The sequence below is a fragment of the Oncorhynchus mykiss genome, chromosome 4 (assembly GCF_057628025.1).
Source record: "Oncorhynchus mykiss isolate SJ-2025 chromosome 4, ASM5762802v1, whole genome shotgun sequence".
NCBI classification, from domain to species: domain Eukaryota; kingdom Metazoa; phylum Chordata; class Actinopteri; order Salmoniformes; family Salmonidae; genus Oncorhynchus; species Oncorhynchus mykiss.
Genome location: NC_143025.1, coordinates 22,337,136 through 22,461,922, shown reverse-complemented (window position 1 = coordinate 22,461,922; position 124,787 = coordinate 22,337,136). Strand labels below are relative to the sequence as shown.

The window sequence follows — 124,787 nt, the reverse complement described above, 5'->3', positions numbered from 1 at the left end:
ACCGGTATTGTCGGAGAGGAAATCTTCGAATTTATGGAATAGCAGAAAAATCTGACGAGAACATCAAAGCAAGAGTGAAGGACATTTGCAGGGCAATAGACCCGGACGAGGAGTGAAATGTTGTTGCAGGTTCTCTGGATGTAGTGCACCGCCTGTGTAGGCTGAGAGATGGGGAAAACAACCAGCCACCACGACCAGTGATCATGAGATTCATCTCCAGGACAGCGAGGGATATGTATAGGGAAAAGTGCAAAGAAAAATGACTATTTATAGAAGAACAACCTGAGGATCTGACAGCATTTGACAAAGAAGCGGTTAATGAAGTGGTCGCTGCATTCATTTAGATGCTTTCAACATACTCTAGAACCAGTAAGAACATAGATTGAATGATAGGCTTTGTGCTATTGAGTAAGAGGCCTGACCCATTTCTAAGTAAGAAGCCACGCTTTTTATATTCAGCTTCTGAATTAACTAACTCATAAATATGTTTTTAAGGCAGCTTAACGTATATACTAGTACAACATACTAGGTACAGTGCCTTGCGAAAGTATTCGGCCCCTTGAACTTTGCGACCTTTTGCCACATTTCAGGCTTCAAACATAAAGATATAAAACTGTATTTTTTTTTTTTTTGTGAAGAATCAACAACAGGTGGGACACAATCATGAAGTGGAACGACACTTATTGGATATTTCAAACTTTTTTAACAAATCAAAAACTGAAAAATAGGGCGTGCAAAATTATTCAGCCCCTTTACTTTCAGTGCAGCAAACTCTCTCCAGAAGTTCAGTGAGGATCTCTGAATGATCCAATGTTGACCTAAATGACTAATGAGGATAAATACAATCCACATGTGGGTAACTAAATAGGAAACTAGGCTGAGAAACATTTAGATGGCTGTTTAATTGTTGTTTAAAGCCTGAAATGGACACAATGCCAAGGGACCTTGTTTCTAACACACACACACACATACAGACACACATTCCTGCTCCATAGATAACAAACATAAGGGCAATAAAACTGGGGGGTCATACCCGGTCCAAAAGTTCAAACACAACAACCACAGTTCAACCAGGCCCCTAGACATCCATCAACTGGACTACTTCAAAGGATGACATAGAGATCTGAAATAACACAAAATAACACGTGACCACGGGAACAGGGGGACGGGGAGGGGGCACATATTCGGACACGCAAAGGTCAAAATGACGTAAGGTCATCAATCAATCATTTTGACGCGTGCCGTCTACTTTATTCTCTCTAGTGTTGTTTAAAGTTTGCCACAAGCCACCTGGGAGACACACCAAACATGTGGAAGAAGGTGCTCTGGTCAGATGAAACCAAAATGGAACTTTTTGGCAACAATGCAAAACGTTATGTTTGGCGTAAAAGCAACACAGCTGAACACACCATCCCCACTGTCAAACATGGTGGTGGTAGCATCATGGTTTGGGCCTGCTTTTCTTCAGCAGGGACAGGGAAGATGGTTAAAATTGATGGGAAGATGGATGGAGCCAAATACAGGACCATTCTGGAAGAAAACCTGATGGAGTCTGCAAAAGACCTGAGACTGGGACGGAGATTTGTCTTCCAACAAGACAATGATCCAAAACATAAAGCAAAATCTACAATGGAATGGTTCAAAAATAAATATATCCAGGTGTTAGAATGGCCAAGTCAAAGTCCAGACCTGAATCCAATCGAGAATCTGTGGAAAGAACTGAAAACTGCTGTTCACAAATGCTCTCCATCCAACCTCACTGAGCTCGAGCTGTTTTGCAAGGAGGAATGGGAAAAAATGTCAGTCTCTCGATGTGCAAAACTGATAGAGACATACCCCATGCGACTTACAGCTGTAATCGCAGCAAAAGGTGGCGCTACAAAGTATTAACTTAAGGGGGCTGAATAATTTTGCACGCCCAATTTTTCAGTTTTTGATTTGTTAAAAAAGTTTGAAATATCCAATAAATGTTGTTCGACTTCATGATTGTGTCCCACTTGTTGTTGATTCTTCACAAAAAAATACAGTTTTATATCTTTATGTTTGAAGCCTGAAATGTGGCAAAAGGTCGCAAAGTTCAAGGGGGCCGAATACTTTCGCAAGGCACTGTATGGAACAACAAAGATGATTTAAAAATAAGTCTCTTTTTTTTCGTAACTGGTTTGAGAATACAATTATTTTGGTTGGTCAGTTACTGAATGAGGATGGATATCTACTCTCATATAGGGAATTTCTTGATACGTTTAAAATTCCAATAACCCCGAAAGAATATGCAATTGTTTTTGATTGTTTGTGATACTACAATTCCCTCAGCAAGATTATTTTGGTCAAATATCTATGGTGATATACAATGGGGGAAAGCATGGAAAATTGAGAACAAATATTGTATCAGTAACAAGGTAAAGGAAGTTTATTTTAAAATGTTACATAGAATTTATCCTGTGAAACATGTTTTGGAAAGATTCAAGCTGAATATTAACTATAAATGTGATTTCTGTGGAATGGAGAAGGAGACCATTTTGCATTTGTTTTTTGCCTGTATTTATAGTCGAGTTTTTTGGGATTGACATACAGAATTTTGTTACAAAAAAAATAGGACAGCTTGTACTATTTAATGGTTTTGATATAATGTTTTATTTCAGGAATTCTGACTTTGATAAAGACGTAGTATATTTAATTCAACTGCTAATAATACTAGGTCAATTTCATATTCACAAATGCAAATGGTCTAATTCAAAACCTAACTTGTTTTGCTTTATAACTTAATTTAAACAGTATGGCACTACTTTAACTAAAATGAAAAACAAAAATGCCATTAAAACGTGTTATATAATTAATGAATATGATTTGTTTGTTTAGGATTCCTGGCAATGTAAATAGTTTGTATGTATGCTTGTTTGCATGTGACTATTCTTCTTTTGTTTGTTGATATTTGTTAATAAAAAATAAAAAAGTTGTGGAGTTTTATAATATTAATCAACAATACTAGCTAGCTATAGCTACCCTTAGTTGTTCAAATCATGATACATATTTTTAAAGAATGCTACAAAAAGAGTGAAGAACAGATAAGGAAAATAAAGTGGATAATGGAAGCAAAAGATATTGATGCATTGGCCGGGAATCGAACCCGGGCCTCCCGCGTGGCAGGCGAGAATTCTACCACTGAACCACCAATGCTTACTTTTTGTAGAAAAGCAAGATTTATTAACAGTATAATAATACGGTATTTGACGAATATATAGTAATGACTGTTGTAGTAAGAAAACATGTTATTCACCTCATTCTCAAACATTTTTATGAAAACATGGCAGCCAAACGCAGAAACTACAAATCCTTGCATTAACATGTTCATGTTAGCTGATACTTCATGACAAAATACACCATATTATACAGTCCTGCTAATGTGTCTGGACCTAAACTGCAGAGAAAGTACCCATGACTGACCCGAATGATTGTCCAATTAAGCAGGCTAGATGCAGTTATTTTGAAATGAATATGCATGTTTTTGAGCAGTCATTTAAATGCCTTAGGCTATTAACTGCAGTTTACAGCATAGAGTAGAGTTTTGTACTCACTTGAAAACAATATTAACATTCTTCATTACATTGTGTTGTTGTAGCCTACGTAGGATACATTTCTTGTTCATAAAAAAACTGAAACAATTGGGTAGCATTTCGAGCTGTATACCAGAGCTCTGGGAGGGAGGGCACTCAGCGCAGCCTTGGGAGCGCACAGTGTAGGTAGCTACCTATGATTTCATTATCTGATAAACTTGTTTTTATTTCGCTGTGTAAATTGACTGGATATATTCACCGCATTATTAAGCCTAACATTAAGCTTATGAATTATGGGATAATATGCATACGCTTCTAACTTAGGCTATAGGCTACTTCGAGTATGTCTGTCTTCATTGTTCTGTTGCGCAATTACGCACCTGGCCTCTCCGCTGCCATGGCTATTCCTTTTAAAGCTTGTTGGACACTTATTTCGACCTCCTCCTCGTTCTGCTCCTCCTACTACTATTAGACTATTGGAGGAGAGCTGAAGCTTGCTGAATGGAAGATAATGCTGTAGCCTAACAGGAGTGGAGTTGGAAGGAGAAGACATATTTTTTTATAGTAAGCCTATTATTTTAACACCAGCTACATCCTGAAAAAAAAGGCCAACACCAAACGAGTGGCCTGCTAATGTACCTTTCTGGACCTTCTAAATTGTGGAGAATAGACCCACACGGTTGCATAATCAGGCCTATGCAGTTATTTTGGCATGAAACAAAACAGGAAGTATGAGTGGTTATTCAAATTAGCCTACCTCACTGCAGTGTATAATAACTGTGTATTCACTTGATAACAATAATACATTCCACATTGCACTGTGTTGTAGCCCAGGTAAAATAATTGTTTTCTAAAAAGTAGGCCTACTAAATAGTGGAGCTTTGTGTGCCCAGGGATAAATCTAATAACCCTAGATTTTGAAGATCCTTGATTAGGTGACAGTACAGAATGTCAGCTTTTATTTTATAACCCAAAACACAACTAAACCAACTGCAAATGTATCCAACGACTTTGTAGAGCTTGATGTAGTCATTGTGTGCAAGGAATATGTGACTAAATACTAAACCTTTGACTACCTTGATACACTAGAAATCAATTTGTCCAAATACTTATATGACTTCTTCATGTGGGGGCGACTAGATACATAAAGTGCTTTCATTTCTAAAGGTAAAACCCTCAAATACAGAAAGTCACCGTTTACTGTCGCCCCATTTAAAACATTTGAACTCAAATCCCAAACGCTGGAGTAGAGACAAAAATGTTAGCTTCACTGTCCAAATACATATGGAGGGGAGTGTATATAAAGGCATGAGTTAAGACAACCAAAATCGTAAGGTGTTTTATGAAAAACAAATGTCTGTCTTTTGATCCAAATTGAATAGCTACAAAATGATGTTCTCATGGAGTATCATTCCTTGAGCCCACTCTTGGATGGTCTCTTAGTGTGACTTTCACACATCTCCATTCCATTTAAGAGTCATGGTATACAGATAACAATAAATCAAGAATAAGGACAAAATTAACAGCTGCATTTACTAGAATTCGCAGACAATTATCAGATTGTTAGTTATTCAAATAGAAAACAAAGAAACAGTACATTTACATTGCCTTCTCTAGCCTACAAAGCTACCTGGCCTGACATCCATATCTTCCTAGCTTCAGCACTGAATTAGACAAAAAGTACAGAATTCGACATGTACAATAGTTCCATTTTTAATAAGAACAAAGAAAGTCGGCACAAGCTAGAATAAACCCTGTCATTCTACAATTGAATTTGCCCATAAATTGCACCTCCACTACCAAGAAGAGGCTAATGATACAAGAGGAAATCACTGGTTAGACTGCCAAATGAGGCAACCCTATATCATCATCAATATCACCACATTCACTGTAATAATAGAAATGTTTTGAAATGTCTTTCCTATAACAAATGTGAGAATAATCCAAAGATTACGTCAGGCACCAGGTGGAATAACAGTTTTCATTAAATGATAGGCCCATAACATGATCAGTCAGGACACATGAAATTCAAGTATCAAAATTATTAAGAGGACACTAACTAGCTGTAGAGGAAACTACAATGACAGTAAAAATGGAGAAACAAACCAACATGACACAATCAACAATACATTAGGCCACGGGTAGGCAACCCTAGTCCTGGAGTGCCACAGGCACTTCATGTTTTTGATTTAACCGACCTGGAAGACCAGGTGTGTTGAATTTAGGCAATCGCTGAACTTAGCTCAGTTGGTCGGGTGTGGTGCCTAGTTGGAACAAAATCCTGAAGTACCTGTGGCACTCCTGGAACAGGAGGTTGCCTACCCCTGCATTGGGCAATGTTTTGCATTTAAGGCAGTGATATTTCTTCCAAAAAGTAGGAACTAGATAGCTATGCTCATTCCATGTTAAATACAAATTAAGCCCCAACGTGACCCACCGCCAATGTTTTCTTGTACAAAATAAAGTCTTCAAAGATTTGAGTGAGAATCAGAGTTCATATGGCCAGCGGTGGGTAGTGTTCTGGATGTTTTTGGTCTCCTTCACAGTGAGGGTTGTCAGGGCTTATCAGACTGGAGCATGGTGGTGTCACAGCCTATTATCTGGCACAAAACCTAAACAGTTGGCACAGATCTGGCACAGCGTTGTTTGTATGTTCTATTTGTTCGGTTAACGGTTGCCTTTCATGGCCTCCTTAGCAGCCAAGATTAGAGGTGTAAGACTAGACAGGGGTTTTGCCAGCTTCAGGAAGGGATGCTAGACAAAAAGAAGAGAAGGAGAAGAACGAGAGTAAAGGGTTAACTTTGAAGCTCATCTCTATTGTAGTACATGCAGACAGGGTAATGATGGAGGAGTATATACAGCCAAATCCAACCAGTCAAGTTGGCACAAGAGTAGAAGAGCAAATCACAAAGGAAGCCATAGATAGGATGGGTCATCACCTGCAGCAGCTCTTTGCCCCCACCTCTCTTCTCCACATCCATTTCCAGGCAGAGGTTAAGGAAGTCTCTGAATATGGGAGACAGTTTCTCTGGGTTCTGAAGTTCTGGAGTCCCATTTGTGGCAATCAGGTACAGTGCCTGGGGGAGAGGAGAGTGGGAAGAGGAGAACTGTGAGGTGCTGGAAAAGTATGTTACATCCATGTCAGTATCACTATGGAACTAGCTTTTGATGCACTGTGATATAGTAAAATAAATAAATTGAATTTTAGGAGGATGCTGCTCTTTGGTTCACTTACTCTTAGCGGGTTCTCATTGAGGTATGGAGGCTCCCCCTCAACCATCTCAATGGCCATGATGCCCAGGGACCAGATATCAACCTTAGGCCCATAGGCTTTCCGGGTCACCACCTCAGGAGCCATCCAATAAGGCGTACCCACCATGGTGCTGCGCTTGCTCTGCTCTGGAGTGATCTGGGCGCAGAAACCAAAATCGGCTGCACAGAGAGAAGGGAGGTGGAATTCAGAGAGAGATGGAGACATATGTTAGTGAGGGACTGAAGGGTAGCAGTACAAACAGTAGCACCAGCTTGTAATAGTCATTTGTTAACTATCCTTGCCAAATTGGTACTTATCTTTCATAGGATGCAGATGGCAAATTCCAGCTATAAATATGAATATAGAACAGTTTCACAATATCAAAGCGAATCCATATACCCGCAGACTTTCAATAAGGTAAATTTCCACCCCCAACTAGGGCTGTTACTTCCTCTACATAGGCCTGGGGTTGTTTAGTGGGAGAGGGAGACTCACTGAGCTTGACAGAGCCATCCATTCCCAGTAGCACGTTGTCACTCTTGATGTCACGATGGATGACCTGGTTCGCATGAAGGAACTCCAGTGCTTGTAAACACTTCAGATGGGGAAACCAATGGCAGAGAGAAAGAGAGAGAGAGCGCGCAATGGAGCGAGAGGGGATGAAGAAACAATGGTCAATATTTCCACATAAAATAAAGGCTCTAAATGTGAACACACAAGTTACCCACCCAGCCACTGTTAAAGGGTAAACAGGTCAAGGTTAATGCAGTGTGCCGTATAAGAACTTGTCACCTCTCTGCAGACAGCAGCTATCTGAGCCTCGTCCATGCAGGTCTCTGTCACCACATCAGTCAGCGAACCACCAGCCAAATACTCCATCACCACATAGAGCTCCTCTCCCACCAGGAAACTAACAAACACACACAAGACACCAAAGCCAGAGAGGTTGTTAGGGTATATTGTATTGTACAATATCGTACACCCAGTAGTGTTCCACCATCACCAGAAAGTTAGGTTTGGCACCCCCAACTTACACCAAAGTTAGTGCTGTTAAGCTTAATTATATATTTGACCATTCCATTACCTGTCTACATAGTTGACAATGTTCGGATTCTTTAACTCTTTCATCACCATAATCTCATTTATTATCAGCTCCTTCTTGGGCTGCTTCTGTAGGTTGATCTGTTTAATGGCCACCTGTGAAAAACAGCCAGAAATAAGGAAAGGTTCAAAATGATCCTCTAAAATTTGTTATCCTGCAATCTCTCAACTCCTGCCAGGCTTACAGTTTTCAAACGCTTTCCCCATTTCTGTCTCTCTGTATCTAGTCTCTGCCGCACTTTGAACATCATTCCTCAACTCTCAAGGTCTCCTACCCTTTACTATTCTCCTCAATCCACCTATCCCTGGTCAGTCAACCAATGACCCTTAATTCCCCTTTACCTCCTGTCCAGTGGCGACGTCAATGGCTGTGAACACTGTCCCTGAAGCCCTGTGTGGAGACGGTTACATATTTTTAATAACTTGGACACACACAATACACCCCAATTACCACCTTCAAATTAACTTACCCCTGTCCAATTTTTTCATATCTTGTGTACTTCTTTCTGGGATCTCCAATGCTGACAATAGTTCCTGTGGGCAAAGATAAAGTTATACAGACCAATACTAAATTTTCCTGACAAGAGAGTTATATTAATAACTACCAGTAAAATTGTCATGTTGGTAATGTAAGAAATGTAGTGTGTTTACTCAGTTTGTCCATGATCTCCTCATCTGACATCTTGCCCTTCTTCTTCTGTCTGTCTAGACCCTTGGAGGCTGCGTCTCCATCTGGACACGTGGCTGGAGCAGGGATGGGGTCAATGACGGAGCGAGTGTAAACCTGCAGCAGAAACACACACAATAAGAATGAGGGAATGAGCGATTGTGAGCAAGAGCAAAATAAAATTGAGGTGAGCTCCAGTCAAAATTACTCACACTCTTAGTGTATTCGGGACGTGGTGCCACAATGGGTGGAGGAGCTTCATCATCATCATCATCATCATCATCAATGTCCTTGATAATGATCGATGAGGGTTCCGTGCCCTTTTTGACCGGCTATTGCAGAAAAGATAAGACATTTCATATATAGCCCACACATATTTTCAGGGGTGCTATGAATGAGGTCAAGGACCAACAAATCCCAGCCCATAGTATTCAGGTAGCTAGTAAGGGAAAGCGGGATACCTAGTCAGTACAACTGAATGCCTTCAACTGAAACGTGTCTTCCACATTTACCCCAACATCTCTGAATCAGAGAGGTGCGGGGGGCTGTCTTAATCGACATCCACATCTTTCGCGCCCGGACAACAGGGGCAGAACGACAGATTTTGAAGTAATAACTAGAAAGAAGTCAGTACTTACAGAGTGGGGTCCTGCAGGGAAACCATCCTTTTCTAAAAATGAAAAGGGAGAGGGAAATAATTGCAGTCTTGAAAGAGTCCATAACAATCTTAGAAAACAGCAAAGTGTCATCCATGAGAAAGCTCACCAGAGGAGAAACTGAGGTATTTCTGGCGGCCGTTGCCTGTAGAATCATAGAATTTGAGCACGTCAAGAACAGCCTGGGGGTTCTTCTTCTGCTCTGACTTGGTGATGTTTGACGTCTGGAGGAGCCGTGCCCATTGCTCTGGCATGCCCTATCAGAGAGGAGGATACAAAGAGATGGGGTCAGGGGTCAATCAACTAACTCGGGTAGAATCAAAAACAAGCAGTACTATGGTCCTCCAGGCTGGGATTTGAGTATCCCTGGAATAAGAGTTGAAAAGTCGGATGAAAGTGACCCTACTCACAGTGAACTCCCCAGTGACAGCATCAAAGCCAACGTGGATAGTGTGTTCAAAGTCTGAAGGAGGAGAGATCTCTGGTCGTTCTTTGTCCCGGTCTTTCTTTCTACCACCTGAAAGTCAATCAAATAAACCATCATTACATTCTCTGTTAATAAATGTAATCAGATCTAACAACGGATAGACTGAAATCGGAAAGACCGAAACTCAACTGCTCCCGTCACTGGATAGTCTGACGCATACAGATGGAAACTAACATAACATGGATTGGTTCTGAACTAAGATACACTGAATGAAATGTAGCCTCTTAATGCACCTTTTAAAAAATGACTGAGGCTGTGGCTCCATAGATAACTGTCCCATCCAGCCCCCTGGATCTTTTTTCCCCCAGAGCTGTAGATCCGAATCACATTCTGCACATGCATTTCTCTACTTTCACATTTCTCACTGTCAATTGTGAGTAATACTTTTTCAAGTTCTAGCGGTAAAACGCCCATGCAGCATACCAACCATTTGATCTCAACCAGGTTCATAGAGATATGCATTTAGGTTAGATCTTCTTGAGCTATACAGTGTTGTTTTGAATTATGTACAGAGAGCAAATTTTAGAGCAGATTATGTTAACTGGAGCATAGCTCGTGTTTAGTTCCAATCAAAGCACTTATTTTGTCTAGTGGCGCGGGCATGACAGAAAAATGCGACCATTCGCACAATCATCCTAAAATCTTATAAGAAATTAGGTGTTTTTTTGTATTCCAATAACGTTATACCAGGGATCAGCAACTTTGAAGGGAGTGGGGGCCACAAAATACTGTAATCCTGCAATTTTACACATTTTACCATAGGGTGGAGTGATATTTTCACAGTTTTGAATATGATATCTGAGTGAGACTGACTAATAAAAATCAATGGGGCCCCCCAGCTGGTAACTCAACCATGACAACAAGCTAAGATAGTTTAACTTAGAAAACTAACTGCCAGCTAACACATTTTAGTAGACATGGGCTAATTGACTGACATAAGAGTAAAACTGCTGATGCACAAACAAATTTCAAAATTGCACCTTGTGTATTCTACTATTCTAACTATTCTGACCCCGACTGAGGGAATTGATCTAAGTGACTTCAAAACCCGCAGGCCGCCAGTTCCCCATCCCTGCGTAATACTATTCTATTCGGTACTGTTATGTAGAATGATATCATTACCGTGTGATCTTGCAGACATTTATTCAGCTTTGATCAAACATGAGCAGAATCTAATATGCGCAGAAGCTTCGGGACCTTTGGCTGTCTGTAAGATGGTCCAGAAAATTTGGATCCACACCCATTCCGTCAGGTTCCCAACCAGGGACACTAGGACCCCAGGGGGTACTGGGCCTATCCACCAGGGGTACTTGAGAAGACTCATGAGACGATAGGCCTACTGGTATAATGCACGAGGGGGTACTTCAGGGGTACTCTGGGCAGAATAAAATTCAGTTGGTGGTATAGTAACTGAAAAAGGTTGGGAACCACTGCTTTAGATCCCCTGCCAGTGCACCACCTCTATGGACTCGCGTCTCACCTTTCTCTGCTCCTGAGAAAATTGAGATGATCTTGTTGCGGGGTTTCCTTTCTTCCGGAACCGAGGGCAGGGGCTTGGAGCTGTGATTGGCTGAGAGCGGGTCCTTGCTGGAGCCTGTGCTGAAGATGGTGCTGCTCATCCTGACTGGGGGGGCTGGGGGCTTGTCCTCGGGATCCCCGTTATCACACATGGCCGCAGGGAGCGGGAAGGACAGAAAGAGGGTAACAAAGAGACAGACAGGAGCAAAGAAAGTGCTAATGTGCACAATAGACAGAGGTGGGTCAGAGAAATCAGGAATGGGAATCAGAATAGAAGGAGAGCATGGGGTGATATCTGCAAGATAAACAGAGACATGATCAGTTTAACCACAAAAATGACAGGTGAACAAGAGCACATGCACATTGCATAACATATTAGGTGGTATTTGCTTTAGAAGAGGCAGTCCAGTTTTATGGTTTTAAACCTATTCATGTTTATCTTGAGGTGAAACTGACTTTACACCGCAGAGGAGCACCTTTATCTAGACAGGAAGATTGCTCTGTCAGAACTCATTTTCTCTCTGGCATGTTTTCAGCATTCCCCTATGACTATGCAGAGATATAAACTTAGAGCAGATTTCCTATCATAGCACACATTGTCATTCCCCCTCGAAACATACGCACACAGTGCCAGTCAAGTTTGGACGCACCTACTCATTCAAGGGTTTTCCTTTGTTTTACTATTTTCTACATTGTAGAATAATAGTGAAGACATCAACATTATGAACACATATGGAATCATGTAGTAACCCAACAAGAGTTAAACAAATCAAAATATATTTTATATGAGATTCTTTAAAGTAGCCACCCTTTGCCTTGACAGATTTGCACACTCTTGGCATTCTCTCAATCAGATTCATGAGGTAGTCACCTGGAATGCATTTCAATTAACAGGTGTGCCTTGTTAAAAGTTAATTTGTCAAATTTCTTTCCTTAATGCATTTGAGCCAATCAGTTGTATTGTGACAAGGTACACAGAAGATATACAGAAGATAGCCCCATTTGGTAAAAGACCAAGTCCATATTATGGCAAGAACAGCTCAAATAAGCAAAGAGAAACAACAGTCCATTACAGGTCAGTCAATACAGAAAGTGCAGTTGCAGTTGTTCAAGTGCAGTTGCAAAAACCATCAAGCGCTATGATGAAACTGTCTCTCATGAGGACCGCCACAGGAAAGGAAGACCCAGAGTTACCTACGCTGCAGAGGATATGTTCATTAGTTACTTGCACCTTAGATTGCAGCCCAAATAAATGCTTCACAAAGTTCAAGTAACAGACAACTTAACTGTTCAGAGGAGACTGCATAAATCAGGCCTTCATGGTCAAATTGCTGCAAAGAAAGCACCACTAAAGGACACCAATAAGAAGAGACTTGCTTAGGCCAAGAAACATGAACAATGGACAATAGACCGGTGGAAATCTGTCCTTTGGTCTGATGAGCCCAAATGTGAGATTTTTGTTTCCAACAGCCGTGTCTTTGTGAGACCCAGAGTAGGTGAACGGATGATCTCTGCATGTGTGGTTCCCACTGTGAAGCTTGGAGGAGGTGTTATTATGGTGTGGGGGTGCTTTGCTGGTGACAGTGATTTATTTAGAATTCAAGGCACACTTAACGAGCATGGCTACCACAGCATTCTGCAGCAATACACCATCCAATCTGGTTTGTGCTTAGTGGGACTATCATTTGTTTTTCAACAGGACAATGATCCAAAACACACCTCTAGGCTGTGCAAGGTCTATTTGACCAAGAAGGAGAGTGATGGACTGCTGCATCAGATGACCTAGCCTCCACAATCACCAGAACTCAGCCAAATTGAAATGGTTTGAGATGAGTTGGACTGCAGAGTGAAAGAAAAGCAGCCAACAAGTGCTCAGCATGTGGGAACTCCTTCAAGAATGTTGGAAAATAATTCCAGGTGAAGCTGGTTGAGAGAATGCCAAGAGTGTGCAAAACTGTCATCAAGGCAAAGGGTGGCTATTTGAAGAATCTCTATTTGTTCAACACTTTTTTGGTTACTCACATTAAGCATCTCCAATCCAAAATTAAATCTAGAATCGACTTCCTCATGAAGCTGGTTGAGAAAATGCCAAGTGTGTGCAAAGCTGTCATCAAGGCAAAGGGTGGCTACGTTGAAGAAATACATTTTAATTTGTTTCACACTTTTTTGGTTACTACATGAATCCATGTGTTATTTCATAGTATTAATGTCTTCACTATTATTCTACAATGTAGAAAAAAGTAAAACAAATTAAGAAAAACCCTTGAATGAGTAGGTGTGTGCAAACATTTGACCGGTACTGTAATTCTGGGAAGAACAACACTGGATGGGTGTGTTGCAGAGGCAATAGGAAGGGACTGGGCAAGAAAATAGGTAGGTCTAGAATTGATTATATGCCCCTCAACAGTAATTACTGTCATTTTTCAGAAAGGTGCTGGATACAGAGCTAAGAAAGGCAGTAGAAGTGCAGACGATGGTGGGTTTTTAGAGGGTTAATCATTTCTGTAGTAGAGATCAACAACAGGGAGGGTTGGGTGGAGAAGCAGCATCACAAAAAGCAGCCACATTACTAGCATGTAACGGTCTCCCTTTCATTATATCCTTTGTCATCTCCATCTATGATGTAAAAGAAGTGACCAGGTGAAAGCCAATTCATTACAAAAGGATGTTCACTATATTGCTCACATGTATCCATCTTCTCAGACCAGCACAGATGAAAGAGAGGACATGAAGAGCGGAATCCATGTCAGACTATCGAGAAACACAATAAATCGACTGGGTATGATCATGACCATCATCATAATCACCTTTCAGATCATTAACTTCAGCTAGTCAGGAAGGAGAGAAGAAGGTAGAGGAATACATACAAATTCTCTCACTCGGCCATCATCGTAAATAAGAATTTGTTCTTAACTGACTTGCCTAGTTAAATAAAGGATAACATTTTTATTTTATTTACCATTGACCTAATGTTAGGTCAAGGTTTCTGAAATGTGCAACACAGTAGGGAACTAGATCATCCCCTATGACTTCCAAACGTGCATTTCCAAGATGGAAAATGCATTCTAGAGTCACTGTGAAAGATCAAACGTAATACTTGCAGGTGAACCTAGCTAAATAGTTAGGCCTGATTTCACGAAGATATTAAGTCTAGGCTAGTTAGCTAACAATGTTACCTTTTCAACTAAGCTACCTAAAGCAAGTTAGGCTAACAGTTGTCTGGAGTTCAGTTAGCCAGCTAGCTACCTAAAGTTCGCTAGGCTAACAGTTGTCCGGAGTTCAGTCAGCCAGCTAGCTAACGTTAATTGCATATTGTTAGCTAGCTAACAACATTAGAAGTGTGAATTAGCTAGCTTGCGCTGTTATTGCTAGCGCTAGATTAACAAACTAGTTTATCTCCAAGGACGAACGCCAGACAATAACGAACCCTGCTTGACAATACAGATGTACATTTGGTAAGCAACATAACGACATTAGCTAGATAAGATAGCGCGTTTTCTCGGTGCCGGTAATAATTTACGGGTATTTTATTTGCTAGCCAATGATGTCGACTCGCAACTCACCAGACAGACTCCATACACAACAGAAAACTTGGGTCCAAATCCTCGACGCTGTGAAAGCTTTAATTTGTACATACGTTAAATTTAAAAAATATATATAAAGATTTGATGTAGAGTTTACAGAATATACAGAGTAAACCAATGTATGATTTCAACAGTTCCTATATAACTTTTTCGTCATTCTTTGTCGACCGGGTGGATTCTTCTTCTTTGGTATCATGGCATTTTGTTTGTGCATGCTGCCACCTACTGTGCGGTAGCTATTCAACCAGCTTCACCTGGAATTCTTTTCCAACAGTCTTGAAGGAATTCCCACATATGCTGAGCACTTGTTGGCTGCTTTTCCTCCACTCTGCGGTCCTACTCATCACACACCATCTCAATTTGGTTGAGGTCGAGGATTGTGGAGGCCAGGTCATCTAATGCAGGACTCCATCACTCTCCTTCTTGGTGAAATAGCCCTTACACAGCCTGGAGGTGTGTTGGGTCATTGTCCTGTTGAAAAACAAATGATAGTCCCACTAAGCCAAAACCAGATAGGATGGCGTATCGCTGCAGAATGCTGTGGTAGCCATGCTGGTTAAGTGTGCATTGAATTCTAAATAAATCACAGACAGTTTCACCAGCAAAGCAAGCCCACACCATAACACCCCTTACTCCATGCTTTACGGTGGGAAATACACATGCAGAGATCATCCGTTCATCCACACCGCGTTTCACAAAGACACAGCTTTTGGAACCAAAAATCTCAAATTTGGACTCCAGACCCAAGGACAAATTTCCACCGGTCTAATGTCCATTGCTCGTGTTTCTTGGTCCAAGCAAGTCTCTTTTTATTATTGGTGTCCTTTAGTAGTGGTTTCTTTGCAGGAATTTGACCATGAAGGCCTGATCCACGCAGTCTCTTCTGAACAGTTGATGTTGTGTCTGTTACTTGATCTCTTTGAAGCATTTATTTGGGCTGCAATTTCTGAAGCTGGTAACTCTAATAAACTTGTTCTCTGCAGCAGAGCTGTTCATGCCAGAATATGGACTTGGAATTTTACCAAGTAGGGCTGTATTCTATATACCACCCAACCATGTCACAACACAACCAATTGGCTCAAATGCATTAAGAAGGAAAGCAATTCCACAAACTAACTTTTAACAAGGCACACCTGTTAATTGAAATGCATTCCAGTTGACTACCTCATGAAGCTGGTTGAGAGAATGCCAAGAGTGTGCCTAGCTGTCATGAGTAGGTGTTCTAAAACTTTTGACCGGTAGTGTATACTACTCACTGGCCTCTCTCTCTGTGCTGGCACAGATACACTACACAGGGATCCCTCACCCTCAACCCATCTTCCTCTACTTTATTCACTGCCTCTGGCCACCTCTACCTGCCTCTCTCGCACCGGACACTTCTGATCCCCAGAAACATGGGCACCCCTACAGTTGACACATACAACTTTTACAACACCGAAATTACACAAGCTCTCCTGCACACTTCCTACATCTTGGAATCTCCCTCCTACACACATGACATGACCATAAATGTTGCACCAGAAACATTGCAGTGGCTCTGGCACACAAGATCTAACAGGATAATTGATACATTCTAAGATGACTTTATCATGTAAAAACTGAGATTCAAAACTCAAAAGGACTGACAGTGACTCCTCTGTTTCATCCCTCTCACTACCGGGTCTGTGTCGCACCAAACGGTGGGCACCACAAACACCAGGAATCCTCAACTTCAATTGCTCCACCTGCACACTTAATGCTACCACAGAAACCACTAATTTCCCCCCTTCTTTACTACCTCCATTATCTTACCTCATTTGCACACACTGTATATATACTTTTTTCTCTATTGTTTTATTGGCTGTATGTTTGTTTATTCCACGTGTAACTCGTAACTTGTTCTCAACTAGCCTAACTGGTTAAATAAAGGTGAAATAAAATTAAAATGATGCTGCCACCACTGTGCTTCACAGTTGGGATGGTGTTCTTCGGCTTGCAAGCCTCCCCCTTTTTCCTCCAAACATAACGATGGTCATTATGGCCAAACAGTTCTATTTTTGTTTCATCAGACCAGAGGACATTTCTCCAAAAAGTACTATCTTTGTCCCCATGTGCAGTTGCAAACCATAGTCTGGCTTTTTTATTGCTGTTTTGGAGAAGTGGCTTCTTCCTTGCGGAGCGGCCTTTTAGGTTGTCGATATAGGACTCGTTTTACTGTGGATATAGATACTTTTGTACCTGTTTCCTCCAGCATCTTCACAAGGTCCTTTGCTATTGTTCTGGGATTGATTTGCACTTTTCGCACCAAAGTACATTAATCTCTAGCAGACAGAACACGTCTCCTTCCTGAGCAGTATGACGGCTGCGTGGTCCCATGGTGTTTATACTTGCGTACTATTGTTTGTACAGATGAACGTGGTACCTTCAGGCGTTTGGAAATTGCTCCCAAGGATGAACCAGACTTGTGGAGGTCTACAAATTTTTTTTCTGAGGTCTTGGCTGATTTCTTTAGATTTTCCCATGATGTCAAGCGAAGAGGCACCGAGTTTGAAGGTAGGCCTTGAAATACATCCACAGGTACACCTATCAGAAGCTTCTAAAGCCATGACATAATTTTCTGGAATTTTCCAAGCTGTTTAAAGGCACAGTCAACTTTGTGTTTGTAAACTTCTGACCCACTGGAATTGTGATACACTGAATTGTAAGTGAAATAATCTGTCTGTAAACAATTGTTGGAAAAATTACTTGTGTCATGCACAAAAGTAGAGGTCCTAACCAACTTGCCAAAAGAACAGTTTGTTAACAAGAAATTTGTGGAGTTGTGAAAATCAACCTAAGTGTATGTAAACTTCCGACTTCAACTGTATATACTGCATTCTATACTATCTATTGCATTTTAACATATGCCGCTCTGACATTGCTCATCCATATATTCATAGATTATTTCCATTCCTTACTTAGATGTGTGTATTAGGTATTTGTTGTGGAATTGTTAGATATTACTTGATAGATATTGCTGCACTGTTGGAACTAGAAGCACAAGCATTTCACTCCACTCGCAATAACATCTGCATGTGACCAATAAAATTTGATTTGACTCGGTCAGGGAGAGGTTGAAAATGTCAGTAAAGACACTTACTATTCAACTGGACATACTATTGAAATATTGAATAGTTGTAAATGTTTATTGATATGAATCACTGACATGTACAAAATACAAATACTTTGGCTCCTTGAACCTTTCTCCATTTTAACAACATTATTCTTGTACAAGATTGATATATTCACAGTTGAACATTTTTTTTTTTATGCTAAAACCCTAAAAATCCCAAAACAATGAATAAAAACTAAAGATCTTTGGAAAGGAAGTCACAATTGTCACATGTCCTTGTCAACATTGTATATCAAAGGACAATAGTATTTTGTGTATGGTTAGAATAAAATAAGTGGCATAATTGCTTATGGTCAACTTTAAAAACATGCAATAACTTCAATATAACAAAATTCTCCACATTCTATATTTTAGGTCAACAAAATATTCAAAAGCAATAGCAGTGGACTTTGGTTCCAGTGAATAGCTCAGAATCATTAACCTGTTTCATTATTGTTCAATTTCTTACAATGTTTGTCTTTCATTTGTACTTTACAGCAGCGTGAATAAAGATCTTTGGAAAGCCATTCCCCACAACAACAAAAAAAATAGGGCTTGCACTATGTTCACTTTATCTAGGGAGTAGTGATTGTTAAACAATTTATCATTAGTGGTGAACAGCTGATTTTTTTATTCAAAGTGCTTTAACGCTTGCTGGTTAGGTTGGCAAAGAGATACCAGTCCCTTCCTAAATGTCTGATCATTATCACCATAACACATTCAAGAGTGGGCAAAGGCTTTTGATAGTCAATATAGTGCACCTTTTACCAGACAGCTTATTACTCCAAGATTGGACGGAGTGAACTTTTATGTGTGGTTGCTTGGTTTAAGATAGATTTTTTTTAGGCAGGATTCAAGATTGCAGTATATGCATGTGCTTGAACCCGAGAGGTAGCTAGGTAACTAAAATGCAGACACAAATGAGATATTAACACTGGCCCTAATATTTAAGTGAGGACAGAATAAAAGATGGAAACTAAACCATGAAAAAATGTATTATCAACAGCTGTTGAATTTGTTTGTAAAATACAAAAACTTAAATGTTTACATATTTCAAGTACTTTGAAAAAAAGCTTTGTATTTAGACCATAATATGTATGCACGGCCATCATAGAAAGGGAAATAATGTTGTAAATATATTACACTATTTTACTACATAGACAAAATACATATTTATAGAAAAGTACTTTAAAGAAATATATCTCATTTTTTCTTCTTATCCTGGGTGCACCGTGGACAAAACCTGAAAAATACAAAATAAAAGTACAAAAAGGTAATGCATGTAGTCAACATTCCCAAATTCATTCGCTTTTAATTACATGTATAATACACTTCATTAACTAATTGTAAAAGATTCACCTACCATTTTCCTTTGGGCTTTGTAGCAAGATCAACACAAGCAAAGTGAAACCACTCAATTGGACACTGTTTGAAAAATAAAAACATTGGTAAAAAGACATCAACATTTCAGTATACTTTTGATTAACTTGTAGAATCTATAGAGAATACCCAGGGCTCTACACTGAACATTTTAATGTGCGACCTGAGATTTTTATTTGGGAGCGCTGTGCGCCTAGAAAAATCAATCACACAGATAATTGTTATAATGATTAGGCTTCGCTGTACCATTGTTTTCGAGTGCCCCATGGATAAAAGCGTGTGCAGATTTGTTACTTTCATGGTTACACCATTACTACAGCGAAAACCGATTGTTTCTAGCACAAAAAGGTAAAAAGATATTACCGGCGCAATGTTTTATTCCTCCTATCGTGAATTGGCTAGACATTCAAAAACCATTTTGCTGGCTGTTCTAAAACCACTTGCAGGTAGTTGTTTACACCTTGTTCAGTCATGTAACCTCGTTAGCTAGCTATCTAACAGCCTGGTTACTTAATTACCATTTTTAACTGGGTGGTGTGAGCCCCGAATGATGATTGGCTGAAAAAGGGATTGCTCTTTCAGGAAATCAATGATCATATAGCAATAAACTTGACACTCTCTTAAAGAGACCGTGTACAATTTTCTATATAATGCACCTCAATAAGTAGTGATTTTACACAATGTAGAAACCTAAATCCCCTTTGGCTTTGTAGTAAGGTCAACAAGTGAAACCACTCAATTGGACACAGACAAATTTGGTATGAAGACAACATTAAAATGTAGAAACCTAAAGTTCAAACCCCTGAGCTGACAAGGTACAAATCTGTCATTCTGCCCCTGAACAGGCAAGTTAACCCACTGTTCCTAGGCCGTCATTGAAAATAAGAATTTGTTCTTAACTGACTTGCCTAGTTAAATAAAGGTAAAATAAATAATTTAGGCTAAATTAAAGAAATATTTTCTGGTGCTCCTACATTTTATGCTCCAACATACATTTTTTAAATGTAGAGTCCTGAGAATAGCACTAATTTCAAAGCATTCTTTGAATAACAAGACAACCAATACCCAATAAAAACTTACATCAGGGTTATCACATCCAATCATCTCTCCATATGACACTTGATGGCACAAGCAGTATGTTGGCTCATTGGGATCAACTGGCATGTCCAAAACATCTGACGGTTGCATTGGCAGGAGAGCAGAACTCAATCCTGGGCTACAGACGTTAATAGATAGTAAATTATATTAAGGGAGAGTGAGAACCAGGCAGACGCACGTAAATAGTACTTGCTTGTAAAACCTTTTCAATACCTATTTTTAAGCTTTTTCTTCCTGGGAGAATCCTCATCCGATGATTTCCTGCCTCTCCCCTTGGGTCCTCGCTTCTCCCTTAGTCCCTGACCTTCACCCTCTGAAGCAGATATTCACAGCAATGGACATGGAAGTTAGTTTACCTGTCGTAAATGTGCTGTAGAAGTATTTCCCACCAACAGTCTCCCTGCTTACTCTTTAACCCTCTTCCTTCTGGACTTTCATAGCCGCTCACTTCCAGCTTCTCCTTCAGCTCATTCTCAAATCGGGCCAGGTCTGCATCCAGCCTGCGGATATGCTTGTCCACCTATGACATGCAGACAATTCGATTGGTTTTGCATTATCTATTGACCAATAGTGAAAGTATTGACACATCTTTATGTACTCATATGCCAGGTTTGGAGCACTGACCATTTCATATGTCTGCATTGCAAGCTGCACTTTGTCATCGCTGAACTCTTTGCACTTGCTGTAAGCACTCTGGATCTTCTGCAGGTGCTCAACCCTCTGTACCGAAGCCAAGTTCCTTACACTTGAGATGTACTCCTCTGCCAGCTTGTCGATCTCTCCTTTTTTCTCTACATAATTGCAGAAACATTTTTATACTGGATAATGAAAGATGCTGAACTATATAATACTGATGGGGCATGAAACCATGTGGTAAATCAAATGATCAAAACAAATAACATTTTAAATGTATTTCTTGTGCAGTATTTCACCTTCAGTTCTATTGTCCAGGTCCCGCATCAGTGTAAAGTTTCTCTGTAGTTCACAAGGCAGATTCTCAATACCTGGGGGAATGGATCATGATTGTTAAGAGCAGTCATTCAGTAACTACAATAGTTCATAATGAGAACAAGATACGATTTGATGGTAACACACAGCTGACAGCTCATGGCTCTTTGCAGCATTTTGGCGATGATTTCCATTGCCTGTACTGCATAGCCACGCACATTTACATAGGGAAAAAACCTCAACGTCCCTTGTATGTCACCAATGTAGAATAATTACTCTGCCGATTGTCCGCGGGATTGGTCCTTCAGCTGGTGGAAATTGTTTAACAAAATATCCACAGGAAAGTATTATTAAAAGGACTTCAAAAAACACAGGTGCATCTGTGGCAATCAATATTTGTTTGCTCGTGACCAAACCAACGTCTTGCAGGTGTTTACATGGTGTTGCGCATGTGGCAGGGAATATAAATGTCAATGCAGTACATGTACTCTAAAAAGTCTGTGAATATAACATTTCGACCAGCGGAAGGACCAACCACAGACAACCAGTACAGTTAATTCAACAACATCTCTTGTTAAAAAAACACTTTCCAAGTTTTTGCAGTGCTTTGTTTCAGACGACACCAATAATTGGTATTCACTCTTATTTACTAGGCAAATGGTTCTTGTACTTATTTTCTACACTGAATGCAGTCTGATGAGCGTTACCAAATAACAGGTGGCCACATCAAAATGGATAATGTTAGCTGGATCATGACATCTGTACTACCAAATAAGTTCAACCTAAATGTTTTCCTGGAAAACAAGATAATGTTTAAAGTTTGGCGGAAGTGAGACCCAGTTAGTGAAACTGTGCTTGTGACGCACTTTTAAATTAAACATCGCGGCCCGTGTATACTTGCCTCACCGCCATCTAACTAGAGCAAAGTACATTTTATGACCATGGATAACTGAGACCCTAAATAAATTAAACGTAGCCGTTTAGCTAACTAGAACACCTTATTGTTGGCTTGCTGCGAACGTTACCAGTAGCTAAATAAGCTGAAAACAGCCCTCGTTTTAGTAAAAAAAAAAAAAAACTACAATTTATGCAATTGCTAGTTAGTCTTGTCCTTGTAACGTTAACTCACAAACGTTAGATAAGGTCAACAATGTAAAGCATTTAATCGAACCTACAACTCCAATGACCTAGCGAGTTACTAGACTGCTAACAAAAACAAAGACAGTTTGCTAGCTAGTTTTAACGTTAGTCATGCCGAAAACGTAACGTTCATATCAATAATAGACAACTTGCTTGGCTATAACGTCGCTAGCTAAGAAATTCGAGACCGAAAAACTCAAGATTGGAAATGTATGAAGACAACTGATCAAATTAAGTTAGCTAACGGTAGATACTCACTGTCAAGGTAATGTTCCAGGTATATTGCCGTCGCCATCTTTTCACTGTTAGTTACAGGGCTAGCGAACTAGCGAGTAACGTTGGCTAAACATATAAGCACATTTTTCCTACCTACAGTTAGCTAGCATATGCTGCGTTCATAATTAAGTAGGAAGGTGATAATGACTACTGTTGTGTAAATACGAGTTGGATACATTCACGTGCTTTGAAAAACAAGCTGTGTCAACCGTAAAGTACAAGTACAGCTAGCTATCATGCTTATAAACAAATGAGTGTTCAAAACCCATATTAATAGATAGCTTTTTTTTAAATAAATAATATTTTGTTATTAAAAAAATGTCAAACGCTAATATTGGGGTCATTTCTTAGTATGTGACATCAGAGGTCAAATTGTGGGAGAAGTTCATGGTGCTTTCATGACATCGGTGATCTCCAGGTCGGAAAGTTGTAGCTCTAGAAAGATGGCGGAGTTTCCGAGTTGGATGACCGTTCAAATGGATTTTTCCAGGTCGGAGCTTGGAATTTTTTGTGTGTTTGTTTTAGAGTTCCCAGTTGTCGTGAATGCTCGGAAGTCTGAGATTTCAGAGTTACCAGTTGCTTTGAATGCAGCATTAGGGCACGTTCAATACCTATCGAGGTGACGCGACTGACAAACCACGAAATTGGGGAGAATTTAAGATATATATATATATATATATAAATATATATATATATACCTAAAATACCTATACAGGCGATGTAAGACCTGTCTAACAATTGAAATACATGTCCACAAACGCGAAAGGCAGGCAGGAGGAAGCGAGATCAGGTCTGCCTTTCGCCTTTGTGGACATGTAAGACCTGTCTAACAATTGAAATACATCTCACAACGCCTGTATAGGTATTTTAGGCCAGTGGTGTCAAACAAATTTTGCCCCATTCGGTCTTCAACGAAATCTGGAGGACAACACAAAAAATGTGTTATATTTCCTTGCTGTCAAAATTGGGGGGGGGGGGGGAATTGTATAGCTTTCATATCAGTGATTATTGGCCAGCTGGACACGGTCAGAAACTGCATGAATGTAGGTCCATTATCATTTCTACACAGTTTCGATTTGGTTTCAGTCAAAAAATATATACAGCACCAGTCAAAACTTTGGACACACCTACTCATTCAAGGTTTCTATTTTTATTTGTACTATTTTCTACATTGTAGAATAGTGAAGACATTAAAACTATGAAAGTGACCTGTAGTGACCAAAAAAGTGTTAAACCATTCAAAATATATTTTATATTTGAGATTCTTCAAAGTAGCCACCCTTTGCTTTGATGACAGCTTTGCACACACTTGGCATTCTCTCAACTAGCTTCACCTGGAATGCTTTCTCAACAGTTTTGAAGGAATTCCCACATATGCTGAGCACTCATTGGCTGCTTTTCCTTCACTCTGCAGTCCAACTCATTCCAAACAATCTCAAATTGGGTTGAGATTTGGTGATTTGATGCAGCACTCCATTACTCTCCTTCTTGGTCAAATAGCCCCGTTCACAGCCTGGAGGTGTATTCGGTCATTGTCCTGTTGAAAAACAAATGAAAGTCCCATTAAGTGTAAAACCCATGGGATGGTGTATTGCTGCAGAATGCTGTGGTAGCCATGCTGATTAAGTGTGCCTTGAATTCTAAATAAATCACAGACAGTGTCACCAGCAAAGCATCCCCACACCATAACACCACCTCCTCCATGCTACACATTGGGAATCACACATGCAGAGATCATCCGTTCACCTACTCTGGGTCTCACAAAGACAGTGGTTGGAACCAAAAATATCAAATGTGGACTCATCAGACCAAAGGACAGATTTCCACCGGTCTAATGTCCAATGCTCGTGTTTCTTGGCCTATGCAAGTCTCTTCTTCTTATTGGTGTCCTTTAATAGTGGTTTCTTTGCAGCAATTTGACCATGAAGGCCTGATTTATGCAGTCTCCTCTGAACAGTTGATGTTGAGATGTGTCTGTTACTTGAACTCTGTGAAGCATTTATTTGACCTGCAGTTTGAGGCTGGTAACTCTAATGAACTCTGCATGAACTCTGCAGCAGAGGAAACTCTGGGTCTTCCTTTCCTATGGCGGTCCTCATTAGAGCCAGTTTCATCATAGCTCTTGATAGTTTTTGCGACTTTCACATTTCTTGAAATTATCTGGATTGATTGACCTTCATGTCTTAAACTAATGATGGACTGTTGTTTCTCTTTGCTTATTTGAGCTGTTCTTGCTATAATATGGACTTGGTCTTTTACTAAATAGGGCCATCTTCTGTATATCACCACTACCTTGTCACAACACAACTAATTGGCTCAAATGCATTAAGAAGGAAAGAAATTTCACAAATTAACTTTTAACAAGGTACACCTGTTAATTGAAATGCATTCCAGGTGGTTACCTCATGAAGCTGGTTGAGAATGTCAAAAGTGTGCAATGCTGTTATCAAGGCAAAGGGTGGCTACTTTGAAGAATCTGAAATATACCAAATATTTTGATTTGTTTAACACTTTTTTTGGTTACTACATGATTCCATATGTGTTATTTCATAGTTTGTCTTCACTATTATTCTACAATGTAGAAAATAGTAAAAAATAAATAAAAACTTGAATGAGTAGTTGTCGTCCAAACTTTTGACTGGTACTGTATTTCAAACGCATTTATTTTTTACTCATACCACCTGCAGGCTAGACAGGACCCCTCGCAGACCGTATCCTTAACGCCACTGTTCCAATGAGAGGGCAGATATATGTGTGACTAAGAGGCACAAACAACTCAGATAAACTATTTTATATCTCAAAGTCACCGGAATGTCACGTGTATTACACTTATATCAGTACACTTGTAACAACCTGAGCATTATGAAACTTCTATTAGATCAAATAACCCTCACGTATCAAATTAGCAACTCACTTTTATCTTGACCCATACAAAAACTCCTCACGTTTATTTTCGTGCAGACAGATTTTGGACGGAGTCGACCCTTGCTTCACCTCTTCCTCTCTGGGAGAAATCAGAGCTCAGGGATGATGCTGCGTTCAAAACACGTATATTTGAGGTTATCAGAAACTCCTAGGTCACATTTTCACTTCAACAATTCCAAGTGGGAAACTTCTTTTACCTTTTGAACCAAAAGATGACAATAAAAAATTTTTACAATTACAACCTTATATCAATATTGATAATGTAGCTAGTTTGAGCATATTGTCAATGTTAAAGAAATTCTCCAGTACTTTTGTATACTTTTTAGCCAATAGTTCTGAAAGTAGCACTCACGGAGCCAAAAGTGATCCCCGAAAATTGCCTGCAATGGTTGGAACCGGTTACTCAAGGAACAGAACTGAAAACAAGAAAATAACTAAATTATTTGTGGAACAGAACCAGAAACGAAAAAGAAGGTGATCTGTACTGTTCCAGAACAGAATGGTTATTTAAAAGCATGGGAACCGGTTAATAATGTTATTTTATGTTCTGGGCATTTATTCCTTGTCCCACAAAAATTGTATAAAGCACATGTGCAAAGCCCTCATTCTGTCACCCAAAAACATATTCCAGCATCTGCCTGCCAGCTATCCTTTTCAAACCTCAAATTGTTTTTTGACATTTAACTCAACATTAAAATTACTTCACCAATGGATAGAGCAGCTTGCTATGGAGCGGGCAAACTATGTACATGCATTGCACAGACAAGTGTAGTGTAGAGTACGACATGCGAGTGAGGAGAGCACTGGGCATCTTGTTGTTATTTTATTTCACCTTTATTTAACCAGGTAGGCCAGTTGAGAACAAGTTCTCATTTCCAACTGCGACCTGGCCAAGATAAATCAAAGCAGTGCAACAAAAACAACAAAGAGTTACACATAAACAAACATACAGTCAATAACACAAAATAAAATAAAAAAAAGACAAATCTATGTACAGCGTGTGCAAATGCTGAAGAGTAGGGAGGTAGGCAATAAATAGGCACTAGAGGCAAAAATAATTACAATTTAGCATTAATACTGGAGTGATAGATGTGCAGATGATGTTCAAGTAGAGATACTGGGGTGCAAGAGGGTAAGTAATAATATGGGGATGAGATAGTCGGGTGTGCTATTTACAGATTGGCTGTGTACATGTACAGTGATCGGTAAACTGCTCAGACAGTTGATGCTTAAAGTTCGAGAGGGAGATATAAGACTCCAGCTTCAGAGATTTTTGCAATTTGTTCCAGTCATTGGCAGCAGAGAACTGGATAGAAAGGCGGCCAAAGGAAGTGTTGGCTTTGGGGATGACCAGTGCAATATACGTGCTGGAGCGGGTGCTACGGGTGGGTGTTGCTGTGGTGACCAGTGAGCTGAGAGAAGGCGGGGCTTTACCTAGCAAAGACTTATAGATGACCTGGAGCCAGTGGGTTTGGTGACGGATATGTAGTGAGGGCCAGCCAACGAGAGCATACAGTTCGCAGTGGTGGGTAGTATATGGGGCTTTGGTGATAAAACGGATGGCACTGTGATAGACTACATCCAGTTTGCTGAGTAGAGTGTTGGGGGCTATTTTGTAAATGACATCGCCGAAGTCAAGGATCGGTAGGATAGTCAGTTTTACGAAGGTATGTTTGGCGGCATGACTGAAGGAGGCTTTGTTCCAAAATAGGAAGCCGATTCTAGATTTAATTTTGGATTGGAGATGCTTAATGTGAGTCTGGAAGGAGAGTTTACAGTCTAACCAGACACCTAGGTGTTTGTAGTTGTCCACATATTCTAGGTCAGAACCGTCCAGAGTAGTGATGCTAGTCGGGCGGGAGGGTGCTGGCAGCAATCGGTTGAAGAGCATGCACTAGTTTTACTCGCATTTGAAAGCAGTTGGAGGCCACGGAAGGAGTATTGTATGGCGTTGAAGCTTGTTTGGAGGTTTGTTAGCACAGTGTCCAAAGAAGGGCCAGATGTATACAGAATGGTGTCATCTGCATAGTGGTGGATCAGAGAATCACCAACAGCAAGAGTGTCATCATTGATATATACAGAGAAAAGAGTCGGCCCGAGAATTGAACTCTGTGGCACCCCCATAGAGACTGGCAGAGGTCAGGACAACAGGCCCTCCGATTTGACACACTGAACTCTATCTGGGAAGTAGTTGGTGAACCAGGCGAGGCAGTCATTTGAGAAGCCAAGGCTAATGAGTCTGACGATAAGAATGCGGTGATTGACAGAGTCGAATGTTATGACAGGCATTATCTGAATTAGGCCCACAGATTTATATCTACGGAAGTGTGGCTTTTATAAAGGACCTTTGAATGACGTGGAACTTCAGTGAGTTGGCTTAACAAATGTTGGACCAGAGCTATCCCTTGATCATGACTCAATTCCATTACATTACACATAATGCCGCCTAGATTGAGAGCTAGACCAGAGCTAGCACCAGAATTAAAATAAAACAAGTCTTACCTTCTTGTAGTTAATGAATCCAATGTGAAACGTGATAACTAGAGTATCCTTAATTATACTGAAATATAAACGCAACATGTAAAGTGTTGGTCCCATGTTTCATGAGCTGAAATAAAAGATCCCAGAAATGTTCCATATTCACAAAAAGCTTATTTCTCTCAAACTTTGTGCACAAATTTGTTTACATCCTTGTTAGTGATCATTTTTCCTTTGCCAAGATAATCCAGCCACCTGAGAGGTGTGGCATATCAATAAGATGATTAACCAGCATGGTCATTACACAGGTGCACCTTGTGCTGGGGAACAATAAAAGGGCACTCTAAAATGTGCAGTTTTGTCACACAACACAATGCCAGATGTCTCAAGTTTTGAGGGAGCGTGCAATTGGCATGCTGACTGCAGGAATGTCCATTAGAGCTGTTGCAAGAGAATTGAATGTTCCTTTCTATTTGGAAGTTCAGGGATGCAGCTGATATCAACCTGTTTCAAGAACTTGCCATGGCTGCTGTGTCTGTGTTGTCCTTGCCACACTCGAATGCTGAAGTCGAGAGAGTATTCAGCCAAATGAGTGTGGTAAAAAGCAAACTTAGAAATCGGATGTCCTTGCAGACCCTTAACTCCATCCTGTACATTCGATATGGACTGAAGCTGTCTGGTGAGGCTTGCTATGAGCAGCACCGGCTGCCTGATAATGTTTTGCAGCTTTTTGGCACATCAGCTGCTTACTCATTTAAATCAGCTCCCTCAGTTGCTGAACCTGCCATAGAGAGCCTTGACCAAAATGATGATGACCCACTCTTTCTGTGAGCCAGCAAAGCCTGTGTGTGTGTGGAGGGGGGTCTGGAAAAAAAACAATTAACCTGAATTAGGGCCAAGCTAGTTACCATAATTTTCTCACATTGCCATTGACAGTTTTTTCTATTGTCTCGTTTTGGTCCATTTAGATTGTTAATGTAGATTGTATACCAAATAATGTTATGGTTAAAAATGTTCATGTTTTACTGTGACTTGTTGTAGGCTCCTAAGTGGACCATAAGGTTAAAAACCAAACCAAACCAAATTAAGAAAACTAAACTAAAAAACTAAAAACTAAACTAAAAAACTAAGTAACTCCGCAAGTGTCTCTTTTGGGTCACTTTCTGAGTGACAGTGAGGGCTTTGCATAGGTGCTTTGTTGCGTTTTTTTGTGAGACTGGAACGTAAAATAACGTTTTTAACCGGTTCGTATAGATCACTTTCGTTCTCGGTTCTGTTCCTCTAAAAAAAATAGCTGTCTTCTGTTCTGTTCCTTGAACATGTTACAATCCCTGATGTATAGGCTACCTGCGCCTCCCATCTGAAGCATAGGTTACTGTAGTGTATTGATGACGTTACAAGTGCAATTCCGAAATTAGGGAGAGGTGTTTAATTAGAGAAGAAGGGATTTACTTTTTCAATGCTAGTTAAGGAATACTATAGTTATCAAATTTCACATCAGATGTATTAACTACAAAAACTTAAGACGTGTTTGTAATTATAGTGCTGCTCTGCACACATCATGCTTGTTAGCCCAACTAGGAAATTCAAAGACATTCAAAGTTCCTTCATAAAAGCCGATCCTCCTTTAGTATAATTCTGTGGGTCTATTTCTGGTAATGCATGTCATAACAAGATGCCCAGCACTTCAAGTCGAACTTCCTCTATGCTCACCCTCAATTTCAGTTGCATCTAGCGCTCTACGTGACTGGCAGCAGTGTTTGTCTTTCATTACAATTAAACCATTCTGTTACAGCAAAATAGAATTTGCTCTTAATTACTTATCTATGCAAATTAAATCGATTACCCACTCCACAGTAAACTGTTCTAGCTGCACTGATTGGTAAAGTAATTCAATGTCGAGTTAAATCTTTTTTTAAATTATTAAAATATTTCAGAGGTTTAAAAATGTTTTTGAACGAAAACAATATAAACCGCTTCAGAACTTTATTTTGCTGGTCGGAATAAAATAAATAAATAATGGTTTTGTTCAGAACTAAACGGTTGGAAAATAACTTTGGTTCCAAACCTTGCTACATCACATAAAATCAGCAAAAAAAGAAACGTCCCCTTTTCAGGACCCTGTCTTTCAAATATAATTAGTAAAAATCCAAATAAAGGATTTAAACACCGTTTCCCATGCTTGTTCAATGAACCATACACAATTAATGAACATGAACCTGTGGAACGGTCATTAAGACACGAACAGCTTACAGACAGTAGGCAATTAAGGCCACAGTTATGAAAACTTAGGACACTAAAGAGGGCTTTCTACTGACTCTGAAAAACACCAAAAGAAAGATGCCCAGGGTCACTGCTCATCTGCTTGAACGTGCCTTAGGCATGCTGCAATGAGGCATGAGGACTGCAGATGTGGCCAGGGAAATAAATTGCAACGTCTGTACTGTGAGATGCCTAAGACAGCGCTACAGGGAGACAGGGTGGACAGCTGATCATCCTCGCAGTGGCAGACCACGTGTAACAACACCTGCACAGGATCGTTACATCAGAACATCACTGTAGTATCTGGGATCTACATCGGTTTATATTAGTTACTGTGCTGTTACTAAGCAGTAATGCATTACGGCAGTGTTACGTTACTACACCTAATAGGAAATGCACATGCGCACTGGGGTGCCCGGAAACTGTAGAGCACGAGGGGTTTTGACTAAACGAAAACTAACTGTACTCCCGTCTCCTGCCTGGTCATTTCTCCACAACACAAATATTACAATCACACCTGCGGGACAGGTACAAGATGGCAACAACAACTGCCCGAGTTACACCAGGAACGTACAATCCCTCCATCAGTGCTGAGACTATCCGCAATAGGCTGAGAGAGGCTGGACTGAGGACTTGTAGGCCTGTTGTAAGGCAGGTCCTCACCAGACATCACCGGCAACAATGTCGCCTATGGGCACAAACCCACCGCCGCTGGACCAGACAGGACTGGCAAAAAGTGCTCTTCACTGACAAGTCGTGGTTTTGTCTCACCAGGGGTGATGGTTGGATTCGTGTTTATCGTCGAAGGAATGAGCGTTACACCGAGGCCTGTACTCTGGAGCGGGATCGATTTGGAGGTGGAGGGTCCGTCAAGGTCTGGGGCGGTGTGTCACAGCATCATCGAACTGAGCTTGTTGTCATTGCAGGTAATCTCAATGCTGTGCGTTACAGGGAAGAAATCCACCTCTCTCATGTGGTACCTTTCCTGCAGGCTCATCCTGACATGACCCTCCAGCATGACAATGCCAGAAGCCATACTGCTTGTTCTGTGCGTGATTTCCTGCAAGACAGGAAAGAGCCCGGATCTCAATCCCATTGAGCACGTCTGAAACCTGTTGGATCGGAGGGTGAGGGCTAGGGCCTTTCCCCCCAGAAATGTCCGGGAACTTGCAGGTACCTTGGTGGAAGAGTGGGGTAACATCTCACATCAAGAACTGGAAAATCTGGTGCAGTCCATGAGGACGAGATGCACTGCAGTACTTAATGCAGCTGGTGGCCACCCCATCCCCCCCCTTTTTTTAGGGACACATTATTCAATTTCTGTTGTTCACATGTCTGTGGAACTTTTTCAGTCAATATCTCAGTTGTTGAATATTGTTATGTTCATACAAATATTTACACAAGTACAAATATTTACACAAGTTAAGTTTGCTGAAAATATACTCAGTGAGAGACATTTCTTTTTTTTTTGCTGAGTTTATGTGCACAAAGTCATTGCTCTCTCGCTTTGCTGTGTGTGCATCTTGCTAGCTGTTACTCAAATGGCGAGGGGCTGAAGCTCATTGCCTAGAACTCAAATTGCTAGGGGTCTGGCTCACGTGTAGGAACATGTAGGGGAAATGGCGGGGCACAGCTTCCAGAAAAGCAGTCGCTTTCAAACTAGGATTTGGCTAATTGTGTTAAAACAGGAATTCTGCATGTATGAACTACACATTAACACATCCATCCTAAAGCGGGAGTTTAAAAAAATACTTAGTAGTCACCGAAGTTCCGGAGCATGTAGTTAAGAAAGCTAGCTAACTATATTATTAGCAATGTTGGCTAACTTATCAAGCTAAAATCTTACTGATATAAGAATTGTTTCAACCTCAAAAACACTTGAACACAATCATGTCGGATTTCCGACTTCCCAGTTTCCCATTTCGCACAAGCACGCAACGTCACCTATTGATGATTTTCCCACTAGTAATTAAGAGTTGGAGGGACATTTAAGTGGATTTTTCCCTGTCATATGTGGTAAATACCACCTTCCCCACTTGGTTATGAACACAGCATTCATTAACTGAACATTAACTACAGATATTCATAATTCATGACATCCTAGATTTTCTTTGTCTCAAAAGATACAGATTTGAACATGTCCTTATGATTGGATAACTTTAGGGTTTGGCTCCTTTATATTTTAAAAGTAAAGACAATAACGACTTATTATTGTAACATTACAGCGAACGAATAATATGATTGTTTATCGTGGCTTCAATTCCCAGCATTCTAATTAAGGACCAGTCAGCTGATATTGATGATGTCATTCAAAACAAGACAGTTAACTTTTGTCCTCTCAGGGCTTTGAAAAGGACGTTCCACAAGAGGTAATTTAATTACAGATATGGCATGTGTAGCTAGTCATATTATAATCGACAGCAATATTGTCTGAATAAGTTTCAAAACATAGTTTACCAAAGTGTCAAATGCCAACGTAAATAGATTCGGTCAGCTAACGTTCCCCAGCTAACGTTAGTTAGCATACCAGGCACTAGTGTAGGCAGTGAGTGTTACGATGGTTTAGCTAAACTAGCTATTAGATATGAAAATGACCTTGTAGATACTTAAATAGATTTCGCTATATCCAGTAAGCATTTTTGTTGTTGTTTCCAAATGTTTATAATTGTTTATTTTCAGAGTAACCTAACGATGTCGATTGTGAAAAGTGGCTTCCTCCATCGGCAGAGTGAGTGGAGCTGTAGCTAACGTTAGCTGTACACTGTCACTAGTGCAGTACACAAGTCTGTCACAAACCTGGAGTGTAATCATTATTCCAAACGTTTTGCAACGAAAACTAGCGATTCTATTGGACAGATTCATGTAGGTTCCTCCCTGTTTTCTGAACATGTTCAATAGAAGTGCTTGTTTTCGTTGCAGAAATGTTTTCTATTGTTTTTTTTCCTGACACTTCACAGAATTTCGTCATGCAGTTTTCCATACCACCATGGGCTTTTTGGGGCTTAGACCAGTGTTTGCACAAAGTGCTAAGAGTAATTAAATAAAATATAATTAAATGATACAGGCACTATTCTGCGGCGGTGGAAGAGGAACTGGTTTGATCTGTGGTCTGATGGGCGGCTGGTTTTCTATGATGACCAGCACCGGCGAGATATGGAGGATGAGATCCACATGAGAGTGGACTGCATTAACATTCGCAGTGCAACTGCATGTCAAGGTACTTGACTACTTACATCTGCTATACTTTTCTATCCAATCCTCTCAACTCACAATAGGATAAAATGTGAACTATCCCCCCCCCAGCAATCTTAAGATGAATGCTCTAACTGTAAGTCACCTTGCATAAGGGCGTCTACTTAATGACTAAAATGTATCCACACCAACCCATCAACCAACAGTCCCATCCACCTTTTCACTGTCCACAGATCTAAACCCTCCAGAGGGCAGAAGTCGAGATGCCCTGCTCCAGATAGTCTGCAGAGATGGACGAGTTATCAGCATTTGTGGAGACAGTGCAGATGATGCACTGTAAGACATCTTTCCCATTGTAATTAATATGACTGATTAGTTGTGTGTGTGTATATGGGTTAGCCTGCTGAAAACTTATGTTTATTCTTGTTTTCTCATCGTTGTTTCAGGGCATGGACCATGGCTCTCCAGGATGCCAGAATCAGCTCTGTGAGTTTCTGCTGGTCTGAAAAGACCCTCTGCCTGCATATCCTAGTCTACTTATGGACAGTATTATAGCTCAGGTCTTAATATACAGTACCAGTCAAAAGTTTGGACACACCTACTCATTCCAGGGTTTTTCTTTATTTTGACTATTTTCTACGTTGTGGAATAGTAGCGAAGACATCAAAACTATGAAGTAACACATGCAATAATGTAGTAACCAAAAAAATATTAAACCAATCAAAATATATCTTATATTTTATATTCTTCAAAGTAGCCAAACCTTGACAGGTTTTCACACTCTTGGCATTCTCTCAACCAGCTTCATGAGGTTGTCACCTGGAATGTGTTTCAATTAACAGGTGTGCCTTGTTACGTTAATTTGTGGAATTTCTTTCCTTAATGCGCTTAAGCCAATCAGTTGTTGTGACAAGGTAGGGGTGGTATACAGAAGATAGCCCTATTTGGTAAAAGACCATGTCCATATTATGGCAAGAACAGCTCAAATAAGCAAAGAGAATCGACAGTCCATCATTACTTGTGAGACATGAAAGTCAGTCAATCAGGAAAATTTCAAGAACTTTGAAAGTTTCTTCAAGTGCAGTCGCAAAAACCACAAAGAGCTGTGATGAAACTGGCTCTCATGAGGACCGCCACAGGAAAGGAAGACCCATAGTTACCTCTGCTGCAGAGCATCATTTCATTAGAGTTAACTGCACTTCAGATTGCAGCCCAAATAAATGCTTCACAGAGTTCAAGTAACAGACACATCTCAACATCAACTGTTTAGAGGAGACTGCGTGAATCAGGCCTTCATGGTTGAATTACTGCAAAGAAACCACTACTAAAGTACACAAATAAGAAGAGTGCTCAGCATATGTGGGAACTCATTAAAGACAGCTGGAAAAGCATTCCAGGTGAAGCTGGTTGAGAGAATGTCAAGAGCGCAAAGCTGTCATCAAGGCAAAGGGTGGCTACTTTGAAGAATATAACATATCTTTTGATTTAACACTTTTTTGGGTTACTAAATAAAATTTTATTAGTCACATGCGGCGACTACAACAGGTGAAATGATTACTTACAAGCCCCTAACCAACAATGCAGTTTAAAAATATATATAATTACAGATAAGAACAAGAAAAAACTACATGATTCCATATTTGTTATTTCATAGTTTCGATGTTTTCACTACTATTCTACAATGTAGAAAATAGTACAAATAAAGAAAAACCCTTGAATGAGTAGGTGTGTCCAAACTTTTGACTGGTACTGTATATATATATCCAACTGCAATTATAAACTGACATATAGCTTATTATTCACAAGAAACTGGGATGTGAACACAATGCATAGGAGAGTAATATTGTGATACTAACAGTGGTGTGAAATATAGGGTATTGTGTTAAGAGACAAGCGGTGTGTCCCCAGACCCAACACACACAGCACTGTCATGTCAAATGTGTAAATAATCTATAGAGTGTGCGTGTAGTATACATTTCATACTAACTAAGCACTATTATTTATTTGCTCTCGACTGTCATATCAAATTTAATTGTTTTTCAAACACCATGGCTGCGTTTACACAGGCAGCCCAATTCTGATATTTATTTTTGAGTAGGCGTGCAGAAACCTTGGACTGGTATTGTGTGTATCTCTTTATTTTTAGGTGGTCGCTCCTCCTCAGATTGGCTTAGCACAGCAAATTGTTGCTTCTGCCCCTCCTCCATATTCTGAATATGGTCCTCCACCTCCGGTATGTATGTGAACCTGCTGCCTAGACTTTACGTTTCTAAATATGCTTTTAGCAGTCTAGTGCTACCGATTTAGTCTACCGCTTTACTTACTCCACATTTTGTTGTTACAGCCTGATTTCAATCTACATGCAATACCCCTTAATGAGAGTGAACAGTTGGTTTTTAGACATTTTTGCACATTTATTGAAAATAAAATACAGAAATATCTCAAGTATTCACACCCAAGTCAATACTTTGTAGAAGCACCTTTGGCAGCGATTATAGCCGTGAGTCTTTCTGGGTAAGTCTGAGGTTTCCACACCTGGATTGTGCATAATTTGCCCATTTATTATTGAAAAAATTATTCAAGCTCTACCAAATTGGTTGCTAGACAACCATTTTCAGGTCTTGCCATAGATTTTCTAGTAGATTTAAATCCAACTGTAACTCGGCCACTCAGGAACATTGACTGCCTTCTTTGTATGCAAGTCCGGTAAAGATTTGGCCGTGTGTTTTAGGGTATTGTCTTGCTGAAAGGTGAATTCATCTCTGTGTCTGGTAGAAGGCAGACTGAACCAGATTCTTCTCCAGGATTTTGCTTGTGAATAGCATTATTTATTTTCTTTTTTTCAAAATCCTAACAAAAACCTCCCCAGTCCTTAACAATTACATGCATACCCATAACATGATGCAGCCAACACTATGCTTGAAAATATGGAGTGGTACTCAGTAATGTATTGGATTTGCCCCAAACATAACACTTTGTGTTCAGGACAAATAGCTAATTGCTTTGCCTCATTTATTTGCAGTATTACTTTAGTTAGTGCCTTGTTGCAAACATGATGCATGTATTGGAGTATTTTTTTTGTTCTGTGCAGGCTTCCTTCTTTTCACTCTGTCAGTTAGGTTAGTATTGTGGAGTAACTATAATGTTGTTGTTCCATCTTCAGTTTTCTCCAATCACAGCCATTAAACTAACTGTTCTTTTAAATCACCATTGGCCTCATGGTGAAATTCCTGAGCGGTTTTCTTCCTCTCTGGCAGCTAAGTTAGGATGGACGCCTGTATCTTTGTAGTGACTGGGTGTATTGAGACAACATCCAAAGTGTAATTAAGAACTTCACTATCAAAGGATTATTCAATGTCTGCCTTTAAAAAAATTGTTTTTTTTTAAATGTACTTTTTTTTCACACCAATAGGTGCCCTTTGAGACATTGGAAAACGTCCCTGGTCTTTGTGGTTGAATCTGTTTTGAAATTCACTGCTCGACTGAAGGACCTCACAATAATCTGTATGTGTTGGGTACAGAGATGAGGTAGTCATTAAAAAATCATGTTGAACACTATTATTGCACACAGTGAGTCCATGCAACTTATTATGTGACTTGTTAAGCAAATTGCCATAACAAAGGGGTTGAATACTTATTGACTCGAGACATTTCAGTTTTTCACATGTAATTAATATATTTAAACATAATTCCACTTTGACATTATGGGGTATTGTGTGTTGGCCCGTGACAACAAATCTACATGTAATCAATTTTACCTTCAAGCTGTAACACAACAAAATATGGAAAAAAGTAAAGGGGTGTGAACTTTCTGAAGGCACTGTAACATGGTGTTTATGCTATATATTGTGGTTTTGGATAAATGTATATGGCTTGCATCAGTTCTCTTGATACCAGGGCAGTAGTGGTAGTCTCCCCAATAGTGACACAAGTGATATCTGCTTTTCCAACAGGTTTATGTTCCGGATGCTTATGGAGGGTATGCCCCAGCTCCTCCTGTCCATAGCACACAGATAATTTACTCAGCTGATGGGCAGCCCTATGCTGTTGCATACCCCTATCAGTACCAAGGTACGCACAGGGTGAATTCACACTTTTTTAGTTTGCATGCTCCCGAAGGAATGTCGAAGTTACGTTGATAATCACATTTAATTAAATGTTCCTTTGTTCTTTTAATGGATGTAATCTTTCCATTACTATTTTGCAATATAGCTTTTTTTTCACCATTCTAACTCCAGTTAATGTTTCCCACTGTGATTTGTAGGAGCATATCCTATGAGGAATCCTCAAGGGATGAATCAGGTTATTGTTCACGAGCGTCAACGTGATGATGGAGGAGACGTGGCTCTCAGCATGCTCGCTGGAGCTGCGACTGGATTGGCTCTTGGCTCTCTCTTCTCTGTCTTCTAGTGTCTTCATAGGAACAGCTTACAACGATACCCACCCCCAACTGACACACACCGTTCCCACATGTTGGTAGCACTGCAACTTCATCTCTGTAGCCATGTGACAGCGATGGAGGAGTTAAATGTATGTGATGGTTGGGCTTTGTTCACCTATGACGCATGATTGTGATGTGCCAGTAAATTACTCCATTTGTGTCCTTACCAAAACTTTTGATGTATTAATGCTCTAGCACTTTCTATTAGGCACAGTAGCTATTATGCAGCTTGCCTCTTTTGTTTGTACTGTCTGTCCTTTTGTTTGAAACACGAATGTACTTTTGAATAAACGCAAATGATAATTGGATATTATAATGCACATTTGAAGGAAAGGTTTTGAGAGAGATATTAAATATATCTTTTCAGGTCTAGCGAATTTCAAGTGTTCTGATGTCCCATGTAATAGAGTGGTCAATAAGAATGTGGAAAAAAGTATAGTGGCACCTGCCTGAGTGTGTAGGCTACATTTCTTTGTTCCTTTGAGGGTTGTGCATCCTGATTCTTCACCTAAAACCTGTCTTACATCCAATGTGCATTTGTGAGGGTTTTCTACTTCATCTTTGTCATTTTACTCACCTTCATATGTTGTTACTTCGTTATTGTCATTCCTTTAACATGGTAATATATTAGATATCATTTGTTAAGGGGAAGTGAACATGGGATTTGTTTTCTTCTTTACTACAGTCCTTGTTTTGTTTTCCTATTACTATTGTCAGCTGTTAAACCTGTATTTTATCTCACGTTTGAATGGATTTTCAGGAGATGCATGTGTTTGTTAGGGTATGCACAAGCATCATCAGGTTCATCTTAAGTTTAATCGCTGCTACAACAGAGAACTGAAAGATACTCCTTGACATTTTAATTGTTTTGACTTTACTCACACTCCCCAAATGATTTTTTAAATATTGAACTTTTTCCTGTTACTGATATTAATGGTATATTTGACTAATTACATTGTGCTCTTTGGTTAAGTGGGTAAGTTACTAGTTAAATAATTGAGTGGCCCCATTTTTTTTTATCACTGAACACATCATAGAGACTGGTTTCTCACCTATTAACCTTTTATATTCAATTTCAAAGTCTTACATTTCATTCAAAGTTATGCCACCTTGTATAGACATTTGGAATACTAGGTTATGTTTCCTCTTTTGACATGAACGTTGTATACAGTCATTTATGATATAGGATATTTATTTGATAACAAATGAAGTAAAAATCATACCTTACATTTAAAATGGGAAACATGCTTTGTTATGCAGAATTAATGCATTGTTTATTGCTCTTCAGTGATGTATGACATTTTAACCATTATGTATTAAATGATTATTAAATTCACATTAATTCACTTTTGAAACTATATGTAAATCCTAGCAACTTCTGAGTTCCACCTTGGCTCAAGGGCTGCGTTTACACAGACAGCCCAATTCTGATCTCTTTTCCAGTAATTTGTCTTTTGACTGGTCATTTGACCAATCACATCAGATCTTTTTCAGATCTGATTGGTAAAAATACCAATTACTGAAACTAAATATCAGAATTGGACTGCCTGTGTAAACGCAGCCATGGTGTTTGAAAAACAATCAACTTTGATATGACAGTCGAGAGCAAATCAATAATAGTGCTAAGTTAGTATGAAATGTAGACTACACGCACATTCTATAGATTATTTACACATTTGACATGACAGTGCTGTGTGTGTTGGCTCTGGGGACAAAACACTTGTCTCTTAACACCGTTCCCTATATTTCACACCACTGTTAGTATCACAATATTACTCTCCTATGCATTGTGTTCACATCCCAGTTTCTTGTGAATGATAAGCTATATGTCAGTTTAGAATTGCAGTTGGAAATATATACAGTACCAGTCAAAAGTTTGGACACACCTACTCATTCAAGGGTTATTCCTTATTTTTACTATTTTCTACATTGTAGAATAATAGTGAAGACATCACAACTATGAAATCACACATGGAATCATGTAGTAACCAAAAAGTGTTAAACTAACCAAAATATATTTTATATTTGATATTCCTCAAAGTAGCCACCCTTTGCCTTGATGACAGGTTTGCACACTTGGCATTCTCTCAACCAGCTTAATGAGGTATTCACCTGGAATGCGTTTCAAGTAACAGGTGTGCCTTGTTAAATGTTAATTTGTGGAATTTCTTTACTTAATGCATTTGAGCCAATCGGTTGTGTTGTGACAAGGTTGGGGTGGTACATAGAATACAGCCCTATTTGGCAAAAGACCAAGTTCATATTATAGCAGGAACAGCACAAATAAGCAAAGAGAAACAACAGTTCATCATTACTGTAAGACATGACAGTCAGTCAATCCAGAAAAGGTCAAGAACTTTGAAAGTTTCTTCAAGTGCAGTCACAAAAACCATCAAGCGCTATGATGAAACTGGCTCTCATGAGGACCATCACAGGAAAGGAAGACCCAGAGTTACCTCTGCTGCAGAGGATAAGTTCATTAGAGTTAACTGCACCTCAGATTGTAGCCAAAATAAATGTTTCAGAGGTCAAGTAACAGACACATCTCAACATCAACTGTTCAGAGGAGACTGCGTGAATCAGGCCTTCATGGTCGAATTGCTGCAAAGAAACCACTACTAAAGTACACAAATAAGAGATTTGCTTGGGCCAAGAAACACAAGCAATGGACATTTGACCGGTGGAAATCTGTCCTTTGGTCTGATTAGTCCAAATTTGATATTTTTGGTTCCAACCACCGTGTCTTTGTGAGATGCAGAGTAGGTGAACGAATATGATCTCCGCATGTGTGATTCCCACTGTGAAGCATGGAGGAGGTATGATGTGTGGGGGTGCTTTACTGGTGACACTGTGATTTATTTAGAATTCAAGGCACACTTAATCAGCATGGCTACCACATCATTCTGCAGCGATAGGCTATCCTATCTGGTTTGCGCTAAGTGGGACTGTCATTTGTTTTTCAACAGGACAATGACCCCAAACACACCTCCAGGCTGTGAAAGGGCTCTCTGACCAAGGAGAGTGATGGAGTACTGCATCAGATGACCTGGCCTACACAATCACCCGACCTCAACCCAATTGAGATGGTTTGGGATGAGTTGGACCGCATTGTGAAGGAAAAGCAGCCAACAAGTGCTCAGCATATGTGGGAACTCCTTAAAGACTATTGGAAAAGCATTCCTCATGAAGTTGGTTGAGAGAATGCCAAGAGTGTGCTAAGCTGTCATCAAAGCCAAAGGTGGTTACTTTGAAGAATCTAAAATATATTTTGATTTGTTTATCACTTTTTTGGTTACTACATGATTCCATGTGTGTTATTTCATTGTGTTGATGTCTTCACTATTATTCTACAATGTAGAAAATAGTAAAATAAAGAAAAACCCTTGAATGAGTAGGTGTTCTAAAACTTTTGACCGGTAGTGTATATATATAAATATACATACATCCAAAGATAAGTAAAGTAAAACCAAACATCAGTCATTTCAGTAAGTAATAGTTTTATGTACATATATGTTCAAGATCAGAACACAACAAACTGGATACCTCTGGAAAATCCCAGAAAATAATCTTGAATACATAATTATAGGAAAACCCACAGTCATACATGTTAACAGTATTGCCAAAAGAATACATAATGATCGTTCGTTCTTCTTTTATGAAGACAAACTCCTCCCTTCTTAGCATTGCTCAATGCTATTCACCTCACCCCAGTGACCAGACAGACAATATGTAAACTGCTCAAATGAGAAAATAAAAGACTACTACTGTACATTGAGGTTTATCCATTTTTTTCTATGAAAGAAAAGTCTGAAGTTATAGAAACACAGCTGTATATAATCATTACCAAGTAAGGAACTATCTGAATATGTGTCATTTTTTAATAGGGTATCTGAAGTTTCATTGGCTATAGTGGAAAGTGAGAGGATATACAGTGCAATTGGAAAGTATTCAGACCCCTTGACTTTTTCAATCTACACACAATACCCCATAATGACAAAGAAAACAGGTTTTTAGAAATGTTTGCAAATGTATTAAAAATAATAAATGAAAATATCTAATTTACATAAGTATTCAGATCCTTTACTCATTACTTTGTTGAAGCACCTTTGGCAGCGATTACAGCCTCGAGTCTCCTTGGGAACGATGCTACAAGCTTGGCGCATCTGTATTTGGAGAGTTTCTCTCATTCTTCTCTGCAGAACCTCTCAAGTTCTATCAGGTTGGATGTTGAGCGTCGCAGCACAGCTATTTTCAGGTCTCTCCAAAGATGTTCGATTGGGTTCAAGTCTGGGCTCTGGCTGGGCCACTCAACATTCAGAGACTTGTCACGAATCCACTGCTGCGTTGTCTTGGCTGTGTGCTTAGGGTCGTTGTCCTGTTGGAAGGTGAACCTTTGCCCCAGTCTGAGGTCCTAAGCACTCTGGAGCAGGTTTTCATCAAGGATCCCTCTGTACTTTGCTCCGTTCATCTTTCCCTCGATCCTGACTAGTCTCCCAGTCCCTGCCACTGAAAAACATCCCCACAGCATGATGCTGCCACCACCATGCTTCACTGTAGGGATGGTGCCAGGTTTCCTCCAGACGTGATGCTTGGCATTCAGGCCAAAGTGTGCAATCTTGTTTATATTGTTCTGAGAGTTTTTAGGTGCCATTTGGCAAACTCCAAGCAGTCTGTCATGTGACTTTTACTGAGGCGTGGCTTCCATCTGGCACTCTACCATAAAGGCCTGATTGGTGGAGTGCTGCAGAGATGGTTGTCCTTCTGGTTCTCCCATCTCCACAGAGCAACTCTGGAGCTCTGTCAGAGTGACTTTCGTGTAGTTGGTCACCTCCCTGACCAAGACCCCTCTCCCCCGATTGCTCAGTTTGGCCAGGTGGCCAGCTCTAGGAAGAGACTTGGTGGTTCCAAACTTCTTCTATTTAAGAATGATGCAGGTCACTGTGTTTTGAGGGACCTTCAATGCTGCAGACATTTTTTGGTACCCTTGCCCAGATGTGTGTCTCGACACAATCCTGTCTCGGAGCTCTACGGACTAATCCTTTGACCTCATGGCTTGGTTTTTGCTGACATACACTGTCAACAGGTGCCTTTTCAAAATGTGCCTTTCAAAATCATGTCCAATCAATTGACTTTACCACAGGTGGACTCCAATCAAGTTGTAAAAACATCTCAAGGATGATTCATGGAAACAGGATGCACCTGAGCTCAATTTCGAGTCTCATAGCAAAGGGTCTGAATACTTATGTAAATAAGGTATCTGTTTTTTATTTGTAATACATTTGCAAAAATTTCTAAAAACAGTTTTCACTTTGTCATTATGGAGTATTGTGTGTAGATTTATGAGAAAAAAAATATTTGATCAATTTTAGAATAAGGCTAACAAAATCAAGGGGTCTGAATACTTTCCGAATGCACTGCACATTGATTCTTCTTCAAGGCACAACTTGTACAAAACATTTGAAGTCTGCAAAGATGTGGGAAGTACATATTAAGGGGTCAAAAACACTTTACAAAGGATTATTGCTTACTCTATTACTGATTTCCCTTGAAGATCAATAATCATAGGGTTTTATTACATTATAACATACCCCCACCAACCCATTCCAAAGTACTTTTACTTTCTTTTGACCAGCAAGGCACTCAGTCCAACATCTTCTTTCAAAAACAGCGTACAGAAAAACAATATGAAAATACTCTACATAAAAACTGATGAAAGAAAATTGTAATCATTAAAGTTGCTGGTAGTTAATCATGATATGGTCCTCTTCAATGAGTGCTGCTCCATCAACACAGAGTCAAAATTACAGATGCAGCCCTTCTTGGTAAGAAAAATGAATACAAAGAAAAAAACATTGGTAAACAATGTCCAAACACATTACAGTACAACAAAACAGCCAATCCTCATCTATCTTATCAAACCATAGATGCACTTCAACGAGTAAAGGACTTTTGGAGGAGTTATTGTAATGCACAATTGCATGCATTGCTTGTTTGATGCCATCAAGGCCAAAACAGACACTTTAGTGTTTTATAGCATAAATTATAAATACTTTTCATGAATCCATATTATTTGAGACCATCACCATCTTCAACCAATCTATCTTTGTAAAAAGAAAAGTTGTATACTATGGGTACACTATTATGGGTATGTATTGGCAACTAACAAAGTAAGTCAACAAATTAACATACATGAAACATGAAGCCCCTTTGCTACTTGTGGAGAGAAAGTAGAGTAGCAAATGCAGGCCTGAGAACCAGTGAGGAAAAAGGATATGAGAAAGGAAAGTTGTGTTCGCATTATTTGGTTGAGTATTAGCCTTCCTGACCAAAGTCCTCTGTGAACTTCTTGAGTTTGTCCAAGTCCTGCTCGTTCACAGTTGGCTTGGTGTTGTGCAGTGACCTCAGCATATCAGCCTGTGAACAGCACATCACAATGGTCAGTTAGCATCACATACTTGCTCCCTCATGTTCAAAATCTAAAATATCTATGTTCTTCTCACCATGCAAACAATGGGCTCCATGAGTTTCTCCCCATTAACATCCATCCAGGTCATCTCTATGGCGTCTGGATCTCCTGGTGAGCATGGGGTCAGGAGATCGTCTACCACGAGGTTGGGATGGTTCCATGATGACCCTTGGACCTGGGTGTATGAAGAAGAACGGTGGTACATGGATTTGTGATAACTGATGTTTCATTGACAGAGTATTCATATGACTCAATGCTTCCTTTACAACTATCAGATGAGGAAAATTAAATGAATTAAGATTCACTGCACCAAGGTGAGCCCTGTCCCTGTTTGAATGTCACATACCCGTTTGAAGTGAGTGGCCGACTGCACCTTCCTGACTGGCTGCATGAGGGCGTCCCTTACGATGACGCTGATGTCTGCTCCAGAGTAGCCTTCCGTCTTCTTACCCAGGGTCACATAGTCTGATTCAGTGAGCTCATTGGGGGTGGAGCCCAGATGCAGCTTGAACATGAAGGAGCGGGCTTGCCCCTCAGGCAGAGGGATATAGATCCGCTTCTCAAACCTGAGGCACAGAAACACGACAGTTGTGATATCTGATATGGGAATGTTTATATGGAGATACAGCAAGGGTCATCCCATTATTTATCTATAATGTTTAACAATCTGTTTAATAAGAGTCACTTGGTCCCAAAATGGTGAATAATACATCTTCACAATAAGATAAAGGACTTGAGATCATCAGAGGATAAATATACACTGACCTTCTCCTAATAGCAGAGTCCAGTGTCCAGGGGATGTTTGTGGCTCCTAGAACCAGGACTCCCTCATTGTCATTTCCAACACCTCAGAGAAGAGAGATAATTCTTTAAATATATAGCTGATTCAGTCAAAAGGAAAGCTAAAATCTGGCAAGAAAAATGGTTGTTTAGTTGTTCTGGTGACACCGCACCAACAAAAAGGTTCAGTGCCAAACGACATAGTGGCCAAAGCAGTTGTGTCAATACTCAAAGTACAAGGTAATCAGGATCTGAGGACAGGCTTGTGTAAACTGTACAGTCTGTCAGCCCAGTGGCTGGCTCTCTCACCCTGCATCTGGACCAGGAACTCAGTCTTGATGCGGCGGGCTGCTTCACTCTCGTTCTCACTCCTGGAGCCACACAGAGAGTCTATCTCGTCGATGAAGATGATGGAGGGCCTGTTCTCCCTGGCCAGGCTGAACAGGTTCTTCACCAACCTGAAGATAGAAAGAGTTGTGGAGAGTGAATATGAGACCAAAGGACAGTGTGGGAGAAGAATACAGAGGAGAAGGAGAGAGATAGGGATGTATGAGAAATATCCTTTCAAATAGTATATTGATTTGATTGCATAGCAACCTGCCAACCCTCCTTGCCCCATCACTCACTTTTCACTCTCCCCCAGCCACTTGGACACCAGGTCAGAGGAGGAGATAGAGAAGAAGGTAGAGTTGTTGGCTTCTGTGGCCACAGCCTTGGCCAGATAAGACTTCCCTGTACCAGGAGGGCCAAACAGCAGGATCCCTCTCCATGGAGTTCGCTTTCCTGGACACCAAAGACAAATATACTTAGGTATTCTTTATTGAAAACGATTTACTCGTCAGATGCACTGTTCCAAGTCACAATACATCTGGTAATATCTAGAATGGTATGTGTTTCTTGAATTCCATTATTCATACCGGTGAAGAGGTGAGGGAATTTGATGGGCAAGATGACAGCTTCTTTAAGGGCCTCCTTTGCACCCTCAAGCCCAGCTACATCATTCCACTTGATGTTTGGCTTTTCCATGACGATGGCCCCTGTAACATAGATAGAAGTCGGTGAAATGTAGTACGGCAAATGGGGATGTAACAAATGTTAAAATGTTCTTAACGTTTAAAGTGCCATTTTTTTCTGCTTCAACTGAGAGAGAAAAATACACACAGAAAAAGACATGCGAATTCACAATGCAGACATGGTCCTGCGTCTGACCGCTAGGTGGCAATGCAGTTCAAACTACCGCAGTCATGGCTACCAAATGGCGCTCACCTTACTGCTGTCCCCCACACACTCAGCAACGAAGGTAGTTAATGCCATCTTTAGGTTCTCTGGGGTGTGCCTCTCCTCCATGTCCTAAGTGGTTAGTACATGGGACTTCATGTCCCACTGCTCATCAATGTGATGACTCGTTGCGGTGATGTATGACAGCGTGTTCATAGAAATCCAACAATCTGTTGTTAACACCACGTATGGTGTTTGAGAGCTCGACCGTTGTACTTCCAGAGCAATCATTGTACAATTTCTGTACATTTTTTTGTTGTTGACAATTTCACTGTAGAATTTGTACACTCTTGTAGTCTGGTTCTAGATATGCCATTAGGACATTGAAGCCGGCATTATCTACCCTTAACCATGGCTGCATATCAGCTGCAATGATTTCTGTAATCAGAGCTGTGATTTTCTCACCCCATCCCTTATTGCACTTCTTTCGTGTGAAGAGCCTGTTTAATGTCTGTTGTTGGGGGCCTGCGCTGTTGCCAGCTATGGGTTGGGGCTCACGGTCATGGTGTCTCCCTTTCAGATGTTTTAGCATTGCTCCTGTTCTGCCTCTGCACTAGCTCAATTCACCACCTTCTCATTTAACTTCTTAAAGTATTGCCATAAAGGGCTTCGCTGCTGTCACTTCCCTGTCTCACTCTCTGAAATGTTTTCCAACTGTTAACAATGATGATGTGTGGAGCCCTTTATATCTGTGGGAAATCATTTGAAAGAAGCATTTCTCCTCCTACTAACTTTACAGCATTGTTGGGTTAAGTATTCATTTAATTTCTATTTTTCCCTGATGATGATTGGGACCTGTTAGTGGTAGTTTTGTGATAACTGCACTGTGAACATCATTTTTTCGGTTTAGGATTTTTGTAAACGTTAACGATCCCAATTTAGTTTAAACGTTCACACCCCTGACAGCAAATATCGCTTTTTATCATTCAAATCAAATACAGATTCAGTCTCACAAGACTGCATTAAAGCTTTGTATGAGCCACACTAAAAATGGTGAAAAGTGAAGTAGCTGATGATATAACTCACCTGAGAGTTGATTTTTAAACTTCTTTTTCTCTGGGTCACCTTCACCTTCATCACTGTCATTCCTGCAAAAGAAAAAACAAAGTAGTTTGAGATCACTGTACTGATAAGGAGGCCCACCTTTATGCCACATAAAAAGTATAAACACAGTTCAAAAGAACCAAGAATCAGATCAGAATGAAGGATTGGTAAGGATTATAACACATCCCAGGATTTCTTATGCTCACTCACCCTTTGTCATCAGAGCCGGACTCCTTGACAGGCTTGGCTGGAGGGGCCTTATCCTTCTTCTTCAAGTATTCCTTCAGCTTCTCTGCTCGGTCCAGGTACTCTGCACACTTTGCCCTGATGCTCTGCTTGGCCTTGTCTCCCTGGGCCTCATCTGCAGGGAGAGGAAATGTAACAGGTTGGCATCACATTATGTCCAAGGCTGGGTAATCTTCACACGTGGGTCATTCAATGTGAAAGTGAAACAAAACTGTTAAAGTTGTTTCCTGAACAAATTGTTCATGTTGATCCATAGCTCCTAATGGGGTCATTTAAAGTTCATTCCAAACTCTGAGGTCAAAGGTGCACAGTTCATAATCATGTCAGTCACACATCTATCAGTAAATGAAAGGGAACAGAAAAACAAAGTAGCCTATGTAGATGTTCTGTGTTTGCAGTATAAATGCAAATTAAGAACTTGAAAAAAGAAGTAACAGGAAGTTGAACTGAGATAAGAGACAACTCACATTTAACAACATGAAGGAAGTATTGAATGGAATGCTGGTACAACCGGAGAGCTTCCTCGTAGTTTTTAGCCTTATCCTCTTCTGCAGCCTTGCTTGCAAGATCTATTGCTTTCTGTAACACAATGCATGGGCTATGTTAAAGAAGAACCATAACAACAGAGGGTCGAGCATTAGCATGACGTCATGATCTTGCGGGGCTATGTTAAAGAAGAACCATAACAACAGAGGGTCGAGCATTAGCATGACGTCATGATCTTGCGGGGCTATGTTAAAGAAGAACCATAACAACAGAGGGTAGGGCATTAATTAGCATGACGTTATGATCTTTTTCCGCAAGATGTCACAAAGGTATGTCAAAATGGCATTTGTAAATGGAAATTCAGAAATCATACACACTTAGTTGATGCGAATTCATTAAATACTTAGGGTCAAGAGAGACATTAACTAGACAAACGTATAATAACGCCATATGAACCCACAGTAGACTAACGATACAATCATGTGTTAGCTACAGTAGTTAGCTAACTTATTTATTTTGTATCTGGCTGGAGATTCACTCACCTGTAAATTGTTATTAGCCATGGGTGCTGGTTACGTACGATGGTAAAAATAACCCACCGTAGAATTTCACTCGTCTCAGTAAATCAACGTGCAATAGCTATAATACGACGTTATTAGCTCTGGTTAGTGTTTTGTTGTCATTTTGGTGACAGTTCTTTAATTCTTCGGAATCTCTTCCGCATCAAGATGTCGAGTGTCACTTCCGCCTATGGTTTACACGTGACATCAACACAAAAAGAGACGAGAGCTTTTTCTGACCTATCGTTGTCAGTTTACTGCGGTCAATTTCACAGCCTATTCTTAAAATGTATGTGCATTGCATATGCGATAAATGAGGCCAGACAAAGAGCATCAGACACATTTGCATGGATTCAGTTTCTTGGTAATTTATAAATACACTAGATGACTGTTAAAGGGGGCTGTGTTGAAGCCACCGTGCCTCCATCTTGGCACTCCCCACTGTGGTAATTTCTTGGGGGAAGCTATATAAATGAACGTCTACATTCGTTTTCGCCACATTTACTCTATTACAGATACCTTAATGCATACTTGTAAATTATATTATGTGAGCTAAACATAAACATTTGAAATATCTAAAAACATTGGTTGTATAATTTTTTGAGATGACTAATGTTACTGTCCTCACTACAACAAAAAATGCTTAAATACATGTCATTTTGTCCTTGAAACATTACATTTAAATACCGTAGAATTCCATTCATTGCTATGGAGGACTGCTCTCCTACTGGAGTGCCAATATGGCCGACCGGTGGCTTCAAAGTCTCTCAATCGCCAAACTCAGCATCTAAATATCCAGAGTTTATATAGATCATTGGTACCAACGGTAAGTACACTGACCTCTAGTGACTTGTTATTATAGCACATGTTATTGACTTGGTCACAGGAGAAATGTTGTTTTTTCTTCCACATTCATATTTTATTTAACCCAATGTACAGTATTGCATTTACTAAAATTGCAGAAATAAAAAAAATGCAAAATATTTAGAAATATCACAGCACCAGGATACAATATTTTAGAAACTAAAACTATACAGCAAAGTTAGAACAACACCTCAAACAAAAGGATATACATGGCAAAATAACTCTAGCCACAAACGGATGCATTTTGGTAGTAGGCTACATATTGATATGTCCAGTTACGTTTACTCCAAATAGCATTGTATTTTCTGAAGCTGCAACTGAAAGCAAGCACCATATAAGTATTGTAGTGTGACTGAATCCTGTTTGTTTGTTCTCTGTTGTTCGGAGCCCTCAGTGCATTTCTCTCCATAAAACAACCATGGTCTAAGGTGGGAACTAGGATTGTCATCAACTACTTCCATTTAAGATTTGTGGTCGCAGAGCACTCAGGATGCGATCACTCTTTGTAAGATCTGCTGGCCGTTCATTGTTCTGCAAAGAAAACAAAACCAGTCATGAAAAAATAATCAACCAGAGCAACGTCCTAAAATGCATCCTTCTCCTCTGCTTTGCTTCTTCTCCCCTGTACACACTGCAGTGATTTACCTTGTTGGGTAGTGTGGGGTCTGCATTGGCCCCGAGCAGAAGGTTTACACTTTTATGATTGCCACCCATGACAGCAGCGTGGAGGACTGTGGAACCATTCTGGAGAAATGGAATGGTGAAGCCACTTAACTAACGGCTGGTTCTTATCACTAAAACACTGATAAAAGTTTTACAATACAATGTTTCACAATATACTTCTGAATAAAAACTACTCCTCTGGGTCATGGCCAGAGACAGGAGACGGCAAAGAGAAAGCATCTTACCTTGAGAAGGCCCATTGAAGGGGAAAACTTGAGGAGCTCCTCAATGACACTGTTGTGTCCTTTGAAAGCTGCCTTGAATAATGCAGTTGACCCGTCCTTCAATAAGATCAAAAGAAACATGAGACATTGACATTTTAATTGCCCATTCAATATATAATATGCCTAACACAAAGAAAAGCATTTCAATAAATGACTTGATTGAATATATTGATGGAAGATCTTGTCTTTGTCAACCCACTGTGTACCCACTGTGTACCCACTGTGTACCCACTGGGTTGCTAAAGGACAACATACTTTTCTGTCAGCATCCCGATCTGCACCACGCAGAAGTAAAACCTTCACTACTTCACTGTGTCCCATCTGGGCTGCCATCCACAGGGGGGCTGTGCCATCCTGGAGAGGAGGGATAGTGAGGGAGGGGGGTGAGAGAAAGAAAATGGAGACAAAATACAAGGAGGAAGAGGGTGAGAAGAGAGATGAAGAAGTCAGTCCCTTTATTGAAGTCCTCTATTATTGTTTGGGGGAGTGGCCTCACCTCCCTAGGGTGGTTAACTTTGGCTCCAGATGACAGCAGTTGACGTATGACAGTCACATGACCCTCCTGGGAAGCAAGGAAGAGTGGGGTGGCACCATCCTGAAACATGATATTAGAAACATGTCACAACAGCAAAGCAACTGCATGACAAAGTTATGCAATGTATGGCTTGTTCATGAATAGTAACACATAGAATGGCACTGTTGTGGGTACAATGGATCTTATAGAAAGGAGAGAAAGAGGCTGATGTTTTAATGATGCAAAAAACACTATTGTCAATCACCAATATCATAACTAGTAGTGAGCAGAGAATTACTCTGTCGAAATGAATGTAAGCCTTACTGTATTGTTTTCATACAAACATGTAACATAGTTACACTGAGTAATCCAATCCCTTCTGTGTGTTGCATCAAACAAAATACATCTCATGTCTGACTCAGCGGTAACCTGAGAGGGTCTTCCAGTGGGATTTTGCTGTGTTGTGGAATACAGCATTGGACACTGTGAGGCTCTGCAGGAGTGTGGGAAAAGGACAGACATAGTGAGATGAGATAGGTGTTAGGGATGCTCACATGCAGCTGGTCATGAACATTGGCTCCATTCTTCAAAAGAGTGTCTACCACCTTAGAGTGGCCATACTGACAGGCTGCAGAGAGGGCTGTGCCACCGTCCTGCCAAACCATGAGAACACAGATTAGCAACATATCCCGCAGTGACTGGCACATAGAATATGACTATACACAGCAGACATCCAACACTAGATCACTGCCGTCAGCATATTTTGTCTGCCTCCCTGTGATGTTCTCTCTCTCTCTGTAGGTGACACGGCATACCTTTGTCTGGAATTCAGTTGAGGCACCAAATTCAAAGAGGAGCTTTACTACTTTGTTGTGTCCCTGCTGGGAAGCGAAGAAGAGGGCAGTGGAGCCTGTCTGAGGGTGGAAACATGCATTCAATGTCAGAAAGACCTTAAAAAGGACATACACATTTTCTCAACGCTTCAAACATCTTTACTGCTTATTGTTTCTACTTTAACCACATTAGTCTCAAAGCAACATCAATAATGCAACGCTAATTTCAGACGCTGTACTACGGAAAAGCAGATGGTTGCAGTTTATCAAGGAGCAGCACTAAAACCAAGGTATTTCTTCTAATGACACCAAGGTGTACTAAAGTGGGAGTATACTTTACCTCTCTCTGCAGGTTAATGTCAGCTCCCTGCATGATCAGCTCCCTGGCACAGTCACTGTGGCCATTGTAGGACGCCACCATCAGGGCTGTGGTGCGAAACTGGAAAGAGATCGAGGGATCACAATCAATCAACACCTCAGTTCAGTCAGATCATTGTCTTACATGTCATTCAAACTGCACATGAAAGAAACCTGGAGGTATAGATTTTTTTGTTTTTGTTTTGTTTTGTGTTTTGATTCTCCTCCAGACAACATAATTGCACACACAGCCCTACAAAGTACCACCCCTTGTCTGATGCTCCACCCAATCATTCACATTCCCTAATCTCTAGAGAAAGTTGCTGAAACATATTTCAACTTATCAGCGGAGACTTGACATAGCATTACATTTCAAATAGCACACAACAATAAACAATTAGATGTGACACACATGGAAACTGCAAGCACCTGAACATGAGCAGACCTACAACACATTATTGAGACATAGATACACCTGCACACACACACACACACACACACACACACACACACACACACACACACACACACACACACACACACACACACACACACACACACACACACACACACACACAGAGAAGAGTTGTAGCTCTCTCTTTCTCTCCTACCACAGGTGGTTTATGGGTAAAGCGTGCAGCTGAGCCGCCAGGGCATGCAGCGTCCGTACACTGTCTCTGCAGTCGGCATCCACACGGCCACTGTTGAGCAGTAACTGAAGCAGGGCCAAGTTCCCCTTTCGAGCTGCCCAAAACACAGCATTAGCCAGGGGCGTCTCCTTCTGTAGGACAACACACACATGATACAACATCGAACAGACACAAGTGTCAGATAACAGACCTGTAACCAGACTAAAAGACACTATCTAAAGTATCATCACATAAGTCAAAATTGGGCAAGTAATTTCTTTGCTGGTATTAGTCAGACAATGGAGGTTATAGCGAAAAACATTTAAAATTAGTTGCAGTCAGGCTCTTCCTGTTCACAATCAATATGAGAATCAATATGGTCAGAGGCTCTTTGCACACACACACACGTTGATTATGCTCTTGCATTGGGTATGGTTATATGGTCTCTGGTCTGGTTGTGTGTAGCTCCCACCCACTTATGTAGGTCCAAATTAATCTGGGTATGTTTAACACAGACAAGAGAAAACGCAAACATCTAGCAACCCAAAAGTTGTGTTTGAATTTCATCACCATATCATTTTAGCAAATGTTCAACTACATACTACTTTCTTAGCTACTTTGCAACTACTTAGCATGTTAGCTAACCCTTCCCCTAACCTTAATTAACCCTTTAACCTTAAACCCTAGCCTAGCTAAGATTAAACTGTCATGTCGCTGCCACTTGGTCTCATAGCAATTCGTATTATTCTGTATGTGACAGGTAGCCTAGTGGTTAGAACGTTGGGCCAGTTCCCGAAAAGTTGCTGGATCGAATCCCTGAGCTGACAATGTATAAATCTGTCATTCTGCCCCTGGTTGTAAATAAGAATTTGTTCTTAACTGTCTAACCCAGTTAAATGAAGGTTACATTTTTGTTTTTAATCAGAGACATGCTAAGTTTCGTATGGTATGTATTAATTTGTGGATGTCCATCATCCATTTCTTATGATAAATTACATTTCGTATATGTCATGAATTCTCAAAAACCTAGAATATGTTATGAATTGCAAAAATGTACAATATGTTATGAATTCCCAAAACGTATGATATGTTACGAATTCCAATGTGTTGTTGCTAACGTTGGCTAACGTTAGGTGGCTAATGTTAGCCAGAACAACTGGAAACTTGGAAAAATGCAGGTCAAATCATGATGTCAGTGATCTTCAGGACTGAAAGTCTGAGCTCTAGAAAGTGGCCCGAGTTCTCGAATTGGAATTTCGAGTTGGATGACCATTCAAATCGATTTTTTTCCAGTCAGAGCTTATTTATTTCCGAGTTACCAGTTGTCTTGAACGCGGCATATGTCCGGGAAGACCATGACCACGAAAGTAAAGCAGCATATCTAATTTCCATCACGATGTTATTATTGCCCGCTAAATCCCTGCGATGTATTAATTTATTACGTGCGCATAACTCACCATAGGCCTATTCATAACAGCACAGATTAGAAGCCATGTACGCAAAGAAAGTAAGCATTCGTAATGAGTAGATTATATTAGGCTACTCTCTTTTCATTCCAAGCATGGTTAGAGTAGCCTATGCAGTAGTAGCTGTAGCTCTAGTTTAGATCCCTGTAATAGTGGATATCTATATATAGTGGAGTTGAGTCAACTCAGCTACATATGCAGAAAAGCAGGAGAACGTTGAGATTACCTTGAACGACATCCTGTGGACCTCATTCGTGACTCATATTTCTTGCGTATGGGTTGTTGTTGCTAACGTCCCGATGGGTTTAACTGTAATAACGGCTGTAATTCGTTTTGCCACACTGACTGCTCCAAGGGTGTCGGCGCGCTGTTGGAAAAAAACACGCAGCAAATCCTCTGCAGTGCCGCTCCAGCCACACACAGACAGGCGCACGAGTCACGACCGCTGCAGCTATGTCTGATTCGATTTCATGGAGTCGTTTGTTCAACCAAATGAAACGAGTTCGATTCTGTTACAGTTTCATTTTGGAGGTAGTAGTTTATTTATCCTGAGGAAAAATAGGCTGTTATTTTATATCTGTTTTTTTTTTGTTACACATAAGCCCGTCCTTGCTCCTAATGCCCCTAAACTCCAGAAAGTCGGCCATACAACTGTATTAGGGTATATTAAGGTAAATTGAGGCATTTTAGACATTCAGCATCACTCAGTCGAGGGAAATATAGTATTTTTTTCTAACAAAGATATCGACATATTTTTGTTACAACTTATCCTGGGTACGGGGAGAACAATTTACCCCAGGTAACGTTCTGAATAAAAGGGCAACTACATCCTCCACATTTTTGGGGGATTTTTCCCAGACCAAAATTTTTTATTTTGTTGTGGAGCTGTTTGTATGTTTTTTGTTGTTGGCAGAAGTAGAGTATACCCATTTCTCCAGGCACCACTATACCACTGTATTAGCCCACACAGCTGTGGTTATATTTCTTTAGGTTTAGGACCTCATTCTGAAGCGTATTGAGACCCCAACTGATGTATAGAACAATCTTAAAATAATCTTTCTACTTTGGTTTAGATGCAAGCATAATGATACCCCTAACAAATTCATTTGACTTGGTGAAAATCCGTTTTTTGGACCTAACTTGCTTAACACTTTTCCCATATGATTTCTTCTTTCACAAATGAAGACCTCTTCCTAAGTATGTGGTCAAATTGTTAATTGTGTGTATAGTTTCCTAGAAACAATGGTGGCTCAATTTACCCCTTTGGCTCTCCCCTACTCGGATCTTACAGTAGATCTTATAGTAGTGTCTGTGCTGTGACACAGGCTACCCTGTATTCTTGGATGTTAAGCAGCTGTTTCGAAGGTATTATTAGTTTGTGCCAAAATTTGGGACTGGAGAAGAACCATGACTGGTTTAAATACTATAGTATTCAATGTAGTGTTTTTGCTGACTTTACTATAGTATTCCCTGCAGTATTTACTGTAGTATACTGTTGTATTCACAGTTAACTATGGTATAAATACTGTAGTAAAACAAAACTATAGTATATGCTATAGTAATTAATGTAGTGTTTTTGCAGATTGTTGTATACTGTAGAATTTACTGTAGTGTTTTTGCGTCTATAGTATACTGTAGTATTTACTGTTGTGTTTTTGAGGACATTACTTTATTATTTACTATAGTGTTTTTGTTTTATTATCTTTGACATAGAATTGGAGGTGTTCTCCTCCAGGATACCTACTGGAGAAATACTAAAAGAGCACATTTTCCATAACCTGTAGGTAGCGCATAGAACCAAAAACGGTTATACCTGGAATCGAAAAGGGTTCTCCTATGGGTTCCTTTTGGAACCCTTTTTTCTAAGAGTGTAACACTTAAATATCAGGGTGCATAATTGCAGGTAGCCTGTGTAAGGAAACGTTGTTTTGATTACTATTTAGTTGTAAGCTTGTAATTGGCAGGTTTTTAGAGATGAGCTGTATATAGAGTAGGCTATCATATTTTCTTGGCACTGCTAAGCTGTTTTTGTGATGAGTGCCAAAAAAACGATATGGGCTACTTTGAACAGTGACATGCTGTGTTTACACTCTGTGGCCTGACATTGTCTAATAAGAGGGTTTCTGTCCCCTGTTGCCACCTCCCTCTTGTGTGTTGGTGATGGGGTTTCAGACAGGCCCAAGGGGAGCACACCCTCCATCACAGGCAATAAAAGAGGGGGTGATGACCAGTCATGGTCAGAGTGTAGAGTTAGTCTCAGAACATGAAGACAAGACAGCCCAACTTTCCATCAGGTGAGTCCCAGGTTATTGACATTTATTTAGCCTAATTTCTTATCATGATTGCATTGTTTTAATAACATGACATTCAGAATTGCAGAGCATTTATCGTGTTTCCATATAATTCTCTATCTAATATGGTATAAATTGCAGCAAAGTAGTTTACAACAGAACACAATACATTTGGTGAAACACTTTACTCTGATCATCCATCCTCCCAGTCCAATGGGCCAGCCTCATGGGGAGAGCTGTGCTGCTCTCTCTCCTCCTGTCTGATCCTCTCCACGTGGCGTCAGACTCAGACGAGGAGGTGCAAGAGCCATCAGAGTGGCAAACATGGAAGAGGAGCAACGGTGTATCCTACGACGAGAAGGTTAGATGTTATTTTATACACACACTCATACACACATACTGTATAAAAAACCACATCCCAATAGTTACTGTAGGCTAGTAATCTGCCTACATGAAGATGTATTGTAAATATTTAGGAAGTCATTCCCTCCCTCCCAGACACACACCTTAACAATAATCAACTACTTTATTTGTTTGTTCATTCTGTTCTTTCCTGAAGCGGGATGACATTGAGAGGAAGGCCATATGGGACGACAACATGAGAGTGATTGATGAGAATAATAACAGTTTTCTCAGAGGGACAAAGATGTTCACCATGGCCATGAATAAATATGGGGACCTGGTAAGTGACCATCATCATCTTCACTTCTACAGGATGTTATAGTCCAAGGTACTTCTGTGAATGACTTATAATGGTCCACTTAGAGCAATTCTCACTGAGAGCTGCAACATTCCCTTTTAAGTTCTAACTTCTGTTCATTTGTATACATTATGAGAGATTGTTCTCATTGACGTGTATTGAAACAGTATTTTCCCATTATTCATTGATTCCTTCATACATTTCATACTAAATCACTTTGGAATTTCTCTCTCTCCAATGCGTAGACAAGGCACGAATACAAACGTTTGCAAGGTGCCATGATAAATAGCAAAATAAAGAAAAGAGGGAAGAATGCATCAGCTCGAAAGCTACGTGCCAGTGCTCAGAAGTTAGGGTCTGTTACCGTTGACTACAGAGCCATGGGCTATGTCACTGAGGTCAAAGACCAGGTGAGGCTTTGCTTTAAAAAATTCTGTAAGTAGAATATCAGTGCAAACTAGGAAGGGATTTTAAATTCATGCTGTCTATTGATTTCACAGGGCTATTGTGGCTCCTGCTGGGCCTTTAGCACTACGGGGGCCATCGAGGGACAAATGTTCAAGAGGACAGGTCAACTGGTGTCCTTGAGTGAGCAGAACCTTGTGGACTGCTCCAAGCCCTACGGCACATATGGCTGCAGTGGGGCCTGGATGGCTAATGCCTATAATTATGTGGTTCAGAATGGGCTTCAGTCCACAGACACCTACCCCTACACATCAGTGGTAAGAGTCTGACTGGGGACATCCCTGACCATGTACACCAATGTTACATAATGTTAATAGCAACATGATTTAAGAAGTACAATGGCTGAGGATAAAACACATTTCTGTATTTCTAGGACACCCAACCCTGTTTCTACGACAGCAGTCAGTCAGTTGCCAGCATCACTGATTACAGGTTCATACCCTCTGGAGATGAGCAGGCCCTGGCTGACGCTGTGGCAACCATTGGCCCAATCACCATCGCTGTGGATGCAGATCACCCAAGCTTCATGTTCTACAGTTCAGGTTGGCCTTCACCGAATTCTTTGACGGTGGTGGACAGCTAAATGTAGTGTTTTGTTTCCCATGAATGTATATATTAACTTGTATAAAGGTTTTTTAGTCCGTTTTTAAAAATGCATTTGCCCTGTCTGAGTTTGCCTCATTGTAACCAGGGCTATTATTGGTCTAACAGGAATATATGAGGAGCCAAGCTGTAACCCCAACAACCTCAGTCATGCGGTGCTGCTGGTTGGCTATGGCTCTGAAGGGGGGCAAGACTATTGGATAATCAAAAACAGGTGGGTGAATCACTGGTGGGAGTAACATGGTTTACATTCTAACAAAATAAAATCATTTGGTTACTTTTTCATATACATATATGTAAGACATTTGTTGTACATAAATCTATGCATGTTTTCCTTTTCTTCCCAGCTGGGGTACTGCATGGGGAGAGGGTGGCTACATGCGAATGATCCGGAATGGCAGTAACACTTGTGGCATCGCAAGCTACGCTCTGTATCCTATTTTATGAACCACATAAGTGATAAAGTGTCAGAGACAGAACACATAATCTTGGTGTTGGATAGGTTGTCAGAGGTTAATAAAAAGTGGGGGTTTTTGTGGGGGTGATGGTATCAAGTATTCTGTCTTCTATACTGTATTACTCTGAGCAATGCTATGCCTGTATTGCACTGGGATAGAGAATAAAGTTCAATTGAATTGACATTTGACTGCGATTGTTTTTAGATTTTGACCAACTGTGTCAGGCTGGTCTAGAATTTGATGTTCCTTTGAACGTTTTGGATTGAATTCAGGACTGGATATAGCACTAGATATTGTGCATCAAGATATCTGACGGCTTGTGATGAATTTGAAGGTATTTCCTTGCACAGCGAGGCATCAAGGTATCTGTTGGCTTGTGTTGAATTTGAAGGTATTTCCTTGCACACCGAGGCATCTTGAGAAAGTCCTTTCAATCTGCCAGAATGTCTAACAGTCTTGATGTTCCCACGTAGGATTGGGAACATAATCAGTGTGTAAGCAACGCTAGACTGTAGATTGTCTTTGAGTTCCTTGTATTATACTGTTATCCAGTTCACCCGGTTCATAGGTTTACACCTTCCATAGTTTTACAATTGTTAAACGTGACCTATGGTACAGAGTACAAATACTATGTATGCCATGCCAACTTACTGTTCCACAAACACATTTGAAGAAAAGGGAGTGGTACCCAGGTGATCTTTGAACCTCAGCATGTTCACACCAAACTAAACACACTGTATGCTCAGTCTTCCTTTATGTATATCAGTCTGTCTTTATAGGGACATTCTATCTGGCCCTGGGCTTACAGAGGGAGGAGCTCCTAGGTATTTAGCTCTCATAGTTCCCACAACCAAGCTCCTCAACAGTGAGGGAGATAGTTTTGCTGTTCTGCAGACGTATTAAAATGTCACAAGGAACTGTTTTCTGGTTTGGAGGAGTATGGGGATTATTGTTGTGGTGTGCTTTATTTGGCCCCTGCACAGATGGCCAGGGAGCACCACAGAGACATCCAAACTGTAGGTATGACTATCTGTCTCAGAACCACCAGAGTGGTAAGGATCCTTGGCACAAAGGGCACCCCAGGATCCCTAGGAAGTACTGTGACACCTCATTCAACAACCAGTCAGCTGGAGCCATCACCCAGGTAATTCAGGGCTAAATAATAGAGCATGCAAAATAAACCAATTTGCCTGCTATTTTCAACTACTAATGGAGGTTTAAGTTTGTGTCGAACAACAAAAATCGAAAAATGTATTAATGTGATGCACACAGATCACAGGGTACACAGACAAAGGGAGAGTGACTTCAAAAATCTAAAAATATTTATTGATTCCTCTCAAAAGGGAGCAAAAGGTCCAGACAACAGCACTTTTATACTTCAGATCTGGGTTCAAATACATGTCTATTTGAATATTTTTTTAAATGCAGTTATGATATGAACTTCATTGGGTTTTCTCACATAAGAATGTCATAGGTTCTTATCACAGGGTTATAGCAGTACCGTACTTTGGAATATAATCATTATGAAATATCCAAACATACACTACCGCTCAAAAGTTTGGGGTCAAAACACTAGTCTCAATGTCAACAGGCGGATGCTGGCCATCTAGGCAGAGTTGCAAAGAAAAAGTTGCAATGAAAAAGCCATATCTCAGACTGGCCAATAAAAATAAAAGATTAAGATGGTTAAAAGAGCACAGACACAGCATCCCAGAGTCGCCTCTTCACTGTTGACGTTGAGACTGGTGTTTTGCGGGTACTATTTAATGAAGCTGCCAGTTGAGGACTTGTGAGGTGTCTGTTTCTCAACCTAGACACTCTAATGTACTTGTCCTCTTTCTCAGTTGTGCACCAGGGTCTCCCACTCCTCTTTCCACTCTGGTTAGAGCTAGTTTGCACTCTTCTGTGAAGGGAGTAGTACACAGAGTTGTACAAGATCTTCAGTTTCTTGGCAATTTCTTGCATAGAATAACCTTCATTTCTCAGAACAAGAATAGTCTGACAGGTTTCAGAAGAAAGGTCTTTGTTTCTGGCCATTTTGAGCCTGCAATCGAACCCACAAATGCTGATGCTCCAGATACTCAACTAGTCAAAAGAAGGCCAGTTTTATTGCTTCTTTAATCAGAACAACAGTTTTTAGCTATGCTATCATAATTGCAAAAGGGTTTTCTAATGATAAATTTGCCTTTTAAAATTATTAACTTGGATTAGGTAACACAATGTGCAATCGGAACACAGGAGTGATGGTTGCTGATACTGTTCCTCTGTATGCCTATGCAGATATTCCATTTAAAAAAATAGTCCGTTTCCAGCTACAATAGTAATTTACAACATTAACAATGTCTACACTGTATTACTGATCAATTTGATGTTATTTTAACAGACAAAAAATGAGCTTTTCCTTCAAAAACGAGGACATTTCTAAGTGACCCCAAACTTTTCAACGGTAGTGTACATTCACTCAATCACAGCACAGTACAATACTATAATGCATTTAAAATATCTATACTGTTCACAATATTACATTATCCTACAATATAATATCAATCACATTCTGTCTGGTGATAATAGGCTGGTCTAGACACAGAAGCTGTATTTGAGTATTTGTTATTTACAGTGCCTTCAGGAAGTATTCACTCCCCTTGACTTTTTCCACATTTTGTTTAGTTACAAAGTGGGATTAAAATGGATTTAATTGTCATTTTCTGTCAACAATGTACACAAAATGCTCTGTAATGTCAAAGTGGAAGAAACATTTTAACATTAGAAAAAAATGATATGAAAAATAAAACACTAATATATCTTGATTAGATAAGTATTCATCCAATACATGTTAGAAACACCTTTGGCAGACATTACAGCTGTCGGTCTTTCTGGGTATGCCTCTAAGAGATTTCCACACCTGGATTGTGCAACATTTGCTCATTATTCTTTTCAAAATGGTTCAAGCTCTGTGAAATTGGTTGTTGATCATTGCTAGACAACCATTTTCAGGTCTTGCCTGAACACTTGCTGTGTTGGATTTGATTTGCCCCAAACATAACTGTAATGAACACAATGGGAGACAGAGATCTGGTTTCAAGCGCAGGGCACAGCAGGTGTTTATTGTAAAGGACCACAGCAGGAGGCAGGAAGCTGGGTCCAGGGACAGGCAGAAGGTCATATACAGGGGATCCAAAAAGGCAACAGTACAGGCAGGGAAAAGGCTAGTAACGTCGTCCGGGAGATCAGGCAAGAGGTTGGTAACAGAAAATCCAATAGGCTAAAGTACAGGCAGGGAATAGGCAAAAAGCTTCGTTAGTGAGACAGGCAAAAACTATCATACACGGGAGGAGTAAATTACAGGAAAACCAGGGCTCCGAATAGAAGTGTGTCACAAAACACACAACACCTCGCATTGATGGGGTGCAAAGAACTGAACTAAATAGAGTGTGATAATGACATAGAGGTGTGTGAACAGGTGTTCAGAATTCAGGTCATTGGGATCTGGAGAGTGAGCTGCGTTTAGGGGCTCTATGTGTTTGATAATGTGAGCTTGAAAGTGGGCTGGAAAGTGAGCTTTGTTCAGGGGATCTACGTGTTTGAGAGTGTGAGTTGGATGCAGACGTTACAATAATACTTTTTATTCAGGTCAAAAAGTTAATTGCTTTACCACATTTATTTGCAGTATTACTTTAGTGCCTTTTTGCAAGTTTTGGAATTTTTGAATTCTGTACAGGCTTTCACTCTGTCAATTAGGTTTGTATTGTGGAGTACCTACAATGTTGTTGAGCCATCCTCAGTTTTCTCAGAGCCATTCAATTCTGTAACTGTTTTAAAGCCGCCATGGGCCTCATGGTGAAATCCCTGAGCAGTTTCCTTCTGGCAACTGAGTTATGAAGGACGCCTGTATCTTTGTAGTGACTGGGTGTATTGATACACAATCCAAAGTGAAATTAATAACTTCACCATGCTTTTTTTTTTTTTTTTGCGAGGCATTTGAAAACCTCCCTGGTCTTTGTGCTTGAATTTGTGTTTGAAATTCACTGCTCGACTGAAGGACCTTACAGATAATTGTATGTGTGGGGTACAGAGATGAGCTAGTATTTAAAAAATCATGTTAAAAACTATTACTGCAAACAGAGTGAGTCCATGCAACTTACTATTCTACTTGTTAAGCTCATTTGAATACTTATTGACTCAAGACATTTCAGCATTACATTTCTTATTCATTTGTAAAAAATAAAACATTAAACATAATTTGACTTTGACATTATGGGGTAAGTTCTAAGACTCAGAAGAAAGCATACAGCTGCAAAGACAACATATGAAGTCTCAAGCACATCTATTTATAACCTCCTTCCCAAACAGACCCCCCTTCTGTGTCTAGGATGTTGCTGGGCAGGTGGTGTTATCACTCCAGAACCCTAGTACTCCTCCCCGGAGCTCACCGTTCTTCTTATCGGCCAGGAGAGGCCTTGAGGTTAGGGAGTCAGTCCACTACATAATTGCTGTTCTCATACACAGAGCCAACACTTCTTTCTATTCTATGAAATTAGCCATCAATTCATACTAAGATAATATAATGCTAGAAAAAATATTGATAAAATATAATGATAGAAAACATGTTAAGATATAAGATATATTATGATCTATCAGCTCTAGCATGTGTCTCCTATCCCACCCTTATGGACAGGCCCCCTGTTTACCTTCCCTCTGGCCAAATACCATTGTACATAGATCATTCCATCAAACCGATAACACATTGATCACTAGGCCACTTATATAGTTATAAACATACTAAAACGTGTTTAAGTCAATTAGTCAGTTTCCAACCGTGTGTAGGCCAATGACAATAAATCTCAATTGAATACATTTTAAACTCAGCAAAATGTGGAAAAAGTCAAGGAGTGTGAATACTTTTTTAAGGCACTGTAAACACTTTTTTCTGTGTATTTGACCATGTTCAAATACACATCCCAAAATAATACTTTTATTTTAGTATTTGAATGGTTATTTGAAAGCAAAACAAATAGTAGACCAAATCGCATTTGAAAGTATTTTCAAATACTTATTTCAAATACTATTTTCAAATACCTGAGTTAAGTGTATGGGAGTGTATTTGAGTCCGTGTATTTGAGTATTTCCAAATACATTCCAAGTGTATTTCCAAACGCATTCCAATATTCAACTACTTGTTTTTTCAAATACAGGTTATCCAAAAACTTGTTTTCAAATGAATTGAAAAGAAATTGAAATATATGAAATAGTACTTGAACCCAGGTCTTGTGTCCTCAAATGTTCCCCATTGTTCTTTGCTCATGTGTTGATTTAGTGGTAGAATATACCACACCTTGATTTACAACACAAACAAGCAATGGTTTTGTATTGAAATCTCTGGAATTTTCACAACACAAATGTGTCTGAGCAACTTACACAAAATGGGTTGCTTTGCAGGTCCATATTTACATTTAATTAATTATTATGGATAGCAAGATAGCAGATAAACAGTGTATGTCCTCCTGACTAGGGTCTTGTTTCACCTTTCTTTCTTTTTTCTTTTTTTTCTGCCAGTCCAAGCCTTCTTCACTTGAAGAATGTGCTAAATAAAAAGTCCAGGATGGGCCGAAACACGTAGCACTATAGTACTGTTATTATTGACCAAAACTGATCTATATTTTCTATTTGAACTTTTTTGATAAGACACTTTGCATTCAAAAGGCTGCCTTACCTAATCTGACTTTTCCCCTCCATACAGAGGTGTGGCCCTGGATACTACAGCGAGAGGACAGGGCCTCATAGGGGCCAGTGTGTACCCTGCAACTGTAACAGCCTGTCTAATGAATGTGACGAGCAAACAGGGAGATGTCTGGTGGGTTTCTCTCTCTCTGTGTCTATAAAAAAAGTGATTTATCAGGGGTGCCGCAGCACCCTCAGCAGCCTTAATTGGTCCCACTGGGCAAAAACTGGTTAAATCAACCTTTTTTCCCATGTAATTTCAACAACAAAATTCAATGTGATGATGTTGAATCAACGTCGAAAACGGATTGGATTTTCAAAAAGCAATCAACATAAAGGAACTTCGTCTTTGTTTTCACCCACCTTTTAACCTAAATCCAATGACATGGTGAATTTTTTTGTTGATATCACACTGAATTCACGTTAGTTGACAAATCAACTAAATGTAAATCAAAACTAGACCTTGAAATGATGTCTGTACCCAGTGGGGTACGTACGCACACACACATAGCAGGATAGGTTTCTCCTGACTCACCAATTAGGTAAACATATGCAATTTTTCTAACCCATGCTGATCCAGATGGATATAAGTCGTATCCACAGATGAGTTTTTATGCCAGACTTGACTAACTCTCAGTACTGTGCTACGACATCATGAACCATACACCCAACATTCCACGAGCTTCAGTCATAAACAGAGAGAACACTTTATTTTCCAGAACTGTCAGTACAATACTGATGGGGATCGATGTGAGCGCTGCAAGGAAGGTTACTACGGCAATGCTGCCCAAAATACCTGCCGTGGGTGTCCATGTCCCTTCAGAGCCAACAAGTCAGTTTCTATATGTCCATACATTCTGTTAATGTACAGGTAGCTATGTGAGCACACTTGGTTTTACGTTCCCCAGATAAAATATTGGATGAAACATGTAATTACCATTTGGTACTCAAAAGCATTTTTTTCTCTTTGTGTAGTTTTGCAGTAGCATGTCTGGATATTGGTGCAAATGAAATCGAATGTTTGTGCAAACCTGGCTACACTGGAACCAGATGTGAGAGGTGTGTTTATGTGCTTTTTACAGTACATATAAAAATGTCAACGTCATCTTACCGTAAATATATTTATAACAAAAGTCTAGAACTTTCCTCTCCTCTTCGTCCTCCAATCTGGCAGGTGTGCCCCTGATTACTATGGTAACCCAATGATATATGGAGGCAGGTGCCAGCGATGCCACTGTGATGCTACCAGTACCTGTGACTATCTGACTGGAAGTAAGCTCAGGACCCACTTCAGCCGTGCAACAATAGAGAAAATGATCTATGAATTAAAACAGGATGCCTCCTATATAACGATAAAGCTATAGGCTATAGATTGAAGAAATGCCTTCAAGAAATGTCATGCTGATAATAGTTTGTCTTATTGTAGATTTGGTATAACTGTTGCTCACTGTGTCTTCTGTCTCTAGAGTGTAAGAAGCCTGATGATCCCGGCACAGATGACCAGTGCATAGGTTTGTGAAGCACACAGTAATAAACATTCTCAATGTATAGTGAGCTATTTATGGTCTGTTGTTGCCAGCATGATTCATATTGCATTTCCTCTCATCCTATTAGACCTAACTAAAAAATCTGCTCTTCCTCTCTTTGTGGTCAGAGTGTGACAGCTGTACTCAGGCCTTACTGAATGATTTGGAAAATATGGATGATGGGCTGGAATTGCTAAGGCAGCAGCTTCAGGGCATTGGTTCCAACAGCTCGCCTGCCAACATTAACCAGCTGGAAGGTGCCATTAATGAAACAAAGGTCATTTAACACAGTCTTACTGAGGCGCTCTATATATTTGAACACCAAATGGTGTATAATGTACACAATTTAACAAGATGATCACTCCCCTCTGGTATACTCTTGCAGGCTCTGGTTGGAAGGTACAGCACTACTGTGGATGCTCAGGGTCCAAAGGTCAATCTTCTGGAAGCAGAAGTTATGAGTCTGGATCAGGACATAAGCCTACTGGAAGACAAGGTGCCTGAGGCCTGCTATCCATAATCAGATGTCAGATGTAATCCGTTATTTTACAGAAAAACTATATCCTTTTTACTTGTGTGATCTTATTCTCTCTAGGCAAGTTACTCTCTCTCAGGTGCTGACAATGTCTTGGTGAAAGTGATCCAAACCAAACAGAGAGCCGAGGATTTTATCCCTGAAGCTCAAGATCTTCTAATGAATATAGAAGGTATACTGTTATTGAGAGTGTTTCAAAATGATAATATAATGATACGTCAATGATAATCCCCACCTGTCTTTTTCCCCTCTCAGATCTCCTTCGACAGCTGAGTGAGGCTAATTCTAGTGTAACCAACATCACTGTGGGAGTGGAGGAGGTAGCCAGGATGATGAAGGTGGTGCAGCGCATGGTGAAGGAGATGAGACAGCTTGGCTGCAGTAACCAAACAGAGAAGGCTGCCAGGGAGCAAGAGGATGCTCACAAACGTGAGACAGGGGGCTTTTGGCTTCGTCTATAGTCACTTACAGTACAGGGCAGCACTTAAATGATCACACTATTGAATAATAAATGTTATACATTATCAATGTGACACAAATTCTTGACTCACTGTGTATGATAGATATGATTCACAATGCAAAGTGTAATGCATGTGTCTCTCTCAGTCTTGGACTTCATCAAGAACAATATGGCAGCTCCATTAGATGACAACCAGGCTGTAGCCAATGAGACGGCAGAGTCCCTGATGACATCGGTCTCTGCGTTGAGTGATCTGGCCGTGGCTGTGGCAGAAGCAGACAATATGGTTAACATGACACGGAGCCTCAACTTCAACAGTACTGACTTCCTAAGAATCCTGACGGTAATGTCAAACACTGAAGTGTAAAATCTGTGAGATATGTTGTAGATCTCGGATACAATACAAAAAATGTTCTCTCCTTTTTCTGAACATGACAAATACCAAATCATGTCTCAAGTTTCTGTGTTTGACAAGGGGTAATCACTGTTTTCTCTCTATATGTATATTTTCTAGCAACTTAGAGGTGAGCTGGAGAGGAAACGTGATTCAGTCCTTCCTGAAATGAATATGACCAAAGATAAACTGAAGAATATCACAGGCCTTTTGGAAATGATGAAGGAGATGAAAAAGGTATGAAGCAGATGAATTCAAATTGTTTCCAGTGGAAATTCCTATCTCTCTTGTTGTGAAGGAGGCATTCAAAATATCATTTAAATCTTTCAGGAATACGAGCACCTTGCAGCCGAGATAGACGGAGCCAAGCCCAATCTAACCAAGAGGCTAAATGATATCGCTAAAGCAAAACAGAAAGAGGGCATTGTCATCATGGCAGAGGAGCATGCAGAGGAACTAAACAGACTGGCAATGGAACTACAAATGTAGGTTGACAGAGTAAGGTCATTAGGTTGGGGGCCTACTTCTTTATACCCCACTGACGTGTCCTATGTTGAGACCTTTGTGTGTTCGTGTCTTTATGGGCTAGTATGGGCCACTGTGAGCACTGTATTCCTTGTTATTGCAGGGCAGTGCATAATGCCACCAACAGCTCTGACCTGCAGCATGCTTCAGAAAGCATCGGAGCCTACAGCAGCATCATAAAAGCCATTGAAGAGGCAGAGATGGCGGCCAACCAATCCAAAGAGGCATCCGACAAAGCTCTGAAGGTGATTATTATACTGGTCTGGATGCTACAGCCACCGTTAACTTCAAATTCACAACAACATTGAAAATCCAGTTAACATACAATCAATAAGTATGTCACATATCTCCAGTAACTTTTATATGTTTCAGGATGTGGAGGAGCAAGGTCTGACCAACAGGTCTGAGGAACTAAAGCATAATGCAAGTAGCTTACTGACAGAGGCCATGAATGCTGAGAAGAACCTCAGAGGTGTAGTAATCATCCAAATATTTGCTTTTCTAACGACACTAAAGCTACAATAGAAACAAGAATGTATCATGTTGTTGACCCCTTCTCAATCCTTCCAGGACATTATATGAGCCAAAGGCTTTGTTGCATGATGTTGAAGAAAGCTATGCACTTTGAACTTGTTAACGATTTTGTTGGAGGCCAAAACACACTGCAGTATACTGTATGCCCTCGATAAAACACATTCCGTTGTCTCCTTCTGATATCTCCTTCTGATATCTCCTTCTGTTATTATCTTATCATATATTACCACTTATCCCCAACATTTCTTTTTTACACACAGAGACCTCAGCCAAAGTTGACAACCACAAGCAACGTGTTGGTCAGACCAAGAACAAAAGAGAGATGCTGAGAAAAGATGCTCTTGCAGTTACAGAGAATCTTAAAGAGATTCAAAGAGGTTTGTGTATACAAGATGAAAGATTATGCTTGTGTTTTAATAACGACGCCATGGAATTGATGAGAATGACAGTTTACACATTCTGTGCCACAACGTGACCATACTTATGTTATTCACGTACACTATTTGTTTGTGTTTCAGATGACATTGGGAAGCTCATAGACTCTGCCAAAGCAACTGTCAACGCTGCCAATAACACAGTCAATGAAGTAACAGACAGACTAAATAATATCAGCTGGGGACATATAAGGCTTCCTAATGTCAGTTCAAACATTGGCAGTGTGCTCGATGAGGCTGACAATGAATGTAAGTACTCATGTCTGACACACAGTACATTTATCCTGTCATGGTATTGAAATGACCCTTCTAATTCTAATCTAAATTCTGCCTTTTTACTCTTTAAATTCAAATCCAACTTTAGATTCTTGAATTGAATTTGAATTAATGATACAAAGGGAAAGTGAAAAGAAAATAGTTGATTGGAGCTGTTTTTCTTTCTCTCCTGACTGGTACAGTGAAGAAATTGAACGAGACATGGCCTACTATGGAAGACAACCTCAGCAGGGTGCAAAACCTGTGCTCCCAGGCTCTCCCTAGTGTCAGTATGACAGACAGCATCAGGAGAATCAAGGATGTGATAGAGGAGGCCAGAGACATTGTCAAAAGGGTGACACCACATCTAACCTAAATACTCTAGATTATTCATTCTATTTTGATCGTTTTCCTGTGAACCTTTGTCCTTTCTTGACCAAACGTGATCACTCCAACCACTACACTATTTTTCTTAGGCCTTTTAGACTGGCTGTATCTGTCATATTGAATGTCCATTATTCCTCTCTTGGTGTGTCTCCCCAGCTCTCTGTCGGCATGACCTTCAATGGGAAGGGTTACATTGAGCTCCGCCCCCCCAGCAATGTTGAGGATTTGAAGGCGTTTACAGCTGCTGAACTTCTTCTCAACCGCCAGGAGACCAAGCCCACTAGAGGGGACCGCAGCCGTAGGCGCAGACAGAACACACAGGATGACAGAAACCTCTTTGTGCTCTATCTCGGCAACATGGACGTAAGTGGGACATTTTGAGTAAATAGTGTAGTCGTAATATCCTCGAGCGTTAATCTTGGAATTTCAATTGATTCCCTAATTATTTTGATACATTTTGTATCGGAGATGTTCAGTATTTTTTTACTTTTCATTTATGGCTTGTTTCCCCCCGTTCCAGTCATCCAAAGACTTCATTGGAATGGCTGTAAAGAATAACACTCTCCGCTGTGTATACAAGCTGGGTGGAGTCATACATGAGTTGAACACCGACCACATAACTAGAACCAAAGTGAACTCCACTGTTTTTGACAAGGTCGTCTTTAACAGGTACACCTCTGAGGAATTTTTCTGGATTTGATACTAACTTGATGACATGGGACAGTTTGCCCATGATGGAGACAGCTCCCTTGTCATCCCCACTGTGTTTGTCTCCTATTTCTCTAGAGTTTACCAAGATGCTGAGCTCAGTCTCACACACAGGTTCCCATCACAGTCTGTCGAAGTGTCTAAGGAGAGTAACCGGCCCAACACGACAGTTGGCCTCCTCAACCTGGACACCAACAGTGTGGTCTTCTACGTAGGCGGTTATCCTGATGCCTTCACTGTAATTACATTCCTCTATCCCTTTGCCTCCCAGGTGTTCTGTGCTTCTGCATCATGCTCATTGTTGATTGTTGAATACAGAAGTACCCTGTAGACATCAGCGGGACCAGACCAGTCATATTCTCCCTATTCAAGTATTGTTTTATTTCATTATGCCCTTCTCTCATTAGCCTCCAGTGGAGCTGCGCTACCCCAAATACTGTGGAGCCATCAAACTGTCTACTATCAATGATCAATTCTTTAGTCTGTACAACTTCAAGAATGCCATCAACGTAGACAAACAGTCATATATAAAGTAAGAACCAACAAAAAGGACCATCACCTTGATTATAGATCTATAAAAGATGCCATACTGTACAGAATGGTGAATGCTGTCCACATGTTCTAATTTAGCCTGTTATGCTCTGTACCATGACCATACATGAAAAAAACATCTTTCTGCTTCAGTGTCAGAATGTATCATGCAATTCCTTCCTTCTTTCAGGGTTAGTGATAGTCTACAGTTAACAGTGCCTTATTATTTTGACGGCACTGGTTACGGTTTGGTTACGGACATTAAAGAAATTGAAACCCCGAAAAGAGGAGTGCTCAAGTTCCACACAAACAGCCAGGTGGAGAATGCTTTACTGTTTTATAAAGGAAATGAGGTATGTATATTTTGTCCATTCATATATCTGATATCAGTTAAAAATATGAATTCAGAATCACACACAGAAACAATTGAATAATTAGTACATTCAAATGAATGAACTATCTGGTTTACATTGTAAGTCTGGTAATCAATCAAGCTTACAATTTAATCAAGAAGATACAGGAACATCAATGTATTGCAGTTGGACATGGATAAATGCAGTCCTTATTGAGATTTTATGGTTGGTGTGTGTAGAGCAATGTCTTCATAAATATGTTGCTTCATTCACTTGTTTGTTGTATTTCACAGGATTCGTACACTAGTGTTACTGTCGAGAGAGGTTATGTTGTGCTGCAGGGAAGACAAGGCACCCAAGTCCTCAATGCCAAGAGTACTAGAAAAGTTTCACTCAATGTAAGATAGTATCATTGACATACTGTACGGTTTAGTTTTATCTGCATAAACTTTTTTTTAAAGTTCTGCTTTCTCTCTTAGGATGAACACTTTGTAATAGTCATGGATACAACATTTAAAGTACATGTGGCTGGAGTACAAACTGAGATTGTCAAAATAGACAACATCATGGAAGGTTTAAAACAATTCTACATTGGGGGTCTACCAGCTTCAATAAGAGAAAGGTACAAACTCTGTAAATAGGCTTTCTGTCATAATCTCTTGCAAGGGATACATGCATTTTCCTGGAATGTCAATTATACAATTATCCATGTCATGTCTTTTCTTTCAGAGATAATGTCACAACCCCACCATTCAGAGGATGTATAGATAATGTGATTTTACAATCTAAGGAGATTGAGTTTAACACGACAATTGGTGTCAGTGTTGGATGCCCAACCTCGCTTTTGGTAAACCGTCTCTCATTTTGTAAATACATTTCAGACTGCACAATGTGGAGGATGTTCTAGTTCTAGAATTTTAATGTACAATGTATTTTCTTTTCAGGGTGTTCGTGAGGCTACTTTCCACCCTGGTGGCTCCCTCTCAGTGGACCCACAGGATTTCTGGACCACTCCTGTGGCCATGGTTTCGTTGGGGTTCAGGACCATGGAGAATAAAGGTGTTCTTCTCAGGACCAGCGAAGAGGTCAGTCCACTATTCAATAATGGTTGAAGAGTCTCTCACAGAGAGCCTCATTCAAAGGCTGCTCTCTGTGTGTCATATTTTAACCTCAAACACTAGTAAAAGGATCAAAATTAGTTATCAAAATGAATTTAACAGTTTTGTTTCAGAATTATACACTTTTTGTAAAGAATATCATCACACCATTTCTTTATCGATCAGCGTCATGGATACCAGCTCTCATTGGTTGATGGCTATGTGATGTTTAACTTTGATGAAAATGCCTTGAAGTCTACCAAGACATACAACGATGGAAGATGGCACTACTTGACTGCATTAAGGAATGGCACACGGTAAGGCATTTTTATTTTCATTGGTCAAGCTGTGCAGAGATGTTTCTCATCTGAAATTGAAATACACTCTACAATGTTATTGTTGGTTTGTTCCACACACCCACAGACAGACATAACAAAAGCGCTGTGATTTCCTCAGATTGGAGTTGAGGGTTGATAACGGTGATTTGGGCCAACATCAATCCTCCCCCCAAGACAAGCCCAATGAACATCAGGTTGTGTTGGGAGGAGAGACCTTCAGGGGCTGCCTGGCTAACCTTCATATCAGGAGGTCTGATTCAAAAATGCAACACTATGGTCACACTATTGTCACACTATAGTTATAACGGTAAAAAATGTGAAAAACTCAACTTCTATGAGGTGATATTATGATTCAACATTGTGATCATTCCAATTTGTGACAATTTGAGGAAAAATGTACTTACTACGACTGAGATATGTGGTTGTCTCATCTAGCTAGGTTAAGATCAATGCACAGACTGTAAGTCACTCTGAATAAGAGCGTCTGCTAAACGACTAAAACGTAAAAATAAAAAAAAAACATTTAAATGTGTTTAAATTATTATTAGCTACAGTGTTTTCTCTAATTAATTAAGTCAGTTGTGGAAAGTAAAAATAACTGATGATGTGCTTTTTGTGATTGTATCTGTTTGTGCTCTGACACAGGCCTGAAGAAATCTTTATTCCTGCTGACTTCAGCTCGTTCACCCAGAAGGGAGATGTGATCCTGGGGATGTGCAGACTACAGCCCCCTCCTCAGGCCATATGGGAGCCAGCAGGTCTTCAAGAGAGGCCCAAGAAACCCAAACCAGTGAGTATGGGAATACTTTCCAAAGTTGATTCAAGCATATGTTAACCATCAGGCTATTCATGGTAAAAGTGTGCAGTAAGGGATATGTTGGCCCTTTTCATTTTCCTGTAAAGTTTTAGGTTCTCACTCAAGCGACAGGGGTGTAACTTTGGTTTGGTCTTCCAGCGCAAACGTCTAAAATAGCGAAGAGATAACTTCAAAATATCCAAATCAAATTTTCTCTGAAATATTTTACAGGCCTGTAATGCTGAAGTGAACTGGTCCTTTATTATTCATGTCAGTACTGATCATTTTGTCATTGTATTACTATGTAATACAATTGTATAATACAATAATTACAAAGTAACTACACAAGAATAGAGAATTACTGTATTGGTACATTACTAATGTGTATCCTCTCCCCCACTCCCCTCTATCTGGCTGAAGAGATCTGGTGCTGTGCATACTGAGTGCAGACTGCCCAAAGTGTCTGACCCCCAGGCCTACCAGCTAACTGGGGCTGCTAGTTGGCTCAGTTACATCATCGCACCTGAAGAACTTAATTTCAGGTACAGTAGGTCAAATGCTGGTCCTCGTATCCACATTCCATTAAAAAAAAACATTCTCTGCAGATTTATTTTTCTATTATTTACCCGTTATAAGACCTATGAAAACAGACAATCCAATTCTAAATCTGTGGCTTGCTTGTTCCTCTTGCTAGGCCTCACTTCTCCCTGGAGATCAGAACCAGGTCATCTGAGGGGCTGTTGCTCCATGTCTCAGGGAACGGAGACATCTCCCAAGTCTCTCTGTACATGACCAACGGCAAGATCAAACTCTCATTGGGGAAGAACAGAGTCATCCACAACAAGAAAAAGAGCAACGATGGAAGATGGCATACAGTAAGCTGTCTAATAACTGTTGAGATATCAGGTCTCAATATTAAGATAATTAAATGCAGTCATAATAATCATTGTTAGTTTCAGGTCATTCTAAATAGAGCAAAATGTACACTGTACCTCACAGCCACAGCTGAGAGATTTATAAGTGTAAAGTAGTTGATAAGCGCCTGCATGGCCTGTCTGTGTGCAGGTAATGGTCAGTGTGGAGAAGAACACTTTCCACCTGGTCGTGGATGGTTTCCGTGTGCCTGATGGTATTCTACCTGCAGAGGAGGGTTCCTTCTTAGCCCTGCAGAACCCGGTCTATCTGGGCAGTGACCCTGCCTCCAAAACCTCTTGGGCTCAGGTAAGCAAGCAGACACACAGACTGTAATGGCGTCTAAACAAACCAGACACAACCCAATGTGAGGGTGTGATTGTGATTCTCCTGTAGGTTTGTATCTGGTGCATAATTACCATATTTACTATGACATCTATATTTACATCCTGGAAAATGTGTGCTTGGTTTTAAAATTATGTCCATCTGTATCTCTCTCAGGGTGGCTCTCTTCCCAAGAAGAGTGTGACTGGCTGTATACGCCATTTCAAAGTGTACAATGTTCTGGTTGGTGAACCAGCCGCCAATCACGGGGCCCCGCCCTGCTTTGATGGGGCAACAGAGACTGGGGCATACTTTGCTGGCACAGGGCATGTGGTCTTAGGTGTGGACTTTATATAGTCATTAACATGTGGTGTCTTAGTTGTGAGCAATATTGCTTTAACTAATCATCTCATTCATCCAGTAACTCTGACAAAGATACTTTGTGTTTTAGATAAGTTCTTTACTGTGGGCTCCCGTTTTGAGCTGACCTTTGAGGCTCGCCCACGGAACACTACAGGTCTCCTCTTCCATGCCAGGGGTCGTCATAGGAACAGCCTAAGTGTCTTCATGAGGAAAAACAAGGTTATTTTAAACCTCATCAACATGTATATGGGACTGTGGAGTTGGATACTGTGTAAGCCTGAAGTATATTGAAATGTGTGGAAAACTTTGGAATATAATTTTTGCTCTGAATCTCAGGTGGAGGTCCATGTGAATGATGGGTTAGGTGACTACAGTGCATCTGTGACACCTCAACAAAACCTGTGTGATGGCACATTCCATGTTATTGCAGGTACATATCCCTCTCACATCAACCATTGATTCATCATCATACAGTAGAGATACATTTAAACCAGCATATTTTTTACAAGGACTTGGAAGGATCTTCTAATAGCCAGTCCATCTACTGTATTCCTCAGTGTCCAAACAGAACAATGTAGTCCAACTGAACGTGGACTCAGAGTCTCAGCGTACGGTCGGGCCTTCCCACTCCTCCTACACAATGACTAAGGATTCCCTCTACATTGGTGGCATGTCCGGTAAATTCATTCAGCAACACTACCCATTGCATCTCATTAAAATATCCTCTCTGAATTAAAACACTTTCCAAAAATTGGTAGAGCATGTCAAACCTTGATGAACAGCTTCTGACAGTTCTATAAACACATCAATATGACTTTTATGCTTTCCCCCCTATACAGGCACATCAAAACATAAAGGAGTACCAGTCTCTTCTTCGTTTGTTGGCTGCTTGCGGAACATAAAGGTCAATAAAAAGCCTGTTGTTTTTAAGACAGCCTCCAGTGTGGTCGGCCCTGTGAACGTCAATGAATGCCCAGCAGACTAAGGGGATGAAATCAATGAGTGTTGCCCCAGATTACCTAATTCGCTGAACCACTGAGTTATCTGTCTATGACTCAGTGGTAAACGGCTGCAAATATGTGTAACAGATAGACACTCACCTCTTCATGTGCAAATTATACCACTGGAGGGCACTGCAGTGCTCTTATTACTGTGTTGGCTTTGCAAGGTAATTCACACTGTTGGGGTTTAAGGCAATGTTTTCAAAGTGTTTCATGAATTGAACATTCACACCTTTTAAATTACAGTGACAGTGACTTTGATGTATTCTATGAATTAACAGGAAGAAATACCTCTCAAGATGAGCTGACACACAAATGTTACCCCTAGTGAGGCTAAAATATAATTGATATATTTCAAAAAACATGTCTCACGTTGATCAGTCTACAGTTTTCATTTCAATTAAATTACCAATGTGGAATAGACGTGAATTGATTTTTGTGTCCAGTGGGTTGCTGCTGTAAAAATTAAATTGCAATTGCACAATCCGTTTCAATACACTAAAAGTTCAGGTTTAACCAAATGCTTGTCAAATCCAATAAAAGGAATACCAAACTTAACGCCTGAACAATTTTCCCAATATTATGATTGGACTAAACTCCCATTGGCATGCCATGCAGTCATCATTAAGACTAGGAGTGAGAAGATGTTATTATGGGGTTCTAGGCTCTCCTCCCAGGCTGACTGCTACGGTCTACTGAGGTTAATTCTGCACAAAGCTAGGACCCCCTGGCCTGGCACACATCCTTTATTTGTGCAGGGTGCAAAAATGTATGTCTAATGCATGTCTGGGCTTAGCTCATACTGTGACCATGGACTGCAGAGTCCAGACAACATCCTCTCTCTCTCTCTTACGCACACTCTCTCTCTCCACTCTGTCTTTATCTACATCTTGCACATCATATAAAACATGATAAAATGCTTCAATATACTGGATCCCTTTCAGTTTGTTTATTATTCCCCTAGTTGGGTATACACCCTTGTCACATACCTCACTGCACATCACACCGGCACCAGCCTGTGCTTGCAATTCTTGTGGGAATTGCAAGCCTTTCCCACCTTTCCCATATATATATATTATGTATCCACCTTTCCCACACCTTTCCCACCTTTCCCATATATATATATATATATATTGTTTTATTCTAAACTCAAATCTGGGAGTTGAAATAAACTGAAGTTATGCACGTTTGCACATTATGCTGAGGATATCTTTCCTAGTTTTTGCAAGCTGCATGTCTTCTTGCTAAATATGATTTTTTTCCTTTCAACGATGAGGTTTGTAGGCGTCTGCTCTAATGTGACAGTGCACTGCTGTTGTTCTGAAGCTCGCAGTCAAGTGCCCGCTTATTGGCTGGCTGTGAGGTGAAAGGTTGTTGCTGTCGTAAAATCTGCTCTGAGGATTGGACTCTGGAGGCAGAGCAGGACATATTTGGAAAAGGTACTGATGAGAGGAAATGGGAAGCAGTCGCAGGCAGGGCTAGCAGACGGTGCAATGGCAGGATGCTGATTTGCCACAGCAGGTTTCATCTTTGGAACCTCCCAGAGCCTATACATACCTAGCCCAAAGCTATAGCCTACGTTATGACGACAACCATTTTTTCGACTGACGACGACCTTCGCGTGCGGCAGACAAGACAGCAAAACGTCTGGATGAATGTACACCTATTTTAATCACAGAAATGGCATGTAAATAGTGCCTTTGGTGCATTTGGACGAACCTTGGATGCGCGCCGATTAGTAATTTACCGGTGTTACAGCTTCAGAATTTTGCCCGAAAAGACGCGTCTCTTACCTCATTGGCAAGGATATGTCGGCGCAGTCCCATCATCAATAACCAATGTGGGATAGTCTACGGGGAATAATAATTTTGACACCACATTTTGGCCTGTGTTGAATTGATTCATTATATTCAGCAGACGATAGGCATAAACAATGGCGGGCCCAGAGCAGTCCAAGCAGCAGCAGGTAGAGGAGAAAGCTGAGCACATAGACGACGCTGAGCTCGCTCTTCAAGGTATCAACATGCTTCTCAACAACGGATTCAAGGAGAGCGACGAGCTTTTCAGAAAATACAGGTGAGATACTTTTCCTGCTTTTCATAATTTCATAAAATGTAGCCTATAGTAATATTTGGTCATCAGATCTCATTGCCCACAGCAGGCCTATTAGGCCAGACTTTCCCAAACTCGCCCCCCCGTTTTGGTTTTTGCTCTAGCGCTAGCTACAACGCTCATTCAAATAACCAACTCACCATCAAGCTTTGGTTATTTGAATCAGCTGAGTAGTCCTAGGGAAAAAAACAAAACTTGCACCCAGGACCGAGTTTGGGAAACCCTGTATTAGGCTACATAATTATTTGAATTGCACAGGTGATTCATTTAAAGGGTGTGCCTTTGTGTGCTCAAACATCAGACTAACTGTACCAACCTGTTTTCAAGGCCCTGTTCAAATACTTGTATTAACCCTCCCAACTTGAGGTGATCACTGATCCTACAGTATGTAGGTATAGGTGCATCACATTTCTTTACCTATGCAATCATGACAGATGCATGATCACCTTGAGGCATTATTATGGATTTGCATGGTAGTTTCTACAAATTTAACCCCTGGCAAATTGAAGGTTGGACAGAAATATTGATAAAACATCAGAGCTCAGCATATTTGCTTAGAGACGGTATCCATCAGAGCCTTACAGGCAATTTTATATTCTAGGCCTATACAAGGCTTTGGTACCATTACAGCATTATAGTCTCAGTGGCCATCAGTAATTCCCCAAACACACTGTCCAAGTCCAACACAAAGGCCATTATTGTTCTCTTTGGCAGAACTCACTGGTACCAAACAGGGTATGACCATGGTTAGGCATAATTGTCCTTTAAATTGTGTTTGCACCTGTGGCTGTGATTATGTATGATTTGCTTTATTTCATCTTAAATCTGCAGATGAATGCTACTGACTTGGTTTAACATAATGAAAGTCTACATTTGTGTCTAAATGTAAATCTATCCTTGTCTCTTGAAACTATCCCCATTCATAGCCTAACCCCAAAACAGGAAATTAAATAGTAGTCTCTGCACTCCAGCCTGGCCCTGACATTCCAAACAACAGTTGAATGGGTAATGGTGACTGAGAAATGGAAGGGTAGTACACTGCACTCACTGCAATCCAGCTCTGTTTGTGCCAACGGGAGAAACTGCCACTTACTGTGCTAATTTTAGCTTTCTGGTTAATCAAGCCTTTCTCCCTCCATGAGTCGCTGATGATGCTGAGACAGAGGAACGGACTGAATGTCCCTCAGTATAGCACTGTGTGAAACAGATCTGGTTCTTAGTAGTGGGGAAGATGTGCATGGTTATTGTTATAACAATTTCAGTAATGATTATTGATAATCAGTTATGATATTGTTACCTTTAGTTAGTTATCATTAGTAACATAACCTTTACCTAGTCGATACTCAAGTGCACTGGTTATCTTTTCTCTGCTTTCTTGAATTATGTTCGGTATGAGGCAGAAGTAAGTGTCTCTCTGGCTGCGTTTACACAGGCAGCCAAATTCAGATTTTTTTTCCCCCCACTAATTGGTCAACAGATCTTTTCACATCAAATAATTTTCAGAATTGGGCTGCCTGTCTAAATGCAGCTTCTGTGTCTATCGCTCCCTTCCATAGCAGTACCCACCCATAGCACGCACTCCAGCAGGTATATTTCACTGGTCACCCCCAAAGCCAATTCCTCCTTCGACCGCTTTCCAGTTCTCTGCTGCCAATGACTGGAACGTACTGTAAAAATCATTGAAGCTTGAGACTCATATCCCCCTCACTAGCTTTAAGCACCAGCTGTCAGAGCAGCTCACAGATCACTGCACCTGTACATAGCCCATCTGTAATTAGCCCATCCAACTACCTCATCCCCATACTGTTATCTATTTTATTTATTTTGCTCCTTTGCACCCAAGTATCTCTACTTGTACACTCATCTTCTTCACATCTATCACTCCAGTGTTTAATTGTTATATTGTAATTATTTCGCCACTATGGCCTATTTATTGCCTTACCTCTGTTATCCTACCTCATTTGCACACACTGTATATAGACTTTTTCTATTGTATTATTAACTGTATGTTTGTTTATTCCATGTGTAACTATGTGTTGTTGTTTGTGTTGCACTGCTTTGGTTTATCTTGGCCAGGTCGCAGTTGTAAATTAGAACTTGTTCTCAACTAGCCTACCTGGTTAAATAAAGGTGAAATAAAATAACTCTATGTTGTCCTTTCTCTTCAGGACTCACAGTCCACTGATGAGCTTTGGGGCCAGTTTTGTCAGCTTCCTGGTGAGTTTCCTCAGACTGCGTCTTGACTGCAGGACAGGTGTTTTGTCATGACCCCTTGGTTGCAATAACCTCTAGCTTACTTCCCTGGTGGTGGTTCACATCCTACCTCTACTGACATTCTCTCTCATGACATCACTACAAGCATGCAAGCTACAAGAGACGGGGCAAATGTAATTACTCATCCTAACAATATTAGTGTGCAACGTTACACCATCATAAACCATACAATGCACTGCGTAAGTTAGATGAGGTGTCAGGACTTGACGTGACCCAATTTGTGTAATGGATTACATCGTCGTGACCACTATTGTCCATTTCCCCTCATTTATACATTACCATAATGGATGCATCTTCAGCTTATCAAACGCATTTTGCATTTTCGCTATCTCTCTGCTGCAGTGATGTGTTTGTCTCCCTGGGTGGGGGGGGGGGGGGATTTTCTGCAGCATGGTCACGAAACAGACCCCGTCACTGCCCCTCATGTCAGAGTTGGAGCACCATGAAGCGAGAGATAATGTCATCCTCCTCTGCTCTCCCATGCAATAAAAAACGCTTGGAAGGATAGTGTGTGGGGATGGGTCAATGACAACACAAACAGGCCACTGATGCATAGAGGGCCTCACACTGAAAAAGCATTCAATTCATCTGAAATTAAAACTACATATTTATATAAGGATGAGGGCATACATTGCATGTCTTTGACTGACAGTTTGATAAAAGGCAACTGAACAAAGAGATTCTTGACCAAGCCAGAGTGTGGGTCTCAAACGTATCACACAGATACACACAATAGATTCTGGTTGTCAGTGTTTCAACGTGTGCTATGGCCTAGAAAGAGCTCTTTGTCCTGAGCCTGCTTTGTGATACCATTGCGTAACCCCTGTGTTATAACCCTCCTTCAATCCGATTACCGCACATTTGTTCACAATACACCCCAATGAAATCAAAATGAAAATCAGGTACTTATTTCTTTAATTACTTGCATGAGTGTTTTCTCTGTGCCAGCGTTAGCTGAAAAGCTCCAATGGGTTTGTTGTTGTTGTGTGTGTGATGTTGCAGAATGCCATGATGACCTTTGAGGAGGAGAAGATGCAGACGGCGTGTGACGACCTGAGGACCACAGAGAAGCTGTGTGAGAGTGACAACGTTGGCGTCATAGAGACAATCAGGAACAAGATCAAGAAGAGTGTGAGTGGGTGACTGATTACAGACAGACAGGCAGAGAGGTTTTGTTTACATGGAGCATTTATGTTTAGGATATCCCAACATTCCACTCGGCACACACTGATTGAATCAACGCTGTTTCCACGTTATTTCAAGGAAAATACATTGAACCAATGTGAAATAGACATTGGGACGTGCCCAGTGGGATTGGTCATGTAACATGCATACTTCTGTCTTGATTTCTGCTGGTTATACACCATCACATTGTTTCCAGCTGTATCAGTATCAATAATCAAAGTCAAGATCTTCTATATTGAGCTTAATGATATTGGCAACTATGAGATCACGCCAATCCCACACTCAATGTAATTAGTAACGAAGCAATAGAATGGAGACCTGTTTATGATCAACACAGGGGGCTTCTTCATTACGTAGCTGGAATGGCTGATGGTTTAGCTGAGTGTTGATCAGAGAATTACCAGACTACTGTGTGTTTTTTTTCTGTCAGTTGGAGTCCCAGAGGTCAGGGGTCGTGGTTGTGGACCGCCTGCAGCGACAGATCATTGTGGCCGACTGCCAGGTCTACCTCGCTGTGCTCTCCTTCATCAAGCAGGAGCTCGCATGTAATGTATCATTTGTTGAATCCACAATCATTCAGTTACTGATGTACTGTAGCTTGCTTGATGGCAATGCAGTATGTATTGTTTTCATACATTTTCTATTTAATTATATGTAATATGATTATTTCCAGTCTACTAATTTTGGGAAACATCTGCAAGTAAAATAGGAATCATGAGAGTTAACTGGATTTGACTGGATTGACTCGTACAGTATCTTCTCCTCAACAGCGTACATCAAAGGAGGCTGGATCCTCCGTAAGGCCTGGAAGATGTACAATAAGTGCCACAGTGACATCAGTCAGCTGCAGGAGACCTGCGTGAGGCGCTGTTCCTCCCATGAGGAGGATCTATCCTCAGACCAGGCCAACCACAACACCCCAGTGGAGGGTGCTGTGACTGCAGAGGCCCTGGACCGACTCAAGGGCTCCGTCAGCTTCGGCTACGGCCTCTTCCATCTCTGCATCTCCATGGTACCACCACACCTGCTCAAGATCATCAACCTGCTGGGTTTCCCTGGCGACCGTCTCCAGGGTCTGTCCTCCCTCATGTATGCCAGTGAGAGTAAGGACATGAAGGCCCCGCTAGCTACGTGAGTATGAGTATTAAATCACTTCTTAGAGGGCTGAAGTGCAAGGAAAGACAGAGGGAGCGCTAGAGATAGACTTAGGATTCGATTCAATCCGTAGCGCTGAAGATCTGCTTTGTAGTGCGATTGACATTTAAAGGCAATATTCCCAAATCAAACTTTATTTGTCACTTGTGCCGAATACAACGAGTGTAGACCTTACCGTGAAATGCATACTTACAAGCCCTTAACCAACAGTGCAGTTCAAGAATAGTGAAGAAAATATTTACCAAATAAACTAAAGTAAGAAATAATAAAAAGTAACAGAATAACATAACAATAATAAGTCTATATACAGGGGGTACCGGTACCGAGTCAATGTGCAGGGCTACAGGTTAGTTGAGGTAATTTGCACATAGGGGTGGGGGTAGGTAGGGGTGAAGTGACTATGCATAGATAATAAACAGCGAGTAGCAGCAATGTACAAAACAAATGGAGGGGGAGTGTCAATGTAAATAGTCCGCTGGCCATTTGATTCATTGTTCAGCAGTCTTATGGATTGGGGGTAGAAGCTGTTAAGGAGCCTTTTGGTATTAGACTTGGCACTCCGGTACCGCTTGCCGTGCGTCTATGACCTGGGTGACTGGAGTCTCTGACAATTTTTGGGCTTTCCTCTGACACCTACTATTATATAGGTCCTGGATGGCAGGAAGTTTGGCCCCAGTGATGTACTGGGCCGTACGCACTACCTTCTGTAGCGCATTATGGTCAGATACCGAGCAGTTGCCATACCGGGCGGTGATGCAACCGGTCAGGATGCTCTCGGTGGTGCAGCTGTAGAACTATTTGAGGATCTGGGGGCACGTGCCAAATCTTTTCAGTCTCCTGAGGGGGAAAAGTTTTGTCGTGCCCTCTTCACGACTGTCTTGGTGTGTTTGGACCATGATAGTTCGTTGGTGATGTGGACACCAAGGAACTTGAAACTCTCGAACTGCTCCATTACAGCCCTGTTGATGTTGATGGGGGCCTGTTCGGCCCACCTTTTCCTGTAGTCCACGATCAGCTCCTTTGTCTTGCTCACATTGAAGGAGAGGTTGTTGTTCTGGCAACACACAGCCAGGTTTTTGACCTCCTCCCTATAGGCTGTCTCATTGTTGTCGGTAATCAGGCCTACCATTGTTGTGTCATCAACAAACTTAATGATGGTGTTGGAGTCATATTTGGCCACACAGTCATGGGTGAACAGGGAGTACAGGAGGGGACTGAGCACGCACCCCTGAGGGGCCCCCTTGTTGAGTACCAGCGTGGCAGACGTGTTGTTGCCTACCCTTACCACCTGGGGATGGCCAGTCAGGAAGTCCAGGATCCAGTTGCAGAGTGAGGTATTTAGTCCCAGGGTCCTTAGCTTAGTGATGAGCTTTGTGGGCACTATGGTGTTGAACGCTGAGCTGTAGTCAATGAACAGCATTCTCACATAGGTGTGCCTTTTGTCCAGGTGGGAAAGGGAAGTGTGGAGTGCGATTTGAGATTGTGTCATCTGTGGATCTGTTGGGGTGGTAAACTAATTGGAGTGGGTCTAGGGTATCCAGGATGATACTGTTGATGTGAGTCATGACCAGCCTTTCAAAGCACTTCATGGCTACCGACGTGACTGCTATGGGGCGGTAATCATTTATGCAGGTTACCTTTGGTTCCTTGGGCACAGGGACTATGGTGGTTTGCTTGAAACATGTAGGTATTACAGACTCATCAGAAAGAGGTTGAAAATGTCAATGAAGACACTCGCCAGTTGGTCCGCCCATGCTTTGAGTACACATCCTGGTAATCTGTCTGGCCCTGCTGATTTGTGAATGTTGACCTGTTGTAAGGTCTTACTCACATCGGCTATCGAAAGCGTTATCACACAGTCATCCAGAACAGCTGGTACTCTCATATATGCTTCAGCTCAATCGGAAATTACCTTTACATTTCAATCACGTTATAACGCTGAACTGAAGTGCTTACGGATTGAATCGAGGCCTTACTCATAACTGAAGGGAATGACCTTCAAGTAATGAGAGAAGGAAAGAGATTATGTTCTGCTAGGTTCTAGATGAACCTAGTAAAACTCACAGACGATTAGTAAAGTTTAAACCCACCCAACTGTATAAGACAAAAGACATTCACACAAGCACTGATACTTAACTCTTTCTCCTATACTGAGTCTCCTCAGAGAGAGTTCCCCTCTCTGCATCTGTGCCATGCATAAGGATATTTCATATTTTCAAGTTTAAAAGTCAGTTCCCAACAGTTCATAATGTTCAGGTCACTGTCAGTTCTTTTTACTGCTTGAGTGAGCTGCTATACGTAGATATGATGTCATCGTTTGATAGAAAAGCAGAGCACAGGTCTTGATGTTGATTTGATTGGGGGTGACGTGTTGTGTTATTCTGCTTATTCTGCTCTTGGCACAGTGCTTGTTCCTGTTGTCTCATACATGGCCATCTGTTCTGTAATATCTGTAGTATCATAATGGCATATTATAATCATAGGGTATTTATTCATTGTATAATACATGCAACCAGGGACAGGTGTTAGTTAGTCAAATATGTCAAATGGGAATATTTGATGTCATAGAGAATTGAGGAAACATTAAGTACAATTACATGCTGTCAGTGGCAGTTGAATGGTGAATACTCGTGACGTAAGAAGTAGGTAGACCTGAGAATAGCGGTAATCACGTGCTTATTAGAATGGCTAGTGGTGAAAAAAGGCCCTGTGGACTTAGAATAAATGATCCCAGTAAAACAGCTGCATTAGACAAAAGACATAACAGAAACTGAGACAGAAACTACCATTTGCTATTTATGAAATTGAGATGGTGTTTTACCAAATGACTGGAGTGGGGTGCAATTTTGTTCTATATGCCATCTTTACAACGCTTTTCTTTGTCAAGAAAGTCAATGTTTCATATTAACTATCTAGCAAACTTGAATGTACAGTAATCAATATTTTAATAAAAACATCTAGTATTGTCTCACAAATAAACCTGATTGCTTCCTCTCTCCTCTGCCCAGATTGGCCCTCCTGTGGTACCACACAGTAGTGCTGCCTTTCTTTGCTCTGGATGGTTCTGACACTCAGGCAGGCCTGGAAGAGGCCAAGGCCATTCTCCAGAGGAAGGCTGTGGTCTACCCCAATTCCTCCCTCTTCATGTTCTTTAAAGGACGGGTTCAGAGATTAGAGGTGAGCATGATGGGGTCATCTGACTGTGAAATAACAGTCTGTTGCCGCTTAGCGTTGTACAATACAGTAAATTGTTGTAGGTCTTAGTAGATTAGGGCTCTATAAAATCCATTAGATTATTTGCCTAATTACATTTAGCTTTTTCCCAAATTTCATTTTCTCTGGTTCTCTTTCTCTCTCCATTTTCCCCTGGTTTTCACTCTCAAAATCACACTTTTTTAAACAGAAAAACAGCTACATTTGATATTCTAAGTCCACAACAATGCTTAAACCACATCAGGAGACTACTTTTGAGGTCTTGAATTTGTTTTATATATATTTTTTTAGATATGTAGATAGTTGCCCCTTTAATTCCAGCACTCACCTTGCAAGAGAATGTTGTTTGGTAGAGTTTTCAAAACAAGTACCCACTGGATTTATACAGATAATCATGATATAATTCTGACAGGTAATTCTGACAGGTACTTTGTACATTTCAGGAAAGCCTTTCCATCTACCAAAATACTTTTCATTAGCATCATCGCTAATGGCTGCACAAAGTGGCGTGCACCGCACATACCCAGACGGGGAATTCTCTTTGCCTATTTAGAAAGTTGCATTCTCTTTGTGTTATGATAAACCTGGGCAAATTAATAAATGTTCAATACATTTAGTTGATTCCCTACTAAGTTCAATGCATGTCTGGATTGTCTGGATTCCGTGATTCCATCCGCATTCTCCTCGATGCAGATTTTATAGGACCCTAGTAGCTCGTAATTGTGTAAAGTGATGCTATCTCTATCCCATCTATCTCCAGTGCCAAATTAACAGTGCTCTGGTGTCCTTCCATGATGCACTAGAGCTGGCATCAGACCAAAGAGAGATCCAGCACGTGTGTCTCTATGAAATTGGTATGTTTCCCTGACATTCATGCTTACTTTCAAATGAGCACCCACACATGCAGACACTCATCATGTACATTCAGTTCATTCAGAATGTATCCATTTGTCTTGTCTTGACTTCAGGCTGGTGCAGTATGATCGAGATGAACTTTGAGGATGCGTTTAGGTCATTTGAGAGGCTGAAGAATGAGTCCCGATGGTCACAGTGTTACTATGCCTACCTGACTGGAGGTGAGAGAGCCACTGCCCCAGGAACGTGTGGACCATTGATTCTCATCGTCTTCATCATCTTCTCAAAATTATCTCACACTCTAACCCCCCCCTCACTCCCTGTAAAGTATGTCAGGGAGCTGCAGGGGACTTAGATGGTGCCAAGGATGTCTTCAAAGATGTCCAGAAACTGTTCAAGAGGAAGAACAACCAGATTGAGCAGTTTGCCCTCAAGCGGGTGGGTCATTTTCAACCAGATGTGTTTACCATATCTTTATCCACTCTTTGTGAAACTAATAACCATGAACCCTCCCCCTTTCTCTACCATGGCCTCTCTGCCCCCATCCTACTGCAGGCAGAGAGACTGAGGAAGATGTCTCCCACCAGAGAGCTGTGCATTCTGGGGGTCATAGAGGTGCTGTACCTGTGGAAGGCTCTGCCCAACTGCTCCTCCTCCAAACTGCAGCTCATGAATCAGTGTAAGGGCTGGATCTTTATCAGAGGGGGATCTCCAAGTCAAGGAGTTTCCTTTGACACAATGGGGTGCAAACCACTGTACTAAATGTTGTGAGGTATTTGAACATTTCTGACCAATGTTGTGAAGTATTTGACCATTTCTGTCTTTGAGACATTGGGCTTTGTTCAGTCTGTATCGCTGAATATCGCTTTCAGATTGAGCGATAGAAATGTAAAGGGGATTTCCGATTGCGCTGAACTTCCACAATACAGGTCAAATAGAGTCCGTTGTCTCCTCTTTTTTCAGTGTTACAGAGTGTGGATGACGCATCGTGCAGAGGTCTGAAAAACCTCCTTCTCGGTTCCATCCACAAATGTCATGGAAATAATAAAGATGCCATCCAGGTCATTTGTTCCCGAGCACATTATTGTACTGTGATTACATTATCTTATGCAGGTACAATTAATTATGTAACTCACTATGTATTTGTGGTCAATTATATAATTAGATTTTCCTTTGGTCTTTCTCCTCCCATCTAGTCGTTCCAGCTGGCTGCCAGAGATGAGTTTGGTCGACAAACCAACTCTTATGTGCAGCCATACTCCTGCTATGAGCTTGGATGTGTCCTGCTTGCCCAGCCAGAGGTGAGAATATCCCAACTCAGACAATCTGTGTGTGTATGTGGGTGTCTGTGTCCAAAATTGTATTAAAGGATTTATCTCGATGGACTAATGAGATTTTTTTTGCATTGTGTTTCTATCCAGACGGTGGGAAAAGGGAGAGCATTTCTGCTTCAGGCAAAGGTACAGTTATCAGATGACGTGTATATGAATGGTTAGGGTTTTCCAATTGGGTTTGAAATGACTACGTAACACAGTCCATTCTGATTGTGAAGTCATCATTTGTTCTGTGCTCTGCCACTCAGGAGGATTATGCAGGCTATGACTTTGAGAACAGACTTCACGTGCGCATCCACTCAGCCATGGCCACGCTGAAGGAAGTGGTACCCCAATGACCCCGCCCACCACTGGACGAATAATGATGAGGCAACGACTCCGTCTCCAGCTGTGCACTTGATGATATAGGAAGCATGGCTATTTTCTAATCAAAACCACAGTATGACTCATCAGACAAAATAGTGTCCCCCCCTTTTTCTGATAGATGTTTTACACATCCAAATACAATTTCATAGTCAATACCATTTTCTTCTTAATCTAGTGGAGGGTTTTAGCCCTGCAAACCTTCCTTCCATTCTTTGGACCATACATAATGGTACATAGGATACTTCTTGAAGAGGCACACCTTATTCTCATTGTCAGGTTTTCTTGACTACAGGTAGTAACAATACAGTTAAACAGTAAGTAAACTTGTCTTTTGTGTTCTTGTCATGTTCTTGGGAAGACATGTACGAGAGATGTTTGATTACAACCCATAATCGTGATCAAATGGTTATTTGCCAATTGTTTGTGTTTGCCTCATGTGACAAGGCAAGACAAAGGTTCTTGATTGTATTAGTTGTCGCTGTTGTAGTACCCTCTTTTTGACCAATATCCATACAATTATCGCCTCTGGTTTTTCAGAAATGTGTCCTAGATTAAATGGCCCTACTTTGCTTGTCATGATGCCAACAAACATAGATCATTTTTTCTGCAATGAGAAAGTATTAGTGAAGTTTTATGGTGACAACAACCCCCTAAATGATGGGACAAGTACTTAGTGGCCTGCTACCTTGTAGTATTGTATTACGCAGCGTGCCATACAGAGTGTACTATGCCATGCAGTGAAACCTTGTAATATTAGTGTCAGGTACCTTGAATTCTGAATATTATAAAATTGCTTTTACATTCTGACATTCACATATTAGCTTACAAATAACATGTACTTCTAAAATGTTTTGTAACATTTTTGCACAATGCAATATCCAAACAATGTTATAGATTATTTATTTTAGTTTACAGGCAGTGGGCATCGATCTGCACACTATGCATGCAATGGCAGGGGTATTATTAGTGACCCAAGGACCTGAAAGATCCTTTTCTACAGCTGTGTACTATGAATCGGAACATTTTTTTCCTGAGATACTTTGGTGACAACATAACACATTTATATTAATATTTACTCTGGTTTTTAACAAAATCCAACAAGGTCCTTATTAACTACAGGCATTGTAATAATCATGGTAGGTTTTAGGTTACTGTACAAACTGGACATTAAAGCTTAATATTCTGTCATTTTAGTTTGATCGGGCTTTTCTATCAGGCCACACTGATGATGAGTGAAACATTCAAGACAGTCACAAACTAAATTGAAAGTGCAGGGTATTGTATCACTGTTTTTATAACCACTCTGAGGTATGGTCTCTAAGCAATAAAAAGCAAGCAAGAAGAGTGCTCATTTTACAATGGAAGTTTGATTAGCTGTCACAAACTTCGTTTACATTTTTTTTGGTCCCACTTCAAATGAATAACAAATGCTTAACTACTTGTACAAGCACTACATAGCACAAATCTTTCATTAGCAAATTCATACTACATGAAGGGTGATATCAACGGTCTTTAATTCATACTACATGAAGTGTGATATCAACGGTCTTTAATTCATACTACATGAAGTGTGATATCAACGGCCTTTAATTCATACTACATGAAGTGTGATATCAACGGTCTTTAATTCATACTACATGAAGGGTGATATCAACAGTCTTTAATTCATACTACATGAAGGGTGATATCAACGGTCTTTAATTCATACTACATGAAGGGTGATATCAACGGTCTTTAATTCATACTACATGAAGTGTGATATCAACGGTCTTTAATTCATACTACATGAAGTGTGATATCAACGGTCTTTAATTCATACTACATGAAGTGTGATATCAACGGTCTTTAATTCATACTACATGAAGGGTGATATCAACAGTCTTTAATTCATACTACATGAAGGGTGATATCAACGGTCTTTAATTCATACTACATGAAGGGTGATATCAACGGTCTTTAATTCATACTACATGAAGTGTGATTTAAACGGTATTTAATTCACATTACATTCATTTTGTTATTTTACCTTTATTTAACTAGGCAAGTAAGTTAATAACAAATTCTTGTTTACAATGACGGCCAATCCCGGACGATGCTGGGCCAATTGTGCGCCGCCCAATGGGACTCCCCAATCATGTGAAGGGTGATTTAAACTGTATTTAATTCATACTACATGAAGGGTGATATAAACAGTCTTTACATCTTGTGCGTGCTAAATTAAGAATAACTCTTTTCCACCCTTCATATAAAATGGCATATTCTTATGAAAGAGTTCTGAATAATCTACATAGATAGTCCTTAGGGTAAATGGCTTGTGAAAGCTTCAATATGCTGTGTTTCATTTAAAGTGGGACTCTTTTTTTCATGTTCAAGGATGGGTATGAACACTTTTTTTTTTTTACATCTACACTGAAGTCCGTCAGTGACCTCCCATCTTCTCCTGTGATTGTGTAAAGGGATGTAAGATTTGGTGTCATGTAAAAGTGTTGACTACTGAGTGTGGCCATAAAGTGCTGGTATAAAGTAAGTCCACAGCTGTAAGAGCAAAGTATCTTATAATGAATGACATGTAATGATATGAGTTCATGTCATTATATGTATACCAACAAAAAAAATGGGACATTTCTGTCTTAGAAATGTGCTCTATCCACTTTGTTGTGGGGTTGTAGAGGATGATGTGGAGATAGTTCAATTGTAACAGGGTGGTCCTGTGTGGTGTCTAAAGAGATCTACAAACTGTTCAATAAAGGACTGTCAATTAATCCAGCATTTCAAATGAGCTGTTTCTACACTGAACAACAATATGAACGCCACATGTAAAGTGTTGATCCCAGGTTTCATGAGCTGAAATAAAAAATCCCTGATATTTTCGGAGGAGTATTTCTGTCTGTAATAAAGCCTTTTTGTGGGTAAAAAACAGTTCTGATTGGCTGGGCCTGGCTCTCCAGTGGGTGGGCCTATGCCCTCCCAGACCTACCCATGGCTGCGCCCCTGCCTGTCCAGTCATGTGGAATCCATAGATTAGGGCCTAATGAATGTATTATATTATGAACTGTAACTCAGTAAAATGTTTGAAATTGTTGCATATTGCGTTTATATTTTTGTTCAGTATATTGTAATGCCGATAACATCGGTCTTGTGGTTTAATTTATGCCCATATGAAGAAAAAAAGACTCTTTGATTAGTTGGCCACCATATGGAGGAGGCGGGAGGCAAGTTCAGATGCCATGCATTGTGATCTAAAGCTGACGCATAATAATGCCTTTCCAATGTGGACCACGCCCGTTATTATGACGAACTGCTTATTTCGAAATTCGTTTTACCGTTTTATTACATTGTTACCTCTATTGGTAAAGTCATTTGACATCATATTGTTTTGCGTTTGTAATACGGGAATTGAAAAGAGGACAGTTTCTTCGCAGAGTAAGTTCAACTTTTCAGACAAAAGTTGAAACAGTCAACCTACATAAAAAGTATCTGAAGCTGACGGGTTCTTTATATACGTTAATATAGGCAGATGCATTTGATTGATTTAATTGATATAGTATTTCCCATCAGGAGAATTCTCTCTATGAGGTGATGCTCCATTGAAGCCGAGATGTCCTACAGCTATCCCGCTAAAGTCAACGTGCCTCCGGGTTTGAGGACGCTTTTGGAAGGCCTCAGTCGGGCGGTAGTGAAAAGGCGGCCAGATTACATCTCACAGTTTGCTCAGTTGTACTTTGCTGAGCTCTTGCGCTTCAGGACAGGTATACATGTTTGTGGAGAATAGCATTCGTTTTTTTCAACATAGGATGAAATCTGTTGCGAAAACTGAAGTAACATATTTTCTTGCTATGTTGTGTACAGAAAATCCAACTCTTGCTATCAAAGCCCTCGTGAGAGAATTCAATACAACTAAAGGTAGGCCTAACTAGATAATAGTTCATAATGATAAGGCCATGCCCAGGCACCAAAACATTTACCTGAAGAGTACTGTAATAAATACATTAATTCATGTTTCTGTTACAAATCAGGCTTTTTAAGAAATTACAATTGAACACCTGACAAGTCAATCATATTTGTTTTAATTTTATAGTGCCTAAGTTACCAAGTCATGGCATTGGAACTGTGATTGCTCCACTGGCAGTTCAGAATGAAAGTGCCACAGCAGTCTCTTCTGGTGGTCCATATGTCCAACCATGTGGAGTTCACCCTCCGGTCTGGATTTTCCCAACCCTTCCCAGTATTCCAGGAGTGGAGGAGCAGGGTGCTGAGCAACCCTGGATCCACAGCCAGGACATTCTGTACACCGTCTCAACATTGCCTGTTCTATCAGACTCAATTGAAGCTTCAGAAGTAACTTCCCTAGCAAGCCAATACCTCAATGACAATGGCCTTCAGAGCCTTCTGCAGACAGGTGTCTCTAACGTGTCCCCTCACCCCATCTCAGCAGAGCAGACCGATGATGTAGTCGTCTTCCGCAGGAAATCCAGCACCGACTGCATGACGGCTGACTGTGACATCAACTCTGCTGCTTCAGACCGGACCCGGCGAACCGAGTCAGCTCTCTTCGAGAGGGTCCCACTGAGTGAGATCGATCTCATATCCAATGCTGTTCTGATCAGGACACCTTCTGTGCCCTGTGAGTACATGATTGTGGTGCAGTCAGACAATGTCCCAGAGACCATAGTGTTTCAGAGAGACTCATCAGTCAGTAAGAAAATTAGGAATGCTCGAGCAGCAGCTGGTGGTGCTGCCACTGGTGCACCGGGCAACGCCCAGTCTGACTGCACACACTGTTTGACCCCGCCTATAGCCCCATCACAAATGGTCAAAGATCAGCCAGCCACCAAATTGGTCACGCCCTTAGTGGTGACTGAGGACCCTCCGCTTTTTGGTGGTGGAAATAAGCCTGTCTTAACCCAACTTGGTTGGAATCCACTTTCACCTGGAGACAACTCTTTCTACAAGCACATGGACGTAAATACAGCATTACCTGATGCAAATGCCTACAACCCCTACATGAATGAAATGATAGTGGATCAAATGAATGGGGTGAACTTTGGTATTTTACCCAAGGTGTCAGATGAGATGACAGGCTTCAATGTTATGGGCACACCCACCTTCATGCCACCAGGTGTTTCAGCAGCAGAAGAAATAAGTGCTTCTAGTTTAGTGTATCCTCCGATTTCAGCTGGACAGGAGGCTAATACACTCTGTTTGGTGCTCCCGACGATTTCCATTGCTCAAGAAAGTGGAGACCTCCCATTGCTTAGCCCACCATCTATCTCAAAGCCACAAGCCATTACAGTCCCCAGTGTGATGTGCCCAGCCATCTCACAACCAGAGGAAACAAAGACCTCCAAGGCAGAGGAAATAGAGGCCCTCCGATCAATGTACCCTCCTATTGTGCCACCCAGTTTACCAAACCCATCTGTACCAGCTCCACAGGAAACAACAGCCACTCTGCTTCATCCCCCATTTTTGGCCCAGGAGGAAACAAGACCCCCTTCATTGCCTCTCACCCAGGCATCAGTGCACATGCATCAGTGCACTGGTCAGAATGCACTAGCATTTCATGTGAATGAGGAGAGCAGAAGAACACCATATATGATTCCATTGGTCTCCCAAAGCATTATGGGAGTGACACAGATGTATGTTCAACCACAACAACCCCAGTTCATTCACAGCTGGTCCAGAGAAGCAGGTCAGTTGAATAGCAGATAGCTGTGAAGGATAATATAGAATGCTCTTTTTTTATATCATACTGACCGTAATGTATCAATTGTAGTTCATCACTTCATGTTGTTATTTATTTTCTTTAAGTTAAAATTAATATTGTGTGTCATTAACCCTCCTAACACATCTCCTCTTATTATCATCCCTGTAGATTCACAAAGGCCATGTAACACAGCGCCTACTGCGGCCATGCCAGAGTGCCAGGATGTTAGACCTGAAGCATGTGGTAGCAGCTGGAGACCTTGCCACCTGGCACGCGCTGAGTTTATGGCCGGGATGCCAACAGCTGTGGCTTGCCCAGGAGGATCTAGGACTGTGATTGGCCGTGGGCAAGAGCAAGGCTACCTCCCTGACCAGGCCAACTTGCCAATGCACCAGGACTTTGGGACCCGGTTCAGCTCCCATCACATACGTATGTGTGGTGCCAACTTCTTTCAAACCCTCTGCCCCATGAGTGGTGCCTACATGCCAATCAAACCCTCAGACCATCGCTGCTGCCAGGCTGCCCCTGATGTGGTCCTTCCACACTATGCACTGATCAACAGCCCAACTCACGGTGTTGCCTCTTATCTTTGCCCTACTCCATCATCCATGCAGCCCCAGGGTTTTGCCTATGATTCTGTCCACATGTATTGTCCCCACAGTGAAACTGTAAATGCAATGTCATCCACCTTCAATGTGAGGGCCCATGCAGGCCACCAGCAAGGGACAACAGAACACTGCAGAGAGCCCAGTAATATGCCAATGGGTGAACATCCAAATGAGCAGAATTATTCTGGTATATAAAATTTGATTTCTCTGTCATTTGTTAGAATGTGTCTTGGATTAAGTGTGACATTTTGTTCAGATTTTCATTTTATCTCTAGTTTATTCTGCTCATTCTTCTCTAAATTCCAGGTTAATGACAGCACATCGCCAGGAATGAACAACTTATTTAATTTGTTCCTGAAAACATACTGAACACCTTCAACATTCTGCAATAAACATAGCTATCTTATGAAATATTCTGAGTTGTGATGTCATGATCTACAGTTGCACCCATTGAACTAGTAGAATGAGAAGAACTAGAATTGAATCACCAGAACTAGAATTAAAATATATTTTCTGTAGGCCTATTCATTTAAATGCAATTTCATGAGGATGGATGAAACATTTTGAAATAAACATCAATGTTCCTGGTAAAATAGATCAAATATAAACTACCTTTACCAAGCTACAATGTTAAGAATTATTGTAGCCAACTGAAAAAGATTCCCTTGGCAACCCCTTTGGATTTTATTTAATAAACAAGGGTAATGAAAGCCTAGCTAGATAATTTAGCTAGGTAGTTTGATTTTGTTCACTAAATCTATGATGAGACACAAACAGTAGAAGTTAAATATCTGGGTGAAGGCCGTTTTTCATATCTCCCCTTCTGGAATTGGACTCTGGATTTTAGTGGCAGCAGGTGTTTTCACCTCGTAACTGAAACCCAAAATGAGCTGCAAGTGTGACTGCAACGCTGCGTGGGGTGAGCATTATCAGAGGAAGAAAAAGGGAGAGACCCAACTTGGCGGAAAATCTGTCTCCCTCCAGCAGGTGGCGTTTTTTCGTTGTTTCGCCCACCAAGCAAGGAGTTTTTGCATGGAGGTCAATGAGTGTTGAATTTGGTAACCAAAAAAATGTATGGCTTATTTGCTATGTGAGGTTTATTTGATCTAATAGACGTTTTGTAATGCTTAAGTTCTTACGGGAGTACTGATATAAGCAGGACACGTGACATTCCTGCAACTTTGATTTAAAAAAACACTATATCTGAGTTGTTGAGATCGCTAAGCGTATTCATGTTGTGAGACTAGTAGCATAGCGTCTCTCCATTGAATACAGTCGGTTGACGTCAACAACCCTCATCGAATATTCAAAAGAGGATTACAATAATTAGATGTATCCACCAATACAACGAATGGATAGGCAGGAGCAAGACAGCCCGCTGTGCTGCTTTGTGGACAATGACTCCCATTGTTAGGGCAGAGAGATGTATCTTGTCAGTATATTCAGAATCTTTGGCATCATGCATTGGTTTACATCTACTTAAAGATGCACTATGCAGAAATTGCTCTGCCATTTCCTGGTTGCTAAAGTTCCAATAGTTAGCTTAATTTCAGTTTGTAACGAATGCGCTGAGAGTCGGGAATTAAGTAAAGGGAGTGAGTGTTTAATAAATAAACAGAACATAAACCAAGAACAACGCACTGACATGGAAAAGAGTCAATTACACCTGAGGAAAGAACCAAGTGGAGTGACAAATATAGGGAAGGTAATCAAGGAGGTGATGGAGTCCAGGTGAGTGTAATGATTGCTGGTGCGCGTGACAGGTGTGCATAATAGTCAGCAGCCTGGTAACCTAGAGGCCGGAGAGGGAGTATACATGACACAGTAACCTCTCCCCGATGCGCTGCTCCAGCCACAGGATGCCGACAAAAGAGACGATCCCTGGGATCAGGAGCGGACTGGTCACCTCTGCTGAAGCGCGGGAACCTGACGAGCTGCCTGACGCGCCAGAGCCTGGCAAGCCAGCTGTGGCATGGGAACCTCCCAAGCCCACCAAGTCTTGAGGACCTGACAAACTAGCTAAGGCATGAAAGCCTGACGAACTAGCTGAGGTATTGTCGGGTTCACCTAGGGGTCATGAAAAGGGTTGTACCAAAATTGTTGATGTATTAGAATAATTGATTATTCTTATGTTGTATTAATAGGGGAGGGGTTATAAGACCCCTCCTTATATTATATTAATAGGGTTGTAGACTACAGATTAACAATATGTATTCATTTTAGAGGTTTAGTATTCCACAATTGTTTTTTAGTTCTCTCTCTCTCTTTCTTATAAAAAGGCCCCTCTGAGAATGTGCGACTGTGAAGAAGGAGCTCTGTAGGAGAGTAGAGATAAGACTAGTCAAAACATTCCACAATAAATCAGCTTTGGGGAGTGGATGTTTACTGCTAAGTTTAAGATAACACTAAAAGCCATTGTTTATACAGGGTTTTGGTCTCAGGAGTAAAAAGGTAATGACGTGGGGTAGGTAGTGACATCACCAGGATAGACTAAGGGTGTAACAAAACTGGAGACTTTTTGTTTGATGCAGAATTTACTCGGAAACATGCGTGCTATGTTCCTGATTGTCAACTTCTGTCTGCAATTGCATTAAAGGTTTTTGAATGATTTAATTAAATATATTGTCATAATGCTAATTTCACCAATGATAGACAAGGACGAAAGGAACGAACCCTAACAGTATCCTCGGTAGACTTGGCAACAGATGATTGACCCGACAACCAAGTCTTGACATCGAGGTACCGGGTGAGGCATGAAAGCCTGATGCGCCGTCTGAGGTATCCTCAGTTGCTCCGGCAGCAGAACCCAGACGTCACCAATACAAAAAAACTCCCTGATGCTTCCCTTTGGTGAGGTGTTTTTCTGTAAGAGAGAGTCAGGATGCAAGTGGTTAATAAATAAACAGAACAAGAACAACCTACACACATAAACACAATTCTACACACATAAACACCTGCATATTTTGTCAGCCTCTGTCTGGTGAAGGGGAACCCATGTCTGGCGCAGTAGATACAGTACTGCACCAGATCATTTTCATCCTCTGGTGCAAGCAATGTGGGTGGCCGCTCAGCCTGTCCTCCTGGGTCTGCCGAGGTGCACCTTGGCAGATAAGAAAAGAAAACTGTTATTAGCAGATTAAACTCACATACACGTGGTAGTCTCCTAAAAACAAAAGATAGCCATCCCTAACCCACAATTCTCCATGGCATGGAACATGTCCAGTGGCGATTTTAGCCGTCAATCTTGATGGGGAAAATGACCTATTCTTTTAGATGCTTGCCAGCAAAGCCACTACACAACTCTAAACAAAACATTAAATGCACTACAACTGTGACAAAAGGTGTTTAGGGTCTACATAAAGCAGTCCCGAGAGTGGAGCTTATGGCTGACTTTCTTAAATAAATATGGTTTCTTTTGACTCCGTGTTGATTTGTGTAACTGGATAAGAACCACATTCTCCTTCAATAATAATGTCAACATGAGTTTTGACTTTTGAACCATACACCAACATTATTACATTTGTGTTCAGTAAATTCACAATATTTGTTATATAATTAACACTTAGCTCTAAGTATAAGCAAGTGCAAGCAAACGAGCTGCGATGAGGTAGGCCAATTCGTTTAGCAATTTCGTAATGGACAGCGACAGAAATTCAGATAGATGTTAGTTCAGATAAATTCAGCAAGATGTTAAGGCCTTAACTTTATTCTTCTTTAAGTCACCACCGAGAGAGAGAGAGAGAGAGAGAGAGAGAGAGACCCAGATTCAGCGGTTAGCCTACCATTCAAAGTATTTTATTAGGCCTATGTGGTCTAAAAAGGAAGGACAATACAATCACGAGGATCCACTTTTATATACAATATACAGAGGCACTGACAGCATTGCACAAACAAAACAACCCTCGCAATATGAAGTGGGTTTACATGGGTCTATTACTGAACTTTTTGTTGAACAAAAATATTTGAATGGGAAGAGACTGTCACTGGCAAACATGGTTATGAGGATGGGATACCATAATATCATGTAGTTGGGTCTGTAACGTACCACATTCCTTGTGGAGAAAAGCGCCCTAGCTAATTATAACATACAAAGTATAAAAGTCAATTAATTGGATCATAAAAATATGTATAAGATACTAATGAGATAGACCAACAGTTGAAGTCGGAAGTTTACATACACCTTAGCCAAATACATTTAAACTCAGTTTTTCACAATTCCTGACATTTAATCCTAGATCCTAGTAAAAATTCCCTGTCTTAGGTCAGTACGGATCCCCACTTCATTTTAAGAATGTGAAATGTCAGAATAATAGTAGAGAGAATGATTAATTTCAGCTATTATTTATTTCATCACATTCCCAGTGGGTCAGAAGTTTACATACACTCAATTTGTATTTGGTAGCATTGCCTTTAAATGGTTTAACGTGGGTCAAACGTTTCGGGTAGCCTTCCACAAGCTTCCCACAATTAGTTGGGTGAATTTTGGCCCATTCCTCCTGACAGAGCTGGTGTAACTGAGTCAGGTTCGTAGGCTTCCTTGCTCGCACACGCTTTTTCAGTTCTGCCAACATATTTTCTATGGGATTGAGGTCAGGACTTTGCGATGGGCACTCCAATACCTTGACTTTGTTGTCCTTCAGCCATTTTGCCACAACTTTGGAAGTATGCTTCGGGTCATTGTCCATTTGGAAGACCCATTTGCGACCAAGCTTCAACTTCCTGACTGAGGTCTTGAGATGTTGCTTCAATATATCCACATAATATTCCTTCCTCATAATGCCATCTATTTTGTGAAGTGCACCAGTCCCCCCTGCAGCAAAGCACCCCCACAACATGATGCTGCCACCCCTGTGCTTCACGGTTGGGATGGTGTTCTTCACCTTGCAAGCCTCCCCTTTTTTCCTCCAAACATAACAATGGTCATTATGGCCAAACAGTTCTATTTTTGATTCATCAGACCAGAGGACATTTCTCCAAAAAGTACAACCTTTGTCCCCATGTGCAGTTGCAAACAGTAGTCTGGCTTTTTTATGGTGTTTTTTGAGCAGTGGCTTCTTCCTTGCTTAGCAGCATTTCAGGTTTTGTCAATATAGGACTAATTTTACTGTGGATATAGATACTTTTGTACCTGTTTCCTCCACCATCTTCACAAGGTCCTTTGCTGTTGTTCTGGGATTGATTTGCACACCAAAGTACATTAATCTCTAGGAGACAGAACACGTCTTCTTCCTGAGCAGTATTTTTATTTATCCGTTATTTTACCAGTTAAGTTGACTGAGAACACGTTCTCATTTGCAGCAACAACCTGGGAATAGTTACAGGGATTAATGAGCCAATTGTTAACTGGGGATTATTAGGTGACCGTGATGGTTTGAGGGCCAGATTGGGAATTTAGCCAGGACACCATGGTTAACACCCCTACTCCTACGATAAGTGCCATGGGATCTTTAATGACCTCAGAGAATCAGGACACCCGTTTAACGTCCCATCCGAAAGACAGCACCCTACACAGGGCAGTGTCCCAATCACTGCCCTGGGGTATTGTGATATTTTTTTAGACCAGAGGAAAGAGTGCCTCCTACTGGCCCTCCAACACCACTTCCAGCAGCATCTGGTCTCCCATCCAGGAACTGACCAGGACCAACCCTGCTTAGCTTCAGAAGCAATCCAGCAGTGGTGTGCAGGGTGGTATGCTGCTGCGTTGTCCCAATGTGTTAATTCTTGCATACAATTGTTTGTACAGATGAACATGGTACCTTCAGGCATTTGGAAATTGCTCCCAAGGATGAACCAGACTTGTGGAGGTCTACAATTTGTTTTCTGAGGTCTTGGCTGATTTCTTTAGATTTTCCCATGATGTCAAGCAAATAGGCACTGAGTTGGAAAGTAGGTCTTGAAATACATCCACAGGTACACCTCCAATTGACTCAAATGATATCAATAAGCCTATCAGAAGCTTCTAATGCCATGACGTAATTTTCTGGAATTTTCTAAGCTGTTTAAAGGCACAGTGAACTTAGTGTATGTAAACTTCTGTAAACTGGAATTGTGATACAGTGAATTATAAGTGAAATAATCCGTCTTTAAACAATTGTTGTTAAAATAACTGGTGTCATGCACAAAGTAGATGTCCTAACCGACTTGCCAAAACTATAGTTTGTGAACAAGAAATTTGTAGAGTGGTTGAAAAACGAGTTTTAATGACTCCAACCTAAGTGTATGTAAACTTGCGACATCAACTGTATTTAAGCATTAAAGCAATGCAGGTGTACAATCTATGGCATTGGCATATATAACAATAAGCGGTAAAGAGGAAAGCCGTATGCCACGTATTTGTTCAGCACTTTTGAAATTGACAGCGACATAGGTTGTTCTTACAGTATTTTCCCTGTACACTAAGTCAGAACGTAGGACAAATAACGGGGGCACATAAGCAGACAATGAAAGCTCTTACAATATTTGATCATTGCATTTATCTAGAACTACATGTGCACTATCAAGTCAGAACAGTAGGCTATATGCCTATTTATTCAGCACTTTTCAAATGGACAGCGACATAATTCAGAAAATGGGCCATTCTTACAGTATTTTCTCTTTACACAAAGTCCGAACAGTAGGCTAAATTAACAGGGGCACATAAGCAGACAATGAAAGCTCTTAAAATGGGGGAAGATAAGCAGGCATTGAAAGCTGTTACAATTCGATGATTACATTTCTCTAAAACAGGCTATAGAACAGTAGGATAAGTTCTAAGAGGGAAAGGGACCACATTCTTAGGGGGAGACACATAGGCTTCTAACTGCTTACTCCACAACATACAGTTAGTATTACTTTCTTAGCTACAATATACATATCTCCTTGGCATATTACATCACTTATAAGCAGCATACTAGACATATTTATGGACTCACCATTGCTGAACAGGATGTTGGGATGGCGTTCCTTCTTGTGGGCAAACTTCTCAATTACTTTGTCATCAAAGTCTGTCATTCTCTGAATGAAGTCATGCTGGATTGACAGCACGGCCAATGCATTTAGCCTTTTCTGGCCCACGGAGTTGCATGTGAAGGTTTTTATCCTTTTAAGGGTGGAACAGTTTCTCTCTGACTCAGCGGTTGTCATCGGAGTGGTGATGATGATTTTGAGAAGAGAGACAGTCTCAGACAAGGCATCCTGCAGGTTGTTCTTGTGGAGTAATTTCAATAAAGAAATTGCTGTCTTTCCAGTGTGCAGCTCAGGATGCCGGTAGAGAGTGGACAGCTCCGTTTTCATCTTTTCCTGGTTGCCCACAGGCCCTAGCTTGGTAGCAGCACACTGGAGTTCTGCGGTCGGAAAGGAATGTACATACTGGGGGGGAAATGAGCTGTCCACCAACTTTGCTGCAATTAAGTGGTCACTTTCAGAAAACCTTTCTTGCACATGAGCAGCGATTGTGTCGCATACCTCCTTCATTACGGGTGCAGCGTTAAGTTTTCTCCGACTTGGTTCAGTGGCATCAATGTCCTTTGGCCAGGGCATTAGTTTGCTCGTGAGTTTTCACCTTGAAGTTGTTGATTGCTCTGCATCAATGGTTTGTTTCTGCATTATGTTGTACAAAACATCTACCTCTGGCATGACAAAGGAAAAGAACTCGAGCAGTTACAGAAATGTGTGACCCTTGAGTTTCATGGACAGGTCATAAGCCTCGCTGATGGGGATCTCATCCCATCCAGGCTGTGTGCAGATGTCCTCCATACACTGGGCCAGTGCCTCATGGTCCGCCCACACAGCAATGACGGCTCTGCTTTGGAAGTTCCATCGTGTACCCGGTGGCCTGGGAACCTGGTCTGTTTCGTTGATTCTGCGAGAGCGGAGAATCTTTTGGGCCCGTGAAAAAGGTGGATAAGGAGGATAGGTCTGCAAAAACAAACTTTAAGCACGCCACTCTCCCTGCGCAAAGTTGCTGAAGTGTTAGATTCAGCTGGTGTGCGTCACAGTGCACAAATTGCGTGTTTGGGTCTCCTTCAGTAGCGTTTGGACACCGCGTACATTACCACTCATCACCGCTGCCCCGTCATAGGTTTGTGCAACCAGTTTCTCCTTGACATTCAGTGGCGCTAGGACTTGTTTGATGGTGTTGGAGAGGCCAACACCAGTTTTGTCCTTCACCTCTACAAACTCCAAAAATCTCTCACACACACTGTTGTCTGGTAACATGTAGCACAGCACTATTACCATCTGTGATTTACAGGAGACGTCAGTTGTCTCGTCTGCCTGTATAGACGCAAAAAGCAGTCTCAGACACTTCCTTAGCTATAGCTTCTCTGTACACTTCATAAAAACAATCCAAAAGTTTGTTTTGGATCATACTTGATGTACCCTAAACATTGATTGGTTGGTCGTCATAATGCCTTTGTAGCCTGTAATCTCCTTCACGCATGTCCAACTCACACTGCTTCCTCTTGACTTTCTCCATGCTATGGTGGGAAATACATGTAGCTAAATAACTTGGCATACTATACACATTTTAGAAAGATAACCCCATCTCAATATGTATAAGCAATTACAATTCAAAGCTAATTAGGCATTGAAAAGTGAAGATGAAAGGTTTCCCAATAAATCCATTCAGCGATAAAGAGGATGTAGAAGAACTACAAGAAGAGCTTTTGGAGGCAGTGAGAGAAGGAGACCCTGTCACAGCAGGTGAGCAAGGTTTAGTTTCACACAATATCTGTTACTTTACCTACTTGGAAAGAATAACTTTTCTCTCAGTGTATGATTACAAACATTTATCCTTCATGGTTTTCTATTTTTACCCAACATGCTCTATTTGTCACTTTTGTTTTAGCTTAACTTAACAGGAAAAAGCTTCCAGACATTGACTGCTGTGATCTCTTAGGGTATTACCCTACTGCACTGTTCTGCCTAACGTGGTCAAAAGCTATGTGCCCTGAAACTGCTAAACAATTGTGCTAGACCCAACACCAAGAACAAGAATGGTAAAGATCGGCTCCGAATCAATGAATGACAGGGTGTGTATGAGACGGGTTGCTTAGAAGCTACATGCTGTTTGTTTTAACATCAATGTTCTAGTGTAGTGTTCTGTATGATGACTCCTTTTCTCTGATTTGTGCACCAACGACACAGAGATTAAGCCGATCCTGGAAGGCAATTTTCAGAAAGTGAGTTCCCATTGCTTGGAAGGCAGCTATGGTTTGTCCTTTATTTAAAGGTGGAGGTCAAGCTGATCCTAACAGTTGTAGGCTTATTTCTATTTTGCCCTGCTTATCAAAAGTGTTGGAAAAACTTGTCAATAATCAACTGACTGGCTTTCTTGATGTCTATAGTATTCTCTCTGGTATGCAATTTGGTTTCCGCTCAGGTTATGGATGTGTCACTGCAACCTTAAAGGTCCTCAATGATGTCACCATGGTCCTTGATTGTAAGCAATGTTGTGCTGCTATTTTTATTGACTTGGCCAAAGCTTACGGTAGACCATTCAATTCTTGTGGGCCGGTTAAGGAATATTGGTGTCTCTGAGGGGTCTTTTGCCTGGTTTGCTAACTACCTCTCTCAAAGAGTGCAGTGTATAAAGTCAGAAAGTCTGCTGTCTCAGCCACTATCTGTCACCAAGGGAGTACTCCAAGGCTCAATCCTAGGCCCCACGCTCTTCTCAATTTACATAAACAACACAGCTCAGTCAGTAGGAAGCCCTCTCATCCATTTATATGTAGATGATACAGTCTTACACTCAGCTGGCCCATCCCCGGATTTTGTGTTAAATGCTCTACAACAAAACTTTCTTAGTGTCCAAAAGCTTTCTCTAACCTTAACCTTGTTCTGAATACCTCCAAAACAAAGGTCATGTGGTTTGGTAAGAAGAATGCCCCTCTCCCCACAGGTGTGATTACTACCTCTGAGGGTTTAGAGGTTGAGGTAGCCACCTCATACAAGTACTAGGGAGGGTGGCTAGACGGTACACTGTTCTTCTCTCAGCACACATAAAAGCTGCAGGCTAAAGTTAACTCTAGACTTGGTTTCCTCTATCATAATCGCTCCTCTTTCACCCCAGCTGCCAAACTAACCCTGATCTACCTATGTTAGATGTTTATTTATTTAACTCAGTCAGTCAGTTAAGAACAAATTATTATTTTCAATGACAGCCTAGGAACAGTGTGTTAACTGCCTGTTCAGGGGCAGAACAACAGATTTGTACCTTGTCAGCTCGGGGATTTGAACTTGCAACCTTTCAGTTACTAGTCCAACGCTCTAACCACTAGGCTAGCCTAGTAGAGACATCATTTATAGATCGGCAGGTAAGGGTGCTCTCGAGCAGCTAGATGTTCTTTACCATTCGGCCATCAGATTTGCCACCAATGCTCCTTATAGGACACATCACTGCACTATATTCCTCTGTAAACTGGTCATCTCTGGATACCTGTCGCAAGACCCACTGGTTGATGCTTATTTATTAAACCCTCTTAGGCCTCACTCCCCCTATCTGAGATATCTACTGCAGCCCTCATCCTCCACATACAACACCTGTTCTGCCAGTCACATTCTGATAAAGGTCCCCAAAGCACACACATCCCTGGGTCGCTCGTCTTTTCAGTTCGCTGCAGCTAGCGACTGGAACGAGCTGCAACAAACACTCAAACTGGACAGTTTAATCTCAATCTCTTCATTCAAAGACTCAATCATGGACACTCTTACTGACAGTTGTGGCTGCTTTCCGTGATGTATTGTTGTCGCTACCTTCTTGCCCTTTGTGCTGTTGTCTGGGCCCAATAATGTTTGTACCATGTTTTGTGCTGCTACCATGTTGTGTTGCTACAATGTTGTTGTCATGTTGTGTTGCTACCATGCAGTGTTGTCATGTGTTGCTGCTTTGCTATGTTGTTGTCTTAGGTCTCTCTTTATGTAGTGTTGTGTTGTCTCTCTTGTGGTGATGTGTGTTTAGCCCTATATTTATGTTATTTTTATTTTATTTTTGACATTTTTAATCCAATCCCCCATCCCCGCAGGAGGTCTTTTGCCTTTTGGTAGGTCATCATCGTAAAGAAGAATTTGTTCTTAACTGACTTGCCTTGTTAAATAAAGGTTAAATAAATTAAAAATAAAAATGAAGGACACCCTAGATCCACCATACTCAATAGGCCGACTGCAGGCCAGATCTAGACCCAGAATGAGGTCAATACTGTCGAATAAATCAAATAAATGTTGCATTATATTTTTTGGGGTGGGGAGGACGGCTCATAATAATAGCTGGAGTGGAGTCAATGGAATGGCATCCTACATTTCAAAGATGTGGTTTCCGTGTGGTTGATACCAATCCATTGACTCAATTCCGGCCATTATTATAAGCCATCCTCCCCTCAGCAGCCTCTACTGGACAAATTGTGTTTTACTATTTATTTTTCAGATCAAAGTCAGAGACAGCTGCTTTTTCACCCTCAAGTGCATCATTTCAAAGAGTACCCCGTGAATGACAACAAGAAAAGTGAGATGTGGTTTGTTTTTCTGAAGTATTGTTGTATATCAACAATACTGTTTTTCATTGCTTCTGTTTTTTTCTATGGCTGTCATACTTACAAAAGCTAAGGAACATCCTTTTTTGTTCAAACAAAAACATACTGTTTTCTGTTAAAAAAACACCAACCAGTTGATGAACATAGCCTACATTTGAACAAACCTACACACACTCTCTTTCTAACACACACACACACACACACACACACACACACACACACACACACACACACACACACACACACACACACACAACAAACAACGCTATTCTCATAACTTCTCATTTGCTTCCTGTCATGAGTCATGTGAGAGCCCAGTTATTAGCCTAAGAGCAGAACATGAAGCAGCACAGTACAGTGCAGTACATCATGCAGCTCAGATGAGTGTGGCTGGACGCTATGGAGGAATACTCTGCCTACAGCACACACTACTGCTCTCAGTTGCAGGGCAGTGAGGAGGACGAGGAAGAAGTCATGAGGGTGGGAGAGCTGACAGAATCACTACAGGTGACATACCAGTCGACAACCTCTTTACCTTCATCTGGTATCTCTCCTCAACCTTCCCCATCCCCCTGAATGTTCTCAACCTTCCTCATCCCCCTGAATGTTCTCCTCAACCTTCCCCATCCCCCTGAATGTTCTCCTCAACCTTCCCCATCCCCCTGAATGTTCTCCTCAACCTTCCCCATCCCCCTGAATGTTCTCCTCAACCTTCCCTGTCCCCATGAATGTTCTCCTCAACCTTCCCCATCCCCCTGAATGTTCTTCTCAACCTTCCCCATCCCCCTGAATGTTCTACTCAACCTTCCCCATCCCCCTGAATGTTCATCTCAACCTTCCCCATCCCCCTGAATGTCCTCCTTCTGCAATAGATCTGTGTATTCTCTCTTATTCTTTTACATGTAACAGGGAATTTTAAGATCCTTAAAATTCATGGTTCACTTACACTACTGTTCAAAAGTTTAGGGTCACTTAGAAATGTCCTTGTTTTTGAAAGAAAAGCAATTTATGTTAGCATAGCTGAAAACTGTTGTCCTGATTAAAGAAGCAATAAACTGTCCTTCTTCAGACTAGCTGAGTATCTGGAGCATCAGCATTTGTGGGTTTGATTACAGGCTCAAAATGTCCAGAAACAAAGAACTTACTTCTGAAACTCGTCAGTCTATTCTTGTTCTGAGAAATTAAGGCTATTCTATGAGAGAAATTGCAAAGAAACTGAAGATCTCGTACAATGCTGTGTACTAATCCCTTCACAGAACAGCGCAAACTGGCTCTAACCAGAACAGAAAGAGGAGTGGGAGGCCCCGATATTACTTTAATGGACAAAAAATGTGCTTTTCTTTCAAAAACAAGGACATTTCTAAGTGACCCCAAACTTTTGAACCGTAGTGTATGTATGGAGGTCATGTTTTCTCCCTCTCCCTCCTCCTCCCTGGCAGTCAGCTGAAACTTGTCACCAGAAGCTGGAGAAGGAGGTTAGAGCATTCCTCTCCTTGGTGAAGGAAGATGGACTTCCAGAGAGTAAAGCCTTTTCTTTCATAGGAACTCCATTTTTACAGATGTGTAGTACAATACCCTCATTCATAGCATAAATGTTAAATGTAATTGTGCTTTTTTAAATATTGCACTTACAACAGAAGCTCATGCCTAAACCCGATTGACCTACACTGAGTGTACAAAACATTAGGAATACCTGCTCTTTCCATGACAGACTGACCAGGTTAATACAGGTGAAAGCTATGATCCCTTATTGATGTCACTTGTTAAATCCACTTCAATCAGTGTAGAAGAAGGGGAGGAGACAGGTTAAAGAAGGATCTTTAAGCCGTGAGACAATTGAGACATAGATTGTGTGCCATTCAGAGGGTGAATGGGCAAGACAAAAGATTTAAGCACCTTTGAATGGGGGAAGCATTGGAGTCAACATGGTCCAGCATCCCTGTGGAATGCTTTGGACACCTTGTAGAGTCCATGCCCTGACAAATTGAGGCTGTTCCGAGGGCAAAAGGGGGTGCAACTCAATATTAGGAAGGTGTTCCTAATGTTTTGTACACTCAGTGTATCTCCAGGGGAAGACTAGGATGGTGTGACAGTGGCTTGAATTTAGTCTGAACTCAGACCACAAGGCTTTAGTGGTAAATTCGATGTTACTGTTACAAACACTATTTAACTGTTCTCTCAGAACAAAGCTAAAATATCCCGTGGCCTTGTTTGTACCCTCAGAGCTACCGCTCATGATGCTGCAGAAGATGAGGGAGGTGTGTGAGCTGTCCAGTGAAACTTGCTTGAATCTCAACCACTGCCTCAGCCTCTTCTCCAGACAGGATGGGGTTTGTCACTTCTCTTCTGTGTCTACTGATGCCTTTTTTCCACAGCAACACTACTGTCTCCAGTGATCATGTTAATGTTGCTCGAGTGTTAGTTTTTGGTAAGTGACTTTTCATTGCAATGGCTGATACTGATGACTTGTGAAGAGCAGAACCAGCAATCTCTGCATAATCAAAAGAGATGCTTTGTGAGAAGGTATTAACCACAGAAGTTGTTAACCCATGTTCACAGTTAGCCAGTGTTATGCAAATGCAACCCTGAAAGTCCCAGTGGCTTTGCCTTGGCCCCAAATCAGAGCAGGTCCATCGAGTTCATGGCCCAGTGAGCCGGGCCGTGGCGGTGGAAACACAGAAGCCTGAGGCTTTTTGTAAAAACCCAGGGAAAATCCTCAGTGGAAATTCGCCATAGACTTAGTCTTTACTACCGATACACACAAACACACATACTGAGCAAGGCTGTGCCTTTGGCAGGTAGTTTATGACAAAGGGGACGGAAAAGGGATGGAGCCGTGAGAAGTGTTTTTTATGGTGATGTTTACAATCAGCTGGGAAATCTCTCCAACACACAAGCATGTAAAGACGAACAAACAGTAACTCATATATTCACAAAGTCACCTGATTAAAGAGGATACACTGAAGAGAAAGACAGTGCACTCAGAAAGTATTCGGACACCTTTACTTTTTCCACATTCTGTTACGTTACAGCCTTATTCTAAAATGGATTAAACAGTTTTTCCCTCCTCAGTTGACACACAATACCCCATAATGACGAAGCAAAAACTGTTTTTGGGACATTTTTGCAAATGTATATAAAAAAAAAAAAACGGAAATACTAAATTTACAGAAGTATTCAGACCCTTTACTCAGTACTTTGTTGAAGCACCTTTGGCAGCGATTACAGCCTCGAGTCTCATTGGGTATGACTCTACAAGCTTGGCACACCTGTATTTGGGGAGTTTCACCCGTTCTTCTTTGCAGATCCCTTCAAGCTCTCTCAGGTTGGACGGAGAGCATTGCTACACAGCTATTTTCAGGTCTCTCCAGAGATGTTCGATCAGGTTCAAATCTGGCTGGGCCACTCAAGGACATTCAGAGACTTGTCCCGAAGCCAATCCTGCATTGTCTTGGCTGTGTACTTAGGGTCGTTGTCATGTTGGAAGGTGAACCTTCTGAGCACTCTGGAGCAGGTTTTTATCTCTCAGTACTTTGCTCCGTTCATCTTTCCCTCGATTTTGACTAGTCTCCCAGTCCCTGCCGTTGAAAAACATCCCCATAGCATGATGCTGCCACCACCATGCTTCACCATAGGGATGGTGCCAAGTTTCCTCCAGACGTGACGCTTGACATTCAGGCCAAAAATCTTGGTTTCATCAGACCAGAGAATCTTTTGCTCATGGTCTGAGAGTCCTTTAGGTGCCTTTTGGCAAACTCCAAGCAGGTTGTCGTGCCTTTTACTGAGGAGGGGCTTCTATTCAGACACTTTTCCATAAAGGCCTGATTGGTGGAGTGCTGCAGAGAGGGTTGTTGTTCTGGAAGGTTCTTCCATCTCCACAGTGGAACTCTGGAGCTCTATCAGAGCTCTATCAGAGTGACCATCAGGTTCTTGGTCACTTCAACCTCATGGCCTGGTTTTTGCTTTGACTTGCACTGTCAACTGTGGGACCTTATATAGACAGGCGTGTGCCTTTCCAAATCATGTCCAATCAATTGAATTTACCACAGGTGGACTCTAATCAGGTTGTAAAAACATCTCAAGGATGATCAAAGGAAACAGGATACACCTGAGCTCAATTTTGACTCTCATAGCAAAGGGTCTGAATACTTATGTAAATAAGGTATTTCTGTTTTTATTTTAAATACATTTGCACAAAAATCAAAACCGGTTTTGGCTTTGTCATTATTGTGTATTGTGTGTGGATTGATGAGGAAAATGTTTTATTTAATACAGTTAAGAATAAGGCTGTAACCTAACAAAATGTGTTAAAAGTGAAGGGGTCTGAATACTTTCCGTGTGCACTGTATTGCGATTCTCACGATTCAATACGTATTGCGATTTGATGTTCCAAACACATTGCTCACCAAATATCTGCTGCAGAGAGACTGACTGCATCCCTTCTTATTTTTTTAAGAAACATTAATATGTTGAAAATCCCAAATCCCAAAACATACACACAGCTCTGACACACACACTTATCCCACCAGACATGCCACCAGGGGTCGTTTAACTGTCCCCAAATCCAGAACAAATTCAAGAAAGCGTACAGTATTATATAGAGCCATTATTGCATGGAACTCCGTTCCATCTCATATTGCTCAAATTAACAGCAAACCTGGTTTCAAAAAACAGAGAAAGCAGCACCTCACAGCGCAACGCCTCTCCCCTATTTGACCTAGATAGTTTTTTGTGTATGTTTTGATATATATGCTCCATGTGTCTTATTTAAACATGTATATAGTTCTGTCCTTGAGATGTTCTTGTCTATTTTTGTTCTGTATTATGTCAGGTTTCATGTTTGGAAAAGAAAAACGCAAAATATATATTTACACTGAGCTGCGCTTTGATAGATGGGTCGAAGATGGAAGACTGGTTTGCCCAGCAGAGCCGTTGTCCTTTGTAGAATCTGTCTGGTCGTAGTGTTGTAGGGCGGATACGTTGTACCCTGTCGTTCTGATTAGGAGATTGTCTGTCCTTTCCTAGACCACATACTTTTACAGCTGCAGCTGATAACTCGACTTCTAGGATGTATCACTTCTTTAGTGAATAAGAGTTCAAAGTTCATACCATTTTGCCATAATCAGCTCGCACTGAATTCTGTCTGGTCTGGTAGAAATTCATCCTTCCAGCATGGTGATAGTCATCTACGCGTTGAAATTAGCCTTTTTAAACATATGGACACCAGTCCTCATGTTGTTGGGAATTAAAGTTAATTTCGTTAGGTTGTAGTTGATATTAACCTTTTTAAACATATGGACACCAGTCCTCATGTTGTTGGTAATTAAAGTTAATTTCATTAGGTTGTAGTTGATATTAGCCCTTTTAAATGTATCAACACCAGTCCTCATGTTGTTGGGAATTAAAGTTAATTTCGTTAGGTTGTAGTTGATATTAGCCCTTTTAAATGTATCGACACCAGTCCTCATGTCGTCGGAACTAAAGTTGACTTGCGTCAACGGGCTTTTGTAGTGGGGGAGAGAAGGGCTTGTTTCATAGTTCTCAACCAATGTCTGTTCATTTGGCCACGTGTCCACTGAGTGAGCATAGTTTACTATTTGAAAACAATTCTCTGATTTAGAAGCTAAAATTACATTTAATCTTTTCACAAATAGTTTCATATTTAAACATTTCAATTGCACAACAATTCCATGTGAATCTGATAAGTAGAATGTGCAGACTTTCCAAGATGCAATTTATGTTGTCCTATCATCAGATGTAATGTCCCATACACCAACTGATCTGACATCATATTCTTTAAGTACCAACGGACATTTCCCCAACCTTTTGATGTTAACATACTCTCTCTCTATGTTAACAAAAGGCTTTCCAAGAGTCCATTCTGTAGGGTGGAGAGAAAAGGGGGAAAGATATTTATGGGGGCTCATTACAACAGGGCATCGTCATGACACTAACTTCCCTTTGAGATGGGCTCTAGCCTAGCAGTGCTAGCTAGCTTCCCCTTGAGATGGGCTCTAGCCTAGCAGTGCTAGCTAGCTTCCCCTTGAGAGGGGCTCTACAGCCTTGCAGCATTAGCTTTCTTCCACTTGAGATGGGTTCTACAACCTAGCAGCGTTAGCTAACTGCCCCTTGAGTGGAGGAGGTTGTTGAGCCACTGTACAGCATGAAACTGACCAGCAGTCATGACCTTGGTAGATGCTGCTCTTTCATACAATAGTGTACATAGACCTGAGGGTGAACTATTAATGAGGCACTGTTTGATATACTAATATGTCCAAATGCATTGACATCATACTGTATATTATATCTGATGTTTTGATTCGCAAACTGTTTGTGATTGTGTGAGGTGGCGTGTCAGGTGGGGTATGTCTGTATGACACTGTATGCAAATAGATTAAACAACGGGTTAGGCATTTTCAACGCACAAATGTTTCTTCAAAAGACTACAAGAGAAATGGTCCATTTCTCCTCAACCCTCAACCATGAAAGACTGTCATGCATATTGTTGATGTTAGTTCTCTGTGTGCAGTTAAGGGCAAGGTGTGGTGCTTTGTTTTGAGCCAACTGCAGCTTTGCTTGGTCTTCCTTTGCTGCACCTGACCATATTACCGGACATCAAGACAAGATCAAAGCCTGAACTAGAACAGTTGATCTTTGTGCCAAAAAATGCAGGACATGTTTTTATAGCAGACATACCTCTCCCCATCTTCACAACAACTTTGTCAATGTGACAATAGTGACTGCCTGATAGTAATTCTCTGTAGAACTACATCTGCCATTACTCAGAGTCATACTCCAATTCAAACTACTGGAAAGGCAAACGTTACTACTATTGATAAGTGCTACTACAGAACCATCATATGCTGTTTATAACACAGCGTCTCCTGAGGGACCATTCTACTACTGCTGCCGTTGCTGCCGGCTCCTCAATTAGTGCTCTGTTTTGTGAGCTCACAGACAAATGCCAGTGTCCCACTGTGCAGGCCTATGCTGTGGGAGAAACTCTTTACCAGCAAAGCAAATGGAAGAGGCTGGATTTATTGTGAGTTTATTTGCAGCTCTGGTGTAATGAGCTTTTCTTTGATTGTGAAGTGAGTGTGTTATTGTAGTTGGTTCCTGGTTTGAAGTGTGACTGTTTCACTGTGTCTCACTGCTACTGCATCTTATGGTTGTAGATGTTGTAGTATGATGACAAGGGTGATACAACCATTTCAGTATAACTTCACATGCGATTGGGAATTAGTGATGCTATTACAGTGTTACAGGGACTAACGATGACAATAGCTGTTGGACAGACGTTTAGTATGATTTTGTGGATGAATCTGTAGTTTCACTACTTTTACTGGTGAACCCTCACCAACCCTCACCAAAGTGAGGGATCATAATAACATAAGATCCCTGGTTATCATATGATGTTGAATATGCTATTTATAAACATTCTAAGATTGCATAGGATGTGGCTCTGATGATTGCACAATCTCCCGTTATAAAACTGTTCAGCAGTTACATTCCATTACATTCAGGCTTTTAGTTTGTTTCAGTGGATCTCAGTGGAGATCTAGAAATGTACGCTTGTTTTCTACAAAGTCCTCAGAGACATCTGGGCGTTTGTCTATATGATACCTTACGTAATCTTTAAGAAAGGTGAATGAGCTGCCCTCACCAGAAACCCTGTCTGTTGAAAATGAATACACTTTTTGGGTTCAAATATCTGGCTTTATGCAGAGAAGTACTGGCTAAGCCACAGTGTTTCAATGGATGAAAGAAATGCAGCTTTTGCAAAGGAAAAGGCGTGTGGTTATGAGGTACAGTACCAGTCAAATGTTTGGACACACCTACTCATTCCAGGGTTTATCTTCATTTGTATTATTTTCTACATTGCAGAATAATAGTGAAGACATCAAACTATGAAATAACATGTATGGAATCATGTAGTAACCAAAAAAGTGTTAATTAAACAAATCAAAATATACTTTATATTTGAGATTTTTCAAAGTAGCCACCCTTTGCACACTTTTGGCATTCAAACAGCTTTGCACACTTTGGCATTCTCTCAACCAGCTACATGAGGTAGTCACCTGGAATGAATTCCACTTAACAGATGTGCCTTGATAAAAGTTCATTTGTGGAATTTCTTTCCTTCTAAATGTGTTTGAGCCAATCAGTTGTGTTGTGACAGGGTAGGGGTGGTATATAGAAGATATCCCTATTTGGTAAAAGACCAAGTCCATATTATGGCAAGAACCGCTCAAATAAGCAAAGAGAAACAACAGTCCATCGTTACTTTAGACATGAAGGTCAGTCAATTCGAAAAAGTTCTAACTTTGAAAGCTTCTTCAAGTGCAGTCGCAAAAACCATCAAATGCTATGATGAAACTGGCTCTCATGAGGACCACCACAGGAAAGGAAGACCCAGAGTTACCTCTGCTGCAGAGGATAAGTTCATTAGAGTAACCAGCCTCAGAAATTGCAGCCCAAATAAATGCTTCACAGAGTTCAAGTAACAGACACATCTCATCATCAACTGTTCAGAGGAGACTGTGTGAATCAGGCCTTCATGGTTGAATTGCTGCAAAGAAACCATTACTAAAGGACACCAATAACAAGAAGAGACTTGCTTGGGCCAAGAAAGACAAGCAATGGACATTAGGCCGGTGGAAATCTGTCCTTTGGTCTGATGAGTCCAAATTTTGAGATGCAGAGTAGGTGAACGGATTATTTCCGCAATGTGTGGTTCCCACCGTGAAGCATGGAGGAAGAGGTGTGATGGTGTGGGGGTGCTTTACTGGTGACACTGTCAGTGACTTATTTAGAATTCAAGGTACGCTTAACCATCATGACCTTCACAGCATTCTGCACGACACGCTATCCCAACTACTTTTCGCTTAGTGGGACTATCATCAGGATGTGTAAGGGCTATTTGACCAAGAAGGAGAGTGAGTGCCTGGTGGAGTGCTGCATTAGATGACCTGGTCTCCACAATCACCCGACCTCAACCCAATTGAGATGATTTGGGGCGCAGAATTAAGGAAAAGCAGCCAATATATGCTCAGTTTGTGGGAAATCCTTCAAGACTGTTGGAAAAGCATTCCAGGTGAAGATGGTTGAGAGAATGCCAGGAGTGTGCAAAGTTGTCATCAAGGCAAAGGGTAGCTATTTTGAAGAATCTCAAATATAAAATATATTTTGATTTGTTTAACACTTTTTTTGGTTACTAGATGATGTGTTATTTCATAGTGTTGATGTCTTGCTATTATTCTACAATGTAGAAAATAGTCCAAATAAAGAAGAACCCTTGAATGAGTAGTTGTGTCCAAACTTTTGACCGGTACTGTATATCTTTATATATTTCTACAGAAGATCAAGTAGTCTATTTGGAAATTTCCTTGCCTATTGTAGTTATCTGATCTCCTCTGCGCCATGAGGATCGTTCTCTGGATGGCCATTTGAGATGGCAGGTTTAAGGCACCTGTCCTCCACTACAGCTAAACGTGTATTGTTCCTGTGATGTCTGTCTGCTGATCTGAGCACAGTAACAAGAGGGGATCAGTCAGTATGCTGCTCTTGTAGTCTACAGACCTACACAACACAGATCCTCACAGCTGTACAGAGATCTCTGCTGATATCTATACTCTATTCACTGTATGCTGTAACTTGCTTTTCAGTGTTGATATTTAGCATAAATAGATAATCTATGTAGGCCATGAAGTGCCATCAAACGTATACTGTATGATTATTAATTATACTGCGTGTGTGCATGTGTGTGCCCACTTGTGTTTGTTTGTGTCTGTGCGTGTGTGGTTGTTTTGTGGCGTGTGTGTGTGTGTGTGTGTGTGTGTGTGTGTGTGTGTGTGTGTGTGTGTGTGTGTGTGTGTGTGTGTGTGTGTGTGTGTGTGTGTGTGTGTGTGTGTGTGTGTGTGTGTGTGTGTGTGTTTGGGGCTCAGGTGCGCAGTCTGAAATTGGAGCAGGAGGTTGAGAAGAATAATATCCTGTCTGAAGAGCTTCAGACTCTGGCTACAGAGCAGCACGAACTCGAGCAGTCCGTTGTCAAGGGCTCCTCTCCACGGAGCGCGCTCAGCGATGATGATTTTTACGATGCTGTGTCTGGTGAGTATGGCTTGTTTTTATTTACGATCAGATTGGAATTGAAGTGAGAGAGCTTGAGATGAAAACTGGTGTCTTGTTTGACAGTATGATTATTTTATTGATGCCTATAGCTGTTCATGCATTTTATAAACTCAACTCTGGACCTCTAAGCCAGTTCCACAGCTTGTTTTAATTGTTCCCCTCTAATCAGGGACTGATTTAGACCTGGCACACCAGGTGTGAGCAATTAATTATCGGGTAGAACAGACAACCAGCAGGTAAGAGTTGACTACCCCTGGTCTAGGTGTTTACAATGTTATGCTAAGATGACTTGCTTGCTTGAATGCATTGTGTGCACCAATTTAGTCGGAGTTGAGCAATACCTACAAAGTACTATTTCACTTTGAAAATGCTTTTTTAGTCACAAGATGGCCTATGATAATGGTTATGATGATTTTTGCAATGATCGATTGACTGATGCCTTCAGCCTTCAGAGGTTGGTTCAGGGCTATTTAAATACAACCCTATCCACAGATCTGGTTTCTCCCATCAGGGCTTTAGTGAGGCTCAGGCAAAGGTGTCAGTTGTTGATAGCGACACAGTCATTCATAGCACTGTCACTCATGTATCCAGTCCCTGCCTTTACAACATGACTGCTTACTCCCTTTCATCTCAAGATTCGGACTCGGAGCACTCTCTGAGCTTCTTTGAGGCGGTGGCCAGTCATTCATTTGACAAGGACAAGGAGAAAGGCTCTGTCCTGTTCAGCAGCAAGCGCAGCAGCCCAACCAGCATGTCTCAGGAGAATCACCATGGCAATGAGGAGGAGTCCCGACCCAATGGGATTGTGAGGCACAGGTGAGCTGAGCCAACCCACCCAGTGTCTCTCCCATCCACCCTACATCCAAGCACACACAGGGAACGGTCCTGTTTACAGTACACAGCTGTTTTAGAAGGTAGAAGCTTCAGATTAGGATTAAACCTGGAAAGAAAAGCCACTTTGCCTCTTTGCACAATAAGTTACAGGTAACTGCAAAAATAAAGGAAACATGAGAAAGGAGGTGTACAAAGTACATTGAAAGCAGGTACTTCCACTGAGTTAATTACGCAATGAAAATATCCCATCATGCTTAGGGTCATGTATAAGAAGTATTTTGGCTAGCATGGCTGGAAGAGATCTCAGGGACTTTGAAAGAGGGGTCTCAAAGGAGCATAGGGGATTTAAAGGGTGTGTGTTTCAGTCACCAGATCTCAACCCAATTTAACACTTAAATTAAGGCACCAAAATATGGAATTTCCTGTGGAAGAATGGTGTTGCATCCCTCTAATAGAGTTCAAGATACTTGTAGAATCTATGCCAAGGCGCATTGAAGCTGTTAATGGTGGCACAACACCCTGTTAAGATACTTTGTCACTTTTTCTTTATTTTGGCAGTAACCTGTACCTTTTAAAGTCATATTTTTGTTGTTGTTTGTCAAATAAACTTTTGTCTCTCCCTTTCTGTTTGAGAGAACCCTTTCTGTAAAAAAAAGCCTATAGTAGAGCAGTGGAAAAGGCAAACCAGGGTTGGAAATGAGTGGTTCTTAGGACCAACTTAATACAGAGGTGGAGTATCTTCCAGCTCCTAACTATCAGAATCTTGTTGTTTACCCTACTGTTTGTTTTCTTGTTGTGTTCCTAGACGACATATGGTGTATTTTTTTGTGTGTTTTCAGAGTCCGTGTGTGAATAATTTAGCAAGGCAGCTAGGCTGGTCCAGGCAGTAGAAAGGCTCTCATTGAGAATGCTGAACGCTGTGTAAAACCAGTTAAACATTGATGAAGTCACAGTGTCATGCAATAACTGGAACTAAGTAGGACCCTATGTTGACCGATCTGAATGCTGAACGCTGATCAGGGCGTAGAAGTGGAGGCCAGGCTTTTGGGAAGGCCATGCATTTTAGTGCTTTTTCCAATCTGTCTCATTCACTGTCTTAAAGAAAAAACATTAAAAACATAAAAACCTGTGGTGGTCCAACTGGTCAAGCCCAACCTGACTGACTGACTGACAGTGGTAGTTAGGAAGGGAATAAAATGTCATAGTTAGGAAGGGAATCAAACGGCATATTTAGGAAGGGAATCAAATGGCATAGTTAGGAAGGGAATCAAATGGCATATTTAGGAAGGGAATCAAATTGCATAGTTAGGAAGGGAATCAAATGGCATATTTGATTAATGGGACGTGCAAACTAGTATATCCACAGGTTTTTATCTTCTTCACATATCTTTGTGTGAGCAAGCGTCTGTGTTAAATATACGTAGGTGTTCATGGTGCCAACGTACATTTGTTGGTAAGATTACTCTTGTCTTAAAGAAGTGAAGGCCTCAGGGAGCAGCTATTTCCATGGATGGCTCCTGGACAGTAGTGGTGTAGAGGTGTTGATTGTAGACCTGGGCCTTCACTATATGTCAGCTCTACACATGCCTGAAACGAAACTGAAGGCTTTTGTTGCACTCAGCAGACTATATTCGCCTGAATAAGATATGACTCCTGCATTAGATATAAAGTATGTGTTACATGCCTGGCACATCTCATCGAAAGAAATGCAGATCATTGTACGGTAAGGGTAGTGTCAAAGTCCACAGAGCACAACGTGATACTTGTGTCATTTGTACATTTACCAGATTCAGTTTGTGCGTCTGTATATCCCTCACTCCAGAACAAGTTTACCAGCATCCATGTTCTCCAGAAATGACTTCAGCATCTGGAGTATCCTGAGGAAATGCATTGGCATGGTGAGCTATCAACCAGAAGCACTCAGCTTTATTGTTCCTCTCCAAACCCCGTAACATGATGAGTAATGGGAACCTTCCTGGCCATAGTGCCTGTACTGTAGATCAGTCAATCCAATACTGATGTACTGTGCAGTAAGTAACCTATATCTATACAATTCTCTGGAGCTTTTCTTTAGCAACAGCTTAGAGCATGTATATAAAGGATCTAGCATGTCATAATCCTGATGTAGAATGTGGTTCAGTAGCCAGGAAGTGGTAATATACAATGCCAATACAAATTATTCACATCCTGTAATGATCGTCTGTGGTGGAAGAAGGTGAGGACCAATGCACATCGTGGTAAGTGTTCATCTTTTTAATAAAGTAAACTGAACACTGAATAACAAAATAACAAAGAAACAACCGGAACAGTTATGTCTGGTGTAGACACACAAAGACTGAAAACAACCACCCACAAAACACAATCGAAAACAGGCTACCTAAATATGGTTCTCAATCAGGGACAACGATTGACAGCTGCCTCGGATTGAGAACCATACCAGGCCAAACACAGAAATAGAAAACCATAGAAAAACTAACAGACAACCCACCGAACTCACGCCCTGACCATACTAGAACAAAAGACAAAACAAAGGAACTAAGGTCAGAACGTGACACATCCCTTGACTTTATCCTCATTTTGTGGTGTTACAAAGTGGGATTAAAATGGATTTCATAAAATGTTTATGTCAATGATCTACACAAACTACTTTGTAATATCAAATTAGAAGAACAATTCTAACATTTGTAAAAGCAATATATATGTATTTTTTAATATAGCTTGATTAGATAAGTATTCATCAGGAGCTGTTTCTCTTTCTGGGTATGTCTCTAAGAGGTTTCCACACCTGAATTGTGCATAATTTGCTTTTGGTTGTTAATCATTGCTAGACAAAAATGTTCAGGTCTTGCCATAGTCAAAACTGTAACTCAGCCTCTCAGGAACATTCACTGTCTTCTTGGTAAGCAACTCCAGTGTAGATTTGGCCTTGTGTTTTAGGTTATTGTCCTGGTGAAAGGTGAATTCATCCCCCAGTATTTGGTAGATTTTGCCTGTGCTTAGTGCCATTCAGTTTTTATTTCTATCCTGAAAAACTCCCCAGTCCTTAACGATTTCAAGCATACCCATAACACAATGCAGCCGCTACTATGCTTGAAGATATGGAGAGTGGTACTCAGGAATGTGTTGTATTGGATTATACCCAAACATGACACTTTGTATTCAGGGCTAAAAGTGAATTGCTTTGTCACATTTTTTTGCAGGACTATTTTAGTGCCTTGTTGCTAACAGGATGCATTTTTTGAATATTTTTATTCTGTAAGGGCTTCCTTCTTTTGACTCTATCAACTAGGTTAGTATTGTGTAGTAACAACAATGTTGTTGATCCATCCTCAGTTTTCTCCTATCACAGCCATTAAATTCTGTAACTGTTTTAAAGTCACTAATTGGCCTCATGGTGAAATCCCTGAGTGGTTTCCTTTCTCTCTGGCAACTGAGTTAGGAAGGACGCCTTTATCTTTGTAGTGACTGGGTGTATTGAGACACCACCCAAAGTGCAGTTAATAACTTCACCATGCTCAAAGGGATATTCAATGCTTGCTTTTTATTTTATTTTTTACTAATCTACCAATAGGTGCTCTTCTTTGCGAGTCATTGGAAAAACTCCCTGGACTTTGTGGTTGAATCTGGGGACTTTACAGATAATATGTGTGTGGTACAGAGATGGGGTAGTCATTCAATTAGCATATTAAACACTATTATTGCACACAGAGTGAGTCTATGCAACTTACTATGTGACTTGTTTTTAGATTTTTTAAAATGTTTTACCCCTTTCATGTGATATTCAATTGGTAGTTACAGTCTTGTCCCATCACCACAACTCCTGTATGGACTTGGGAGAGGCAAAAGTCGAGAGCAATGCGTCCTCCAAAACACGACCCTGCTAAGCCGCACTGCTTCTTGACACACTGCTTGCTTAACCCGGACGCCAGCCGCACCAACGGAAACACCGTACAACTGGCGACCGAAGTCGACCCGCCACAAGGAATCGCTTATGGGACAAGGACATCCCGGCCGGGCCAAACTCTCCCCTAACCCGGACGACGCTGGGCCAATTGTACGCCGCCTCATGGTTCTCCCAGTTTTTGCCGGCTGCGACACAGCCTGGGACCCGGGTCTGTAGTGATGCAGCACTGTGCATGCAGTGCCTTAGACCGCTGCGCCACTCGGGAGGCCTGTTTAGCACATTTTTACTCCTGAAATCCTGAATTTAAGCTTGCCACAACAAAGGGGTTGAATACCTATTGACTTTTATTTTTTTAATACATTTGTTAAAATGTCTAAAAACATAATTCTACTTAGACATTATGGGGTATTGTGTGTAGGCCAGTGACAAAAAAAATCTACATTTGAACTATTTTAAATTCAGGCTCTAACACAACAAAATATGGAAAAAGTCAAGGGGTGTGAATACTTTCTAAAGGCCCTAGTATGCAAACTAATCCTGTTCCATGTTTAGCCATGGCCCAGTACTGTAAAGCGATTAAATGTCAGTGATGGACTAATTGATGCTTGGTGGATTTGTGTGTGAATTCTAACACACACACACACACATAGTGTCACGCCCTGACCTTAGAGAGCTGTTTTATTTCTCTATTTGGTTAGGTCAGGTTGTGATTTGGGTGGGCATTCTATGTTTTCTATTTCTTTGCTTTTGGCCAAGTGTGGTTCCCAATCAGAGGCAGCTGTCTATCTTTGTCTCTGATTGGAAATCATACTTAGGCAGCCTTTTTTCCGGCCTAATGTTGTGGGTAATTATTTATTTTCTGTGTGTGTTTGTGCGCCACGGTTGAGTCACGTTCGGTTTCTGTTTACCTGGTTTTTGTGACGGTTTCACTTTATTAAAGATGTGGAATTTCATGCACGCTCCACCTTGGCTCATCTATGACAGGGAGTTTGAAGACAGTGAATGTGACACATAGTATGTACATTAAAAAAAATCTATAACATGTCATGATGGGCCTTTGAGAACTGCTCATTCCTCTAAAATCTAGAGACTTGATTATTTAATGGTTGATAGATGGGAATCACATAGTACAACTACTTGTGAGCTGACTTGCGCTCTCTCCTTTTCTCTCTCATTCATTACTTCTCTTGTTCTCTCTCTTTTAGGAGCTGTCTAAAATTACCATGCCAGTGATTTTTAATGAGCCCCTGAGCTTCCTTCAGCGTCTGACAGAGTACATGGAGCACACATACCTCATCCACCAGGCCAACACCTCCTCTGACTCCATAGAGAGGATGAAGGTACACAGACATTTGAGAAATAATCTGGAAAATGGGTTTGATTATTGTTTTTTTTCATTTTTTTCATTTTTATGTCCACTTGAATTGAGAGAGACAAACATAGAAACGTATAACAAATACTGTATGCAGAAAAAGAGCTAAGAAATTGTACATTACATCTCCACATCAAGTCATTTTTCTGTTTTGCATGGGCAGTGTGTGGCAGCGTTTGCTGTGTCTGCTGTGGCTTCCCAGTGGGAGAGAACTGGGAAACCCTTCAACCCGCTACTGGGAGAGACCTACGAACTGGTCAGGTAAGAGGGAGGAGTTCATCTCTAACACTGGTGATGGATTTGGATGTGGTAAAAGACAAGTGTTGAGCTCACCCCTTTTCTTTGACAGAGAGGACCTGGGGTTCAGGTTGATCTCAGAGCAGGTGAGCCACCATCCACCAGTCAGTGCGTTCCACGCCGAAGGCCTGAAGAAAGACTTTGTGTTCCACGGCTCCATCTACCCCAAACTCAAGTTCTGGGGAAAGAGCGTGGAGGCTGAACCCAAAGGCATCATCACACTGGAGCTTCCCAAGTAAGCATACTCATTCATGCACTGTCCCTTTCACACCACATTCAATCAACACAACAGTTATGTGTGATGTTTTCTCATGTTGCCTGTGTGAAACCAACATGTATTTTTCCACGACATGTTGTTATAGAGTTATTATTTGTACTTCCAGGTACAATGAGGCCTACACATGGACAAACCCTACATGTTGTGTCCACAACATCATCGTGGGGCAGCTGTGGATTGAGCAGTATGGCAACGTGGAGGTGATCAACCACAAGTATGTCAAAAATACTGTCACATGCTCTGACTAAGAAGGAAGTGCAATATGTGAATGGGGAAGCATGACTAAAAGAAATGAAAAGGAAAATGATTTGATGGTATTTCTGTTTTTGTCACAGAACTGGAGAAAGATGCTGTTTGAATTTCAAACCCTGTGGCCTTTTTGGCAAGGAATTGCACAAAGTTGAAGGCTATATTCTGGACAAAAGGTAGGCAGCTTTGATTTAGCCAGCCTATCAATCTATCTCACGTTTGTAATGTATTTATCCAGCATGTTGCCATATTGACAGAAGTCAGTGATGTCTGCAGTGCTTTAACTGATAGTATGTGTGTGTTTTGCACAGCAAAAAGAAGGTCTGTTCTCTCTACGGAAAGTGGACAGAGTGTATGTACATTGTGGATTATGCCGCATTGGAGGCACATAAGAAAAGTGGGAAGGGGACAGCGGAAAAGAAAAGCAGCAAACCGGTATGTACCCCATCAAATCATGTAGTCCATTACATGGTGAACACGTGCTTTGAGTTCTCCATCCCTGAGGCTTGTCTTATACTGCAAAGAATGTCATGTGCTGGTGTTACAAGAAGTGTAAATTCCAGCCACTTTCACTGTGGTATTTTCAATTTCAAGTGTTTTATTACACTCATATAGCAATACAAACTGAAATCCACGAGCATACAATATATGGATGGTTAAGAGGACGACAATTTATTTTTATTATATATAATACATCAAAAAAGGTCCAGCAATCTTATAGTGACTCATTCATTGATTAGCAGAGGTGTGGGATGGGTGACCTTTTCTATACTGTCTTCAGTTCTCGACTTTGGGATTGTCAGTTGATTTTGACTGCGGGTGTTCCCGTCGCTGTGATGACAGCTCTTACGGTTGTAGATAGAAGAGCTTCAGTGCAGTGCTCCCCTCATGTGGGTCACCACAGCCACAGCCACAAAACCATAAACCCTGCCTATTTCTACAATCTCTCTTCAAATGTGATTTTAAACCTATCCTTAACATTAACCACATTGCTAACTTTATTTCTAACCCTAACCTTACATTTTTCCATGTAGCCAATTTTGAGGCTGTGGAAACTTCCCATGTGATCTTGTTGTGTGTCCTGTTCTCCAGGGCTCTCGTGAGGAAGTGGAGGAGATCTCCCTACCAGAGGCTGACACAGTCGA

General features: G+C 40.9%; 10 protein-coding genes and 1 non-coding gene across 15 annotated transcripts in view; 6 read left to right on the top strand and 5 right to left on the bottom strand.

Moving 5' to 3' along the window:
- Positions 1-3,106: 3,106 nt before the first annotated feature.
- trnag-gcc (transfer RNA glycine (anticodon GCC)) lies at positions 3,107-3,177 on the bottom strand. The gene has a single exon. It is a non-coding gene; the product is annotated as a tRNA-Gly (tRNA).
- Positions 3,178-5,068: 1,891 nt separating this feature from the next.
- On the bottom strand, positions 5,069-15,046 carry LOC110521531 (serine/threonine-protein kinase PAK 2). Its single transcript, XM_021599134.3, has 15 exons — positions 14,800-15,046; positions 11,199-11,531; positions 9,642-9,748; positions 9,341-9,488; positions 9,214-9,245; positions 8,788-8,907; positions 8,560-8,692; positions 8,379-8,442; positions 8,251-8,299; positions 7,892-8,004; positions 7,600-7,717; positions 7,303-7,402; positions 6,790-6,986; positions 6,494-6,631; positions 5,069-6,308 (listed from the first exon to the last, which is right to left on the bottom strand). Exons 2-15 carry the CDS (start codon positions 11,386-11,388, stop codon positions 6,222-6,224), a joined length of 1,596 nt encoding a protein of 531 aa, XP_021454809.2. The 5' UTR covers positions 11,389-11,531; positions 14,800-15,046; the 3' UTR covers positions 5,069-6,221.
- Positions 15,047-17,963: 2,917 nt separating this feature from the next.
- LOC110521530 (inhibitor of growth protein 5) lies at positions 17,964-23,269 on the bottom strand. 2 transcript variants are annotated; one of them, XM_021599132.3, is made up of 8 exons: positions 22,775-23,269; positions 21,361-21,432; positions 21,053-21,219; positions 20,837-20,948; positions 20,642-20,741; positions 20,411-20,546; positions 19,314-19,375; positions 17,964-19,193 (listed from the first exon to the last, which is right to left on the bottom strand). In XM_021599132.3, exons 1-8 carry the CDS (start codon positions 22,809-22,811, stop codon positions 19,154-19,156), a joined length of 726 nt encoding a protein of 241 aa, XP_021454807.3. In that variant the 5' UTR covers positions 22,812-23,269; the 3' UTR covers positions 17,964-19,153. The 2 variants fall into 2 exon arrangements, with proteins under 2 accessions (XP_021454807.3, XP_021454806.3); XM_021599131.3 differs by lacking the exons at positions 17,964-19,193; positions 19,314-19,375 and adding an exon at positions 19,856-20,076.
- Positions 23,270-32,057: 8,788 nt separating this feature from the next.
- plekhb2 (pleckstrin homology domain containing B2) lies at positions 32,058-39,426 on the top strand. The gene is made up of 8 exons (XM_021599129.3): positions 32,058-32,826; positions 33,137-33,185; positions 33,522-33,674; positions 33,883-33,985; positions 34,096-34,135; positions 35,796-35,882; positions 37,603-37,720; positions 37,914-39,426. Exons 2-8 carry the CDS (start codon positions 33,149-33,151, stop codon positions 38,057-38,059), a joined length of 684 nt encoding a protein of 227 aa, XP_021454804.2. The 5' UTR covers positions 32,058-32,826; positions 33,137-33,148; the 3' UTR covers positions 38,060-39,426.
- Positions 39,427-41,570: 2,144 nt separating this feature from the next.
- Positions 41,571-49,326, bottom strand: LOC110521525 (vacuolar protein sorting-associated protein 4B). The gene is made up of 11 exons (XM_021599125.3): positions 48,933-49,326; positions 48,372-48,483; positions 47,869-48,019; positions 47,641-47,702; positions 46,254-46,373; positions 45,963-46,119; positions 45,646-45,794; positions 45,322-45,403; positions 44,903-45,122; positions 44,591-44,731; positions 41,571-44,504 (listed from the first exon to the last, which is right to left on the bottom strand). The coding sequence occupies exons 1-11, from the start codon at positions 48,951-48,953 to the stop codon at positions 44,403-44,405; spliced, it is 1,317 nt and encodes a 438-aa protein (XP_021454800.1). The 5' UTR covers positions 48,954-49,326; the 3' UTR covers positions 41,571-44,402.
- Positions 49,327-49,847: 521 nt separating this feature from the next.
- Positions 49,848-55,024, bottom strand: LOC110521528 (ankyrin repeat domain-containing protein 29). Of its 2 annotated transcripts, none has more exons than XM_021599128.3 (10): positions 54,787-55,024; positions 53,077-53,246; positions 52,449-52,547; positions 52,091-52,189; positions 51,830-51,928; positions 51,258-51,356; positions 51,017-51,115; positions 50,723-50,818; positions 50,460-50,558; positions 49,848-50,345 (listed from the first exon to the last, which is right to left on the bottom strand). In XM_021599128.3, the coding sequence occupies exons 3-10, from the start codon at positions 52,527-52,529 to the stop codon at positions 50,262-50,264; spliced, it is 756 nt and encodes a 251-aa protein (XP_021454803.2). In that variant the 5' UTR covers positions 52,530-52,547; positions 53,077-53,246; positions 54,787-55,024; the 3' UTR covers positions 49,848-50,261. The 2 variants fall into 2 exon arrangements, with proteins under 2 accessions (XP_021454803.2, XP_021454802.2); XM_021599127.3 differs by having other exon boundaries at positions 53,136-53,246.
- A 1,706-nt stretch (positions 55,025-56,730) lies between these two features.
- Positions 56,731-59,258, top strand: cts12 (cathepsin 12). Its single transcript, XM_021599126.3, has 8 exons — positions 56,731-56,854; positions 57,061-57,212; positions 57,411-57,533; positions 57,797-57,961; positions 58,052-58,273; positions 58,390-58,558; positions 58,728-58,833; positions 58,967-59,258. The coding sequence occupies exons 1-8, from the start codon at positions 56,824-56,826 to the stop codon at positions 59,064-59,066; spliced, it is 1,068 nt and encodes a 355-aa protein (XP_021454801.3). The 5' UTR covers positions 56,731-56,823; the 3' UTR covers positions 59,067-59,258.
- Positions 59,259-59,796: 538 nt separating this feature from the next.
- Positions 59,797-76,826, top strand: lama3 (laminin, alpha 3). Its single transcript, XM_021599124.3, has 38 exons — positions 59,797-60,221; positions 64,815-64,928; positions 65,515-65,627; positions 65,771-65,854; positions 65,970-66,067; positions 66,262-66,306; positions 66,450-66,598; positions 66,707-66,817; positions 66,917-67,028; positions 67,112-67,285; positions 67,463-67,659; positions 67,831-67,947; positions 68,041-68,195; positions 68,339-68,480; positions 68,608-68,707; positions 69,030-69,146; positions 69,288-69,452; positions 69,662-69,813; positions 70,002-70,208; positions 70,366-70,514; positions 70,632-70,791; positions 70,961-71,085; positions 71,275-71,437; positions 71,731-71,835; positions 71,917-72,059; positions 72,167-72,284; positions 72,382-72,522; positions 72,721-72,851; positions 72,991-73,122; positions 73,518-73,662; positions 74,089-74,210; positions 74,363-74,543; positions 74,734-74,889; positions 75,082-75,244; positions 75,356-75,486; positions 75,604-75,697; positions 75,825-75,944; positions 76,107-76,826. The coding sequence occupies exons 1-38, from the start codon at positions 59,982-59,984 to the stop codon at positions 76,250-76,252; spliced, it is 5,217 nt and encodes a 1,738-aa protein (XP_021454799.3). The 5' UTR covers positions 59,797-59,981; the 3' UTR covers positions 76,253-76,826.
- Positions 76,827-77,571: 745 nt separating this feature from the next.
- On the top strand, positions 77,572-91,524 carry LOC110521523 (tetratricopeptide repeat protein 39C). Its single transcript, XM_021599123.3, has 14 exons — positions 77,572-78,344; positions 80,549-80,597; positions 81,657-81,785; positions 82,270-82,384; positions 82,610-82,970; positions 86,003-86,171; positions 86,968-87,061; positions 87,176-87,283; positions 87,391-87,500; positions 87,618-87,741; positions 88,026-88,123; positions 88,259-88,363; positions 88,484-88,522; positions 88,645-91,524. The coding sequence occupies exons 1-14, from the start codon at positions 78,202-78,204 to the stop codon at positions 88,732-88,734; spliced, it is 1,734 nt and encodes a 577-aa protein (XP_021454798.1). The 5' UTR covers positions 77,572-78,201; the 3' UTR covers positions 88,735-91,524.
- A 567-nt stretch (positions 91,525-92,091) lies between these two features.
- Positions 92,092-95,478, top strand: LOC110521522 (uncharacterized). Its single transcript, XM_090231513.1, has 5 exons — positions 92,092-92,185; positions 92,321-92,511; positions 92,612-92,665; positions 92,841-94,451; positions 94,635-95,478. The coding sequence occupies exons 2-5, from the start codon at positions 92,361-92,363 to the stop codon at positions 95,267-95,269; spliced, it is 2,451 nt and encodes an 816-aa protein (XP_090087639.1). The 5' UTR covers positions 92,092-92,185; positions 92,321-92,360; the 3' UTR covers positions 95,270-95,478.
- Positions 95,479-106,905: 11,427 nt separating this feature from the next.
- LOC110521521 (oxysterol-binding protein-related protein 1) overlaps positions 106,906-124,787 on the top strand; it is a 22,098-nt gene continuing 4,216 nt past the window's right edge. For 2 of the 3 annotated variants that reach the window (XM_090231511.1, XM_090231512.1), the window contains exons 1-13: positions 106,906-107,088; positions 108,021-108,102; positions 108,805-108,911; positions 116,526-116,688; positions 117,345-117,525; positions 119,366-119,441; positions 122,653-122,787; positions 122,983-123,080; positions 123,169-123,351; positions 123,500-123,607; positions 123,729-123,818; positions 123,954-124,077; positions 124,735-124,787. The exon at positions 124,735-124,787 is cut by the window's right edge and continues 61 nt beyond it. In XM_090231511.1, the coding sequence (XP_090087637.1) occupies positions 106,981-107,088; positions 108,021-108,102; positions 108,805-108,911; positions 116,526-116,688; positions 117,345-117,525; positions 119,366-119,441; positions 122,653-122,787; positions 122,983-123,080; positions 123,169-123,351; positions 123,500-123,607; positions 123,729-123,818; positions 123,954-124,077; positions 124,735-124,787 (1,508 nt within the window). In that variant the 5' untranslated portion in view covers positions 106,906-106,980. Of the gene's footprint in view, positions 107,089-108,020; positions 108,103-108,804; positions 108,912-116,525; positions 116,689-116,875; positions 116,946-117,344; positions 117,526-119,365; positions 119,442-122,652; positions 122,788-122,982; positions 123,081-123,168; positions 123,352-123,499; positions 123,608-123,728; positions 123,819-123,953; positions 124,078-124,734 lie in introns of those variants that run through there. The other variant, XM_021599120.3, reaches the window with a different exon arrangement.

Bases quoted from the DNA above. Each gene is read 5' to 3' on its own strand.
- LOC110521531 (XM_021599134.3), bottom strand. From the start codon at position 11,388: ATGTGTGATAACGGGGATCCCGAGGACAAGCCCCCAGCCCCCCCAGTC. The intron at 8,693-8,787 runs GTGAGTAATTTT...TTTCTGCTGCAG, and splicing joins GTCCCGAATACACTAAGAGT to GTTTACACTCGCTCCGTCAT. The intron at 8,005-8,250 runs GTAAAGGGGAAT...TGTTTTTCACAG, and splicing joins ACGTCGCCACTGGACAGGAG to GTGGCCATTAAACAGATCAA.
- LOC110521530 (XM_021599131.3), bottom strand. From the start codon at position 22,811: ATGGCGACGGCAATATACCTGGAACATTACCTTGACA. The intron at 21,433-22,774 runs GTGAGTATCTAC...CCATTCCCCCAG, and splicing joins CCTGGAACATTACCTTGACA to GTATTGAGAATCTGCCTTGT. The intron at 20,077-20,410 runs GTAAGTTTTTAT...CAAATTTGTCTG, and splicing joins TTGGATGTGATAACCCTGAT to TGTCCAATTGAGTGGTTTCA.
- plekhb2 (XM_021599129.3), top strand. From the start codon at position 33,149: ATGTCGATTGTGAAAAGTGGCTTCCTCCATCGGCAGA. The intron at 33,675-33,882 runs GTACTTGACTAC...CACTGTCCACAG, and splicing joins CAGTGCAACTGCATGTCAAG to ATCTAAACCCTCCAGAGGGC. The intron at 37,721-37,913 runs GTACGCACAGGG...TGTGATTTGTAG, and splicing joins ATACCCCTATCAGTACCAAG to GAGCATATCCTATGAGGAAT.
- LOC110521525 (XM_021599125.3), bottom strand. From the start codon at position 48,953: ATGGCTAATAACAATTTACAG. The intron at 48,020-48,371 runs GTGAGTTGTCTC...CTCTCCCTGCAG, and splicing joins CTTCCTTCATGTTGTTAAAT to ATGAGGCCCAGGGAGACAAG. The intron at 45,795-45,962 runs GTGAGTGATGGG...TTCTATCTTCAG, and splicing joins TGGCTGGGGGAGAGTGAAAA to GTTGGTGAAGAACCTGTTCA.
- LOC110521528 (XM_021599127.3), bottom strand. The intron at 51,116-51,257 runs GTGAGGCCACTC...CCTCCTCTCCAG, and splicing joins AAGTTAACCACCCTAGGGAG to GATGGCACAGCCCCCCTGTG. The intron at 50,559-50,722 runs GTAAGATGCTTT...CCATTTCTCCAG, and splicing joins CTTCAATGGGCCTTCTCAAG to AATGGTTCCACAGTCCTCCA.
- cts12 (XM_021599126.3), top strand. From the start codon at position 56,824: ATGAAGACAAGACAGCCCAACTTTCCATCAG. The intron at 56,855-57,060 runs GTGAGTCCCAGG...CCATCCTCCCAG, and splicing joins ACAGCCCAACTTTCCATCAG to TCCAATGGGCCAGCCTCATG. The intron at 57,213-57,410 runs GTTAGATGTTAT...TCTTTCCTGAAG, and splicing joins GTGTATCCTACGACGAGAAG to CGGGATGACATTGAGAGGAA.
- lama3 (XM_021599124.3), top strand. From the start codon at position 59,982: ATGTCACAAGGAACTGTTTTCTGGTTTGGAGGAGTATGGGGATTATTG. The intron at 69,147-69,287 runs GTTTGTGTATAC...TTTGTGTTTCAG, and splicing joins TCTTAAAGAGATTCAAAGAG to ATGACATTGGGAAGCTCATA. The intron at 72,852-72,990 runs GTAAGGCATTTT...TGATTTCCTCAG, and splicing joins GCATTAAGGAATGGCACACG to ATTGGAGTTGAGGGTTGATA.
- LOC110521523 (XM_021599123.3), top strand. From the start codon at position 78,202: ATGGCGGGCCCAGAGCAGTCCAAGCAGCAGCAGGTAGAGGAGAAAGCT. The intron at 82,385-82,609 runs GTAATGTATCAT...TCTCCTCAACAG, and splicing joins CATCAAGCAGGAGCTCGCAT to CGTACATCAAAGGAGGCTGG. The intron at 87,284-87,390 runs GTGAGAGAGCCA...CTCCCTGTAAAG, and splicing joins CTATGCCTACCTGACTGGAG to TATGTCAGGGAGCTGCAGGG.
- LOC110521522 (XM_090231513.1), top strand. From the start codon at position 92,361: ATGTCCTACAGCTATCCCGCTAAAGTCAACGTGCCTCCGGGTTTGAGG. The intron at 92,666-92,840 runs GTAGGCCTAACT...TTAATTTTATAG, and splicing joins AGAATTCAATACAACTAAAG to TGCCTAAGTTACCAAGTCAT. The intron at 94,452-94,634 runs GTCAGTTGAATA...TCATCCCTGTAG, and splicing joins CAGCTGGTCCAGAGAAGCAG to ATTCACAAAGGCCATGTAAC.